Raw genomic sequence first — 135,009 nt, 5'->3', positions numbered from 1 at the left:
TTATCATTTAATTTCAGACTTATGATTACTTAACCCATGCTTCATTTGTTAATATTATCCTTTTACTTCCCCCAAGTTTTTCTTAAAATTAAAAACAGTAAGTGTTGGTAGTTGAAAACCCCTTTCTTTTTTTAAAAAAATAGTCAATATTATGAGCTGAAAACCAGTGTTTTAAAAGGCGGGGGCGTAAGGCGGGGCGTTTTACATACGCCTCGACGAGGCGTAAGCCCCATGGGTATTTAATTTTTAGTATTTCTTAAAATAATATAATTACAATAAATATTTTTAAATAGGTAAAATTACATAAAAAAATAAAAGAAAACTGTAAATAAATAATATATATATATATATATATATATATATATATATATGTGTGTGTGTGTGTGTGTGAGCGCGCGCGCGCTTGATCCTCACAAAAAAATGATCAAAGCAATCCATTATACACCGCTTATAACTTGTAATTATATATAACATAATTTTACAAGTATAAACAATACAAAGAAATAAAAGCTATTATGAAATGCAAAACAATTCTAACATTTTAACTTTCAAACACGGAAAAAAACACAGTTTCTTAAAACACTATTACTATCATACTATTCATTTTATCTGCCTATAAGCAAATAATCAATAAAATTTATCAATATTACAATTAAAACATAACTTCTTCATGAATAAAAAATAAAATTATATGATAATTCTGATACATAGGACTTATGACCAATGACAAGTGAAAATGTACAATTCCGCTATGTGTTTTTTTTTTTTAAAAATTAAGTGATATTCACCCTCACAACATTCTCAAATAGTAAATATCCAATATTACGACTTGTTATATGAGTTACACCCAATCTTCTATTTCTATAGATGAAAAACTATTAAGTATCATTATTTTGTTAAACAATTATGAGGGTGAATGATTTTAATTAAGAAATTTAAAATATAATTTGTGTAAGAACTGTTAGGCGAGCCTGAGCGTTGGGCGTGTTTGGAGCGTACGGTTGGGCGCTTAGGGCGTAAGCCTCATAAAAATTAAGCCCCGCACGTTAGCCCCAGGGCGTTTTGCCACTGCCCTGCCCCGGGGCGAGTCCTGACACTGCCTTTTAAAACAATGCTGAAAACCCCATTGATTTCTTTTTACTGGGCAAAAAAGATTGTCCTGATCATTGTCGTGTGCTCACACAATGTTACCAACTTTCTATTTTTTAATTTCTACGACCAACATATGATACTTCAGCTACATTATAACCACTTAATACGACGTCGTTACACCTTTCTTCCTAAAACCCCTAACCCTTACCATTTCCTCTAAAAACAAATCATCTATGGAGTTCCACTTCAATCCAAATCCCCAATTCTTCACAAATTAGGGTTAGGGTTAGGGTTTTTTCTCATTCAAACATCACTCAACTATGGCTTCTGAACAAATAGGCCTTGTTTCAAATCCACAACTCGTTTTCCATAACAACAACACAACCTTCAGTTGCGGCCCATCACCACAACCACAACCACAACCACATCCGGGTCGGGTCGGTTCAGCTACCGGTGACCCGGGCCCAAAAGCTACCCGGGAACTTACTGGATTTATAGATAAGTATGATAATCACAACCATTACTTCATTAATCAGCAACCACAACAAGGTACTGATTTTCGAAGACACAATTTTCGTGATTGGGATAATACCAAGGCACGTGGCGATGGATCGGATAATGATGATGACGATGATGTGGATGATGATGATGATGATGATGAGGAGGAGGATGATGATAATGAAGTTGAGGGAATTGTTACAGTTGAAAATACTAATAATAGTAATAGTGATAAAGTTAATGGTAATGGTAGTAAAGTGGTTAGTAGTGATAAAACAAAAAGCCTTTCTACATTTGGTAAGTTTTTCTAACAATTTATATGGGGTCATCTTGGTAGCTGGTTAGAGTTATGCAGGTATTAATATTTAATAATACTCTTGTTTCAATTTGTTTGTCTTAATTTCATTTTTAGTCCTTTTAAAGAATTGTCACTTTTCTTTTTTTTGGCAGCTTTTTAATTTTAACTTTCCACGTGTCATATTTAAGCTCACAAGATTCAAAAGTCTACTGTACTTTCTTAAATTCAGTGCCAAGTAGGGAATTTATGTATTATTTTATGCAGGATTTAGTTATTCATGTATTAGTTATTCCACCTTTTATCCTGTATAAAATAATACATAGATTCCTTTATAACTTATACATGGATTAGTTATGCGGGTTTTCCAAATTGCAAACCAAACACCGTATTAAGTTTATGCATGAATAACTTACCTCCTAACTAGCTACCAAATGTGGTATTATTTATGCAGGATTAAATACCTGCTTATCTATGAAACACCTTACTTCATCAAAAAAAAAAAAAAAGGCATAACTCACCTCCAAACCAGCTACCAAACGACCCCTTATTGTTTTGGACTCAGACTAATTTGGAATTGGGACATAGTTTTTAATTGATTGATTGATTTTCTTGAATAAGGTGTGAAGGAAGGGAATACCGGGCAGTCAGGAAATGAATGCAGCGTTGATGTGAGAAATGCAGTAACAATTGCTAGTGTTGATGGGGACATGTATTATAATCAGTATTTGCAGGGACCGGAAGGGTCAAATGCAAGGCAGAAGGAAATGGGGTTTGAGAATGGGTGTGGGTTTAGTGGGAGAAAGGAAGGTTCTTATTCAACTGAATCAGGAGAGTCCTTGAGAGTAATTCTCTCCGATCCAATTACGTAAGTTTTCTTGCTCTGTAATCTGTTTTGGCTGTTCGCTTGTTCTTCTTGTTTAGTTGCTGGACTTTCTAGATCTTAGTAAAACATACATTGTGTTTTGTTACCCCTAGTTTTATCTTAAAAGACAAGTTATATAGTATGGAGTGAAATGGGCCCAAATAGAGCAAATTGAATATAGAGATTCATTGATATAGGTGATGATCAAGCAATTTTGGATTGTAGCGCCGTTGATAGATTGATTTACAAATTTGGTATTAATAAGATCACTTAAAGCTGTTTGCTTTCCTACAGCTCTTTGTTTTGACTTCTGGACAAAGACAATTAGGGTGATCCCACATGGTGATTGATTTGCAAGGTCAAGTGACAACTGGGTAAATGTGCAATTAGCAGTTTATATGCTAGAGGTTGCTTTTAGGCGAATGCATTAAGCTGTAGTAATGTGGAAGCAGTTAAAAGTAAAGTATGTATGAGAGCACATTGTTTTAGCTTTAAACAAGCATGATCTTGCTTGAGAAGAGAAGAGTATAGGTGCTTTCTCTACACTTGCTCTAGTTTCTCAGTTATACTGTAGGCGTGCTCTACCGCTTCTTTTCTAGTTATAGGAAGAAAAGAAAAGGGCATTTGATGGGATAAAATGATATTGTAGGCGTTTGAACTTTGGAAATTATTTGATTGAGGTTGAAAGAAAGAGAGCCTTTCAAGTTGAAGTTGAAAAAGGTATTTGGAATAATATACCTAGATGACTATTGTAAGGTTTTTTCAAAATCTGGGATGCTTGTCACTCTGCCAAATCAAAATTAAAAAAAAAAAAAATTGTATCCGAGGGTTCTAGCCTTGGTGGATAGAGTTAGTTGGTATCTGTTGCTGGTGGGAGGTGGCAGGTACCCAGTGAAATAGTCGAGGTGCGTGCAAGCTAACCAGGACACCACTGTTATTTAAAAAAGAAACAAAAACTAACCCGTAGGTTTAACATTCTCTTTGTTTCATTGTGTGTGAACTTGTTTGATCTGACACGAAGTTTAAGAAAGAAAGACTTGAAACTTTTGCTCTTATATTAAGTCATGACATTCCTGTGGCTATAAAATCATGACAATTAGAATAAAATGATAAGTTTAAAGTTTATTATTGTGTGTATAGAAATGTGTTATTCTTTTTTAGAACAAACTAAAACGGAAAACGCGCATAAAATGGAACAACCGGAGTATGTTAAATTTTTACAAGGTTTTCCCCTTATTACATTAAAAGATTCTTCCGTATCACCATTGATCAACAAAGTGTTCTCTTCCCATAAAACAGCTGAGCTACGCTTTTACTTTTTTGTTCTTCTAATAGCTGTATAACTTTTAAGGGGTTCTATCTATTCTGGGTTACCAAGTGTAATGCTTATAGTAGAGGTCATAATATTACCATAAAAAAGTTTAGAGTTCAGAATATTAATATGATTATTTGCTTCTATAGTTTCTTTCCAATTTCCACACTTTATTTGCTGTTGTTGGTTCATGTATTATTTCATTAATCCTAACTTAACATTATGTGCGCTTGTAGTCTCTTTCTATACGTTATTTGCTGTTATCTAGTTATGCTTTATTTTATCCATGTGGTTACTTGCATCACCACTTGACATCACGCTGCAAATTTCAGGGGAGCGCTTATGGATGATGCGATGATATTGCCTTGTGGGCATTCCTTTGGTAGTGGTGGAGTGCAGCATGTGATTAGAATGGTATGTCCTCTTGAAACAGATTGTTACGAAATTTCTTTGATACTTGATATTAATTGCATTTGCATCCAAACTTCTTTATATCTCTTTCCTTTGAAGCTTTTGATGTTCAATGCTGCTTAATCAACAAATTCTGTTTCAAGACGCATTAGATAGAGAGACTGACAACCTCATTCACATAATATGAGAATATGTTCCTGATTCTGGGTTTGGCTGTGGTATTTATGCTTTTTGATTTAAGCTTCTCTCCACTTTCAGTTTAGGGAAACTGCACTGTATTTGACAACATAGTGTGATAACCAAGAAATTGCTTATGCTCTTATTTAGTTGGAGAGATGCAAATGTCAAAAATCAAATGCAAATGCCTCTAAATTAAGATTTGACATTGATAGGACCAACTATTCTGAAACATCGCCTGCAAAAGCTCTATATAGATATTGCATGCTTACTCTGTCTTGTTCTTCTTGTCAAACAAACATATTTACAATAATCCTCTGTTTGCACTGTCATTTGATGTAGTTGGACAAAATATTAATGAAGTCTTAAAGTGTTTATCTTTTACCTTAGCAGGTCTAGTTATGACATTCATTGATACTTAATGAATGTATGATTTCACATAAATGCAAGAGAGAGAAAATTTTCATCTGCCTTTTCTCCTTTTGTTAAAACTTAGTCTTTCCTTCTACATTTGCATAGGAAGTTATCTTCTTGCACTAGGTGCTAGAAAGAGAATATAAATCTCTGGTGACATTAGTCTGCGTCCCACTGGACTATAGTCCTAAAGTAAGTTTATAATTAGCCTTTATGGTGTATTTTCAGAAAGCTTGCTATATCTGTTCCCAAGCAGTGTCCGAAGAATCAGTGGCGCCAAATTTATGTAAGTATATGTTCTGTACTTTTGCTAGATAGTATACCATTTCCTCTGGTTTTTCTAGTACTTGATAATTCTATCTAGTCAATGCCAGAACATTTTCAAATGTCTGCTGCCGTATAGAGATATTGCTAGGGGTGTTGATAATTCGGTTTAAACACCAATTACCTAATCAAACCAAAAATTCCAGTCTTTTGGTCCGGCAATTTAGTACTTCCTTCGTCCCAATTTATGTGGCACCATTTGACTACGCACTGGGATTAAGAAAGAAAGGAAGACTTTTCAAACTTGAAGTAGCAAATTTAATCTCATAGCAGACTGAGGATATCTAATTAACAATCCACATGCTTTCGGCTGTAGCTTCAAATTCTATCCTTTGTTAGAGCTAGAAGGGCTTCCAAACTCATTGCATTAACTTGTCAAAAAGTAAATATGCATTAAATCAACTGGATAAGTTTTCTTTCTAACGCCCTTAGGGCTTTGGTCTGGTAAGAGCACAACGCGTGATGTGTGGGTTAGACGCATGTCATGGGTTTGAGCTCTACCGTAGGCAAAATCCTGGTATCCAAATGGAGATGGATAGAGGGGTGGGCCCAATATCCTCCGAGTTTCAAACCATGTGCCATTGACCCTTGGAGATTTCTCGGTTATAAAAGAAGTCTTATCTTCTAGCAGCAGAAAGTTATGAGTTAGTCCTATCATAATTTTATGATCCTAGTTTTACACTCTTTTTGAACTTCTGTCAAACCTGTCTGTACTCGGAACAACATAAATCAATTCTTTATGTGCTTCATTGGTCCTTTCTGCATTTTGAAGGTTATGAGATGAGGCTGAGAGAAAGTTCATACAGTTCTACTTATCTCAGTTCTTTCTGATGATTTCTGTTTGCCTTTCCATATTTGTGTAGCTCTTCGAGATACAGTTCAAGCATTCCGCCGAGAAGAGGAGTCACAGCTTAATCGTTCTTTAAAAAAGAGAAGGGAGAGATATGACCAGGTTTGCCACTTTCATATTTTAAACTATTCCAATACCTGAAATAAGGTGGAAATAACGCTGACCGTTGTTTAATTTAGACTACAGAAAGAAAAATTAGGGAGAGTTGTATCGGATTGTACCCTAAGGTCTTAATATCATATCTCTATGCAGGATAGAGGGCCCTTTGGTGATCCAGCACTTTCGGATCATCTAAGAGGAAGAGGTGTTCAGTTTCCATTCGCTGTGACAGACAGGGTCATTATAAAGGTTCTTCCAGTTATATCTGAATATCAATTACATTTCCTGCTGGCTTTGAATGGGCTATCTAATTGAAATTATTAATCAACTAGGGTAATAAAAGGACACCTCAGCGTTTTGTGGGTCGTGAGGCTGTTGTTACCACTCAGTGCTTGAATGGATGGTACATCTCTTTCTTTACATTATTTGGTTTCTTGAATTTTGTTTCATCCTTTTTGACTTCTCAAAGCAATTCGCCATATTTTGGTAAAAGTCCACGGAAATATCCTTTGTGCTAATGCTCTCGACATTTGAATTATATATATCTGTTAAGCCTAAAAGGTTACAGTCTTCATAATCCCGTGCTTTGGTTCACTGGTAATAGCGTAGAGCTTGAGCGTAGTTCATAACCACTCAGTGCATGGCTCATGTACAGCAGTGTTGTCAAAGGCGCGCTTAAGCCCTGAAGCGAGGCTCAAAACATGTTGAGCACTTCGCCTCGCTTTATGTGCGCTTCAGTGTCGTCATCAAGGCTCCAAGACATACTTTTCCTCTAAGTTACACGGACTTGGGTGCGGGTATCCGATACGGGTATGGATTCGAGTGTCGGATTCGGCAAAATCTAAATTTAAGATTCGGGGGTGCGTATCCGGTTATGGATACGGGTGCGGGGATTCAGCTAAGAAAATTCAAAATTATATAAAAAATAGAGCTATAAAGATATTACAAATTTTGAGAGATATTCTTATGAAAAACTTACATGTTTATGAAATAAAAGTACTTCTTGGTTTATCTGAAACATGAAGCAACATATATGAAATAAAAGTACTATAATATTGAAGGTATGTCATTTTCCTTATCTTAAATCTGTTTTATTTTTAATTTTGAGAAATCAAAATCTCAAATTTTCCCCCAAGTTTGTCGACGGACTCCGGTCAAAGTATCCGTATGTTATTGACCGTATCCGGAACGTTTGCCGTTCCGGCACCCGCAACCGTCCGTATCCGGGACGGGGACGGCACCCAAAATGGCGAGTCCGTGTAACTTAGCTTTTCCTTGCCATTGAGCTTCTCTTGAAGAGGTGACACTAGATGATTGATATTTCACTTTATCGTGATGTTTTTACAATTTCTTTGTCCATATATTTGTTATTCATGCTTACTATTATAAGTCTTGGACTAAACATACATATATTTGTAAGTTTGCACCATTGCGCTTTTTTTCACTAAAGCCCATACTTTATTTGCGCTTTGCGCTTAAAGCCCCAGCTAACCTTAGAGCTTTTTTGCACTTTTCTCTTTTGATAACACTGATGTACAGTTGAGGGGAAAGATTTGATCCATCAGAAATGATTCTGAGTGCATGCACATAACTTCGTATACAAGTCAAACTTGCAAGGTTGACATATTTCGTTCTATTGTGTCCAAATCTCTGGCCTTGAAAACGCTTACTTTGTTTTAGAAGTTTATTAAAAATATATCTTCAGCTCATTTAGGTTCCGGACCTTCTACTTTTTCAAAGAAAAGGAGGAAAAGGTTAATCTTAGGTTTGTTGCACTTTGACTCAGATTTTTAACACATTGTCTTCATAGAACTGTCAGAGAGGCTTCTGAGTTTTGCCTATCAAGTGCACTGCTGAATGCAGCTTATTCAACTCTTTCCTTCTTATCTCTTTTCTTTGTGGAATATATCATCTGGATTTGCGTCTATATATAATCAATGTTGCGAATTTGCTTGTCATCTTGCAGTATTTGATAAAATTCTTCGTATTACATGTGTAATGGTATTCTGTAGTATGAGGAAGACAGTTCTTTGTTCAACCTTTGTTAGTACTGAGAAGTTATTACATCATGATGAATGTTTCATAGTCCTTATGTCATATTAAAACAAACACTGGTCAAAATGTTCTTAGAGTCCAACCTCTAATGACTCATTTTACCTGTGAGGAATGACTCTTTATTTGGATGTACAATTGTGCAGGTACGTTGTAAAGACATTAGATAATGCTGAGAGTGTAAAGTTGCAATATCGCTCCCTAGCCAAGGTTTCAGATAATTTATCAATCCAGCCTATATCAAGTAAGACGGTAGCGAATTGGCTGTAGAGTTCCATTCAGCAGAATGAGATCATGACTTTTTCGTCCTAACTTACTGCACATATGCCACGTTTGATACATATAATCCAACTAGAACAAGCATTGAGTTTTTTTTTTTTTTTTCCAGCTGTAATCTAGATCTTGTATCAGTTCCACCGTCCACGTGATTCTCAGGCTTAGTTGTTGTATATTGTAGAGGTTTTCTTGTAGCACTACAGCGTTGAGATGAAATTAGAGATATGAACTATAGAGCCGCACTTATTTAAAATAAATGAATTATACAGAGTCATTTCCGCAGATTCAGAAATTTGAAGATAAAAATATCTTCCCTGCATTACCTTCTGAAGTTCTTTATGCTGGGTTCTGTGCATATGATAACGCCAAATATGATTTGATTGAATTTGAAATGTACATGATGCCGGGGGCAAACTAGCCAGGCAACTATGACACTACCCCCAGAATGAGGGTAACTAGCTAGACAACCAAAGGTGTGGCCTAACGGTCAATGAAGCAGGTGAAAATCATTGGAGATTATTGTTCAAAATTTCAACAAACGAAAAAATGCTAAATGATTTCTTTCATATGCCTAAGCTTTGGTGGACAAAGTTATCCGGTTCTTGTGTTGGTTGAAGATTGGAAGGTGGCAGGTACCTCGTGGCTCACAACATGGCCGTGACCCCACCATTATAAAAATATATTTATAAAAGATCTTGGTAAATATGTTTTGTACTTGAGATGAGATACAAGGTGCTAAAGTTTAATATCCGGTACTTTATACTGAACTATTTCCAGTTTAAGCATCAAAAAGTTCATTCTTCATCATTTATGCTCGAGTTCGAGTGGTAAGATTGAGGTCCTTGAATAATTATTACTTATAAGGTGTTGGGTTAATTTTCCCCTTGTTTGTAGGGTTAGAGTTTGTATTTTGTTTCACCCCCCCCCAAAAAAAAAAAAAAAAAACCAAAATCTGTATACCTTTGTCAATTGCTTGTGTTCTTCAATTACTTTGATTTTGGTTTTATTTGATTCAATTCCTCATTTTCACTATGATTCTCCGAATGATAGATGAGTGTATATCCTTCAGCCTCAAAAAGGAAAATGAACAAAAAGAACAGTTGATTTTCGTACTTTTCCTAACTTTTTTTCTCTATAAATCAATATGTATATATACAATTGGCAGAAAGTAACATAAAGTATATCTCAATCTGCGACCAAAAAGTAAAGCCTTAAAACTAGTGTAATCTTACACCCAAATTCACTTAAAAGTCGAATTATGATAATGGGAAGCCGACCATTTGCACGAAAATCCTGCCCACCCAAAGCATGAACTACCTATGAGCCTCTTGAAACACGTACATAACAAGGGCGAGACAAAGCAGAATTGTCATCTTGAGAGAACAATCCAATCACATTGTTTTGCACGTTTCATTTATTCAAATTGTGATCTCTTGACCACAGCTATCGACCCATCGAGGTCACAAGAACGATTCTCATAACCAACAACCTTTAAACTGTTTCAAAGCACTCTCCCTAAAATTAGTAACTCTTACTAAACAAAAATGGGTACAAAATAAACCCATTCCTCTGCCAGCTCTAACTCTACTAGTCTTCAACAAATAACAAGCTGGTCCAAACTCAACTCCTTTCCCCTGTACAACTACTCCCCAAGATTTAGTCAATCCTTCCTCTGAATCTTCTACTGAATTTTCATTCAATTCTTCAAGTTCCTCATCACCAAGTTCATCAACAAATATTAGTCCATCTGGGGTTCTAGATTTTCCACTTTCCCATTCACTTTTCATTATTGGCCATTTCTCCACCAGGGCTCTTTCTGTTTTGATCTGGGGTTGTCTTTCTTGGCCTTTGTCATTCTCGTTCGCGTAGATGTGAACGAAAAGTGGTGCTTGCTTCAAATTCTTTACAATGTCCACCATTGACACCTTCATCCACTCATCGAGATTTCTTGATAATATCGTTGCTTCCTTTTTTGGATCATTTTTCAAGACTCTATCTGAGGGTAGCGGATTTGATAGAGAAAGAGAAGCACAAACACCAAGAGGCTTCCTTTGCATCATATCATTCTTGTGCATAGAAACTGTTAATCTTGTCTGTGTCGTTCCAATTTTATCGAATGTTCCCAGAGGGACACTGGGATTTATGCGTAAGGATGCCATTTCGAGAGTAAATGTCAGATATTTTTGGGAAAATTGTCACTCTTACCGGGGAATTATTATATTTCCCCGGAATGATTTTTTTTATTTGTTGTTGTTGAGGGAATTGAGGAGTGAGATTTGAATAGAAATATATTCTTGTGGTATGGGTGGCCTATAAAAGGTGACATGTGCATGGAACGAGCCGTTTGAGCAAAGGCACAAGCAAGGAATGGGTTGAGTGATAAAGGCACACGTCTTACGTTTGACATGTAACACTTGAGACCAATCATATTTGTTTTTTTTGGTGCTGAGGTAGCACCTATTATATTGTGGCACGTTTATGAAAGATGAGACGCGCTTATCACAAATTCTCTGTTTAGGGGTTGGGGTTTGGGAGGTGGAGTGGGGAGTGGGCATGGTTGATTTTTGAAAACAATGGAAAAATTAATAAATTACTTAAAATCTTTCATATCATGCATGGCTTGAATCAATAAAGAGAGAGAATTTTATTTTTTCAGCGTAGAATTCCAGGTTACCAAATCTTCTTCGTGTTTGTAAACTTTATTTTTGGTAAACAATCTTCCACATTTATTTGTTTTCAGCCAAATATGTATTATAGTGGTCTTTCAAGTAAATACTTATGGCCTTTAATAATAGTCTTAAGAGGATGATATATCCTTACAGGGCGGACCTACTCTATTAGGAGAGGGGGCACGTGCCCCCGTTAAGTTCAGAAAAAACTTTGTATATATATATCTTGAATGTCTATCATATATTTAAAAAGACCCCTCTAACATAATCGTCGGGCTGACACATTTGATCAGCGTGCCCTTAGGCCAGGCCCTTGATCTCAGCCGCAACCCTAGTTCAATTCTGGGCTACAACATTTTATTTTTATTTTTTTGCTTGCATTTTTGTTTTCATTGGACAATTGAAAAAAATGCATAAAAAGAAAGGTGTTGTGGTGAATTTCGAACATGCAACCCAGTGGCGGATCCACGATTTTCATTCAGAGTGTTCAGAAAAAAAAAAAAAGCTAAATATACACTGTCATTTTTTGCCGAGAGTGTTCAAAAGTTAATATATGCACATAAACACAGAAAATTTACCCTTGCCTCTGTTAATCCTTATATCCACCACTTCTAGTTCTGGACAATTGTACCTTTGGTCCCTAGAATAATATACTTTAACAAATTTAACCAACTTTTAACTCTAAACAAGGAGCGAAAATCCCAAGATAATTGTCTTGAGCATAAACGAAGATCATGCCCATGGTTTAATACTTTAATTTGTCTGTGGAAGTACCAATTGCGATATTTCTATTATTTAAATGTAGATATGTTATCGATTTCACGAGGATCAAAATTTAATTTTACCAATAACTACGAAAACAAATGTTTAATTTTTACCTCATAGAAGGAAAAAAAAGTTGGGTCATTTGCATTTTTGTCCTTATTTTTTGTTGGTTTTTAATTTTTGTCTCTCAAGCCAAATAATTTTTTCTCGGGGCATAACTTTATATTTTTCGCGTCACCATACCCAACAAGTTATGCCTTTGTCCTTACAAAATTTATACCGCTATACTCAGTGGCGGGGTCAGAATTTTCACTAAAGGGTTCAAAATATAAAAAGTAAACATATGAAGAAGCCATAGGGGGTTCAACATGGGCAATTTGCACGATTTCCCTTCTTTGGGGTGGTCTTTAATTTTTGCCCCTCAAATTGTTGGTCTTTGTCTAAAATACCCTGAGGTTCTGGGTTTGAACCCCGGCTTAGTCATAAAAATAAAAATAAAAAGTCGTAAGGTAAGGCTTCGCGAAAAGTCTGCCTTATGCGACAAACTTTGCCTTAAGGCATAACTAAAAGTCTGCCGGATATGACAGATTTTGCCTTATAAGGCAGACTTTTAGTTATGCCTTAAGGCAACGTCTGCCGCATAAGGCAGACTTTAGTTATGCCTCAAGGCAAATTCTGCCGCACAATGTGGACTTTTTACAAAATCTTGCCTTGCGAAATAGTTTTTTTTTTTTAATTGAGCGAGGGTTCGAACCCAGAACCTCAGAGTATTTTCAGCCACCTTTTTAAGCGACAGACAAAAATTAAAGACTAGCAATTTGAGGGCCAACAATTAAAGACCAATGCCTTTGAAGGATAATCCGTGCAAAAAAAAAAAAAACTTCAACATCAACTATATATGCATAAAAAAATAATTTTAACCCTATATAAATAATATTTTTTTTCAATCAAAGGGGGTTCAGATGAATCTCTTGGCCCTATGTGGCTCCGTCCCTGGCTATGCATACCAACATATTTGAAGGGAAAATCGTGCAATTTCTTCAAAATAGCTAGCATGTTACTTGGACATGCTAGGCCCAAATATTGCTTAATTGGATTGCCCACATTTAATGAGTCCAAGCAAATTCTTGAGACCATGTGATGATATGTTGACTATTTTGACTGATCAGTAATAAATATATTAAAGTACTTTATAATAATTAATGGCAGAGGTTTTCAATGAGACAACAGGGCCTAAAATTGGTTGGTGAAAGGAGTGGTGGTTATGCAACACGAGACGAAAGCAATTTTTTTCCTTTTTTTTCTTTGAGCTAATTTATAAAAGGTAGAGTATACTACTAGTAAGTTCATGATGAAACATTTATATGAATGAGGAAATAATCCTTGATAATTCATGATCAAAATTTTATATAAATAATGACATAATCCTCGATAATTACGTGCAAGATTGAGCTCATTCTTTTGCAAGAATAGAAACAAGAGTACAAAAAGACAAAAGAGATGAAAAGTTTGTTGAAGTTTTGGCTTTTATTTTTAAACAGATTAATGTATAATTATAATTTCATATTAGAATTATGCACTAATATATAGAAGAAAGAACAGGAAAGAAAAAGTTGACGTTGTTTGGAGGATATAAGTAATTTCCTAACCCATTACACCGAAAAAAATTGTTCACAATTGGTAGAAATATTTAAAACGTCCATGCATTTTTAAGACAATTACTATATGTATATTAATAAGTTTGGTTATACGGTTTGTGCAACACAAAATGTTTTTCATGAGAATAATTCTTAACATCGACACTTATTGTTTAGTGGTATCTATGAAAATCTTCCGATACAATATATTCATTAGTTCAATTTTCATTGTCTCCCTTCCTCCTTTCTATTCCTAATCACCAATGTAATAAATTTTGTCTTTTTTTTTTCTTCTAAAATAGAAGATTATAACCAATTATCCCAAGTTCAAGATTCATGTGACTAAGTTAACTAAAAATAAAGGTTCTAAATCTTACAAATTCACAACGTCCTTTCCAATTGCTCGTGCCAAACTTACTTTCTTTTAACAAAAAATGTCGACTCGTACCTAACAAGTCTCATTGCTGGAAGGTAGATTGAGTGGTAGCTAAAAGTTCTCCAAATATTTTCCCTTTTATATATATTCCACATAACCTTAAACAACAACAAACTTACTTTCAAATTTTAAGTCCACTCTCAAACTCTCCAAGTTTTCTCAATCAAGATAAAGAGTAAGCTATTTTTTCTTTTTATTTTATTCTTTCTGTGTTTGTTGTAATTTACTAGGATAAAGTGTAAAAAAAGATTCTTGATTAATCTTGTCCAAAATGTTTAACTTTTTTGTGTGTAGTGGGAAAGAATGAAGTGATGGTGGATGAAATCCCTTTTCCTTCCGAGTTCATGATGAATACTAAGCCTTTACCTTTGATGGGTCACGGTAAAATATCTTTTACCACATCTTCTTGATTTTTATCTCTTCATTTTACTGCTGCATGTCCAATATTAACCATTACCTATGTTGGGTCATGGCAAAAAAATGTTGTGTGCAAAGGCGGATTCAGAATTTTGAGTTCATGAGTTCTAAATTCTAGAAATGACAACATATTGAATTCTGAAAAGATTATTCACAGAGGTAATCCAAAATCTGAAGTTTGTAGATTAGTTCAACGATTTCAAGTTAATATACGATAATAACTAGGTTTACAGTCAAGTATAATTATAAATATATAGTAAATATTTTAATGCATAGATAGAGTTTGAGCAAAAGCTACTATGTTCCTGTGAACCCACGCGGCATGCTAAATCCACCCTTGATTATTCATACCTACTATGTAGATTTCTTAGCACAAATATAAAATTTTGATCAAAATTACTGAAATATGCCGAATTGTAGCTGAAACTCCAGCTCCGCGCGTCTATAAACCCTAGAATCCTGATATTATTATCTTTTTTCCTCTGTGTTGGGATTTTGATATTGTCTGCCAATGTTTATGTTGAAAGCTAGCTGCTTTTCAAGTAAATATACGATAATAACTAGATTTATAGTCAAGTAGAATTATAAATATTTAGTAAATATTTTAATGCATACATAGAGTTTGAGCAAAAGCTACTATGTTCCTGTGAACCCGTACGCATCATGTTGAATCCACCCTTGATTATTCATACCTACTATGTAGATTCCTTAGCACAAATACAAAATTTTGATCAAACTTACTGAGATATGCTAAATTATAGCTGAAACTCCTGCTCCGCGCTCCCCGACTGTATACTTGTTGAATTGTTAAAATGTTAGATCACTTAAAATTTTGTTTTTGTATTAAAAAGGAATTCCTTTTGTATAGTTTAGTAAACATGTTCTTGTTTTCCCCTATTCTCCATCCCCCCCACCCCCACGCACCTCCGCTACCCCACCTTCTCTATATACAAATATTTTTTGGTTTGAGTTTAATTTATATACACAGACTATAAAAAATTATTTATGCTATCAGTGTAGTAGCAGAGTACCGCCCCACCCCCACCCCCACCCCCCCTCCCCCCTCTTTTTTATTCAGGTTATTAATCTCACTGTTTCGAAATGTTTTGTCAGGAATAACTGACATAGAGATACACTTTCTCCAAATTAAATTCACTGCAATTGGAGTTTACTTGGACCCAGAAATTGTGTCTCATTTGCAGCAGTGGAAGGGCAAAACAGGAGCTGAGCTAACTGAAAATGATGAATTCTTTGAAGCAATTGTTAATGGTAACTAAAACCTTTACTAATCACTAGATATTCTTATTTTTATACAGTTGTTTAAGGAGTCTATTACTCAAATTGTCGCTGAACTATTCGAGATTATCTAGTAAAGTTATTTTTCTTTGTTTATACCAGAAAAATCACTTAACTATGCCAATAACATGCACTCAGAAAGTCACTCAACTAACCAAAGTACCTATTAAAGGGTAAAATAGCTATTTGGACAATTGAGTGACCTTCTGAGTGCTATATGCTTAGTTAACTGACTTTTCTATTACAAATAAACAACATGACTTTAGTAGGTGATTTCGGATAGCTATGTGACCATTTGAGTAATGACTCGTAGTTCACAGTACAGATAAAATAGATTCGATGCTCTAAATTTGCAGCTCCAGTGGATAAGTTCTTGAGAGTAGTAGTGATTAAAGAGATCAAAGGTTCACAGTATGGGGTGCAGCTAGAGAGCGCCATACGCGATCGTTTAGCAGAAGTCGATAAATATGAAGAAGAAGAAGAAGAAGCACTCGAAAAAATTGTTGAATTTTTCCAGTCTAAGTATTTCAAGAAAGACTCTGTAATAACATATTCTTTCCCAGCTACTTCTGCCACTGCAAAGGTAACACTTATCCCTAACAAATTTGATTATAAGATATGAATTTCCATAAGGTTTAGCTTATTAAAAGTAACTGATAAGCATCAAGTGTTATATAATATTTTTAGGGGCTGAAACTGATGCTAATAGTTGTGTGTTTGAAAAAAAAAGTATTGATAAGTATTTTTTTCTATTAAAATGTCCTTAAATCTATTTACATAAAATATGGATTTAAAAGTATTTTTACATGAAAAAGGATAAATTGCAGATATAAAATAGAGAGATAATTAGAAGTTATGTTTTAGGAAGAGTATTTCAGAGTGGACAAGAAATATCAGGGACCGTAAAACATTGGTCAAACCAAAAGTGCTTATTAGCTGCAAAATCATAAGATGGGGTTAAAGGTGGCAACCGGTTCGGGCTAACCGGTTTTAACCGGTAACCGGTAACCGGACCGGTTAAACCGGAACCGGTAGAACCGGTTAACCGGTTCCGGTTAACCGTGTAAATGTTTACCGGTCCGGTTCCAATATTTTGGAAACCGGAACCGGTTAAACCGGTTTAACCGGTGAAAATTAAAAAACAAAAAAAGGATATATAGTATATAGTACATATATATAAGTATATATAGTATATATATTAAGTTATACACATATATAAGTATATATAGTATATAAATATATATAGTATATATATTAAGTATATGTAGTATATATATAGTATATATATTAAGTTATACCTATATATAAGTATATATAGTATATAGTACATATATATAGTATATATATATTAAGTTATACATATATTTAGTATATATATTAAGTTATACATACATATATATAGTATATATAGTATATAAGTAAGTATATATAGTATATAGTACATATATATAGTATATATATTAAGTTATACACATATATAAGTATATATAGTATATAAATATATATAGTATATATATTAAGTATATATGTATATATAGTATATATATTAAGTTATACCTATATATACCTATATATAAGTATATATAGTATATAGATATATAAGTTATAAGTATATAGAGTATATAGTACATATATATACATATATATAGTATATATATTAAGTTATACATATATATATAAGTTATAAGTATATAGAGTATATAGTACATATATATACATATATATAGTATATATATTAAGTTATACATATATTTAGTATATATATGAAGTTATACATATATATAGTATATATATTAAGTTATACATATATATAGTATATATATTAAGTTATACATATATTTAGTATATATATGAAGTTATACATATATATAGTATATATATTAAGTTATACATATATTTAGTATATATATTAAGTTATACATATATTTAGTATATATATGAAGTTATACATATATATAGTATATATATTAAGTTATACATATATTTAGTATATATATGAAGTTATACATATATATAGTATATATATTAAATTATATAGTATACTTAAACATATATAAGTATATATAGTATACTTAGAAAAAATAGTATATATAGTATATAAGTATATATAGTATATAAGTAAGTATATATAGTATATAGTACATATATATAAGTGTATATAGTACATATATATACATATATATAGTATATATATTAAGTTATACATATATTTAGTATATAGTACATATATATATTAAGTTATACATATATATAAGTATATGTAAGTTATACATATATATGTATACGAAAAGCACTATTCTGTATTGCTGACTTGCTGTTAGGCTGTTAGTCAGTAAATATTTAAACTTTAATTATAAAGTTGTATAATATATGTAAATATACCTACAATATACTAATAAATACTATAATATATATATATAATACAAAAAAAAAAAAAAAGATTTTAACCATTCCAAACCGGATCGGTTCCGGTTTGGAGTTTCAAACCGGTAAACCGAAACCGGTTAAGCGGTTCCGGTTTTTTAACCGGAACCGGCCGGTTCCTTAACCGGTTACCGGTCCGGTTCCGGTTGAAACCGGTTAACAACTTTAGATGGGGTTGACCAACTTACTATTTTTGTTTGATTTTGAGTTATAAGCACTTGAGTTATAAACACTTTTGATATGTGCCAAATACATAAATAAGTCAAAATGTACTTATAAAAGCTATTTTGACCAGCTTATAAGCTCACCCAAACGCCCTCTTAATAATGTCCTTTTTCTGATGTTTGCCTATGACTTGTAACAGATTTCATCCACCATAGAAGGTAAGGAAGACTCAGAAATGGAAGTGACAAATGCAAATGTTGTAGAGATGATTAAGAAATGGTACTTAGGTGGAAGCAGGGGAGTGTCACCTACAACTATTTCTTCCTTGGCCAACAACCTTTGTGCTGAATTGTCTAAATAAAGACATTATGTTTATGTTGTTGTCTTGATTTGTTATTTTGGTCATGTTGGCTTTTGCATTTAGCCTATAGAGGAAGACCTTTTGTTTCAAGATTTGTGTTTGAAATTAATAAAGTAGAAGTTTATTTAGCTTTGTTTGCAATATTTCTTGTTTTCCTTGTTAGTCTTAAATTGTTTAAGGGTGCTAGTTTTTTAGAGTCTGTTTTCGTTAGCTGATTAATGAAAAACTTCAGCACTTTTAGGTTTTAAAGCTGATTTTATAAATTAGTACTTGCGTACTTGCATAGAATTATTGAATTTGATAATAAGCAACTAGCGTTTTTGATTAAAAAAAATTTAAAATGATTGAAATATCCTTAAAACTATTTATAAAAAATATAAATTCTAAAGTATTTTACAAAAAAAAAAAGGACGAATAACGGAAATAGAATAGAGAGATAATTAAAAGTTACTCCCTCCGGATAAAAAAAAGAGTCCACTTAGCCATTTACACACTCCTTAAGAAAATACTAACTCCTAGACAAAAATAGGTAATTTGTCTAAACTACCCCTAATTAAATAGGCGTTGGGATTTGATCATATGACACTTAATAGGGGCAAATATGAAAAAACAATGTTAATTTTTTCTTGATTTGCTAAGTGGACACTTTTATTGATCCGGAGGAAGTATTGTTTTAGGAAGAATATTTTGGAGATTACAAAAGATATTAGGGATTAAATCATAAAAGACTTGGTCAAACCAAAAGTGTTTATAAGCTGTAAAATCATAAATTGCATGTGACCAACTTATGACTTTTTGCGGTTTTAGCTTATCAGCACTTCTTATGTTTATTAAACACGTTAATAAGCCAAAATGCTTGTATATAAAATAGTTTAACCAACTTATAAGCTTAGTCAAACATCTTCTTAACGAACATACTAATTGTAGCAGCTTCTTTGCGAACAATTTATTAGTAAGAGTCACTTCTGCTAATCTGCTAAAACAACAGAGTAATAAAATTTCAAGTCATGAATAGATTTGAACAGAGAAGGCTAGAAAAGATTCAATTTGATGGTTTTGAAAGATGCATTTACATTGTTTTGTACATATATGGTACTTTATACACTATAACTGATTTTTGGAGGTAAATAAGTTGATCAATTAAGTCTCAAGGACGTAGCAAACAGGGTGACTAAAAAATCCAGTGGACACTGCAAGAAAGTGGAGATACGACGACGTTATATAAATGTCATATTAAGCTGTTTAAATGTCCCAAAGTCGTTTACTTGTACCTTGCTTTGCAATTATAATATGCCAATATTGAGTGAAAGAGTTTCAAAACTTCAATATAATCTAATTCCCTATAAAATGCAATAAAGGGTAACTGTCACTTCCCGAAGAAGACCCTTAATAATGGTAGTCAGGAATTTAGTTAAAAGCATTCAAGATAATGTATATGCGTAAAAAATATACTTTCTCTGTTTCACTTTACATGATATATTTTGAATCGGCACGAAATTTAAAAAAGAAAAAAAAATTAGGTCTTAAATATGACATGACATTTTTACGATAATAAAACTTTTGAAATCGGCAAGGTACCCCCAAATTGACCGGACATGACATGACATTTTTATGATAATAAACTTAGCCAAACATCCTCTTAATGAATATGCTAATTGTAGCAGCTTCTTTGCAAACAATTTATCAGTAAGAGTCTCTTCTCCTAAAAGAACAGAGTAATAAAATTCAAGTGAATAGAATTGAACAGAGAAAGCTAGAAAAGATTCAATTTGATCGCTTTGAAAGATGCATTTACATTGTTTTGTACATATATGGTACTTTATATACTACTATAACTGATTTTAGGAGGTAAATAAGTTGATCAATTAAATCTCAAGGACGTAGCAAACAGGTTGACTAAAAAATCCAGTGGACACTACAAGAAAGTGAAGATATGACATTATATAAATGTCATATTAAGCTGTTTAATTGTCCCAAATCCGTTTACCTATATCTTGCTTTGCAATTATATATGCCAATATTGAGCGAAAGAGTTTCACAATTTCTACATAATTTGATTCCCTATAAAATGCAATAAAGGGTAAGCGTCACTTCCCGAAGAAGACCCTTGATGGCGAAACCAGAAATTTAGTTCAAAGCATTCAAGATAATATATATGCGTAAAAAGTAAATTTTCTTTGTTTCACTTTATGTGATATATTTTGAATCGGCACGGAATTTAAAAAAATAAAAAATAAAAACCGGGATCTAAAACATGACATGAGATTTTTATGATAATAAAACTTTTGAAATCGGCAAGGTACCCCAAACTGACTGAACACTATGCTTATATAAAAAAATAAAAAAAATTGTTCTTGCAAGAAATAAGAAGTAAGAAAAAAAAAATTGTGTCATAGGACATGTGGCTTGATTTCACAACAATAAAATCTTGACAAGAGATTTGTCAAGCCAAACAAATCACATTAATTAGGTACTCTGAGAGTACACATGAAGCAATGATAAATACAGGTTATGTGATCTTACAAATAAGTATCATGTGTAAGGGATACTTGAGAGATATGGATATGATATGCCAACTAAACTTAATAATGTTATCTCAAAAATCAAGATCTTGCATGTGTACAGAACTTTTGAGAGATACATCTAACGTACTAACTAAAATAAATTAATTAAAGAAAAAACATTTGAAGTTTGTGCATATAAATCTCAGCTTCTTAAGGTAAAAAAAATTAACAATGTTGAATATACGACAAGATACCGCGCAGGGTGTAGAACGATTGCATTAAGTTTAAACGCCATATACCGATGTATAAAAAAAAAGGTTACACTCATTACTTGAGAAGCACTATGAATTGATTGAACTTGCCAATCAAATGAATTATAACACTCGTAGCAATTGACTTTACCAAAATTCCATCGAATTCTGAAGTCCGTAGTATTAGTCCGGCACAATTCCCAAGCTTAAGAAGCTGGGAGTGTACCAGCTGACAACCTCTCACTTGCTCCCGATTACTCAAGATCAATTTGTTTTCAATAATTATTTTAGTATATATAACTTAAATCCCGAGGGTACTTGGTTGTGTATTTATGTCCTCATTGCTCTTCTCAATATTCACATTAAACTCAAAGTTATTCACAAGGTAGGGTTAAGGTCTTCTTATACACCACCCGGCTCTCCAGATTCCACTGTGTGGGATTATGTACACTGGATATGTTATTGTTGTTTTTGTTGTTGTTGCTGTTGTTATTGTTGTTGTTGTTGTTGTTGTTGTTGTTGTTGTTGTTGTTATTAAAGACATATTCAACGCGAAGTCCTTTTTGTTTATTAATTATTGCGAGCAGGTAAACTTCGGCCCCGTAACACTTAACCCTTAAACCTTCTTCCTAGTTGCACTTAAAATATAACTTAAATCCCGATGGTACTTGGTTGTGTATTTATGTCCTCATTTCTCTTCTCAATATTCACATTAAACTCAAAGTTATTCACAAGGTAGGATTAAGGTCTTCTTATACACCACCCGGCTCTCCAGATTCCACTGTGTGGGATTATGTACACTGGATATGTTATTGTTGTTTTTGTTGTTGTTGTTGTTGTTGTTGTTGTTGTTGTTGTTGTTGTTATTCAAGACATATTCAGCGCGAAGTCCTTTTTGTTTATTAATTATTGCGAGCAGGTAAACTTCGGCCCCGTAACACTTAACCCTTAAACCTTCTTCCTAGTTGCACTTAAACCAGTTTGATAATATAGAACTAACTATTGACACGAAGACATTAAACAAAATAGAGACTAATGACTACAGTTTTTCTCTGCAACAAGTATCTATTACTCCCTTCGTCCGATATGATGTTGTTTGATTGTGTATGAAGGGTAAAAAAGAAGATTTTTTTTTTTTAAAAAAATTGTGGTCTAAATCAAATCATATATACTGTTTGGCTATAAATTATTACATTAAGCGTAAAATTAATTAGAAGTTTAAAGTTAAACAATATCATTTTTTTTTTGGCAATGAAATGTGAATTATTACCATAACAAACAAATAAGCATTACATCCTAAGGAGCATCTAGTGTTCTTAACCACCTTCTAGGAAGGTTGTCTTGAAACTACTAGACCTCGAGCCAACAGAACTAGTTACATAATCTCTGAATCAAAGTTTGACACCTACGGGCTCTCTTTGAACAATTCAGCGTGCCTAATCTTTCCCTGACCTTCTTTTGTATCTGTACTGTAACAAACTCTTTATTTACATTTGCTTCCTTGAATATTTTCCAATTTCTTGCTTGCCATGTGTAGTATATCAATGCTCCCCAAATTGCTGTGACTATCTCCTTCTGGAACTGCTTCCATCGTCTTCTTTTAATCCATCTAATTGTGTCATGTACTCTCTGGCATAGTATGGGAATACCCAGCCATGTACTCAGTGTGTTCCTGATTCCTGAAATCCATTGGCAATCAACAAACAAGTGGCTTTGCGTTTCTATCACTGCTGCATCACACAGACAGCAGGTCTGATCGTCTACCAATGCTAACCACACTATCATCCTCTGCCTAGGTATCATAATTTTACTCCACACCAGATCAGCTTCCCCAAACCTTGACATAGTCCCCAACATAGTCTCATAGCTTTTTGAAACAGAATAAGCACCTGTTGGGGTAAGTTTATACCTATCTCCTTGATACCAGTCAACCATTTGAGTCTTCAAGGAATTTAACTTCTTCCAGTACCAACTACAATCCCCAGGTGGTTTATGTTCCCATATGTTCTCCTCAGACTTTATATAGATGCCATTAACCCATTTCACCCACAGGATATCTTTTTTGCTTGCCACTTGCCAAAGTAGTTTTCCTACGGAAGCAATGTTCCATTTACTACACCCTTTAATGTTAAGTCCTCCATTCTTCTTCAGCATACAGATTTTGTCCCATGCTACCAAAGCAATTTTCCTTTTCTCTTCAAAAGCTCCCCATAGAAACTCCCTACATTTTTTGTCTATCTCCTTCAGTACACTCTGGGGCAGTATAAATACCGCACCCCAGAAGTTATATATTGAAAACAGCACTGCCATTATAATTTGTAATCTTCCAGCGTAGGACAGGTGCTTAGCATACACATCATGAATTCGACTGGTAATCTTATTCACTAACTGCTGGCAGTCCATGCTATTCCATTTCTTGGAAGTAAGTGGTAGTCCCAAATATTTCATAGGCAAGACTCCCATAGAGAACCCAGTTTTACTAATAATTTCCTCCTGAATTTTGTCATCTACTCCAGCTATGAAGATATTGGACTTATCCAAATTTGCTAGCAGCCCCGTAACACCACTGAAGTGATTGAGTGCGTCCATTACTCTAGAAACTGACCTCATATTCCCTTTGCAAAATATCATAATCAAATGAGTCAATCTAGTACTTTTACACATAGAGTGGAATCTAAAGTCAGTCAATTCACTCATTTTCCTAAGAATTCTTGACAGATACTCCATGACAAGTACAAACAAAAGGGGTGATATGGGGTCACCTTGTCTGAGATCCCTTTTCCCTTCAAAATATCCATGCCCTTCCCCATTTACCTTTACTGAGAATTTAGTAGTTGTAACACAAGTCATTACCAGATTAGTAAATGTTTCTGGAAAACCAAATCCTCTCAAGGCTTCCTCAATAAAATCCCAACTTACCATGTTGTAGGCCTTCCTAAGATCAATCTTCATGAGACACCTAGGTGATGCTGCTTTCCTATTATAATGTCTGAACAAGTCATGGAAAATCAGTACATTATGCACTAATGATCTGCCCTCTACGAATGCTGCTTGGTTGTTTGACACAAGGCTAGTAAGAGCTTTCTTCAACCTCAAACACAACAACTTGGAGATACACTTGTAGATAATATTGCAACAAGATATTGGCCTGAACTGGCTGGCTACTACAGGTATCGAAACTTTGGAAATTAGAGAGATTATAGTGGAATTAATCTGTTTTAGTAATTTACCACTCTCCATGAATTGTAGGACTACTTGGGTAACATCATTTCCCACCAAACTCCATGCTTCTCTAAAGAAACCGCTGCTATAACCATCTGGTCCGGGGCTCTTATTCGTATCAATACTGAACATGGCTTGCTTCACTTCCTGAGCTGAGTATGGTATGACCATTTCCATCTGTTGTACTATTGAGAGTGTGCGTCCATTGTTAAAAAACTACCGAATGCTTTGATTCTATTCTGCTCCTTCCTGCCCAGCAATTCCTCATAATAATCCACAAACACACGTGTTATAGCTTGCCCATCAGTCTGCAAAACTCCATTCTTATCTTGAATTTGAGTAGTAGCTTGCTGTAGCCTTTTGTGCTTGATTATAGAGTAAAAATACTTTGTGTTATCATCTCCCAATCTTATCCAATTTGCCTTACTTCTTTGTTGCAAGAAAATCTCAGCTAGGTACGATGACTTCCTAAACTGCTGGTATAGTTGCCTCTCTTGATTTTGCAATGTGATATCAGATGGGTTCTGATGTAAGTTCCTCTGCGCTTGTGTTAAAGATGCCCTATCTTCCTCAACCTCAACAAGTATATTCCGAAAGTGTTGTTTGTGTAGGCTCTTGAGACTCTGCTTCAGCTGTTTGAGTTTCTTAACCACTTGCATCATATAACACCCCTCCACAGGTGCTTGCCAGACTTGCTTAACAGTATCTAGGAACTGAGGGTGTTTTGCCCAGACATTACAGTATTTGAAGGGTTTCTTAGATCTGTTATTACCCCCTTCTTTTGCAATTTTCAATGGGCAATGATCACTTATCCCCTCTACTAGGAAATTGGCATTAACCACGGGCATATTATCCAACCATTCTCTATTAACAAACGCCCAATCTATTTTGGAAAAGATTCTACTATCTCCATGCTTATCATTCCAAGTATACTTATTTCCTCCATGTGGTAACTCAATCAACTCGCAAACATCGACACACGCCTGAAAATCCACAACTTCACTCAAACTTACTGGTGTGCCACCAACTCTATCATCTGTATGTAGTACCGAGTTAAAGTCTTCCATAATAAACCATGGTATTGTGACTCCCGCACTTAGGCTCTCCAACTGACTCCATAACTCCCTTCTCTCCTCTTTGGTGTTGAACCCGTATACAATTGTCAACTGAAACTCCAATTGGGATACTTTATCCCTAACAATACATGTAATACTTTGAGCAGAACCAGTGACCAGACCAACCTGATAGTAATCCGACCTCCAAGACAAGTAAATTCTCCCATTGTAATGGTGGTCTAAATTTGTAAGGTATTCCCAACCTCCAAACATACTTTCCGCAACATGCTCTATTTTGTTACTTTTAACTTTGGTCTCCAACAATGCTACCAATCCAATACTTTCATTATTACATAGGAGTTTTACCTCCTTTTGTTTGTTAGGGGCATTCAAGCCCCTAACATTCCAACAAAGGATGTTATCCAGTTCCTTTAGGGACAAGATCAGTGCCTCCCCCATGTGCAACCTGACTGCTTTGGTGTGACTGGCTTGTACTTGGTCCTTCTAGCACATCAAAAGGGTTCTGACTATACACCCCTTGTTTCCCCTGCACCCTAGGCATCTTGCTCGTATTTAGTGGAGACGCCCAACCTGTACGTTTATCTTGTTGCTCCAGGAACTTCCTAATTGCTTCTTTAGCTTTAGCCCGTTGTAGTTGTCCTTCTTTAGCCCCTCCTTGTGTTACACATGTGCCACCTTTCCTTGGCTCTGTGACCTTACCCATTAATGGTGCTGTTGCGTCACCCCCTACTTGCTCTGGTTGAGTGGGAGAATTATTCCCCTCTGAAGGAGTAGTCTTCGCCACTAGTTGATTTGGTGGAGACCTAGGCTTCTTTATCCTGCACTCTACCTCAGAGTGCCCATATTTTTTACAATACTTACATAACACAGGCTTCCAATCGTATTGAACTTTCTGCTCGATGATGTTGCCCTTCTCATTCCTAAAATACACCTTATCCGGCAACGGTGTGTCCACATCTACCTCTATCAGAAGTCTCGCAAAATTCAGCCCAATCTTCTTTTCAGTGTTCTTATCTGCCATCAAAGGTTTGCCAATGAGACTTCCAATTTTACTTAACCTTTTAGGGCCCCAGTACTTGAAATCCAACCCTAGCAATTTCACCCAAATTGGTACTGTATACAGCTCCTCTCGAGTGAACTCCATATCCTCATTCCAAGCTTTTACAATGAAAGGTTTATTATCAATGTGATATATCCCACCTTGTAACACCTCATTCTTCCCTTCCGGGTTATCAAACTTCACCAAGACTATACCATTTTTCTTCATTGAGATTTTGTTAATTCCATGTTTCCCCCACTGTCTCTGTATGTATCCTCTCATCACAGCAAACGGGGGATGAGCTCCCAACACATAGCAAACGACCACATTCCTCTAATAAGCAATTTCTGATGTTATGTCCTCAATTTCAATTTCGCATACAGGAGACTCACCTTCTTTGATTGGCGACACAAAATCGAGTTTAAACCCAACATTAGATATTTTGGATATGTCGAAATTGTCCCAAATTGAGCCTTTGCCCCTCATCTCTACTTCCGCGTCTACCTCATCCGCCCATGATTGCCTTCCAGTGCTGTTCGACATTTGCATTGTTTCCTCCCATCCCTGCATAATTGTTTGGGACCCTACTTTCTTCGTTGGTGGAGTCGCCGTCACCCTAGTTGCCGCCGCCCCTGTTTCCCCACTTCCAACCACAATCGCTTCATCAATTTCCAATTGGGATGGTAGTTCAACTTCATTCGACTCCTCACCTACGATTGCCATTGTCGCAACTGTAGACGGTGTTCCCGCAGTGTTTACACCCTTCGCACCTAGTTTCTTCTGGTTATCCTTCATCTTCATCTGTGTATCCCCTTTTTTTCCACCTTCCTGAGCTTCGATCGCCTTCTGTGTAGGGATTCGAGTCCTCTTCCCCATGGGTGCGCACGCTAAGCTAACATGCGCTGAGAGGAAAACCCCTAAGCAGTTATAATATAATATCATTTTTTTAACAGACTAAAAAAAAGAATATCACATAATTGAATTGTTTCAGAGTAAGTAATTTGATGGTTTTTTAAAGCTAACTAATTGCATGATTTACAAGCTAACATATGTGATTAAGAAAAACTGTTGACTTTCTAATAGTTTTGATGTTTGTATTATTTTCTTATTATTAACCTACTCTCATGATTACTAATCTATCTTCTCATAATAAACTATATATCTTGAGCTGATTTAATCGACAATATACATATAATGAATAACAAAACTTTATGAAACTTCTTTTGTCCATACGTTCACTTGCATAGGTCAAATACAAGTAGACTTATACCTTTTTTTTTTTTTTTTTGAAATGTCAGTGATTTTTTTTACTATGTAGTTGAAATATAATTATGATTAATAGATACTGATTTGGTAGCTTGTTAAATATAATAACCACTAGAAGTTAAATATGATCATTAACAAGATTATTGCATCTTCTACCTACCAAATTTCCACGTTGTTACCTACCTAATTAGCATATTTTAAAGTGAAGTAGATAAAAATATTTATACTTTGAAACGAATGCGAAAAATACATAGAAAAATGGCTATAAACATTTGAGAAATGCATGTGCTTGGCTGCTTATATATTGATCTAAAATCTTAACAAATATAAAAAAAAAAAAATCAAAATGGTAGTTCAATTGGAACAACTGCATGTGCATTTCGTCGTCGTTTTATGACCATATCAAATGTATATACATATTATATTAAATGATTAAATAATAAAAGAGAAAGAATCAATCGAACGTAATAAAAGTTAAAAAAGAGAGGAGAAACAAAAGGAGCTTTTTGGTTCTAATGGTGTTGTCATTTTCTAATAATTTACACTACATTTATGAGTTTAAGTTTTATCCACTAATTAACAATATATTTAAAAGGTAATTGCAAGTAATTTGATTAATAAGAGGAGTCAGTACCCTAAAATAAATGGTAAATAACTTTATATAACAGGTTAAATTACACAACGATATTAAAAAACCATTACTACCTCCGTCTTAAAATATTTGTAAACGTTTTGCTTCTAGAAATTCAAGCTACATGAACTTCAATTTCAATTTGAACAATATTTTCCAATGCTTTTTTTTTTCACCATGTTAATATGAAAAAATTGCAACTTATAGTATTTTTCATGTAATTTTCAAATATCTAAATTTTAATTTTAAAATATTGAATTAATTTAATCTTATTTAGCTCAACAGATTAGTTGAATTGATTCTCGAGAAACGAAAAGTCACAAGTATTTTGAAACATAGAAAATATATTGTCAGTGTATATAACTTAAATGGTATTTACATTTGCCTCCCTATGGGTATATAAGCTCCAATTTCGTCTTGGATTTTTCTATATATAAGTAGCTTCTCCATACCACTCAATGCCCTCATCTTTATATATCAAGCTAGCTCTTAATTAGTATACTCTAATCTTCTCTCTATCATTAATTACCTGAAAACTTCTTCTTTATCAATAATGGCTGTTTATTATCCTCCCTCAGCATTTTCCATTTTCTCTCTTCTTCTTATCTTCTTTAGCTTGTGCTTCAACGGTAGTTTTGGTGATAATGGAGGGTGGCAAAATGCTCATGCCACTCTCTATGGAGGGGGTGATGCATCTGGCACAATGGGTATGTCTACACTACTTTTCTTTAATTCAGTCTTTATTTACTTTATTTCTTGAAAGAGGCCCTATGTGTAAGTATCACAAGTGAAGTTTTGGAAGGGTAGAATGTATGCAGACCTTATCCTTACCTTGAGAAGGTAGAGAGACTATTTCCGATAGATACTCGCATCAAGGATAATTTGTAAGTATAGTGCATGCTAAGTATATAGTGCATGCTAAATGTTTCTCGAGTAGAGTATAGAGGCCTTTAGATTGTGCTTATTGAAACAAACCTTTTTAGTACCTTTGTATGGTTAATTCGCATATTCGTTATGCCAGAATTATATATGAGATTGTGTTGTTTAAGCAGTAAATGATGAATTAAAAGATTGTCATACGGTGAATAATTATGTTGTATGAATTGTTATGCAGTGAATAATATATATGTATATAGTATGTATTTTTATATTGGCAATACACACATTTTTATTTCACATAAATAATACCCATACTTTATAAATCAAACATATATAACTATGTACATGTATTATTTAGTATCGCTAATTGGACATTGCACATAAAGTTATATATGTGCAGTAATTTTTTTGTTATACAACCAACCAAAGCCGCGCATTACCAAGTATGTGGAGATTATTTTCCTTAATCTCTCATATAAACATTCTCTTATTTTGCGGTGGGATTATTTTCTTTGTCCCTCAACCAAATGATGAGTTCCCCTAATTATTATTCTGCAATAAATTAAGGTTGTAGTGGAGTGGTGATTACTCCAACTCTCTTAATTAATCAGAGATTTCGGGTTCGAATTCTCGAAATGAAATCGCCTTTGATTGAAAACGCTTTACACCCTAAGTTGATTACTCTCAACCGTGCGATGAGTAACCCTAATTACTATTTTGCAACAACGTTATGGTGGAGCGAGTGAAATTCTGAAAATAGAACCGCCTCTCTAATAAGAAGCATTTTACTTCTAAATTGGGATTTCCCAACCCAAATCAGGGTTAGTCAAACCTAAAGCGGGTATCGGATGAATGAGAAAAAACTTATTTACATTATTATAACTATAGTGACTCAATATCAAAGTATAGTACAACTCTAAAAAAAAGTCATTGTAAATAGTATTAACAATAACATATTTTCAAAAAATGCAGGGGGTGCTTGTGGCTATGGTAATTTGTACAGCCAAGGTTATGGAACCAACACTGCTGCATTAAGCACCGCCCTATTCAACAATGGTTTAACATGTGGTGCTTGCTACCAGCTCAAATGCAACAATGACGGCAAATTGTGTCAACCAGGAACTATTACTGTCACTGCAACGAATTTTTGCCCTCCAAATCCATCACTACCTAGCAACAATGGTGGCTGGTGCAATCCTCCTCTGCAACACTTTGATTTGGCACAGCCTGCTTTCTTGAAAATTGCACAGTACAAAGCCGGCATCGTCCCCATCTCTTTCCGCAGGTATTACTTGCTCGTCCCATTTTATGTGACAGTATTTAACGAAGCACAGAGGTTTAACATTTAACTTATAGACACATAAAAGGATTTTTACACTAACATTTTAACATGTTAGAGTAGCTGGTAATTAATTAATTTAATTTTTCATGTTACTAATTTCACTTTTTTTTTTTAATGAACGACTATATTGTAAATATCTTTAGATGACTTGATAAAAGTACCAAAATTACCCTTACTATTAATGGTCCTAAAAGAACAGAACTAATTGTGGCGACTAAAGTCACCACAAAAGATCGAAAAGTCGCCAGTAAAGATTGACGAAAAAAATTCATACTGAGCCTTCAAAAAATATCTCAAAACATGTGTAATATGTATATAATTAGTAAGTATATGTTAATTGAGCCTTCAAGAAATGTCCCAAAACATGTATAATATGTGTATAATTAGTAAGCATACATTAATTAAAACAAAATTATACACCAATTATACATTTTCTAATTATACGTTGATTATACATTTGTTATACAACAATGATATATTTTCTATACATATACCTTAGGGATACATATTCTATATGATAATGATACAGTTTCTATACGTATGATACATTTTTTCTATACATATACAACAGTGATACATATTCTATACAACAATGATAGAGTTTCTATACATATACAATAGTGATACATATACAACAATGATACAGTTTATATACATATGCTGGAATTAGTTGAAAAATGGCTAGAAAATTAAATTATTTTGAAAAGGCTAAGAAATGACTTTTAAGATTCCTGGGCCATCGAGTGTCAATAGTTTCACCCGGATGGTCATTTGTGTCCTTTTCCTGTTCTTTTTATGATCGTAGTGTTCGGGTCAGCTTACACATGATATATATATATATATATATATATATATATATATGAAGAAATAACCTAGAGATTTTGCCTCCACTGAAATCAAAACATGAGAACCCCCGTGTGTAATTCCAAAATGTCCTTTTATATTTCTCTCTCATATAATAAAAAAGTGAATTTCATATCAAGAGGGTCTCAGCAGGTCATATTAGTCAAGGTAAAACAAAAATAATAAAATTACACTATTTCTAAATATAAAAAAAATGATTCTTTTAGATATATATTAGCATTAACTTCAACTTTTAGGAGTACTCCTTTTTCGTCTCGATTTATGTGGTGTGACTGGACACAAACTTTAATAAAGAAATAAAAACTTTTGAAGTTTGTGGTGTAAAACAGGTAGTTGACATTTATGTAGGAATAGATCAATTTGTTAAAGATAAAATAAAAAATTTAAAGTTAAATTATTTCTAATAAGAAAGTATGATATTCTTTCCGGAACAAATTAAAAAGGAAAATATGATACATAAATTCGAATAGAAAGAGTAATAACTGATATGGGATTTTGTTTTGGTCTTTGACAGAGTATCCTGCAAGAAGAAGGGAGGAATACGGTTTACAATAAATGGCCACTCCTACTACAACTTGATTTTGGTGACCAATGTTGGTGGTGCTGGAGATGTTCATTCAGTTTCAATTAAAGGGTCCAAAAATGGATGGAAATTAATGTCAAGAAATTGGGGCCAAAATTGGCAAAGCAATGCATATCTCAATGGCCAAAGTCTTTCATTTAAAGTGACAACAAGTGATGGAAGAACAATCACAAGCAACAATGCTGCACCAGCTAATTGGCAATTTGGCCAAACTTTTGAAGGGGGTCAATTTTAGTTTCCCACTGTCAAAGTAGCGTTTACTGGCCATTTTTAGACTTTATTTTTGAAAAATAGCCACCCTCAATTGGTCATGTAGTTTCTAATTACACAAGTGAAACTCCATGTTGTTCTAGAGCTTAACCTGTGAAATTCGAAACTACATGACAATGACTATTTTTCAATTACAAGAGTTGAAAAATGGCTATTTGTGAATTTTACGAATTAGTAGTCTAAAATAAGACGAATTACCTATTATGCAAATTTGTTTTACAGTGTTTGTGTATATAATGTAAATCAACTTGTATGTGGCATGTAAGGAGTATGGCTTTGTATAGCTGTGGTGGCTAGTTTACACAAGCTTAGGCCTAAAGTAGATTCAAGTGGATTTTGAGTTGAAACTATTGAAATCTTGTCATATTCCTAAGTTTTTATGGGTAATTTCCATTAAAAGAATAAATTGTGGACTGATTTCCAAATCTTATTTTGCTATTCTCTTTTCAATTCAACATAACACTTTATAAGATCGGAAAACGAAAGTCAAAGTAATAACTATATCCAACTTACGTGACACTTTTCTTCCTGAATATTTCAAATTTTCTGTCACATTTATATTTTTGTATAATTTTTTAAATTTAAGATTTATAATTCGTGAAATTATTCTGATTCTAATATTTAACACCACAATTAATCTATGGAATTAAATTTCAACTAGTACTTTTATATTTCGCTTTACTGTAATAATATAATGTACAAGTCATATTACACTTTTAGATGTTCTGAAATATTTGACACAATTTTATTCTACTTTCACGTATTTAAGTTCATTAAACTGTTCAAACCTGAACTTTATTGTGAGATTTTGTTTCTCTTTTAACATATTAAACTTCGTGCTCAACTAAATAAAGTCAAATAAAATAAAATGAAGAAAGTAACATTTTAGGTTCAGCAACCATTCAACCATTAACACCTAAATTTAACTCAAATGATCCCTGAAGTTTGAGGATCGATCTAATTTCATCCATATTTCATTATGTTTAGCATACACATTCCTTTAAGTTTACTAAATCAAACATTTCCAACAAACGAAATATCCAAAAGGGCCACTAAAACTAAAGAAAACGTCATGTTGTACTTTCAGGCAACTAGAGTAAAAAAGAGTGAATAATTAAAAGGTCATTTAACTATAACAAATTTTCTACCAAAGTCACTTATGTTTATTTTATATCAATAAAGTCACTCAAGTTATTATGGTATCAACAAATATAGCAAAAAACTAAACAAAATAATTGCATAAACCTCCCCACAAGTTTGGTTTTATTTGCTTTACCTCCTTTGTGGTTATGTTTACCTCTAGTATTTTAATTTTCTAATAGTAACTTTTTAACCTAATTATTATATAAACAAGAAAATATAATTTAACTAATTTATCCTTCATGATATAGTCTTCTGTCTGATTAATTTTATAAACATTTTTTTTCTTAAGAAAAATAATTTTACATAGCTATTGTTATTCACGTGACATGTATATCTAAAAAAAATGTCTTGGTATATCTAGATTAAATTTATTATTTAACATTGAGATTTTTTAATTTCAAAATATAAAATCTCGCCTATGTAACAATTATTTGCTTGATAATGATGTTTTTCTATCCAAGGTATTTGCCTTTTTGACAATACTAGTATTAGGGCCTGCGCTATGCTTGAACATTAAAAACAATTAATTATAAAATTGTTATCTTGTTTGTTTGATATAAAAAAATCGATAATTTCTTATCACCTTCCGTTAACATATTTAAATTCAATATATATCTATGTTAAAACTAACTGTTAATATACATAAACTATTTATTAATTTTCATGATTCTTTTAAAAATAATGAATTTATGTTATCTAATAAAGCGATTATCTAACTTTATCTATATCTCCACACAGATATATTTGAATTTTAATCTTTATGATATTTTTCTTTTTTTTTCTTCAACTGATAATTCTTAATTTTTCAGATATATTATATTTCAGATATCATAATTTATCTTTCACTTCAAATTAAGTTTTTTATTAAACAATCTATTGAGCATTGTCCCATGAAGTGGCACGTGAATAACAATGGAGATGTAAATATATTTTTTTAAAAGATATATTTACAAATCAATAAAACATAAACAAATTAGTTAAATTGTATTTCTTATATTAATAATAATTAGGTTAAAAAAGTATTAAAAAAAAAGTAACATAAGAGAAGTGAGCCTATCACAAATTCACAATGGAGGTAAGTTAAACGAAATCAAACTTGAAAGGAGGTTTATCTAATTATTCTTTTAGTTTTGTGGCTATAATGACTTTGTTGATATACTACTCTAACTTGAATGACTTTATTGATAAACAAATATAAGTGACTTTGACACAGAATTTGCTATAATTGATTGACCATTTAAGTTATTCATTCACGCATGGCAAAATGCTTGACTCTCACTCAATTTTTGAGCACGTGGAGGGAGCACCATAAATTTTGCTTCTCCCTTTAAAAAAACATTACTCCATCTGTATCAATCATGTGATACAGTTCGAATTTCGAGCATCAAATGAGTATTTTTTAGGCAAAATACATCAAAACACCCCTAAACTATACCCAAAATGTCGATATCACACCTAAACTATACGAGCGACCTATTACACACCTTATGTATCTAAAACTGATATTTTTTACTCCCTGAGAACTGAAAACCAGTCTCAGGTGTGGGAGTGTTCCACACGCGCGCGACACGTCAGCGACACATGATTGTTAATCTTAGAAATACAATAAATTTATATTTTATTTATTCTTTCACAATTTATTCTTTTTTAATTTATATACAGGTTTTTTTTTCTTTTTGTTATTGTCTAACCACTGTCAGCCACCATCTAATACCACCACCATCACTGCAATTTCACATATAAAAAAACTAGTATCATTAGAAATAGTTTAACGGAAAATCACAAATCGACGGAAAATACAAGCTCATCTATGTGAAATAATAAGCATAATAGCAACATGAAATAAAGTGACCCAGTTTGCCGGAGAAGATGAGACGGAGCATTGGTGATGCTACATTGCTTCAATGGTGCCCACAAAAAAATTAATTCTTTTGGACTAAAAACTAGATTAGTACTAAATCTCAGCAAACTCCATTGGATTTATGGATCTATGAGTTAAAATAGGCTCTTCAATAGCAAAAACAGATTTTAGCCATCAAAGCTTCGACCATGTCACCCCCGCCACGACGCCCCACACCATTCTTCTTCTTCAACAATAATTTCCAACAGACCGTCTTCTTCCAATTTTGCTTCTAGTTCTCATTCAAATCACCAATTTAAGGAAACCCACAAATACCCGTTTGCTTCATCTTTTTCTTCTAGACAATCGAGACTTGACAAATTTATCAAAAATTCCACCAAAAGGTTTTCATGGAGTAATAATGGTGGAGGTGCTCAGAGAATTAAAAGGTGTCCTAAAATTTTGGTTTATGTCTTTGCTATGGAGGAGGGAAGGATGATGGAGATGGAAGGAAAATGAAGATGAATTTGGTGGGTGGGGAAAATGAGGGGTGTGGTGGGGGTTAAAAAAAATTGAATTTTACAATTAAAAAAAAGGAAAAATAAATAAAATATAATTAAAACAGTTCTCTTTTTTTTTTTAAAATATTGTGCCACATCAGCTCTCAGGGAGTAAAAAATATCAGTTTTAGATACATAAGGTGTGTAATAGGTCACTCGTATAGTTTAGGTGTGATATCGACATTTTGGGTATAGTTTAGGAGTATTTTGATGTATTTTGCCTATTTTTTATTGTGGTCTTTTCATATGCCTTTTAACTATCTTGAATAATCAAATAACCGTGATTTAAAGTATTTTTTACGTGATTTTCAAATATGTAAATTCTATTCCAAAAATCTTAGAGATTCTAAGTTCAAATTTGCCGTCAAAATTAAGAAGTTTAACTCTCGAAATTCAAACTCCATCACACAAATTGTGATGTAAAGAGTATAAAAATTTCATGCATAGCCTCTTTTAGGGGTGCTTATCGAACAATTCGGTTGGATATTGCGCTCAACGATTTTGCTTACCGGTTATTAGTCTTTAAATGAACTAAACCACTAATTGAGCGGATTGTCGGTATCGGTTAACGATTAACGATCGATTAAATTAATAACACCTTCACATGTGAATTTATATCTTAGCCCATGCAATAAAAATTGTCAAATCAATAGAAGTGCTAATGCATATACAGTAACATCAACAAACATAATTGTAATTAATGTTGGAAATGGAGAATAATTTGGTTACCAGTGACTAGGAAATAATTCTTGTTAGAATCCAAGTAGGATTCAGCTTGCCTTTAGTATTCCTTTTCCGTAAATTATACTAGTTGTCTTAAAAAGGCAATACAACTTAGGTTCTGGTTAATTACCTTTTAAAATTATACTTGATGGTGTAGAAAGGTTTTGTACACTTACCGTCAGGCTCCTTCAATCTTCTTCTCTCTAAAAATCTCTCTCTCTTTTTCCTTTTATAATTAACTCTAGAGCATCCATTCCATAGCATAATTCTTCTTAGTCCGAAACACGAATATGCAACTGAATGAAGACTTAGTTATAGATATCATCTCCCGCTTGCCAGTGAAGCTTGCAGTTCAATGTAGAGTTCTAAGCAAGAGTTTTAATAATAAACTTTGTGAACCAAACGTTTCTCAAAGTTTTGCTTCGCAATGGTTTCAAGCTCAAAACATTACAAAACTAGTTATCTACTCATCACCGTTACCATCACGGAACGAAATACCACCAAAAGTTTTCCATAAAGTATCGTCCAACACACCTCGGCACGGTCTAGGTATAATATCAACGACTTCATCCCTTAGCGTTTCACTTTTGGCCTCTTGCAAGGGTCTCCTCCTCCTTGAATTTCACCAATTTAAGACTTTCTGTATTTTCAATCCTGTAACTGGGGTGCACCAATTGATACCTTACCCTGAGCCTAGAAACTTTTTTTCTATTATGTGTGGTGGCGCAGGATTAGCTGTTGATCATCCAACTTCAAAGCGATATAAATTGGTAACCCTTGGGATGCTGAATAAATGCCAAGGGTATATATTTCGCGTATTTTCATCAGAAGAAGCTGGAGTAGTGTGGCATGAATTCGAATTGCGAATGAAGCTTTTCAGTACTTCCTTAGTCGGTCCACAACCTGTTTATGTGCACGATTGCTTGCATTGGCTCACTGACGGTAATATTCTTGCTTTTGATACAAAGAGCAGTACTGGAGAGGCTGCAATTATTGAGCACCCTAAGGTTCTCAAGCGTTATGTCAAGGATCCCATGTACGGCGTAATTTCTTTTATGTTCGATGCAGTGTTGGGATTGGCTAGAGGTGTACTTACCCTAGTTTGTGCATTCAAAAAATTCATAGTCGTGTTTGGTTATGATTATGTAAGCTGTAATTGGACGGTTTCATACACTTTGCCCAAATTCAACCTTGGTGGTCCTGATTTACCAGTATGTTTTGAGGGGGAAAAGTTGCTTTTCCTGGGAAGAGGTAGGGATGTACCGCGTGCGCCTGAATATCTATACGAGTATGATTCAGAGATGAAGACGTTTAAACAAGTAGGTGATGAAGTTTTTGTTACGGAGAGTACAATTTTCTTTTCCATTGAGCCAACATTAGCCAATGTCCCTAAGACAGTGCTGCCCCCTTACACAGTCCACTCTAAACATTTTCCATCCATTACTGAAATATTAGGTGAGCTCAGGTGCCTTATTGCTAATACACCTCAAATTAAGCGTGTCACAAAAACGCCCGTAAACAAATTTCCTTATATAAACTGAAACAAAAATTTGAGTTATAGGCAACTAATTCGGGGCAAGCTACATACATTTTTGGTCAATCTCATGGTTCAGTAATTGGGTTTAGGTTAACTTGGATGTATCCCAAATAGACCTATGAGTACAGCAATCAAAATTTTGTGCGGGGTTGTTCCCGCGTGACTACTATTTAGTGGTTATTGTCCCCGTTTTATACAAACTTCATTAAGAAGAGGCTCACAGCTATTAACGTTTTTTTTTCACCCTTTCACTCTTCGGCATAACGTGTCCTTAAACCAAACAACTCCTAAAGGTGCCATATCACAGCAAGTATCTGAAAGCGCAAAATATATGAGGGCTTAATATTTCTTACAGCTTGATTGGTTGCAAATTTGCTTCACTCCTTAATAATATATGTGGTGTAATTATATTTTGGAGGTGTCCGGGGATTGCCACCCATATGTGGGTGAAATGCTATGATCAAACCTAAAAATTTACATAATGTTTCAGAGTTACCCTTTGTATCAATAAACTCACTCAACTTATGAATTTTCTCTTACAAAGTCACTTTAAGTTAGATTGGTTTTCCCACAAAGTCATTGTGGCCAAAAAATAAAAGAGATAATTACATAAACATCCCTCAAGTTTGGTTTTGTAGTATTTACTTCCTTTGTGGTTTATAATATTATGCTTACCTCTCTTATTTTAATTTTTCTGTAATCATTTTCTTAAGATAATTATTATTACATAATATAAAAGGTTGTGATTTAACTAATTTGTCCTTTATCAAATATTATTTTTCTTAATTAATTTTGTAAACATTCTTTTTTTTTTAGGTCATAAAAAGATTTGACTTGACAAACTAGACTAATTTTCATGCCAAGTAGACATGAATTCTATACTAAATAATGATATCATGTTAGAGAACTCATATCAATATGTAAATAAATTTATTCAAATTGTGAGGATGATAGCAAAGGCCTCTAATCTTTTATTTTCATAGTTTCAGCGTCATCTTATTATTTATCTCATTGTGTTTATTTAAAACATGAAGCACAAAAAACTTTATATAATAGTACGTTGAAATAAATTTATATTCTAACTATATAGAAGAGCCAGTTTGGCTCCCTTTCGTCGTCCGTTGTGGGCCCTCCATGAAAAAAACAAATTGGGCCCCATATTAAACAGCCCATAATAAAAAAATAAAAAAAATTGTAAAAAACAAATTATGGGCCCCATATATATTAAATAACAATTAATATTAAAAAAAAATTGTGGGTCTCATATTAAACACCAACCAGTATTAAAAAAAAAAAAAAAAAAACTGGAACCCATCACATCCAAACTCACGGGAAAAAAAGTGGATCCCATATTAACAAAATTAAGCATTATTAAAAAAAAAGTGAATCCCATATTAAAAAAACAAACAATGTTAAAAACAAAAATGTGGGCCCCATATTGAACACCATGCGTATTCGTAGCAAACACTAATATAATAAAGTTTTAAATATGGAGCACAAACTACAATGTTATATTAATCGTGTTTTGAACATAGTTTCCCATAATGACAAAATCAAGCAATATATAAAAAAAAAATAAAAAAAAAAGTGAATCCCATATTAAAAAAATAAACAATGTAAAAAAAAAAAGTGCAGACTTTGTATTCTTAGCAAATACTAATATAATAAAGTTTTTAAATACGGAGCACAAATTACAATGTTATATCAATCGTGTTTTGAACATAGTATATATATATATATATATATATATATATATATATATATATATATATATATATTATATGCATAAAAAAATATTTTGGGCCCCATATTAAACAACCCATAATAAAAAAAATGCCCCATATATATTAAACAACAACTAATATTAAAAAAAAAAATTGTGGGCCCTATATTAAACACCAACCAGTATTAAAAAGAAAGAAAAAAACTGCAACCCACCACATCCAAACTCACGGGAAAAAAAAAGTGGACCCCATATTAACAAAATTAAGCAAGATTAAAAAAAAAGTGAATCTCATATTAAAAAAACAAACAATGTTAAAAACAAAAATGTGGGCCCCATATTAAACACCATGCGTATTCGTAGCAAACACTAATATAATAAAGTTTTAAATACGGAGCACAAACTATAATGTTATATTAATCGTGTTTTGAACATAGTTTCCCATATTGACAAAATCAAGCAATGTATAAAAAAAAAAAGTGAATCCCATATTAAAAAAATAAACAATGTCAAAAAAAAAAGTGCAGACTTTGTATTCTTAGCAAATACTAATATAATAAAGTTTTAGATACGGAGCATAAATTACAATGTTATATCAATCGCGTTTTAAACATAGTATGTATATATATATATATATATTATATGCATAAAAATAGTGCAAACTAATAATGTCCAAAAGGGTGGGCCCATACTAAACAACACCAAGCAATATAAAAAATAAAAATATAAAAAGAAGAAACTATATAAAGCATGGCTTTAGACCCATGCTTCATCGTCCGTTGTCCCTTAAAAAAAGGGTAGGGCCCATACTAAATAACACCGAGCAATAAAAAAAAGGAAGAAAAAAAAGTGAAAGTCACCACATCCAAGCTCACGGAAAAAAAAAAGTTGGACCCTCTATTAACAGAATCAAGCAATATTAAAAAAAAAGTGAATCCCATATTAATAAAACAAACAATGTTAATAAACAAATGCTTAGAAAATCAAACAATTAAATCAATAATGATGGATTCATTGCCACATGCGTGTCAACCATTAGTGGGAGCAAATGAACTTATTATACAACAACATACTTAAAATAATCATATATTAAAATAAGATAGAATTTAATTACTTTTTCATTTTTTTCCTTACTCTAATAAATGTGAAAAAAATCGTGGGCCCCATATTAAACACCATGCGTATTCGTAGCAAACACTAATATAATAAAGTTTTAAATACGGAGCACAAACTACAATGTTATCTTAATCGTGTTTTGAACATAGTAGCCCATATTGACAAAATCAAGCAATATATATATAAAAAAAAAGTGAATCCCATATTAAAAAAATAAACAATGTCAAAAAAAAAGTGCAGACTTTGTATTCTTAGCAAACACTAATATAATAAAGTTTTAGATACAGAGCACAAATTACAATGTTATATCAATCGTGTTTTGAACATAGTATATATATATATATATATATATATATATATATATATATATATATATATATATATATATATATATATATATATATATTATATGCATAAAAATAGTGCAAACTAATAATGTCCAAAAAGATGGCCCCATACTAAACAACACCAAGCAATATATATAAAAAAAAAAACTATATAAAGCATGGGTTTAGACCCATGCTTCATCGTCCGTTGTCCCTTAAAAAAACGAGTGGGCCCCAAACTAAATAACACCGAGCAATAAAAAAAAGGAAGAGAAAAAGTGGAACTCACCACATCCAAACTCACGGGAAAAAAAAAGTGGACCCCATATTAACAGAATCAAGCAATATTAAAAAAAAAGTGAATCCCATATTAATAAAAGAAACAATGTTAAAAAACAAATGCTTAGAAAATCAAACAATTAAATCAATAATGATGGATTCATTGCCACATGTGTATCAACCCATTAGTGGGAGAAAATGAAATTATTGTACAGCAACATACTTAAAATACTCATGAAAAAAAATGGACCCATATTAAAAAAAAAAAAAAAAAAGGCAACGTCAAAAAAAAAAAAAAAAACCGTGCACCCCATATAGTAAAAAATCAAATAATATTCATGTAATTCCCAAAGTATCCCCATCAAGTCAATAATAGTGGATTCATTGCCACATGCATATTAACCCATTAGTAAGAGCAAATGAAATTATTGCACAACAAAAAACATGGACCTCATATTATTACTTTTCTTCAAAATATTTAATTGCTGTATTTGCTATTCCGCCATGTCATTTATTTATTATGTTTACTAAAATAAATATACTTAAAATATATATATTTAAAAAATAAGATACAATTTAATTACTTCTTTATTTTTATTCTTACTCTAATAAATGTGAAAAGAGATTAATATCAAATGAAGATCAAATAATGAATAAGATAAATTAGTCAAATTATAATTCTAATTCACGTTTCCTTAAAAAACCATGCAAAAGACAACATGACAAGTAAAATGAGTTAAACTGAAAATATTTACTAAAAATTAAAAAATAGCATTTCTTCGTTTAAATAGAAAATTATTTCTATTTTGTTTCGTTTCAAACATGTAAAATTAATTTAATAATGTGAATAAGAATTATCCAAATCAAAATTTGATAAAAAATAATAAGTATTTTAAACTTTTAAATTAATAGAATTAAAATTGAAAATATCAACTGATGCTTAAATATTGCTATTATTTTATCTCAAAGAGAGGAAAATAATTTTCTTTTAAACAAATCTTCTCTTTTAAAAAGTATTAATAAATTTTCGTAGCAAACACGAATAAAATAAAGTTTTAGATACGGAGCACAAACTACAATGTTATATTAATCGTATTTTGAACATAGTATATATATATATATATATATATATATATATTATTTAAACACAACTATGTATACATAGATATATTATAATCCGAAGTGTTGGGCCCGTGCGCAGCACGGGCATAGGCCATCTAGTAATAGTATAAAGTTAGCTGGTATTGTAGAGACAAAAGTCAAAGTAAATAAAGTTAGTAGAATAAGTTCAAATGTTGCTCCTGGCTGGGGTATTATAAACAATTATCAACATGCACCAAATGGAAGAATATGGTATCTATGGGATACTACACATTATGTTATTGATCTGATCAAAAGTGGTGCTCAGTATCTCCATTGCTCAGTAAGGGAAAGAACTGGCTCTTTTAATAGCTTATTAACTGTGATCTATGGGTTTTGATACTATAGAGCAAAGAAAGGAACTGGGGACTGGTTTAGCTGATATTGAATAAGCAGTCACTAGCCCTTGGTTGATTTGTGGAGATTTTAACTCAGTTCTACAGCCTGATGATAGACTGTTTGGCCATCCTATAACATTTCCTGAGGTAAGGGATTTCTCTGATTGCATTCACTAGCTGCAACTGACAGAATTGAAGTGGAGAGGGGAATATTACACATGGATCAACAAACAACAGAGTTCTGATAGAATCTGGAGCAGAATTGATAGAGCCTTTGGTAACCATGACGGGATGATGCTTTGGGGTCATGTTACATTAAAATATGACGTTCCTAATATTTTAGACCATGCACCAATGTTACTAAAACTAACCTCTATGCACTATAATGTGGAAACCCCATTTAGATTTTTCAACATATGGGCATATCATAGCAATTTCCTGGATATTGTTCAGCAAACATGGGATAAGCAACTGAATTCTTATGGAATGAAGAATATTTGGCTCAAGCTTAAGGCTCTGAGACCAGCATTGAGAAAGTTGAATAGTGAGGAAGTATTAATTTGAGGATTGTGAAGGCCAGGCAAGATCTAGCTCTAATCCAACATCAGATTACTATCCATAGCTCAGATGATCTACTGGAATCAAAGCAACATGTTATACAGAACTTAGAGAAATGGTATCTACTAGAAGAAAGTGCGCTCAGACAGAAGTCAAGGACAAAGTGGATAAGACTAGGGGATGCAAATACCAAATACTTCTCGGTTGTGCTCAAATAGAGGAATCAAATAAAACAGATATTAGAACTCACCTCCTTTTCAGGTGCGAAACTTACTGATCCTGAGGATATTAAGGTAGAAGTCATTCAATTCTACAAATCACTGATGGGATCCTCAGCATCCACATTACCTGCTGTTAATAGAGAAGTGATGAAAATTTTGGTCCAGTCTTGTCCCAACAACAAAAATTGCTGCTGATTAGAGAGGTCACTGATCAAGAGATACTTGATGGACTTAAGTCCATTGATGGAGACAAAGCACTTGGTATAGATGGATACAATGCTCATTTTTATCAGAAGACCGGCATCTACTGAAAGATGATATTTTACAGGTCACAAAAGAGTTTTTTCACTCAGGTATATATCCTCTATAGAGCTATAAACTGTACAACAGTCACATTGGTGCCTGAAACCCCTAATCCTACTACAATTAAAGAGTTTAGACCAATAGCCTGTTGTACTGTTTTGTATAAATTGATTGGGAAAATACTTACTGCTGGCCTCCGGCCTGTTATGGCTGGCTCATATGTGAAGCACATGCAGGTTTCATACCTGGAAGGAAAATATGTGATAACATCATTCTGGTTGATGAACTTATGAGAGCATATACTAGGAAGCATATTTCTCCTAGATGTGTAATTAAAATTGACCTCCAAAAAGCTTATGACTCTGTTGAATGGGTTTATCTAGAGTAAGTTATGATAGAATTGGGGTTCCCCACAAAACTTCTAGAATAGGTTACAAAATGTGTCAGGACAGTCAATTATACCATCATGGTAAATGGTGAGCCAACAAAACCATTTGATGCTAAAAGAGGATTGAGGTAGGGGGGACCGAATTTCCCCTTACCTCTTTGCTATAGCAATGGAGTACCTAAGCAGGCTTTAGAGTTTAAATATCATCCAGGTGCTCTAAGTTGGGAATTACACACTTGAGCTTTGCGGATAGCTTGCTTCTTTTCTCTAAAGCCGATCTCAACTCTGTAGCCATCTTACAGAAATGTTTCAATATATTTTCTAAAGCTTCTGGACTTCAGGCAAACATGGGCAAAAGCTCCATTTATTTTGGAGGCACTATTCAAGATGTGATAAATGGAATTCTGACTCAAATGGGGTTTAGTCATGGTGATCTTCCCTTCAAATACTTAGGTATTCCATTGTCCACTAAAAAACTCACCACAGTTCAATGGCTCCTCTTATTGAGAAAATCACAACAAGTATTACTTCATGGACAACAAAAAATCTCTCATATGCAGGAAGAATACAGTTGGTGCAATTTGTCCTGTTTGGCATTCATGCCTATTAGGCATAATTATTTTGCATACCTTCTAAAGTGCTTAACTATAGATGCTCTTTGTAGAAGTTAAGTGTGGTATGGTACCAATTGTGACCAAAAAAGCTCTTGCTGCATAGACAAGGGTATGCTCTCCAAAATCAGTAGGTGGATTCAATTTGATCAACTTGCAGCTATGGAACAAAGCAGGTATAGCAAAAAACTGCTGGGATTTGGAGCACAAGCAAGTTAAACTTTAGATAAGGTGGATCCATACTTTTATATCAAAGGGACTCCTCTTAACGATGTTGTGGTTTCACAACAAGCTTGTTGGATGGTTAAAAAGATCATTGAGGCTAGGCAGGTCTATGAACAATTTCAGACTCAAGGCAATTCAAATAGGACATTGGCCAAACAACTATATCTTCATTTGCTAGGACCTCAACATAGAGTACAGTGAAAGTGCTTAATTTTTCAGAATTTTGCTCGACCAAAGGCCTTGTTTACCTTATGGTTACAATTGCAGAATAGATTGTTGACATCAATCAGGCTGCATAAATGGGGAATCAAAGTAGAACTTGAAAGTGTGTTTTGTCAGTCAACTTGAGACTAGAGACCATCTCTATGTACAATGTAGTTATGCACAACAGGTTTGGACAAGGATTATGCAGTGGTTATAGAAGCAACAACTACACTGTACCACCTGGGATCAACACTTCAATGAAATTATCAGATGCTCTAATGGGAAATCTCAGCAAGCTCAGATATTTAGGATGGTTTATGCTGATTTGTGTATGCTATTTGGATTGAGAGGAATCAAAGAGTATTTAGGAAGGTAAGCATAGGCTGGGATGCCATTGCCAAAGAGATTGTCTACATTTGTAATGTTCGAGCAACTAAGGGGATTGCACAAGCTGTCCATCAAGTTATTTATTAGCTTAGTCTTTTATTTTTATTTTTTGTGGTTGTTGTTTTCTGATTTGAGAGTAGCAAGCTGTGTTCAAGCTTGGCTACAGTGCTGAAGAGCAATCACATTTCTAAAGATGAAAATATGCTTTGGGCAAATATAAATTTGTGTAACATTAACTGTGATGTGTTTGAAAATTTTAATTCGACCTTTCAGTTCTTAAAGTTCAAAATGTGAGAAAAAAGAGTTCATTTCCAACTATTTTATCAATTGAACTGAGTACGTAGTTTTATTTGTAGCATAAAAAAACTATGTTATAAAATAGTATAATACTCCGCTTAAAAGTTAATGACACAAAGGGTAACTCTGGAACATTATGTAAATTTTACCACTTAATTAGTTATGTTACGTAAAAATAAAAAATAAAGGAGGTAAACGTAATATCGCAAATCACAAACCACAAGGGGATGTGTGATAGAGACAAACCTGAGGGGAGGTCTCAGAAATTATCCCAAAAGATTATTTAAAATAAAATAAAATAAAAGAGGTAAGCATATTCCCTATTATAAACCACAAAGGAAGCAAGTACCACATAACCAAACTTGAGTGAGGTTTATGTAATTATTTCTTTTAGTTTTTGGTTATAATGACTTTGTGGGAAGACCAATTTAACTTGAATGACTTTGTAAGAAAAAATCTATAAGTTGAGTGACTTTATTGATATAACGTTAAGCTAAGTGACTTTACTAGATAATTTCACATGACTTTACTAGATAATTTCACATACTTGAATGACCTTTTGAGATATTTATTCGAGAAAAAGACGGTCCCATATGGATCTTTTTTCCCAATTCATTTTTTCTCCAAGAAACACCAGTCACATAAAAACTTTACTACAAAATCAATGTGAAATTGAAAATGAAAAAGTCCTCTCAATAACGAAAACTAATTGGGCTTAAAGATAAAATGAAGTTGGGCCAAAAAAGAATTTCGATAGCAACTTTTATTCCTTTTTTTGTCCAGATTGTCCTTCTTTTGGGGTGATCTTTAATTTTTGTCCCTCAAATTGGTGGTCTTTAACTTTTATCCTTCGCCTAATACCTCGAGATCCTGAGTTCGAACCCCAGCTCAGTAAAAAAATAAGAAGGAATTTCGCAAGGCAGAATTTTGCTTGAAAGTGAGGCAGAATTTTGCCCAAAAACATTACTTTTTGACTGTCTTGCGATTTTTAAAAAAATTTCTGACTGAGCGGGGGGTTCGAACCCGAAACCAAGAGATTTTTAGCGAGGGTCAAAAATTAAAGACCACCCCTAACGAAGGACAATCCTGCAAATTGCCCACTTTTATTTAGCTTGGACTCTTGGAAAACGGATGAGGCTTCTGTTAATTTATTGGGAAATTGACATATAGATACAAGTTCTAGATAAGATTGACATTTTTTTAACCCAAAAGTCTTTAGCAAAAAGTAGGCCTAAAATAATTGGTAATATGTAGCCGAATTTGCAGTTTGCCTGAGCAAAAATAGGGGAGCATATCTTTCTTTTTCCTTATTTCAAGTAATTGTATCCTTAAAATTAGGGATACAAATTTTTTCCCTTTATTTTGTTACGTGATATCCCTAAAATTAGCGATCCAGGAACCCAACAAATAGAAAATTCCAGTAGAGAAATCTCTTCAATGTTTCTCTCTCTTATTTCTTCCATCTCTCCATTACTGCGTATATCTCATTCATTTTTTTCACTCTCTTTTCTTTCATCTTCTTAAATTTCTCCGATCAAAATCGAAAATCTATCATAATATATTATGAAGTACCATGTATACATTCTGAGAATTCATGTGTACATTCTGATATGTATATTGTGAAGTACCATGTATAGATATTGATGTATACTATGAAGTATCATGTATACATTCTGACATACATTGTGAAGTAACATGTATTTGATTACGGAGAATGGTTTATGTATACATTGATGTATAAAATAAAAAATAAGTTTTTTTTTCCTTTTTCAAGAATAGTTTATGTATACATGTAGTCGTAGGAAGAAAATACTTGATGTATACATTTAATTGATGTATTCTTTTATAATTTCGAAAAACGAGTTCAATTTGTTTTGTGTACAACCATATGTATCCAAATCAGAAGGTGTATACAATATGTCTATGCAAACCCAACTAAAATCAAACAATAAACCAACTGTATTCAACAAACAAGCACGTGTATACAATAGATGTATACAAAGCCGATGCAATAAAACCCAGCATGTGTATACATGTCGTTTATATAACCAAAAGGTGTATACAATATATGTTTTGTACAGATTCAATAAAAAACAATAACCAAACACATGTATACATTAGGTGACTATAACAACCTGGTAAAAAACCCAGAAGGTGTATACAATATATTTATACAAAATACAGCATCGATAAAAAAACAAGAACCCAAACATATGTATACATTAGGTGTATAAAACTCAAAACTGCATTCATCATCCAATGCACGAATTCGATCAAACAGATTCAGAATCAGAATTATCCATATCAGAATCTTCGAAATCAGAATTATCCATATCAGAATTTTTGAAATTGGAATGTTCAAAATCAGAAACAGAAGCCCGATTCTTGCTAAAGTTCTTTGAAAAACTTTTCTTCCCCATGTATTTGTAGTATAAATCAACAAAAGGCTCCAAAATTGATCCGAAGGTGTATCCCTATTTTGAACTCTACTAAACCCAATAAATTTTTTGAAAATTTACGGCTGTTATGAGAGTTTATTGTGAGAGATTCTTGTAGTGGGAGTTTTAATTGATCGATTTTAGGTGAATAAAGTGGTGAGAGTTGAAATGGAGAGAGAATGAGAAACTGGAAAGAAGAAATGACAGAAACTATCGTATAAAGAAAACAAATGTGGAGAGAGAATGAGACGGTGGGAGCTATTTTTTCTCAAAAAATTATGGGTCAGTGTGTGCTAAACTATTTGACCCAAAACATGTATATTGACTATTTTGTGCCAACTTATTAAAAATTGGCTAATATATGCCAATTAAGTCTAACACTTAGCACACTGTGCCAAATCCCCTAATTTATTTGGGAGTACCATCAATAGAACCAAACATGCTCAATTTTCGTAAATTTAGAAAATCATCTGTGCTTAATGTAATACAATGGAGGCGAAAATATACTAACCCAAACTTAGGTAATCATTTAAGTAAAATTTATAACTCCCCAAATTGAAATGTACATACACCAGCGAAGTTATACTAAATGACAAATACTCTTTTATCCTTACACATAAATTTGAAATCCTAGTCTTGGTGGATATAAAGTTAATTTTGAAGTGGAACCTTTTTTTCAGATACAAATTTGGATTAATGCGAGTATGTAAGATAAAAGAAAAGAATAAAATACGGGTCATTAGCACAAATGCCTTATTTGGGGGTGGTCTTTAATTCTTGCCCTTCGGGACTTTAAGTGACCAAAAATACCCCTAAGATTCTGAGTTCGAATCCAAGCACAGTATACAAAAAAAAAAAAATCGCAAGATATAATTTCGTTATAAATTAGGTCTATTCGGGCAGAAGTTAAGGGCTAACTTCTGTAGAATCCCTGCAGAGTAAAAAAAAAATGCCTTGTGAAATTACGCAAGGCAAAAGCATAACTAAATTCTGCTTTATAAGGTAGAATTTTCGCGAAGCATTGCCTTGCGAAATTGTTCAATTTTAGTCTCTGTGTTATAATTATATTCCAGTTTTGATCCTTGTGTAATTTGACTAAGCATATTTAACTTTCAATTAAGATAAACGTGCAATTTTAGTCCCTCAAACTAACGAAAGTTCAAAACTTCACAAAATTAATATTTAAAAATAAATAAAAAAGAGAAAAATAAAATGAGTTTTGGAGATACGATTCAATGGTAAATGCTCAAAGGATTACTTGGCCCTATCTTCTTCTTCCTCTTCTTTGGAATTTCAAGGTAAAAATGAGAGAGTCCTTGGTAACTTCCATCAGCATCGTCTTGTTGGTGAAGTCTTAGGTTAAATTTTAAAACCTGTTATAGTCGTTGTATTTTAAAAAAAAAATTAGTTAATTATATCCTCTTGAGAGTCATGATTTGGCCACACAAATATACTCATTCCTCCTTAAATGATAAAGCTAAAATCAAATTTATTAAAAAATATATTTGTCAAAATACAGAATTATACAAAGATAAGAAAAGAAGAAAATTCAGTAATGTTCTTCAGAATTGGACAAGAAAAAGGCGGATCCAATTTGATAGATCAAGAACACCACAAGTCTAAAGATTAGAGATGAAAAGGGATGAGTAGGCGATGGAAAACCTCTACATAGATGCTTGACAATGGCGGCCAGACTTTCATAACATATTTACCTTTATTTTCTTTAATTCTCAAAATTTGATAATAAATAATAGAACAGCTACAAGGTGCATGGGACAGACCATGGTGGATGCCAACTAGTACAGGAAAATTTACAGTAAACAATGCTTGGGACATGATGAGGCATAGAGGGGAAGAACATGAAGAATATAAGTATCTGTGGAGTAAAGGAGTTCCTTTTAAGATATCATTTTTTATATGGAGGTTGTGGAAGCACATAATTCCTACTGATGATAACCTAAGAAGGACAAGGATCCCTATTGTCTCTAGATGTTATTGTTGCGAAACATCTCATTTAGAAACAATGCAACATCTTTTCCTGAGTAGCAATTTTGCAGAATGAGTATGGAATGTTTTGATGCATGCAACAGGCATTCAGAAGAATATGATTCACATTCACCAAGTATTCAGATACTGGTGGAAGGCAGATTGTGGGGAAAAATTAAAGTCTATTTTACAAGCAGTGCCTGCTATGATTACATGGGAACTATGGAAGAGGAGAAATATCATTAAGCATGGAGGTAGGGTCAGCTTTAGAAAGGTGGTGCATGAAGTGAATATACATTTATTTTATCTTACGAAGATGAGATATCCATGGTTAAGAAATGTTCCTTTTTTATGGCCAGAGCTAGTAGCAACTTTAGAAAACTATCATCCTAGGATTATAACCAAGGTGGTGTATTGGAAGTTACCTCTTAATAGATGGTTTAAGTGTAACACTGATGGAGCATCAAGAGATAACCCTGGTGCTAGCTCCTATGGATTTTGTGTTAGAAACTGGCAAGGGGATCTTATTTATGCTCAAAGTGGGGAAATTGGAGAGACCACAAATGTTGTAGCTGAAGCAAGAGCAATGTTGGAGGGGATGAAGTACTGCATTGATAAGAATTTACATCCGTTAATTCTGGAGACTGATTCTTTATTGCTTAAAAATGTTGTGGAAGGGGTGTGGGTGGCACCTTGGTGTATTGTACCACATGTTGAAAGAATAACAAGAATGAAGGAGCACTGGAATGTGGAGATTCAACATGTGTACAGGGAAGGCAACACCCTTGCAGATTTTTTAACTAACATTATTTTTGATTTTGCAGGTACCTTAAAGTTCTATTCTTTTTCTGAATTGCCTAGTGCAGGGAGGAAAATTCTCAACTTGGATAAACAACAAATTCCTAACTTAAGGATAAGGAATGCAAGGACTTGAGGCATCCAAGGAGTGCAAGACTAATATTGTAACTCAGGTATTGACATCTCGGCAATGTGTGGTATTAGCTTGGCTCATTCTATTGAAGAGATATCAATACCAGAGAAACATTTAGAATTGCACATCCATAATGAGGGATTGATAAGTTGGCTATCTATGTACTCATCATTCTAAAGAGTCTATACAACTTCGAAAAGTGAGTTTTGTGATATTTAGTTCATTTTGAATTTGGAGGCATACTCCTGATGGTTCGTTAGCCAAGTCTCTGGTGAGAGCTTCGAGGGACATATAATTGGCGTCAATTAAAGATTCAAATGCTACTTACACAAAACATACAAGACCTAGCTATATAGAGGATTTCGAAGCCTGATTAATCAGTTATTTTAGTTGGTGAACTCAGATCGATTATAGGTAAAGCCATTTACAATAAATACTGATAATGAGATTGAGGCTTGAAACTGAAAGTCATGGTAAAGCGATTCAAGAGTCACATACAAAGATTACAATTTTGTGGAAAGCAACGGAGGAAGAAAGATCTATGGAACAAAGAGCAGCAAGGGAGATACCTGGGCTAAGAAGCACTTGAGCTGATATCTGCTGCCTGGAGCTACGAAACCGGCGTGGATTGGAGTTCTTGGTCTGAGCTAACATAGAAGCGCATTTTTTGGGGGTGTTGCTTTTTCTTGGGCTTTCTAGATCTGTCCGTCCAGTTCCTTTATTGTTTGCTTTTGTTATGGATATTTGGCTATTATTAATAAAATATATCCACCCATGTGGTGGTAGCTTATATAAAAAAAAAAAAAAAATCCTTTTTGCTTTCTGAAAAAAAAAAAAAAAACTTCCGTTAGTTTGAGGGCACGTCTATGTTAATTGAAGATTAAATATGTTTAGTTGAATTATACAAAGATCAAAACTGAAATAAAGATATAAGATAAGGATTAAAATTGCCATCTTCCGTTTTTTTTTTTTTTTTTTAACTGTGCATTAATCCGAATTCAGAACTTCCAGATATTTTCGATCATTTTTTTAAACAAAAAATAAAAAGCCAGCAATTTGAGGGACAAAAACATTTGAAGACAAAATACGCAGTGCATATTTTCTTCAACCCCACTATCCACTCCATAGTCGAAAGTGGACAAATGATTCCTTCTTGTCACAAACTTTGTTCAACCCTCTTACGATCTTTTAAAAGACCTGGAAACTTCCAAACCTCACGTCTTCAGTCTTCCAGAAACTTCCACACACTCAACCCTACTACTCTCATCAGGCCCATTTCAGTTACTCTTCAGTCTATCGCCGTTACACGATCGAGTATCGCCTGCCTTTCAACCATGGCTAGCGCCGGAGAAAACGGAGTTACCTTTCAGTTGACTCCGTCGAATTTGTTGAAGATTCAGAAAGGTGATATTACTCAGTGGTCCGTTGACGGATCATCTGATGCTATTGTAAGTATCACTATCTCTACCTTTATATATGTTTTTAACTGAATCATTTCTAATTTTAAACAGATAACGGTCAAAAACAGACCTGAATTATCACTTTTTGTGAGTTTCATACCTGAACTATTAGATGCTTGCGTTTTTCGTTTTCTGCCTGAACTATCACCAGCTATTTATCAAAACACATCTTAAAATTAATAAGTCAGCTGCCATGTGGATAAAACTCGCAAAAAATGATACTTGAGGCTTGTTTTTGACCATTATCTTAATCTTAAAATGTTCGAACTAAAAAGTTTTGTTAAAGGATATTATGAAACCTTGTGTACATTCTGATTGATAACTAGAAGTGTATCTTATTGATATTCAATCAAAGTGCAAACTCAGGTGGCTTTTGTTTGAACAACGGGTAGATTTATTTTTTCAGTTTTCCAAATTTTGTTTGTTAGTAGAGTTCTTTTTTTTAAAAAGGAACTTCCTTGGTTTCAATTTATGTGAACCTATTTGAGAAATGACACTTAGTTTAAGAAAAAAGACAAATTTTGAAACTTGTGCTCTAAATATGATATAACATTTAGTGGGTATATACTTTTGAATCTCGTCGTCTTAATCATATCATAACAAAAGGCGGAGCCAGGTTCTAGTTTATGGGTTCTGGAATACAATTCTTTTTGCTTACAGTGTTTGAATCTAAGCTACTGGGTTCTGCCGAGCCCGTAGCCACAATGCTGGCTCTGCCCATGTTCATAACATTTTTGTAATTATAAAATAATGTCTTGGAAATTTTTGAGATATTTGTATTTTCAGAACATGACATAGTAGTATTACTGCATCAACAATTGTCTGATACTAGGTTGGATCTGAGAGTTCCCATCTGCAATTTCTTTTACTGATTTTAGGTCCAACACTAAGTGCAACAAAGTACTTCTATTTTAACCAGTTTCATTGGCTCTTGATCGAAACAAGGATATGAGAATGTCTTTCAAAGGCGAGACCACTTACAGGGAACAAATCCTACATTTTACCTATAACTACCTCATTAATTCTAATCATACTCGGCTTGACTTCGGATTTACTCGTCTGTAAATATCGGAAGTACTTTGGATTCATTTGTGAACTATAAACAATTCCAAGCACAATGAAAGAGGAACGTAGTACCCGTGTGTATTTTCAAGAAATAAAATATCCAATAGACCTTCTCTTTTAAGGAAGATGTCATTTTTCAGTGCTTCCTGTGACCTGTCTTGGGGGCTTATGATATATTTGATTCTGTCTATCTTTCATGATATTGTGTTGATTGTGGCCTTTATCTTTGCACCATTTTTATACAGGTCAATCCTGCTAATGAGCAAATGCTGGGTGGTGGTGGTGCTGATGGAGGTAATTCTCTAATCTACTGCTGATTATCTTCTATGATCTATGTGGTCTAATTTCATTTTTCTTTCCATTTCTAGCCATTCATCGAGCAGCTGGTCCAGAATTACGAGCTGCATGCTATAAAGCACCAGAGGTGCGTCCTGGAGTTCGGTGCCCAACAGGAGAAGCAAGGATTACCCCGTATGTGCTCAGTCTTTGGCTTCAATAATGCATTAGAACCATCAGTTTTTTAGTATGTTGTCAGTGAACTTACATTATGGTGGGAAAATATTGCAGAGGTTTCCAATTGCCAGCTTCTCATGTAATCCACACTGTTGGACCAATTTATGATGCTGTCCCAAATCCTAAAGCCTTTTTGACCAATTCATATAGGTTTGTGAATGATTGTTTAATATTCCTCGTAAATTGATTTAATTGTCATACCTTATTTGATTCTCTTTTCTCTTAACTATACTGCAGAAATAGCCTGCGCGTGGCAAAAGAGAACAACATTCAGTATATTGCTTTTCCTGCCATATCATGTGGGGTTTTCGGGTGAGTTCCCATGGATTAACCATGCATTTCAAGTTTATAGGAACTTTGAGCTGATTTAGCTATGCTTGTGATGAGTTCCTTTTCAAAGCTAAATTATCCACCAGCTATTGAGGATGAAGGAAGAATATGTTGGAGTACTACAGAATAAGTTTGCTGCGTTATCTGACTTTTCATTACCTGGATAGTGGTTGTCTATTTTTCCTTTTATGTTCTGTAGGGGGCTGACTAAAATGAAAATTGTTGCTCTAGCGAACTTACATCAAGAAATGAATCCAATTGTTATGTTATTATCATAGCTTACTAATTCTGTGTTCTGAATCTTTACTTACATCAAGAAATGAATCCAATTGTTATGTTATTATCACAGCTTACTAATTCTGTGTTCTGAATCTTTCTTTCTTCATTTCGCCACTTAAAATTAGCTAACCCTTATTTTTGTTGGCACAAATTGTCACATAAAATATGCAGTCAGTTCCTATTTCTGTTTGTTTCATTGTGTGTCATGCAATAAATTCTGCACAAATAAGTTTCTATATCCTCGTGATTTATGTTGATTGTTGAATGAGAAAATTCGTTTAATAGTTCTTAGTCTGAGCATATCATAGAACAAACCGTTTAAATATAACTATGTTTACATTCTTTTTTAGGCGACCAACTTTAACTATTTCCACATGGTGCATATGATTTGGAACTTCCATTTTATGAGTAGTACTATCTGTGCTAACTTGTTTGCATGTTGATGAGCTAGGAGAAATAATTTTGCAGTATGATCTCCTTTTAGGAATAATATAGAACCTTTGCTGCTATGGACGGTTTCTTCTGCTAAATCTTCATTTTATTTTTTTGGTACTTAACAGATATCCTTACGATGAAGCTGCCACTGTCGCTATATCTACTGTCAAAGAATTTGGCAGTGACCTCAAAGAGGTATTGTCTGCTTATGGATTTTGGTTTGCTTAGAACTTGATTAGCAATATGGTCACATATTTGTTGAGACTAGAAAATACTTGTTCTTATCTTATGTTGGTGAAATTGTTCACCAGAGGCAGAAATATTGATAGTACCCAAAAAAGTGGTTGTATATAATGAATTGTAAAGGCTCAAGACCACCATGGAACAGCCTGAGCCTCTTCACTGCCGTACAGTATTATTACAGAAAAATATAAAGAAGTCTGAGAAAACACTCCTAATTAGTTGGAGTTAATTTTTCCATGATTCAACGCTCTGAATCTCTTTCTTTTCTAGTGAAGTCACAAAAGGCGCATGGGGACAACATTCTCGATTAGTCCATACCTGAAAAACTTTCTTGTTCTGGAATGAAGATACATATTTTTTCCCAATCGATTTTGTATCTAAACAATGAGAACAGAAAGTCCAACAGTAAGCCACTACCTGGAAATGCTGCCTGAGATTCCCCCGTGGTTTTTGCCCCAAAAAAATTGGCTAGTGAAAAGCTTGGCATGTTCCTCTTCCTCTGGAGGAGTGAACTTTTTGAAATTCATGGAATCCTATGCTGTCTGTCCTTTATTGCACACTGTTCTGATTGAAGTGAACGATTTAATAACTAATTGAAGCATAATGCTCATAACATTGCCATTTAAATGTCATGTGGCAGTGGTATGTGTTGTATCGTGCAACTTCAACGCTTTTATTTCCCCTGTACTGGACAACTTTCTTGTATGCTTTTTTATGATTGCACATCTGGAAATTGGAAATTATTTCAATTTTAGCTATGACCTTAGATGGAAGTTCTGGAATAGCTTGTGTGCTCTTATTTCAACTTTTAATCCCTTAGAACTAGAAGCAGCAGAATCTGCCGGATGCTTAGCTGTTAAAGTTCTTCTTTGGGAACCACTTGGAGTGAGAAGGGAGAAAAAGCTTTCTGTGGCTTCAGAAGAGATTCCACCCCCCTCCACCCGCGGGATGTGGAATTGAATTACCAATAAGCTATAAAAGAGCCATATCTAATTGTTGAAACACTGCAATTGCTTGAAATAACCATTCTAGTTGTTCTTGCTTAGTTCTATTACTTTGATCATGAATGTCTGAAATCGCCTAATATCATTTTTAGATGGCATTGGCTGAGGGACTTTTTGAATTCCACTGGTAGGTGAGAGGAATTCTTGGTTGGTTGGATGTTAAGACTGCCTCACAGATTGCAGTCAAGATGTTTTCATTAGAAGATGTCCTTTAATACTTTTTCTTCTTCTTTTCCTTTCTGGCACACCTTTTCTTTTTTGAGAAAGGTAACAATATCATATGTCATCATCACAAAGGTTGTGCATAAACCATAGTATTACCTTTCAAAAGAAACAAAATAATCTCCTTGCTCTTATTACAAGGATTCTCTGATATTTATGAGAGATTCAGCATCATCTAGGAGATGATCTTTGCACCAAAAATAAAATAAAGACAGGCAGTTCATCTTGACTTTCTCGACAGAGTTGCGGGTTTCTTCAAAGCATCTTGTGTTGTTTCTCTCCTTCCACACAATCCACCGTACTCAAGCAGGTATTATTAGGCACAGCCCACCTGATTCCTTTAATGTTGAGAAAAAGTTGCCAAATCTGGCCAGTAACTTTTTATTTATGGCCGAGAAACCCGTCTGGAGCCATCCCTTTGGGCTAACCGCAGGCTGCGAAACTTGGGAATGGGCCCGCCTCTCTATCCTTCTCCTCCTAAATATCATAATTAGTTCGCTTGCCGTAGGGCTCAAACCATGAGCTTAGACATAAATTTCTCAACCATTTCCAATTGAGCTAATTTCTCAACCATTTCCAATTGAGCAACTCCTAGGGGCCAAATCTGGTCTGTAACTTCAGCGTTGGAAGAGATGATTTATGCTCTCAGAATCTTTCCACACGAGAAACATTTAGAACACAGCTTCGACCCTATTCCTCAATAAATTTTCACTTTCCATATTTCCTTCCAAGGCCATTTGAATCCCTGTTGCCGACTGTGATATTGAGTGTTGTATATGCTGATTTACAGGGTACACACCTTTACATTCTAATCTGAAACTTTAAATTACTTGTCAAGATGTGGAAAAGAGCAGGTCAAAATGCCTATTCCACCCACAAATAATTTTTAATGTTATTCAAATTAAAAGTGGTATGCCCCTTTTATAGTTCGCTTCAAATGCTGCAGTGCTACCAAAACCGTATTTTGTTCTGAAAAAATAGAATGTATTTGGCATAGTTTTCTTAAATAACTTTTTTGAGCTTAGGATCATATTTGGACAGTTTGAGCTCAGTGGTGACTACAGTTGTGTCCTCTTGCATCTGTCATAATTGCAGGTACACTTTGTGCTGTTTTCAGATGAAATTTATGATGCATGGGTGAAGGCAGCGAATGAACAGTTGCAGAACTGATCAGATGTTTCTCGAGTCTTTGGAAAATGAAGTTTGTGGTGATGGATATTGGTGAATCATATGACATGATTAGATATTTAAATGTCAAGAAGAGGAGTCTGCTGAATATGAATTATGTAGTTTGTACTTTACTACTTATCCTTGTGTAGCAGAATAACGCCATCATATGGTTTATGCTCTTAGCTGAAGCTAATATTAGCTAGCAAGCGTTGTATGAAACTGTTTGCTAGACTTGTACGGAGAGGGACAAAACGTGAAGTATTGTCAATTTGATGATTGTGAACATACCTTTTCTCTGTGATGTTGTCAATAAATACACCTCACCGAGTCAAAGTTAGAAGTCTACAGACGTTGTGTGTGCTGCAATGAAAATTACCAGTTAAGTTCACCACATATAGCTGATTTTTCGTCATAGTAATGCTGGTTAGTCAGGTCTGTTTGAGAATTTTGTTGATGGTTTGAAGCAATTCATCTCAACATAAAGTTCTGCATAAATAATACGGTATTTGGTTGTCCAATTAGTGCTTGGTTGGCAGTATTAAATAACACTTGCATTAAGTTATTTGAGAATTTATGTATATTTTATACAGGATAAAATAAAGAATAAGGCTACCTGTATTGAATGTATGTGGATTAAACTATTTAAAAACAAATATTGCCCTTTAAAGTAGTTCACGTATAAAAATCTCTAAGCATTATAACAGCTCTACATTATAATTTTTGTATAAAAGGTTTCTTTCTTATTAATCACTATAACAACTTGTAAGGGTGGCTAGGTTGGTTGTTTTTCTCGAGCTCATTGCACAAGGCTTGCCTAGTGTGATTTACCTATAATTTCTGTATAAACAATCTTTCTTATAACTAATACTTCGTCCGTTTCAATTTATGTGGACTCATTTGATTGGACACAGAGTTTAAGAAAGAGGAGAAGATTTTTAAATTTGTGGTATTAAATGAGTAACATATATTTCTTGTGACAAATCATTGGATAAATGTAAATTGTTTCCAAATGTAGATAAGAGTCATTATTTTTACACGGGCTAATAATGAAATATGTTTACATAAATTGAAATGGAGGGAGTATATGAATTGGACGACTTTAGATATGAGTTATTATATATATAATATATGAGTTACAATAACTTGAGTTTATGTTATTATCTGCAAGGCACGTGCACGTATGTGATTTTATTCAAAATATAAATCAAAGAGTGGATAAAATAATAGTATCAAATTATATATCTTATTTTCATCTAAATACATAAAATCCAACGGGTCTAGTTAATTTTTGGTTTGTAAAAGTTGAACTAAATCCAAACTAGGAACACCTGGCACAAAAGCAGCGAGGATCACTCTCTCGAGCACACATGGCTGGAAATAACAATTCAGAATCACAAATAAATTATTAAACAGTGATATAAATTCTTAGAAGAATAGTAATGGTCTTGATCCATTGTAAGAATGGACAAAATAAAATCATGATCTTTTAAGTCTTGTTACATTTTTTTATGGTATTTCTCTTAATGAAACAGAGATAAAAAAAATTAGTAATAGATTTAGGGACCATAAACAATATATAATAATAAGACACGTTTTCGGAAGAAACATAACTCTTCAAATGTAACCTTTCAGAAGAGGTTTAACTCTTTAGTTATGAACCCACTAATTATAACTGAAGAGATAGCAAGATTTTTACGCATATAAAATTCATATTTTATAACATAAGATTTATATATACCCCCATAAAAATAACACTTTATTAGATAAAAAAATGAGCGTCTTTAATTGATAATAATTTATATACAATTATCTTAAATATATGAGTCCACTAAATAGAATTTAGAGAATTTCTAACACTTATAAAATGGCTCTGTACAGTTGAAAGCTCACGCTTGTACTAACACTATTATCTCTACCACATGGTATTGAATATGGCTCTTCGAACCATAATGACCAAAAGCACCTTGGCCGGAGCTCTAGGGTTTCGGCGACAACACCGTAGCGTACAAACTTTCTCTCTGGCCGATCTCCCTTACGACTATGGTGCCTTAGAACCTGCTATTATCGGTGAAATCATGCAACTCCATCACCAGAAACATCATCGAACTTACATCGCGAATTACAATAAAGCCCTTGAACAACTCCATGATGCAATCACTAAGGGCTCGTTTGGTTGGGGAATAAGTTATCCCGGGATTAGTTATCCGGGATTGTTATTCCATCCTCTAGGTGGGATAAAATAACACTTTAATCTCGTAGTTTTATCCCAATCAAACGTGGGATGAGATGGTATTAAATTTTTATTTCAGGATTATTTTTGCTTATCCATCGTACCAAACGACCTCTAACGGTGATTCTTCTACTTTTACACAGGGATAAAGTATTTGTTATAAATATGATTATTGCTGTTATAAGTAAAAAACTGTTATAAAGAGGTAAAATATACTTCCTCGGTCTGTTATAGAGAGGTAACATATACTCCCTCGGTTTCAATTTATGTGACACAGTTAAATTTTGAGAGTAAAATAATTTAATTTTGATTGTAAATTCGGATCAAATTTTTTAATCTTTTGACATAAAATTTACATATTTGAAAATTAAGTAAAAAAATATAATAAGTTAAATATTAACAATTCAAAATATTTAAAAAATATATGAAAAAAATACGTCAAAGAAAGATTTAGTAGGTGTTTGGCCATAAGAATTATTCACTTTATTTCGTTTTTTTGTTTTTTGTTTTTTTCACTTTTCAGCGTTTGACCATAAGAATTCCGAATACAATTTGAAGTTATATTCTGGAATTCCAAAAACTCAAAAAACTTGTTTTTCAAAAAATTTAACTTTTTTACAATTTCATTTTACCAAAAATTACAATTTTAAAAATTAAGATCAAACACAACTCCAACTCCAAAATTCCAAAAAAAGTGATTTTTTTGTTTTGTTTCTATAGACAAACGGGCCTTAATTGAGTTTCCTATTTATTTTCATCATCTAAATACATAAAACCAAAGGGGTCCTACCAACACGTAAAGCCAATGAGCCATCTTTAATTTCATCCGTCAACTCACTCGACCACATATATAAAAAGGGCTCTGTAGAGTTGAAAGCTCACAAAGTCACACACAGCTATGGCACTTAGAACCATAATTACCAAAAGGACCTTGGCCGGAGCTCTAGGTTTCCGGCAACAACACCGGAGCGTACAGACTTTCTCTCTACCCGATCTCCCTTACGATTATGGTGCCTTAGAACCTGCTATTACCGGTGAAATCATGCAACTTCATCACCAGAAACACCATCAAACTTATATTACAAATTACAATAAAGCCCTTGAACAACTCCATGAGGCTATCACCAAGGGTGATACACCTACTGTAGCTAAATTGCAGAGTGCTATTAAGTTTAATGGCGGAGGTTCATTTCTCTCTCTATCTCTCTGTTTTTTTCTGATGTAATTCTCAGTGACATACTGGCGGGTCGGATTGGATATGGGCTGGTATAAAATGGGTTAGACAAAAATGGGAAAAATATCTGACCCGCTCATATTTACTATGGATAATAAAGATATCCATATTATCTATCCTTTCAGAAATAGTCTTAAGTGAGAACACAAGCTAAAAGTTAAAATAAGCTTAGACTCACAGAGTAAGAGCCCGTTTGGATCAGTTTTTTTTGAGTATTTGGCTGACCAGCTTAATGTCATTTTGTGCTTAAAATAAGCCCAAAAAATAATTGGGCCTGTTTAACTTAATTTATATAAAGCAGCTATAAGAGCTTATAACAGCTTATAAGTTGCTTTTTTTAAGCCCATCCAAACAGGCTCTAACAACTCGAAAAATAACGAGCAGACAAATGAGCATTTAGATAATATCCATATTTGATCTACTTTTAAATGTCAGTTATGCAACCCATATTTAATGGGTCGGATTGGATGGTTACTTGTTTTTTCGTAACCATTTTGCCAGCCCTGTTCTCCGATGACCGGCTTCAGCTAGTAGGCTCCATAAGGGAATTGAAGTTGGATGTCTTTGAACCGGATGGTGGATTATCTGGGAAAAAAATTGATTGTGTTACCATTAAGCATCATTTGACCTGTTATGCCTAGGGGATTATAAAAATTAAGTCTAATCAAACCAGTGAAGTAAATTTTAGTACCGAAATGATTGTTTTACTTCCAGAAGGAGATAAATGATTAGACTTTCCAATAATTTTGGTTTATTTTATGTATAAAAGCAATTATGTGGTCCCAAAGAAGGAGTCGAAAGAGCCTGGAATCTTGCAGCATTAGCACTCGTGGGGATCCTGTGGAAGGAAAGAAATAGGACAATTTTTTATGGGATAGAGAGTGACTGTACACTTGATAAATAACTTCTTATTCTCAGTTTCCTTTTGGTGCAGCCATAAGGTTCAAATGTGTATAGAATATTGCGACGTTGTTCGTAGAGAATCATATTATGTTGCAGATTCTCCACTTTTTGGTGTATGAGAATTTTCCCATTATAGTAAAATTATTTACCGTAACCAAAAAAAAAAAAAAAAAAAAAAAGAGTTTTCCTCAAAAATGTTTTTGGAGTTAGCGCGAACTTCTGAACTGAATTATGAACTGTTGGATTGTTGATCAGCGTGAACCTGCCTTGGGTTTTTTCAATCCTGCTTATTTTCATGCTTCCAGTGGTAACGTGCAGTATAATTTGTGTGCATGTTTTCATTTAAAAGAAATTGTGTTCATTGTGAAGCCATTTCATCTGTTATGCTATCACTTGTCAAAAATATATTGCTCGTTATTCAAGTTAGTTTTCTTGGCTGTACTTCCATGCAGGTCACATTAATCACTCAGTTTTCTGGAAGAACCTTGCCCCTGTTCGTGTAAGTAAGCTTTCCTAAGATATTTTTATCATTCAACTTTGCAGAGAAATAACTTAAAAAGCTAAATTCTATTGCAGGACGGTGGTGGTGAGCCTCCAAAGGGTTCTCTTGGCTCGGCCATAGACATCCACTTTGGCTCTATTGAAGCTGTAATACAAAATATGAACGCAGAAGGTGCTGCTTTACAGGGTTCTGGTTGGGTGGTAAGTCTGCACTTTGTTTCTTCCCTAGGATTGTATTTTCTTAATATTGGTTCTTTAATGGTGAGTGTTTGGTCTCTAAGATTCTGGCTCTGTATCATGCCTTCTGTTTCTTCTTTACATTTCCTTTTATGTATACAGTGGCTTGGTATGGACAAAGAGCTGAAGCGCCTAGTGATTGAGATTACCTCAAATCAGGTAACTTATCCATACATTATGCTAAACTCTTTGATAGTTGAGCTTCCTCTTTAATAATTGAAGTTGATTTTGTCTAGTTTATTCACATTTCTCCACTCGGTTGCTACTAAAGGATTATGTAACAACCAACAAAAAGGGAAAGGAAAAGGCACAAGACTGCTAATGTTTTGTGCTGTTTCAAGTTTATGAACTGCACTCATAATTGTCCTGCCTTGTCAGTCATTTTTACCTGCTCTATGGCAAAAGATGATACTCTATGTTTCCAAAGCTATGTATTAAAGGTATAAAGCTCTTTTTGACTATTTAAAAATTCGGTGAAGTCCATCAAGATGTCAAAATCATTATACACTGGACATCTTGCACTATTAAAAACAAACAAAATTGTATCTATATTTGTTGTTGTGCACAATCTCAACTGCCTTTAAAAACATCTTCACGTTCCTTCTACTTATCCTGTAGAATGTATAAAAAGGATATGCGCCCCAAAGAGATTTCAGTCACTTCTTGATTCTCTGTCCAGCTTTCATCAGTACTCCTCGATGTTTTCTGGATTACCCATTGAACACCAAAACATTTAAGACAAGCCCCATACTGCCTGCTATTATTGCAGCGCAAAAAAGAATGTGACGGTGTTCTTCAACAGCTTGAACACAAGTAGCATCTACTGGATATGTCCATACCCCTTGTTTGTTGTAGACTATCTTGAGTGAAACATGGTCATTTGCTGTTATCCAAGCAAACACGCACTTGCTGGATATTTACCTTTTCCATAAGTGTTCCATTTGGCTGGACCTCTACTTTTATTGAATTGATCGGCAACTCATAACTGTATCTAATTGTAAATTTTGTACTGTTCCTGCCTCCTAAATAAAGAATCAGATTCTAACTCCATTAGGCCTCAAGTTTTACAAAATTTATTGGCTTCCTCTTCCTAGGTTTTTCTCTGAGTGTAGTGAAATTGGGTAAATGGGTTCCTTTATTTTTATGGATTTTTCCTTGATTATATATATCTGTATATAAGTATTCTTCACCATGAGGCGGAGGTTCGTGCATTGATGAAGTCTCGATTTTTTAGTGGGTGTCAATTGTTTACATGATAGGACTGCAGGAGAAAGTAATTGTTTCTTGACATACTGATTGATGATAGTCAAGGTTGAATGTGATAGTTATCTAACCTTTCTGCAGGATCCCTTGGTTATTAAAGGACCAAACTTGGTTCCTCTTTTGGGCATTGATGTTTGGGAACATGCATACTACCTGCAGGTATAAATACTATACTGTGTAGCTCTATAATAACCTAAACATGCCATGATGCTATGAGAGCATTCCATGTGATGCTAGGAGTTTCCACAATGTTATCCCATTCTCGGTGTTTTGGCTAAATCAAGTGACTTTTCCTGTAAATGGTGATTAGTAATGGTACTCATTTCCAGTGAATACTTTTCTTCTCCGTCAATGTTTAAAACTAGATGCTCTTGCTATTTGATATATTGACGGACGTTCAGAAAAAAGATGTCCATTACGTGCAAAATTCTTCATACTGGGCAAGGCACATTGAATTAATTTTAGTTCTTTTATAGTAGATACTTTTATATAGTTAATTTAGGTCTTCAGTGCACTCCTGATACGCTGCTCTTCTTTTTCTTTTTTGTTGAGCCAAACACTTGGAATTATTTTTAGTTACGGGTGGCAATGAGACTTGAACGTAGGACCTCCTTTTCGTTAATTCTACATTGACTTGTGTGTACCACCTAATCAAAGAGTTTAAGTTGTTAGATTGGACAGCTTTTATATGTTATTTAGGTCTGCAACAAATTTGTTGGGAGAGCTAGCTGCCGTGTAGAATTCATGCACAGCCATGTTTCTTGGAAGCCACATAACCCGTGTGTTCTGGACAGACTGACTAATTCAACTGCATGTATTCTTGTGATCAATATCTAACAGCTTGCTTTTTCTCTTCACAATGCAGTACAAAAATGTGAAACCAGATTACCTAAAGAATATATGGAAAGTCATGAACTGGAAATATGCCTCCGAAGTTTATGAGAAAGAATGCCGCTGAACTCAGATGTTTGATGCGATATAGAGGACATGTCTGTATGAATTGTGAGGGGGATTTAGTGCTTACTGCCGTGCAAGTGGTCCTATATGTATGATATGTAGTTTCTGGTTGATGTATAATACGTGTGTAGAAAGTGAATAAGCTACTATAGCGGTGACCAATTTTGACCATGTTTTCTGCAGCTGTTCATCCAGTTACAATAGTAGATGAAAAGTTGCCTGTGATATACAAAGCTAATAATCTTGATGTCTTCGAAAACGTTGTGCATATTTATTTGATTAGGAACCATCTTGCTTTAGTTAATCAAACCTTTCGATAACAGCAATGTTCTTATGTTATATGTTTTCTATAACAACATTTCGCTATAGTAGCTAAAAAAAATATCGGAACAAATGCTGGTGTTATAGAGAGGTTTGATTGTAGTTACAACTCTTTTCTTATGCAGTGTTTTAATGGAAAATTTTATTTCAGCCAAGTAAATATTTACAAAGTTGCCAGTTCTTTGTACTCTAGAACTGGTCCTCAAAATTAGCCTTTTACTACACTAATACAGCTAACAACAAATAATATAAAGCTAGCTAGGATAACTGTTTAACTGTCCTAAAATCTTCTTCCACCGCTGTTGTTGAGTGTCCCTGAGGTGCAATTGGACCACAATCTCTCGAACTCTATCCATGCTATCTCTCTGTTTGTGCTGAAATCTTCTTGCATTCCGCTCAATCTAGATATGGTATGCTTAAGTTGAGAATAAGAACTTCAAAATGTTTGCCTTTACGCCATTGTCTTCACTCGTTAGCCAGCCAAGCAACTTCTGTACTCCAACTAGTGATCATCTTGTCTTCCCCTATCCATTTCAATAAGGATTTCCAGATCAGTTGAGCATAGAAACAGTCAAGAAAAGATGTTCCAATGATTCATTTGCCGCTTCATTGCACAATACACAATCTTTGGAGAAATTAATTCCCCATTTTTCAAGTCTGTTCACAGTTGCCAGTCTCCAATTAATAGCCAGCCAAGTAATGAACTGGTGTGTTGGAGAGGCGCTGACCCTGTAGTAATACTCTTCCATGGCACCTTTGGGCATTGTGGAATAATTGATACCTAAGCCCTCTTTATGCTGAACTTCCCTCTTTAGCCAAATTTCTTAATTTCCACAAAGTGTTCCCTTTATGTCTTTTGTTAGTTTCTTTTTTCCATTTTTCTTCTGTTTTTATCATATTCGTATGTGTAAATTTGACAAAGGGGATTCGACTAACTCCCTCCACTTAACTACACCAACCATTGCACTCAAATCACAATGTTTTTATTTCATTTGTACAATGTAATTTTTTGAGAGAGATTCAACTAAATCCCCCTTCAATAAATTTAGCTCCGCCGCTGCCCTTAGATCGAGAGAAGGATATAGTTAAAAGTAGATCACTCTATTTGTTTGGATGAGATGATTCCTTTTCTTTTAGCAATGCGAAAGAAGTTAACAATTCAATACTCCTTTCGCTCTAATTTATGTGGTGAAATTTGACTTGACATGATCTAATAAGAACATAAAAAAAACTTTAAAACTCTTGCTCTGAAGTTGGTCATAATATTTTTGTGTTAATGAAATATATTATTAAGGGTAAAAAAAAAAAAAACTGAAATAAATACCAAATAATGATCATATCAGAATACAAGTGGATGAATATGTGGATGAATACGTAGGAGACATGCATCATTATCATTTATCAACTTGGTATTATCAATTTTTACTAACTTAAGCATCGAAATATAGATATAGCACGTCATATTAAGACTGACGTGTTTAGCTATTATAATCAATTAACTAATTCTTAAAGCGAGTACAATCTCATTATAAGTTATTTAATCAGAGATTATGCACACGTCAAATTTGCAAAATTAAAGCACAATTTTTATGAACTACTATTATACGAGACTTTTCCCTAAAATGCAGTTTTATTGATAATTTTCTTTATTTCCAAGAAGTAAATCTTTTGTTCGGTCCCAGTAGATCCTGATAGCTGCAACACAATAATGAGTGTAGTTTAATTTGTCTTGCTATATCTAAGTAAAATATTATAATAAAAGGTCAATTTTGCCCTTGAACCATTGAAGATGTAAAACAAAGTTATTTGTTTGTTACGTTGCTGGCACAAAGTAGCCCCTATTAGTGAAGTTGAAAATATGCTCCTCTACTACACTAATGGATTTCACATCAAACTTTTAGTCGAGCATCATTTATGCAGCAACATCCTAAATCCTAATATATATAGATATAGCACCTTTCTTGTCTTTTTTTTTTTTTTGGATTGGCGATGCTTGAAAGTATAGAAGTAGAATGTACCAACAGAGAAGGAAAAAAGAATGGACATATAAAAAGAGATTATTCAATGAATTTATGTTTTATGTACTAATAGTGCAAAAAATATTTATACAATTTGATCACTTATAAAGTCTGAGGTTTTTTGGGTTGTCAAGTGCAAGACCGACACATAGTGACATTACAAGGGCTAGGCCCATGCCCAAAGATACTATGCATATGCCCAACGACACTAAGACGATGCATAGCCCAACGCACGGTGGCATAGGTCAGCGCCCTCGACATAGGCTAGCACCTAAGGACAATAATTGTCAAAAAATATCTATCATATATATACTCATTAATTGATAACCTGATAATGATAGTAACTAATTTGCTATAATAGATTAACCTACATGAGTATTGCTCATATGTATATAACTTCAATCGTTGTTGAATTTGATCAGCAATAATCAAGTGTGGTTGTCACAAAAGGTCATGCAATTATTCACCAACATCATATATGTCTGTAGCTACGAAGTTCGCATGTTCATATTTTATTCAAATTACAATGATTAACATGTATTAATCATTCCTATAATAGCACATATGTAATAGTTCACCTCTAAGAAAAAAAATTAATGATTAACATGTATTAATCATTCCTATAATAGCACATATGTAATAGTTCACCTCTAAGAAAAAAAATTAAACCCTCTCTTGTCTAGTTCCTCTTCTATCCTTAAAAAAAAATGGCAGAGAGAAAGAAAACTAATCTCAGTCTAGTGTTATTCATATTCTTCTTGTTCTTATGGTTGCTACTTCTTGGACAATTTGTGATGGATCCATCAAGAGGGTGTTGTGGTTCTGTAATGGGCTGGGCCAGCCCAATAACAACGGGTGGAACAAAGCCCAATAAACTTTTTGATCAGAGATTAGAAGGAATATCTTCAGAGGATAATAATATCAAGGCTAAAGAGGATTATGGTGGAGATGATAATGGCTTTGATAATTACTATAGACGACATGAAGATATTCCAAGTCCTGGTGTAGGCAATTGAAATGAAAATATCATATCTATGTTAATTTCTTTTCTTTATTTTGGTGACGGTAATGTCTAGACAAGCTTGCGCGCACCTCAACTAATTGTACGGGGTACCTGCCGCTATCTCCTGCAACTTCTTGAAAATCCACTATGTGCATTTACAAAATTTTGTTTTGTAATGGAACCTATCAAGTCAAGGGTGCATAGAAATTATAGTTAATATTTGTCTTGTTTTTTATATTTTCACCCCCCATATTGTGTATAGTTGGGAATTTTCATATTCAGTACTTTTGTTCGGGATGTTCCCAATCTTCCTCCAATTTCTGCAATCGTAAACACTTGTCATTTCGATTATTTTATTCATAAACATTTTTTACTATTTCAAAATAACAATATATAGAGTATTGACGAAGATGCTTGGTATTGTACCCTTTTGCCTTGTTAGAAGAAATAAGATGTGTCTTACCTTGTATAAATGAATCCATCTTATGGGTGGGGATGGTAGAAGACAATTAATGTGGAATACTACTTATGAGATTTGTTTTCCCTACTACCAGTTAGGAAGTCATTTTCTTATTTTTTGAAGAACTTGTTTTTCTAAAAAAATATCATTTGAAATATTTTAACCGACCAAACATGGAAGAGCTGAAAAATATTTTCTAAAAAAAATACATTTTCCTTCATAAAAAATCCACCCTAAATAAAAACTAAATGTTTATTAATTGTCTAAAATGTCCTTTCCCCCATAGGCTACCCCGTGTATAATAATTTTCTTTTGCGTTTCCATCTTGTAATGTCTTAGTGGTTAGCCACAACTGTATGATATATCACCGCAATTACACAAATTAGCATATTGTCAATCAACTTAAAAAGATGCAGGCTTATTTTTTTTTCTATTTTTTGTCATGAAGAAAATGCCTTCCACTAAGCAATGACGAACGAGTCCTTATTTGGACTTTTCTTAGTGGGAAGCCATGAAGCCATTACACAAATATTTAAAAGGTTCTCATTTTGCTATATAAAAGCAGAGGTCCTTAACTATACAAGACAAGTCATAGTTCTTACCTTATTCCCTCTCCAAGTATAGTTTGGTTGCAAAATCAAAATGGGAAGCTTTGGGAAGTTGGGGCAATGGCCTCTACTTGCGTTTACTTTGGCAATTTGCTTAGTAGCCAGCACTGCTGCTGCTGATTACTACAATGGAAACACTTCTCCCTCAGACAAATGTCCACCTACACAACCAAAATACGTTGAGAAATCACAAACTTACTATAATTCACCTCCTCCACCATATTACATACCATCTCCATCTTACAAATCTCCTCCACTTCTACAAGTAGACGTCCAGATTCCGTCATACTACAAGCCAACTCCAACTTACTACAAGTCTCCTCCACCTCCACCAAAGTACGTTGAGAAATCACCGGCTTACTACAAGTCACCTCCTCCACCATACTACAAGCCAACACCAACTTACTACAAGTCTCCTCCACCTCCACCAAAGTACGTCGAGAAATCACCGGCTTACTACAAGTCACCTCCTCCATCATACTACAAGCCAACTCCAACTTACTACAAGTCTCCTCCACCTCCACCAAAGTACGTCGAGAAATCACCGGCTTACTACAAGTCACCTCCTCCACCGTACTACAAGCCAACTCCAACTTACTACAAGTCTCCTCCACTTCCACCAAAGTACGTCGAGAAATCACCGGCTTACTACAAGTCACCTCCACCACCGTACTACAAGCCAACTCCAACTTACTACAAATCTCCTCCACCTCCACTATACTACAAGCCATCTCCAACTTACTACAAGTCTCCTCCTCCACCATACTACAAACTATCTCCATCATACTACAAATCTCCTCCGCCTCCACCAAAATACGTTAAAAATTCACCAACTTACTATAAGTCACTTCCTCCACCATACTACAAGCCATCTCCAACTTACTACAAGTCTCCTCTGTCACGACCCAACCCCGTAGGCCGTGACTAGTGCCCGATCTGAGCACCCAAACCCATCTATCAAATATTATCTCAAATTCTATCAACTCATTCTAGTATATGGCGGAAGCCGACAAGATTTTATTTCAAATTTAGGTAATTTCCAGAAAATTTCGGCAGAGTTTCCTTTGTTTTACGGACTATCCAATATACCCTGCACGCAGAAAATACCAACAAAAGCCACACAGGGCTAACCAAGCAATATATAAACATATGCGGACCGGCCGCCTCGGCGTATAGGATCGCCCAAACAACATATGCGGACCGGCCGCCTCGGCGTATGGGATCGCCCAAACTACATGTACATACATCCATACAGAAAGACCCTAACCCACAAACATGTCCACAGACCTCTAAACAGACCGACAAAATCATATTACGGGACAGGGCCCCGCCGTACCCATGAACGAATATATACAAATGCACTAATAAATATATATACCAAAATAAGCTCCGGAAAGAGAGGAGCACTCCGAATAACAGAAAGGGTGTCCTAAACAGGTGGATCACCAGGCTGTGCGTCTGTACCTGCGGGCATGAAACGCATCCCCCGGAGAAGGGGGTCAGTACGAAATATGTACTGAGTATGCAAAGCAGAAGGTACAGAAATAAATCTGAATAATAATCGAATCAGATATATAGAAAATAATACATATCAAAATGTTTATTTCCAAAGTATAAATTATGCATAGGGCACTGGAAAATGTGGTCGCCCGCCTGTCGATGGCGCCACAACACAGCATAACACCAGAAAGTTTCAAATCTCCGAATCCCCGTCACACATCACAACACAGCATAACGCCAAACACAGCATAACGCCAAACATAAGTGGAACCCGGCCCTCGAGCGAGGAGCACGGTGAACCATAAACACAGCATAACACCGGAATGTATCAAAAAGCGCACGACAACAGAACCGGCCCGGGAACCGGCGAACGATATCATAGTAGGCACGAGCGGAGTAGTGAGGAATCATATGCATAAAATCATTATTATAAATCCGAAGGATAAGTAAAATAGTCATATTCAAAATCGGAATAATAATTATCACTTTTTGATTCAAAGTTGTCGAATTTACATAAAGGGCGTCGCGGGACCCACGGACGAGTATAGACCCGAACTGAGCCCGCCTATGAAAAACATACCCATTATACATCAAGAAAACTCCTATAAAAATTATTGGAGCGATCTGAGCCTCTATGCGAAAAATATGGCATTCAGAGATTACAAAATTCCTTAAAGTGAACATTTTCTATGCGAATTTCGGAAAGCGATTACTTCAAATACATCATGGTTCATATTTCATAAAAACATACATAAGAGTGCCAAATAATATATATATGGATCATAACATGCTCGGATCTCGAATTTGGAATTCCCTTAAAGTTCTAATCTAGCCTATGTGAAACTAAGGCATGCCAAAAGAAGGAAGGTTGCTTTACATACCTCAAACGCTCTCCAATATGATCCAACTCAAGCTAAGTCCAAACTATGATTCGGGCTGCCCACGATCTAAAAATAAGCCATAAAATGCCAAACATTAGCTAAAGACTCTCTGGGCATTAAATTCCAATTTCGCCCTTAATTCTACAGAAATTTGGGCAGCATTTCCCCTGTAAATAGGCTACCCCGAGAATTTAACTCGGCCGTATCAATCAACAACAACAACAACAACCAACCTAACAACATTAATAATCAATCCGAAAGGTAATACAACAATAATAGCTCTCTTTTCCATCATTCATCAACTTTCATAAATTCAATTCGACGACTTACCTTCAAGCCAAAATCGACGCTTATACGCTCACATACTAACAATATTTATAGACATTCTAAGCAATTCATACAACATTCCCAACAACCCAAATTTTTCTCCAATTCAGCCGAATTCAACCCCCAACCCGAGACACCCCTATATCATGCTCCTCATTTCCAAACCATGAGTTGTACCCAAAAATTCACATTCTAACAAAGCTATTCTCATCAATAAATAATTCACATTAAATGTACAATAGCACCCAAATCAGTCCGCAACAATCACAATATCAATTTGAGTTAATAAACGTTTATTTCCAACATAGAATTCACAACGACGACGACTAAAACATTAAGCGATATTAATTCGTCCATTGTCACATAATGTGACCCGTTTCGTCCAACACTACAAACGTACATATATGGATGATTCTCAATCGTTCTTCACCCTACAATGATCATAATAAACTAACTAGGCATTAATTCATAATTTCAGCACAATACAACAAACATCCATTTACACGGCTCAAGCACCACACACCCAACTCACTTCCAACACACTATATTTCATGATATTCATCCTTTTTAACCTACTACAATAAGCATACAACCTTTGTAACATGCAAAACATAAATGATTCTTACCTTTCTCCTTCAATTTCCCAATAGCCTAGGGTTTCCAAAGATGAAAATTGGTGGGTTGATCGATCCAACGATGCTTCCACGCTACTTAGGGACCTCAAAATAGGGGGTTTGTACCAAGGAATTAATTTTTGGATGGCTTGAAATGGGAGTGGATTTTTCTCCCAACTGGCCGTGAGCCTCAATGGAGGTTTTCAGCTTTTGCCCCTTTTGTTTTTAAGTGTGAGGGTGAGTAATGAAGACTAGAGGTCACCCTTTACCATTTAAATGAAGTGTACAATTATCCCTTGGCCCACACTAATGTGTTGTCCCAATTAAAATTGAACACCATTTGTGTGGGCCAACCATGGAAATTGTGGATGATTTTTATCTTTCAATTTTTATCACTTTTGGTCCCGAATTTTCCTAATTGTTCCATACCAATAAATTCATGCACAACTTATATCTCAAAATAAATTCGAAGGTCAAGAATCCCGTCTTTGTATCCCAAAATAATTTTGTCCTTAGCTTATCATAAATAAATCCGGATTATTTCACTGTACAAAAATACGGGTTCTAACATCCTCCACCTCCACCAAAGTACGCCGAGAAATCACCGGCTTACTACAAGTCACCTCCTCCACCATACTACAAGCCAACTCCAACATACTACAAGTCTCCTCCACCTCCACCAAAGTACGCCGAGAAATCACCGGGTTACTACAAGTCCCCTCCTCCACCATACTACAAGCCAACTCCAACTTACTACAAGTCTCCTCCACCCCCACCAAAGTACGTCAAGTAATCACTGGCTTACTACAAGTCACCTCCTCCACCATACTACAAGCCAACTCCAACTTACTACAAGTCTCCTCCACCTCCACCAAAGTACGTCGAGAAATCACCGGCTTACTACAAGTCACCTCCACCACCATACTACAAGCCAACTCCAACTTACTACAAGTCTCCTCCACCTCCACCAAAGTACGTCAACAAATCACCGGCTTACTACAAGTCACCTCCTCCACCATACTACAAGCCAACTCCAACTTACTACAAGTCTCCTCCACCTCCACCAAAGTACGTCGAGAAATCACCGGCTTACTACAAGTGTCCTCCTCCACCATACTACAAGCCAACTCCAACTTACAACAAGTCTCCTCCACCTCCACCAAAGTACGTCGAGAAATCACCGGCGTACTACAAGTCCCCTCCTCCACCATATACCAAGCCAAATCCAACTTACTACAAGTCTCCTCCACCTCCACCAAAGTACGTTGATAAATCACCGGCTTACTACAAGTCCCCTCCTCCCCCATATTACAAGCCAACTCCAACTTATTACAAGTCTTCTCCACCTCCACCAAAGTACATCGAGCAATCACCGGCTTACTACAAGTCACCTCCTCCACCATACTACAAACCATCTCCAACTTACACCAAGTCTCCTCCACCTCCACCAAAGTACGTCGAGAAATCACCAGCTTACTATAAGTCACCTCCTCCACCATACTACAAACCATCTCCATCTTACTACAAGTCTCCTCTACCTCTAGCTCTACCTAAGTACGTTGAGAAATTATTACCCGGAACTTACAGTTCACCACCACCACCACCAACTGCAAATGACTACAAGCAAACTCCCACGTATGCCTCACCTCCCCCACCTGCAAAGTACGAGCAATCTCCCACCTATAGTTCACCTCCACCCCCATCACCGTCTCCCCCACCAACCTACTACTGATACTAAAGTCACCATGTCTTTATAATTTTCATCATCCCCTTGGCTTTTAATTCTTTGCATCATCTTGTTTGGATCTTCTCCACTTATTTTTCTACCTCAGTTCTCAGTTTTATGTATTCTTGCGGAAGTTATCAAGCATTAATTATCATGTTTTCTTTTATTTTATCACTAGTATACGTACCCGCGCGATGCGCGGACAAAATTAAAAGAATATTAATCATATTAAAATGTGATTTATGTGGTAGCCAATTTAGTGTTCAAGTAATTATTTATATTTACAAAGTATAATACTTCCCCTGTCACTGCGATTATCAAATACAAACCTATCCTGCAAAACTAACGAACCACATCATACTCTGAATCAACTTTTTTTTTTTCTTAATACAACTGGGAACCATTTATAGACAAATAAAAGCATCTCTTATTAAGAATAAATATATTAACCTTCCTAGTTACACCAGTTGTAACTTTCACATTGAAGCCAAAAATAGGATCCGAAAAGCAACCTAAATTAAGAAAAAAGAGATAAAACTTGTCAGAGAAATATTTGAATTGTTTTAAAACAAACAAAACCTATTAAACTTAAGCAAGATCCATATTGTATTTCTAAATATCAGTTCCCATAATCTCTACAATAATCATATTCTCTATTCTGTTAACGCTCTTCGCATTTTCTTTATCGCTTCTGTATATTGACCTCGTGTGATACTATTTTATCGATAAATTACAACTTAACGGCGATGGTTTTTCTTAATTATTAACTTACCTTTTTTTAAAGCTCTTGTTTCCTTGCATGCCAATTATTTCCTTCATCTCAATTTATGTGATACTTCTCACTTTTCGAGAGTTAATTTGACTAAATTTTGAAGTTAAATTGAATTAGATTAACTCAATATTTTAAAATTAAAATTTATATATTTGAAAACTACATGAAAAATATTATAACTTGTAACTTTTATCATATCAATTTGGTTAAAAAAAAAAGACATCTTAAAATGATGGTCAAAATTCATGCAGTTTGAATCTCAGAAAGCGAAAAGTATACATAAATTGTGACAGAGGGAGTATAACTTTTGTATCCAAATAAAGCATTCACCAAACTTACCAACTTTAACACTGTAAATAATTCAAATCATTTCTGAACACCCCCCGACATTAACTTACTATGTAATTCAATTTTGTTGTATAATGCTAATGCACCCTCGGTTGAGCATTGACTTTTCTCCCCAAAAGTTTCCACATCAAGCACCAATGGCTAATCAATATTATATATGTGGACATGGTGAAGAATTGGATATATCGTTAATAATTGCTATATATTTAGATTTTAACTTCCTCATTGTTTACAACAACAACAACAACAACCACATGCCAATGTCAAGAGTCTTTGTGCAGGAGACCATTTATAAAATCAATTAGATTAAAACATACATTAGAGAGGGTAAATTAGTCAAACTATAATTTCTTGTATTATAAACAACAAATAGATTAAAGATTTTTTTACAAAAAATTAAAATAAGGGAGATAAACATAATATTGTAAGTCACAAGGGAAATTAGTGTTATGAGGTCAAATTTGTTGGGAGGAATCTGAAACTATTCATATTATTCGTGTTAATTCATGTATACTTAAAACAAATGATAGCCTCAAAAAGTGAGCCAAGAATAAAAACTGCAATGTTGTTCACAAACTTTGACTTGCTATATATCTATTCACAGTCAGTTATTTAGTTGCGTACCTTCGATGATATTCTTGCAGTGGCGGATGATGTAAAATCAGATACGAAATGATATTAATAGAATTAACTTTAGAATTAAACCAAAGAATACAAACATATATAACAATTGAGTATAAAGCAATTAGATTAGTAATTTGATCGAATAATAATTAGTATTTGTAAGCTTTATATTTTAGTTAGACGCACTTTAATACATCATTTCAAAAAATTATTGCATCAACTTCATTTTCTCATTAACATATTATAATTTATTAATTCAAAATTTTTATTTGACCCTCTTTTGAGGTTTCCTCCTTGCATTCTCATATGCAAGTGTTAACCAATTTCACAAAACACAATGAGGTTACATCAATTTAAATTTGAAAATTCTCTCTAAAATTACAATAAAGATCAATTTCAAATTCAAGTAAATCTCGGATTCACATACAAATCGCAAAAAATGCTAATTTCATACAATGTATTCAAAAAGTAAATTATGAACTATCATCTACTTAAGTTTGTTTTAATACATTCTAAAACAAAAGAAAACTAATCCCTAAAAAAAATATAACAGATCGCAAGCTAAGAAAAAAAAAACATAAAAAAACAAATACTCTTTTAGAAAAATTACTTGCATAAGCAGCATAACTAGTAGAATGAACAATGAAAAATCCGTGCTAATCAATGAAGTAGCAAGGAAAAAGATATGTAAACGGTTGTGAAGAAAATATCTTAAGTATGTCAATGGATAATAAATAAGAAAATATATTTTTCTATTGAAACGAAAGCTATTGAGTTTACCAATATCTCAATTTTCTTTTCTTTGGGTAATCCATCGAAAGTTCCTCTCAAACTGGATTAAATAGATAAACTATCACCATACATAAACACGTAAAATAAACCAAAAGATCATAATACTATGAGCATTAGGTTCAATAAATAATAATCTGAAATAGTAACAAAAGTTAGCAATTAGAAAGCGTCAAATTGACTAATTAAATTTTCAATATGAAATTAATTTTCTAATTTACATAGTCGAGTGTATCCATTTTCTATCAAAAAACAAACAAACAACATTAAAATAATTACATTAAGAAATAATACCTGTTTGACTTTAGGCCTGGGTATAGTAGGCAAAAAACCTATTTTAGTGTCATAATTTAATGTAATACGACTATCACCATCTGCGCATAGAAATGAAATGTTAAAACTAAATAAATTTTGAAAAAATGAAGAATGTGAAGAATGCAGTAAATATAAATTCCCGAATAGAGCCCGTGCATGTCTATTTGCTTTAATTAGCCAGTATTTAAGGTTTGTATTTTGAAAATAACTTTTAAAAACATTCTAATTGTTATTATATATATACAAAATGTATTTTATGTACTATCACTTTAGTTGTAATTAAAAGTCTTTGAGATGGAAAGAGTCAGACCTTTTTATCAGTATCATGACAATGAAAGTTGTTCATTGATGAAAAGAAAATTAGTAAGAATATGAGGGAAAATAAATATTTTGGTTCTAAATTTTTTCTTTTAAATTCTTTAATATTTTATATGTATACCGACAGGTTAAGTAACTGTTCAGATCCAAACATAAGAACCATTTTGTTGTCTATATTGGATTAAAATATTTTTATTAAATTAATATTAATTGTTACAAAGAAATCAAAATTAGAAAAATATATGTTATATCATTAATCACCAAATTTTAATTCTGAAATGAAAATATAAAGTAATACATTTTATAAATGTAAAGAAATAATAATCAGAGACTATAAAGGAGAGTAAATAAGTAAAGTATTGACAATGAAGTAAAACGGGGATAAATGTCACTCCCTCCCTTTACTTTTACTTGTCGACGTTAACATATCAAGGAAAAAAATCACGGAAAAAAAATCTTCTTCTTATTTTACCACTCACATTAATTATTCATTTTCAAATCATTTTCTGATGCTATTGAGACTATATACCAATAAATATGGATATTATGATAAAATATATAATTTATTTATTAATTTTCAAAGAACGTGAAAAGTCAAAAGTGAACAAGTTATGTGTAGGAGCATTAAAAACAAATTTGCATTGCTATTGTTCGTCCTCTCTTCACATTTAAAGTGTTGACAAAGAAGAAAAACGGGGATAATAGAAATAGAAAAGAAGATAAATATAGAATAGAAAAATAGGCATATATTTTTAGTAATGTGGCCAAGTAATATGGACGAAGGGAGTACTTCATTTTTATTAATTTTTAAAGAACGTGAAAAGTCAAGTATAGTAATGTGGCCAAGTAACATGAGACGGAACAAGTATTTTATTTATTAATTCTTAAAGAACGTGAAAAGTCAGGTATAGTAATGTGACTAAGTAATATGGAACGGAAGGAGTACTTCATTTATTAATTCTTAAATAACGTAAAAAGTCAAAATGAATAAGTAAAAGTGCACGGAGGAAATAAATATGTGTCGGAGAATTAAAATAGAAGTACACACGTGTGTACATGAGAAGAGAATACATATTCAGCACTGTGGCATATATCCACGTGAGATTTATTACTTCTCAAAGAATGTGAAAAGTCAAAAGTGAACAAATTAAAGTGCATGGAGGAAATAAATTTGTGTAGGAGAATTAAAATTGAACTGCATATGTCTATACATGAGAAGAGAATAAATATTCAGTTAGAACACGAAAAGTCAAAAGTAAACAAGTAAAAGTGAATGGAGGAAATAAATGTGTCGGAGAATTAAATTTAAAGTGCATACGTGTATACATGAGAAGGGAATAAATATTAAGTATTATGACACATGTCTACATGGGCTATAAAAATAGTTGAATAAAGTGTACAAATTATATAGCTCATGGTACAAGAATTTAATGCGGGTACAATTCGTGAAGCTGTTGGTACAAGCTTGGGGAGCCGTGTTCGTACCCCCAAGCTGCTTATATATTATAGATATATAATAGAAATGTAAAAAGCCAAAAGTGAACAAATAAAAGTGCATGGAGGAAATAAATTTGTGTAGGAGAATTAAAATTGAACTGCATATGTCTATACATGAGAATAGAATAAATATTCAGCTAGAACATGAAAAGTTAAAAGTGAACAAGTAAAAGTGCACGGAGGAAATAAATATGTTAAGAATGTAAAAAGCCAAAAGTGAACAAGTAAAAGTGCATGGAGGAAATAAATTTGTGTAGGAGAATTAAAATTGAACTGCATATGTCTATATATAAGAAGAGAATAAATATTCAGCTAGAACATGAAAAGTTAAAAGTGAACAAGTAAAAGTGCACGGAGGAAATAAATATGTCGGAGAATTAAATTTGAAGTGCATACGTCTATACATGAGAAGGGAATAAATATTAAGCATTATGACATATGTTTACGTGGGATATAAAAATAATTGAATAAAGTGTACAAGTTATATAGCTTTTGGTACATTTTCTATAAGAATGTAAAAAGCCAAAAGTGAACATGTAAAGGTGCACGGAGGAAATAAATTTGTGTAGGAGAATTAAAATTGAACTGCATATGTCTATAGATGAGAAGAGAATAAATATTCAGTTAGAACACGAAAAGTCAAAAGTGAACAAGTAAAAGTGCACGAAGGAAATAAATATGTCGAAGAATTAAATTTAAAGTGCATACGTCTATACATGAGAAGGGAAATAATATTAAGTACTATGACATGTGTCTACATGGGATATAAAAATAGTTGGATGAAGTGTATAAATTATATAGCTCATGGTATAAGAATTTAATGCGGGTACAATTTTTAAAGCTTAGGGTTCAACCATGGGCTGCTGTGTTCGTCCCCTTACGGGGCTTCTATATAATCGAAATATATATATATATATAGATTATTATTATTATTAGTAGTAGTAGTAGTAATAGTAGATTATTAAATTAGGTAATATTTTGAACTACAATTAATAACTTCTTTTATAATTAATGCAAATAGAATTTATTGCCAAGTGACTTGTTCATATTACGCTACTTGGTTTAATATTAAGCTAGACTCCTCTCCTTTTATATATATATATTATTATTATTAGTAGTAGTAGTAGATTATTAAATTAGGTAATATTTTAAACTACAATTAATAACTTCTTTTATAATTAATGCAAATAAAATTTATTGCCAAGTGGCTTGTTCATATTACGCTACTTGTTTTAATATTAAGCTAGACTACTCTCCTTTTATATATATATATATATAGATATAGATTTGTAATAAATTGAATTTGATATTTAAGTAAGATCATCGAGATCTCCATTGATTCGGCTCATTGTATATCAAGATCTTTTTTAATGTAATCTCTTGAGAACTCTACTATATTTCAATATTTGTCTGCTTCAATATTGTCCTGCAATACTTAATTCTTTCTTTCGCCTACAAAATATCTTCCTGCCAAATTAGGGGCGGAGACAAATAGTACGAAGGGTGACTGAAAATCAGAATAGTATATCTCCAAAATATCTTACAAGGTCCAAAAATTATCTTCAGCTTCTAAGAATTCACCTCACCTAAAGAAAGCATGATAATCAATCAAAAAACATTGATAATATTAAGCAACTGTCCTTTTTTGAAAGAAAAACCAAGAGTGACTTAAATATTGATGAAAGATTATCAATTTTATAATATTCTTTAGAGTTTTGTCCGGCAGCGTTTTTTATATATAAAAGAAACTTTACTTAAAACTACAAATCTCATGAATTCCACCAAAATACTTTGAGCAATTACCTATAACTTACGGTACACCACCTCTACCAAGAACCTATGAACAATTACCATCATACTACAAATCACCACCACCATTAAAAAAAGCTACTATAAGCAAACTGCCACCAATGCCTCACCTCTACCGCCTGAAAAGTACGAGTAATCTCCCATCTACAGTTCACCTCCACCTCCATCACCATCTCTTCCGCCAACCTACTACAGTCAAACCTCTCTATAACGACGTCGTTTATTCCTATATTTTTTGGCTGCTGTCACGAAATACTGTTATAGAGAACATATAGTATAACATAAGATGAAAGATCATTCCACAAGAAACATGGTCGTTATAGTGAAATGTTGTCATAAAGGATTGTTGTTATAGAGAGGTCTAACTGTACTAATATTCAAGTCATTCGCCTTGATAATGTTATCATCTCTCTGCTTTCAACTTCTTAGCATCTTGTTGGAGTGTCTCCCGTTATTCTTCTACCTCAATCCTGAAATGTACGTATGTTTTCAGAAATCATCAGCTTTGGTTAGTGTAGTTTCTTATATTTTACAATTTGTAATAAGTAAAATTTGATATCTAAGTAGATCCTTGAGATCTCCATTAATTCGGATCGTCATTATATCAAAGATCTTTTCAATATAATCTCTTGACAACTCTACTTTGCTTCATATAATGTTGTCTTCTTATTCATCATCATGAAAATTCATGGTGATTTCTTGTTTAGGGAAGAAGATCTTTTTGAATGTAATCTCTTGACAATTCTACTTGGCTTCATAATGTCGTATTCTTCATCATCATGAAAAGTTGTAACTCTTAAGCGCTATTACAAATATTGTTCTGAAGTTAGAACTCCATAATTCAAATTTTAGAACATTATATCGTGTTCTGAACTAACTTCACAGTTCAAATTTCAGGACACCGTATCTTTAAACTCCATGCGCAAATGCTACATGATTGAATTGCAATCTGTAACTTCACTTCCATTCTATTTGCTCCATTTCAATCTTTTTGCACAATGAATCCTCTCATATCATGGCTTCCCTTGTTCATGATCTTTTTATGTTGTGGTTAATTATATTTTAATTACATGCAAATGTTTATTATGATTTAAACATCAGCCCTAAAAGTGGCTACCAGTGCACTCAACTCCACTAATGCTAGTTCCTTCTCTAACTTTCTGATAACAGTCTCATTGACTGATTTGCAATAAGTATTACACCAATCACCACCTTTGAATCTAGACCAAGACATAAAAAATCTTGAAAACTAAATTTGGGTTTCCAAAAGCATGCATAAAAGAGAAAAGATGCACACAAATTGATCAACATAGCGAAGAAATCCATTTATTTGAAAAATAAATAAATTAAAGGGTGCTGATTTTAATTAATTGAAGATACGAGTCTTTAAATTAAAATTTTCAATAATCCCTTTGGACAATATTTGTTGAAACTGGAAAATCAGAATCCTAAATTTAAGTTGAAATAAAAATTTATTGTGTTTGTTTTGTGAGTGGAAGCCATTATTTCACTTTGTCGAAGACATAATTAAGTAAATGTGGTATCTCTAATGACTTAAACTTTTAGATGAGAAGAACACAATTCAACATGATATGAAAACAACCAGAGATTCTAGATTTGAGTCTCACTGCCTCCAAAAGGATTGCCAACATACTTGGTCCATGAAAAACAATTAGGCCTATAAGCAAGCATGTCAAACACATGGTTAAGCAAATAAAAATGTTTCCTTTCACATTTTAAGCTTTTAGATGAGATAATCACTTCAAATTTTCAAACTAGTTTTTTTAATTTCAAATTTGCATTTCAAGTTGAAATTAAAACAAAATAATTATTTAATAATAGTAGTTAAAATTGTAATTTGTAAGAACATTGATTTGCAAATAATGAAGTATATCCAAACTTTGCTTAATTGTATTACCCCTACAAACCTGATACATACGAGTCTTAGAAAAGTCTGAGTTGTGAATGATGGAATACAAGCATAAACAACGGAAACAAATAACCAAGATCGAACTTACATGTAATATAGACAATACATAATCAAGATATTAATCAAAAATAAAATTGATACTTATCTCTTGAAGCGTGACTGCGACCACGAATTGAATCTTCAACCACGAACACACACCATCCACGAGATCGTCATCTTTCAGTTCCACAGTCTTTTGCTGTGTAACCCGAGTAATACCAGAATTTGTTCTATGGAAAAAGTGTAGAAACTTGTAAAACCCTTGGCCTCCTTATGGAATAAGACTCCAATTTTATAACTATAGGTTTTAGAGTTTTCACCCTTTTCCAAAACATGTTGGGTCTTTATTTTCCACCAAGAAATAATATTCCATTTAATTCTTTATTATTCGGGCATAGCAGGGGCCACAAAATTTAATTAACAAGGCTTCATATTATGGAATTAATTCGAAATATTTGAATTAATCCTACCATAATGAATTACGAATTATTCCACTAAAAAATCGTAACTGCACTCCTCAGTTCAATTTCGAAATCTTTCATTAAATCTGATTTAACTCCCCATGTTAAGATTACAGATACCAATCAATTAAATTAAATTAAATTACTTCATTGACTAATTGAATCCTTTATATTTCTGCTTAACTTATATCATGTGACGGATACAAAATTCACCTACAGGGTTTTCACATGAGATTTACAAGCATTCATAAAGGGGGTATCATCAATCTCAAAGTCGAGACATGGATTCTATCAACTAATTATTATTTTACAAATGTATTTTGCCATCATCCAATTTACCAAGAATACATAGACCCGCATTTGAGTCGTACCTTTTAATAAATCAAAATAATGAACAAATCACATTGATCATAATAATTATATCAAGATTAAGAGTATAAGTACATTTAATGAACTAGAGAATTTGTTTTATATATTCAATACAAAAACACTATCTCTACTTGGTCCGTTCAATACATACAAAATGTACTAGCACAAGAAGACAGAACTATACCATTCCCATAATGAAGATACATTATATTAATCTTGTGCTACAATCAAACCGATGGCTTTGTCCAAATTCCATCTTAGATTCTGAACATAAACTTTATACTTATAAGAACCGATGATTTAATCTTTCGTGTATAAGCTAAACTCTATACGCTAAATCATCTACTATATAAGTAAAGGACACACATATTAATACATGATCTATTTAACTTTTTATTAAAAAATTGAATAAATAATTATTCTATAATAAGTATTATATACAAACACATGATTAATAGTATATATCTCAACAATGAAGAGATCATGTCCATAGAAGAAGCAACTAAGAGGACTATACGAGCGCTCACTATAAAATGATTAATTTTGCGTTATATGTCAGCTTAACGCAACTTTTCTCCTTTATCCTGACTTGACCAACAATATGAACTTGTTCACGGAAGGAGTTATACTTCTTAGCTAAAGTTAAAAAGTTACGAACACCTTGTTTCATAACAAAGGATTAAATCAAACAAATTTGGAAAATTAATTATCACCAAAATGACATAAAAATCCACTTTTTTACTGCTTCACATAAAAATCCACTTTTTTACTGCTTCTCTTGTTTTTTAGTTGGTAGAACAAAACTTTGTGGCATACAACTCACAAATAGAAAATTTCAAAGAATTAAGAGAGATAATTGTCAAAGGGCTTATTTGGACTTTTCTATTATCTTAGTGGGCTCCCATGAAGCCCTTACACAAATATTTAAAAGGTTTTCATGTTGCTATATAAAAGCAGAGGTCCTTAACTATACAAAACAAGTCTTAGTTCTTACTTCCTTTCCCAAAATCAAAATGGGAAGCTTTGGGAAGTTGGGGCAATGGCCTCTACTTGCATTTACTTTGGCTATTTGCATAGTAGCCAGCAATGTTGTTGCTGATTACTCTTATGGCCACACTTCTCCATCTCCTTCTAAGTACTACAAGTCGCCTTATCCATCAAAGCATCATGTATCTACTCCTTACTACAAGAAACCAACAAAACCGGTTGAACATTATCCATCCCACTACTACAAGTCACCTTCGCCATCAAAGTACCATAGCCATTTAACAGTCACTTATAAACATTCTCCATCACACTATTACAAGTCGCCTTCGCCATTGAAGTACAAATCACCAAAACCAACAAAATATTACAAATCGCCTAGTCCTTCAAAGCACAACTACAAATCCCCAAAATATTATAAGTCACCTGCTCCATCAAAATACAACAAGCCGAAGCCACCAACAAAATATTATCAGTCACCAGTTTACTACAAGTCTCCACCACCTCCACCACCAAAATACGTTAAGAAATCACCAACTTACTATAAGTCACCACCTCCACCAAAGTACGTCCAAAAATCACCAACTTACTATAAGTCACCTCCTCCACCATACTACAAACCATCTCCATCTTACTATAAATCTTCTCCACCTCCACCAAAGTACGTTCAGAAATCACCAACTTACTATAAGTCACCTCCACCACCATACTACAAACCATCTCCATCTTACAAATCTCCTCCACCTCCAACAAAGTACATGCAGAAATCACCAACTTACTATAAGTCACCTCCACTGCCGTACTACAAACCATCTCCATCTTACAAATCTCCTCCACCTCCCCCAAAATACGTCGAGAAATCACCAACTTACTATAAATCACCTCCTCCACCATACTACAAACCATCTCCATCTTACAAATCTCCTCCACCTCCACCATACTACAAACCATCTCCATCTTACAAATCTCTTCCACATCCACCAAAATAGGTAGAGATATTACCTGCAACTTATAGTTCACCACCACCAACAACAAACTACGAGAAGCAAACTCCCACCTATGCCTCACCTCCCCCGCCTGTGAATTACGAGCAATCTCCGACCTATAGTTCACCTCCACCCCCACCAACCTACTATTAATATTCAAGTCATTTGCCTCTAAATTTCCGTCATCTCCCTGGCGTTTAACTTCCTTGCATCCCCTTGTTTGGAGCTTCTCCGCTTATTTTTGTATCTTAGTTCTAAATTATATGTATGCTTGAAGAACTCAACAGGCATTGATTGGTGTTTTTTTTTTTTTTTTCCTTTTATGATTTGTAATAAGTAGAATTTGATATCTAAGTAAGATCCTTGAGATCTCCATTGATTCGGCTCAATGTATCAAGATGTTTTCAAATATAATCCCTTAAGAGTTCAACTTCTTCAATTTGTTTCTACTTCAATATTGTTTGTCCCAAAAAACTTCAAAAAATATTTTTGAGCTAAAGAATACCTCCCATCCAAATTAGGAGCTGAGACAAAATAGCTCCTAATTTCTGGAAATCAGAAACATTCAGAACAGAGAAGTATTTCCTCAAAATTTGCAAAAGTACAAAATAAGGATAGAGCTCCATTACAAAAGAAATCTAAGCTAAGGATAAGGAGCTTATAAAATCCGCAAAAGTATCTGCATTAGTTATAGGGGTAAGGAGATTCCAACTAAAAAGATTTACTAAACATTTATAGACTTCAGAGAAAGGGTTAGAGTGATCTGATCGTGTAACAATTGAGTTTGGAATCAACCAATAAAGACCCTCTTAGTTCATCCGTCTAGGTTTAACATGCAAACATTTGTTCATTTTAAATTTCAACGGTTTAGATGTATCCTGGTTAATTTATTAAATATTAAAGATCCAAAGAATTTACATTTGACGCTTCGAGACTTGCTTTGCAATTTGTATCATATAGACCGCCTTACTTTATGTATCGCCTTTTAAAACATTGGTGATCACTCAGATGCCAACTCGTAATACTATGATGTGATATGCCATCGAGCAGAGACTTGCTTTGCAATTTGCATCATATAGACCGCCTTACTTTATGCATCGCCTTTTAAAACATTGGTCAAGATCACTCAGATGCCAACTCGTAACACTATGATTTGATATGCCATCAAAACATCTGCTGTTCCTTTCTGCCCATAAACATCAAAAGATGACACCATTCTCCAGATTTTTCTGATGATTTTAACAACTCTCCAAAAATACCAACTTTCATAGGCTTGCTTCACCGACTGAGGCATGATCCATTTCAATCCAAAAGCTGTGAGGAAGAAGTTCCAAACTTCAGCAGCAACTGGGCAGTGTAGAAGAATATGGTTAATACTTTCTGAGTTTTGCTGACACAAATTAATTTGGGTTAGAGATGCCCCTCTTAGAGCTGTCCATGTGAAGCATGTAACTTGTGGGAACATTGGTTTTCCAGATGTGTTGGCCATTATATGAACAACAATAAATGCATTCTCTCCTCTCTCCTCTCTCCTCTCTCCTCCATGACTTTTGAAAAACCCTAGACCAGCCATGGCTGCAACGCCCTCTCCCCAGCCTTTGGCTGTGGGAGAGACAAATCCAACCTCTAATACATCCATTTCTTATGCAAATCTCCTAAATCCTAAACAATTTGCCCAAGTTATCACAAAAACCATACTAAAACCCATCAAAACAGTTCATGGAGAACCTACCATCACGTTTTCAATAGAGGAAAGACAAGATTTTGCCATCGAAGAAGGATTGCATCAAGCAGTGGTGGTTAAATTATCTCATGGAGCGCCAGATTTAAAGGACTTAAGGTCACTTCTGCCAAAACATCTTGGTACCAAGGCCAATTGCTTAATTGGTTTACTTGCTCCAAGGCAAATTTTGTTGAGGTTTGACCAATATGAAGATTTTGTACTAGCTCTATCTCGCTCAGTTAACTATCTGCTCTACAATGGACAAGAACATCAATATAGGGTATTTCCATGGTCCATTGGATTTAATCCTAAGGAGGAAACAACTAAGGCTGTGGTATGGATTTCTTTACCTGATTTATCTCCTGATTTGTTTGCAAAGAAGTCTTTATTGTCTATAGCGTCTGTTGTTGGGAAACCAATAGCTATAGATAAAGCAACTCAAATTAAATCAAGACCTAGCACAACTAGGGTAAAGGTCATACTCGATCTATTAGATAAGCTTCCAAATCGTATAAGGCTACAGTTCGTGGATGGAAAATCTGGTAAAGTTGTCGAGATTTTCCAGGAGATTGTCTATGATAATTTGCCTTTGTATTGCAACTATTGTAAGCACCAAGGTCATGATGAAGGTAGTTGTCGTCTGTTATTGAAAAGACATAAAAATAACAATCAAGCTAATGGGGAAGATGATGGAAGTGTTGAAAAATTTCAAGGCGATTTGCGTACAATTTTAGATGTGAAAAAATTTTAAAAAGGGACTAATCAGGCAGTAAAAGGAGTAGATCTTTCGAGTCCCACTGTTAGTAATGCATTATTTGAAATTCAAAATAATGATGCGAATTTGAATGGTGTGTCGATTAGCAAAGCAGGGCAGCAACAACTTGGAAACGGAGGAACTAGTGCACTGGTTGCTTCCACTTATGAGCAAAATCGTGCATCAGGTGAAAATTATGGAAATAGAGGTGTCTCGGAGGTGCTTTCGCAAAATTCTGGGCAGCAGTTGACGACAGTTAGGGAAGCGGCGAAAGCGCAATCTGAAGTCGCAAACGTCGATCGAATTGAGGTAGTGGGTGCTGTCAATTCTGAGCAAATTCGTGCAGTCACAATGGAGGTTGATACAAGTAATATTGTTCATGAAATAACTTCTGGAAAAGGAGGTGTATCAGAGAGTTCATTGCAAAATCGTGCAGCCACAATGGAGGCGGACTTGGATACTGGTTTAGTGTCAAAATCAGTTGGTGCTACAGTAGATAAATCGCCATTAATGGCTCTTAATATTGGTGCTACTGATATGGAATAATCTGGTCAGCAATTAAATAGCAATGCAATCGAAAAAGCAGGGGCAACACCAAGAGTTGTGGTCGATGCGTCACGACTTGATTCGGGGCAAAAACTGATTGATACAGGTGATGTTAAAATTGCTGAAAAATCTGGGCAGCATGTTTTGCAAGTTGAAAACGAGAATGGAATTAAAAATTGGACATTGGTTGCACACAAAAATTCAGGCGGAAGTCGTATTGGTTCCTCAGCTAGTTCTCCAAGTCGGGGAAAGGGTGCGACAGGAAATGTTCAGTCGTGCATCGATCCTAATTTAATTCTACCAACTCAAAATGTTTTTGAACCATTGTCCAGTACTGAAAAATTTCAACGGGAGCAGTGTGTGGAGAAAAATAATACTTTTATGCAAGCTACAAACAATTTAATTGTTTCGGAGGAAAAACCAGGGGAAACGAGCCCTCATAGGTGGGCAGATTCAGTTGAGGAAGAGGAGCATATTACTTCTCCTCCTAGGAGTAAGTTAAGTCCTCAAGCACCCGTATTTGTGCCTTCAAGTAAGGCAAATCCATCTATGACAATTAGAGATACATTAAAGGTAATTGATAACTCTACCAAGAGCTTGTCCATTACCAACAAGGATATGGGAGTATTGGCAAAGAGCCCTGAGCTAAGAACTGTAGTTTCAGGAGTTAATTCAACTACAACTTATGATATTGACTTGGGCTATGACATGTTCGATGGGGATGATGAGGAGGATATGCTGGATATATGTTTTAATAAGGCGGCTAAGGATTAGGATCTCTCACCTAGGCAACAAAGAAGTGAAAGCAACAAAAGCAAAAAGAAGCCACATGGAAGACAACATAGTTGGGATGGTAAGGTGAACGAGGAATTTGTTCCAAGGCACCTACCAATGCGACTGGCAAAGCAGAATCATATGATAGTGTCAACAACTTTAACAAGATCCAATAAATCTCAGAAGAAGTGATGAACTATCAAGTGTTGTTGGACAGATTTGAAGAAGAAAACAAAAAGAAAATACTTCAAGTTACTTTAGACGGGCAAGCTATCTTTTTTAGGTCATACATATATAACATAAAGTTTGAGGTTGGTAACTCAACTTTATTCTTAATTTTTTTGTTTTTGCATTTCTTAAGCATCCTCATTCGCAATATCATCATAGAGTGCATTATAAACTCTGTGATGATCAGAGAATACCTAGTTGTCTCTAGCTCTTATTTTCTTCATGCTTGTTAATTAGTAGAGTTTCATTACCTCATTAGCATTAGTAAGGTAAGGCCTAGCCCCCCTTGCTTGTACTTTTGTCTTTGAGGTTTGCTTTTAGTGATTAATAAAAATTACCCCTAGGCACTGCCTAGTGGATTGGAAAAAAAAAAAAAAATCTTTCCAACAAAAAAAAAAAAATATGAACAACAACAAAATGTAGCAGACAAATGGGGCTGAGTACAGCCATCATTTTAGTAGTGATACTTTAAGATAAAAGTAATGCATTGTGTGCATACGTTATCCTGTCTTTCTTTTCTGTTCCTTTTGGAATACATATATTCCAAAATATGAGGGGCGAAACAGTGCCCGAGTTACCCTTTTTGATCCCTCATTGTGGATATATATATATTTTTTTAAAAAAAAGGCTTACTCATACAATCTTATTTAACCAAAGTTTAGGTTGCTTGAGATGGTTTAGACATGGCTTAGTCGTGTCTGTGTCGACCTCTAGATATGCAGTTCATAGGCGTGATCCATGATGAGGGAAGGTGTTAAAAGAAGATAAGATAGACTAAAAATTACGTGAAAAAAAGTTATCTCGTAAACCTACAATCTGATTAAGTGCAGATCTAGTGAAAAATAGGGCAAAATGAAGAAAAAGATCTATAGATGCGATATCAATTAGTTGGGAAGCCACGTCAGTGCATTTAATTTAGGTCTTATATTTTCTAGGAGTCATTTATTTCTTTAAAAGATTTATATGTAAGTAGAAATTATAGAGAACTTCTGGTATTTAGTTTTCAATATTCCTTTGTATTATATTGGTTTGAAGATGAGATTTAATGGAGCGACTTGATTAGTTGGAAAATATAGTTATATTGCTTGAGATTGAGACAGAGTTATTGATGTTGTAAAACCAAAAGTCAAGTACATCTTGTTTCTTGACAAAGAATAAAAATCAAACATATCTGCAAAATATATCAATAAAAGAGACGATAGTTTCATTTGTTTTTTCTCCTTGTCTGTTTGTGGTAAACCATAACTTTGTGGCATACAGCTCACAAATTAGAAACCTGTCAATGAATTGAGAGAGATACTTTCAAAGGGCTTATCCGCTTTTCCATTTCCTTATTTAGACTTTGTCATAATCTTAGTAGGTGGCCATCAAGTCATCAACAAATATGCAAAAGGTTGTCATGTTGGTACAAGTCACCATCATCGATGAAGTATTACAAGTCACCTGCTCCTTTGACGCACTATTACTACTGGTCACCGTCGCCAGCATAATATTACAAATCACTTGTTCCATCAAAATACAAGAAGTTGCCGCCAACGGCAAAATATTAAAAGTCACCAGCTTACTATAAGTCTACCACCACCACTGCCAACCTATTATGAGAAATCATATTCTTATTACAAGTGACATCCACCCCCTCCAAGATATTATGAACAATCACCTTCCTTTTATAAGTCACCTCCACCCTGACCAAAATACTAAAAGCAATCCTTTGTTACAAATCTCCCCCACCTCCATCTAAAGTATTACAAGCGGTCTCGTTCATATGTCTCCACCACTAAAATTGTACGAGCAATCACCAACTTACTGTAAGTCGCCTCCACCATATATACTATAAACAATCTCCATCTTACTACAAAACTCGCTCACCCCCACCAAAATGATTCGAGCAATTACCTACAAGTACACCATCACTACCAAAAACCTATGAACTAAACCATCATACTACAAGTCACCATCACCACCAACAACAAACTACTATAGCAAAACCCCCCACCTATGAGTAATTATATTTATCATGTTGAAGTTGACATTTTGAAAAGATCGCAAACTAATTCATCTACAGAAGTAAGGATTGAACTAGTATGATATCTTAACTAGTAGAATGAAGTATTCCTGTTTATTTTTCAAGTTTACTTTGAGACCATCACTTTACCTAGTAGTAATAGAAGATAAAACTTCCAAAATTTGATCGAAAGAAACGTAAACTTATTGCAGGTAATCCAAGTTACTCGATTAAATAAAGATAGCTTTTTGCTAATAACAACCTAAAGTGCTCAATTGTACTAAGAAAATCACAAAGTAACAACAAAATTATTAGCCACATAAGATTGAGGAAGAAGATTGCTTATTACAATCTGGCTAGAGCCAAGGTAAATGTGGAAAACGCAAAATCCAAGAACCAAATCACCATATTTCCGGACAAGAGACCTATTACAACTTTCAAGGTCAAGTTTCATGAGAACGACCCTTATGATGCTTCCCGTGTTTATCACCATATTCGGCATTGATTGGAAATACTTATGCTACTATTCCTGAAACTCCATGGGGATTGCAATAGAAAGCCAGAAAAATGTAGATTACTGATGACTTACACCAATAAAAGCAGACCAAAGGAACTTGAAAATTTAATAAAATAAGTTCTCTATATTATGCTTAGACGGGTGGGGCCTAAAACAGGCTGATACATAGTAAAATTGACAATTACGACTAGAACCAAACAGACAGGTCATATGTTAAATACTGATACTAATGTGAGATCAACTTATAGAGTAAATGTCAGGAAATCAGAAGCTCTTTTTAGTGTCTCTACTAACTATTATTAGGCTGCTCGCCTTGCCAAGCCCAAACAATTTCATCCAGAGCAGGTCTTATAACTTGTCTCAGCATCTTTTGGTACTCCACCTTATCACCATTTGACTTTTTCAGCTCAACCAAGTGAAAAGACGGAGTAATTTCAAATATTTCAGCGTCAATGGACAGAGTCCCATAGCTACTTTCACCCGATCCCTCTAATCTCATAAACCCAGCTTCTTTCTTCATTACTTCCAGCTTTAGATTCCTGCCAACTTCCTCAAGTTTGGACATGATAGAAGAAGCAGACTTCACCGAAATGAATTGCAAGTCTTCCTTCTGATCCTTTGATACGAATAAACCAGACAAGTCGAATCCACTTGAAAGAGAGATTATATCAAATGCATTTAAATTTGTAGGTTTTGGCAACTCTAGCTTTGATTCAGAGGGAGAGATACTGTTAAGCGTATTGGCATCTACGTTAATCTTTTCCTTTTCTTCTAATTTGGTTCCCGCGTTTCTCGAATCCAACCCTTTCTTGAACCAGGAGTTTTCCTTTATTTTGGCTATCGAAATCCTTGTATGAGGGTTCGGATCAAGGATCCTAGAAAGTAATTTCCGCACTTCTGATGGGAACCAATTAGGGCACTTGAACTCAGCCTTCCTTATCTTTCCATACATCTCCATAAGATTTGAGTCTTGGAATGGAAGATAACCGGCCAACAAAACGAATAAGATCACCCCGCAAGACCAGATGTCAGCTTTGGCGCCATCATATCCTTTTCTGTTAATCACCTCAGGTGCAACATAAGCTGGGGTCCCACACGTTGTGTGGAGTAAGCCGTCCTGCCTCTTAGACTCGGCCAATGCGCTCAACCCAAAGTCAGATACCTTAAGATTTCCATTGTCATCCAGAAGAACGTTTTCCGGTTTCAGATCACGGTGATAAACGCCTCGGCTGTGGCAACACTCAACAGCACTAATCAATTGCTGAAAGTACTTCCTAGCTAACTTTTCCTTGAGCTTCCCCTTTGTCAACTTTTGAAAAAGCTCCCCGCCTTTGGCATGTTCAACGACTAAGTAAATCTTAGATTTAGTTGCCATGACCTCGTATAGCTGTAGAACATTCGGGTGTTCGACCAGTGCCATAACAGATATCTCTCTCTTTGTTTGTTCGATCAGTCCGGCCTTGAGAACCTTCTCTTTGTCAATTACCTTTATGGCTACACTCTGTCCCGTTTCAAGATTCCTTCCATAATAAACCTTAGCAAAGTTGCCTTGACCTAATAATCTTCCCAAGTCATATTTTTGCATCAGTACATTTCCTTTCTTCTCCATTTGAACCAACACTACTAGTAACCACTATAAATAACTTTCTCCTGCTATATGATACTCGTTTCTAACAGGCAGGAGAGGCCTTGTTAGAGAGCTCAACCGGCTCCAACAAGGCTGTGCTTCAGCATGACGGGATGTTTAAGGGTTGTGGGGTCATTGTGCATCTGGCACGAGAAGTTAAGTGTGCTGCGAGCTGAATATTTGAGATCACTAAGGATTAAGCAGACTAATGCCACTTCACACGGAAATTTAGTAGCCTCCATAAGGTAATCTCTGTTGTACAACCCCATCCTGCTGCATCCCAATTAATTTGTTTTCATAAATATGTCACAAGCACTGGACATCAATAGATAAAAGAGAAAGAATCAGGAAATTTCAATGCAAGCTTAACAATTATTGCCCTAACAACAAAATGACATAGAATTGAAAGTGCATCCACTTTATTGGGAACAGGGTAAAAGCAAAAGAAAATTATATCGAGATGAATATCGTTTTTTAACTTATGACACTCTCTACCTCATGAATACAACTGCAGTTAAAAGGGTCATACGAGATTTAAGATTTCTTCCTTACAAACTGTGAAATTCAAACTGAAGGAGAACCAAGTTCCATCACAATAGACACATTTAACCTTTTTTTACACAACAAATTTAACTCATAAAGATCGAAAAGTTAGCTAGATTTAATTGTTTCGTATTCTTTGGTAGATCCATTTACCATGGAGTTAGTTAAATTTTTATATAATCCTGGACTAGCATACTATATAACACTGTGCACCCATCAAGAAACAAATTAAAAAAAAAAAAAAACCGCCCTTTTTTCTTTCACCATACAAAATAAAAAAAAATAAAAAAAAAAGATGCAGAAACTTGATACATAAGATATGAGCTGATGAAACATGAAAGACATTTCTCAGATCAAATTGTGAGTTGTTATGGGCACATTCAGACAAAGAAATGCTCTTGGAAACACACGACTTCAAAGATAGACTTGTCACACCCAACCCCTATGGCCGAGCCAGGATTTTTACTAAGGACAACAACAAAAACAACCAGGGACGGATCTAGCCTATTAAGTGGGGGTTCAATTGACCCCCAACTTTCGACACGGAGTATAAATTTATGTGTAAAAAATTATTAAAATTGTATATATAGTAGATATAAACCCATAACTTTTAAAATATAACAAGTTCAATACTAAAATTCTTAAAATTGAACCCAAAAAATCTAAATCCTGGATCTGCCTCTGACAGCAACATACCCCGTGAAATCCCACACAGTGGGGTCTGCGAAGGTTAGAATGTACGCAGACCTTACCCGTACCTTGTGAGGCAAAGAGGTTGTTTTCAATAGACCCTCGCAAGATTTTTGCTAAGAAGATTCTAAATATTAAGCAAGGGGATTCTAATATATACATAAAAAATGAATTTTAATTTTTTATGTACAGTTTAATTTTCCGGCAAAAGGAATTCGAATGAACCCTTGCACCCCTAGCTGCCCCCCTCCCTACCACCACCAAAACCAAACACCCCAGGAATTATTAGCAAATTCAAGAATACATGCTAAGGTGAGAAAAACATCATATCTAAAAAATAAAAATAAAAACCTCCTGCATCCAACAGCCAAAACTTGATGCATCCATGCAAAAATACACCCAATATAAAAATACAAATACCCAACAATGGGTTGAAAAAAAGGCAAATAAATGGAGCAAAAGAGAAAAGGAAAAAAAAAAAACTAAAATGGGTTGACAAAAATACCTGTTGGAAAATGATGAGCTTCGGACAGATCCGAAGACTAGAAAGAGAGAAAATTGTTCGTAAAGTTGGAGATTTTGAATCTGTTTTTTTGTGTAGAAAAAAAGGGACTATTTTAAACACGGAGATTGTTTGAGAAAATGATCCTTAATAAATAGACTTTGGTCACATTTGATCCTTAAGTTATAAGTTTGGTCCTAAGCCATATAAGTAAAGATAACCTCTATTTTTGCCACCAAAATAAACTTAGGCCCTTGGGATGTACACTGCATGTGAACTATCAAACTGTTAAAAAAAATTACCTTCTTGTATTGTTCAATTTGATTTGAGAGCTTACATCACAATTCCTAAACCTAACTTGAAAGAATCATTGGGAAACTTTTGATGCGAGGAGATAAGACTTGACGAATATTACAATTTATAGTAAGTATATTTAGCGGAGTATGAAATGTAGAATGTTTTCGAAAGGGTTAAGTAGATTGTGTATGAAGAAAGATGCTAAGGGCCTTAGTTTATTTTGATGATAAAAATAAGGGAAAATGGTTCAAAATACACTCTACCTTTGGCCGAAATTGCTATAACACACTCTAACTTTGCGGAGGTCCTATGACCCTCCTGGACTATTTTTTTGTGTATTATTGAGGGTATTATCGGGTGACGTGGACAAGCAAGTGAGCACATGTTGGTTGAGCGTGCAAGGGTGAACTTAAAACTGAATAGACCCGTCTCTATTTGTCATGTTGAATTCCAAATAATCCTTCTTTATGTGCTCACTTTTTTGTCCATATCATCTGACAATACCCTCAATAATACACAAAAAAATAGTCCGGGGGATCATAGGACCCCCCGTAAAGTTGAAGTGTGTTATAGCAATTTCGGCCAAAGTTGGAATGTGTTTTGTAACCTTTTCCCTAAAAATAACGGTAGATTGTGTATGAAGAAAGATGCTAAGGGCCTTAGTTTATTTTGATGATAAAAATAACGGTTGTCTTTACTTATACAACTTATATACGGCTTAGGATCAAAGTGATATTTGTTGCAATACATTAAGGACCATTTCCACTATGTTTATACATTGAGGACCAAATGGAATCAAAGGCCATACATTAAGGACTATTTTGGTCATTTTCTCGAGATTGTTTGGTAATTTGGCCGTTTGGTGAGAGAGAAATTTTGTGCAAGTAAAAATTAGGTAAGCTTCTAATAATAGGCCAAATGTCTGACACAAGGTAGGTTTCTCGGGAAGGGAGGAGATTTTGATTCAGAAAAATATGGGAATGAAACAGCATCTAAGTGTAGTTTATTCCTTGGGACCCTAGAATAGATAATGTAAAATATTTTTGTCTAATGGAGTAATACTCTATATGATTCAACTTATTATGTCGGATTTTATCATTATGTGTTATAATTGAGTTTAAATTATTACATTATCTATAGTTTAAACATAATTTAGTTGCCTTTCCTGTCAAACTTAAATGACTTTCATATTATCTTCCATTACAGCTAATATACTGGTAATATATACACTAATCAACTAATGTTATTCTATCCGTACTAATTTATGTGACATATTTCGCTTATTGAAGGTCGACTTAACTAGTTAATCCTTAAAGATATATTGTATTAGATCAATTTAATTCAAAAGTGTAACTTAAATATTTCAAATATATATAGAAGTAGTATAATATTATTCTTCTTATGTCAATATAATAAAAAAAATATTAATTAAAAATATACAATTTAAATATCGAAAAGCTACAATATCACATAATTAAAAAAATGGGAGTATATAAAATGAAATTTAGGTAGCCACAAGTGTTTCGTTTGTAGAGCGGTGTCACGCCCCGAACCATGACCTGGGCGAAACACGACACTCAATGCCTTACTGCATGTGACCGAGCGAACCACATGGCTTGGTGAATCATCATGAGGCATAACATGAGCGGAATATAACGTGAATGCATGATGAGCCTTTATAAAACGTAGTAATTCATAATACTTAATAAAAATACTTGTTTAAACATGAGTGCGGAAATAACATGAATGAGCTAAAATGGCTATACGACTCCGAATGTCTGACATAACATAATTGACTTGTCTAGTCTATGAAGCCTCTATTATGAGTCTGACTGGAAAACATACTTACTGGGACAAGGCCCCTAGCATACCTTAGATGCATAACTAATCATAAAACAAAAGTTGACTAAACCCCGAATGAGATAGGGCTCACCAATAAGCTGATACGAATGTTGTCCTACTAAGAAGATGTGTCGTCCTGTATATCAGTACCTGCATCGTGAAATACACGCCCCCCGGGCAATAGAAAGGGGACGTCAGCACTTTGAATGTACTGGTATGTAAAGCAACTGAATGAAATAACATGGGACATGAAATAATAATGATAGGAACTGAAACCTGGTCATGAATATGAATATATATATATATATATCATGCGTAAAGTATCGTGAGTAGGGAGAGCAGTAAATATAACCGATAGCATGGTCTGGTACTTGCGTCCTACCAGCAGAACAGTCATAACTTACCAGGGACATGAGGTTTAATAATATTATGAAAGGATCCAGTCATTATGAGAGATCGTCCAGGACATGGGTGGAGCGATCCTCATCCTACGGTGGCTACGTAGTTTCAGGCTATCTGAAGCCCTCTTCGGTAATTAAAGCAACTCCCAAAAACATGGACATGTAAAATAAGTGGCACTTGCTGCCCATGGTTTTCATGAATGTAACTTCCTTGTACATGAATATCATGAATTATAGCTTGCTTGCATGAACTTGTAAAACATGTATAGTATTTTCTTGAAAATAGCATAATATATCATAAACTAGCATGCATGAACCCATGGAATGGGATATATGGGTTTTTCATAGATTACGGACAGATTCTTAATAATCATAAAGAAATATTATAAACTCAATGATGGAAGTATAACAATTCATACATAATACAATCATGGACATGAACCTAGGGTTATCATGAGCATGGTATAGAAACCTTAGTTTTCGTAAAGAATAATAATTTATGGATTATGAGGCGTGGGGAAGAACAATGATGTTCCCACACGTAGATAGTAACTCTACATACCTGGTAATGCTCCAAACTTGAATTAAATACTTAAACTTTGAATTTTTTTTCCAAAATCTTGAATTCTTGAACCTTGAGATGGGTTTTCTTGAAAACCCTAGTTTAGGAACAATGATTTCTTGCTTAGATTATTAGAGTATATGTTAGAATTGAGTTGGAAGGGTTTGGATTGACTTGCCTTGATGTTTTGGATTGTTGCTAGGGCTTGGAATTGTGAATAATGAAATAAAAGTTACACGGTCCGTATAAAGTTACGCGGTCCGTATAATATGACCATATTTTATCATGGCACAAAACAGAACGTCGGGTTGAGGTTTCGTGAAGTACGGATGACTTATACGGTCCGTATAAAATTATATGGGTCGTAATAAGTAGTTCGTATAACATGACCAGTGAACAGACTGCTCTGTACTCCTTCAGTAAAATAGCCATAACGTTTTGTACAGATGTCCCCTTGACCCCTATAATATACCGTTGGAAAAGTATTTCAAAGGGATACAACTTTCAAGAAGGAAGTTTTCACAAATTCCTAACACAAGTACCCGAAAATAGGTTATAAGTACATACTATCCTAGACTTAGACGAATTTAGAAGGCCTTAAGAACTTTACTTTTTGGTTTGACTTCAAAACGACTGTTTATCACCCGAGTTCATCCTAAATAGATTCGTATAGCTAAAATATCACCTTTATACTAGATTCATACATTTATACCTAATTCAGATTTACGGGATGTTACAATACGTCCCCCTTGGGATCATTCATCCTCGAATGATGGGTCTTGGTTAAGAATGGGACTGGACATGGCCTGAATACATGAACGTGAAGAAATATGACATGAAGCATAAAAGCTCAACATGATTACGTGGGAACATGGTCATGGATCATGAGAACTAAATATGTCATTACATAGAAACATACATGGTAGCATGAAACTGAGTCGTACCTACCTGAATGAGAATCGTGAAATAAATGTCCTTGATTTATGAATAGAGGTTAGGAATCACTACTAACTACGGAATCTAGAAAATTTTATGGTAGGACTTCCTTCATAATTCAGACCCTCACGACATTTCTCAAACGCCTACCAGCTAACTAAAGTACCAACACACAACTCACAGGGTATCTTATTACACATGATGTGACTTAACGTGATTTCTAAATCTTGAATATGGCTAACATGAATACTGAGCTAGCTTGAACACACGGATATTAGATGAATGATTACATGATTACTATACATGGGGTTTGGAAGAAAATCCGTAGGCACGAATGACATGATTACTGGAAATAGGCACGAACATGACATGATTACCTGGGCGTGAGACGCATGACGTGGGACATAAATACATGAAGACTAGATGACATGGATACATAAGTGCTAAACTGTCATGAGATACGAATACGTGTAAACATGGATATCATAACATGAGATCTGAATATCGAAAACATGATTGTTACAGCAGGGGATTTGTATGATGAGCGGAGATGAGATCTGAACACTTAGAGGCTTGATCATAGATGTTTGTATATCACCATCACAATTGACATATAAGATATGAGTACGACTTAGGCTTTGAATGTGAGCGAAACTCGGTGCGAATGAGACAGATTTGAGTCATATAATAGGAATATTATCCTACCTATATATTCATAAAGGTCTAGCATAGGCATGACATAAATACGCCGAATCTGAGTAGAATACTCCTGAGATAAGCCCCATATATAGGGTGAAGGAAAGGAACTCTTGTTTGCTTTGGAACGTAGATAGGAATACCTTGGCATACCTTGCTTATTATCGTGAGCGGATCATAAAAGATTGAGAGCGAGGAATCATTCGTTCGAATCATAGGAGGCACTTTGTCTTAGAACATAAACGTGGCATGCGTACATCAAACGGAAGGACGTAACATGGAACATTCATGGTAACAGGATTAATACGACATAAAACATGAATACGTGAGTAGCAGGACATGGGACATGGGTACATGATAAACATGGCATTTACATGGGTACCTGCATACCATGGCGTATGGACTTGAGTTTATGAGCATTGAAGTATGACTAAGACATAAGTGTGACTTGGATGGAGCACAATTTGTAGGCTTCACTTTTGAGTCAGAGACATAGGCATGGATAAAACATTACCTTTAGGATTTAGATATACCGAAAGAATGGGACATGTTTCAACATAGCTTACTCTTATCACCGAGAGTAAACACCCTTTTTTTGTTTTTTTTTTATAAATAAGGTTCATGAAAGAATGGATTATAGGCATGAATAATTCGTTCTTCGAGCATCTAAGACATGGGTAGATAGTCATCTTGAACATAACGAGGCATAGATACTTAGCGAAAGGAGAAAGGGATCATGTCATAATGATCGTAAAACATTAGCTAAAGGGACATAAGCATGTGTTACATAGAACCGTGGATAGGACATCCATCATGACTTACTCTCATTATTGCCTACCAACATCATTTTATACTATTTCTTTAGGTGGATGCTCGAATAAGTCTATCGTGGACATGAGTATGTGAAAACATAGGTAGTATACCATTGGAGTCGAAATAAGTCATTCACCTAAGGCATTCTCCTATTGTCCAAGGAATAAGTGTGCATTCCATAGGATTCTTAGTCTTTAAACTATTATGTTACCTTCCCTTCGATCCTTATCAACGTCAACATCATAATAAGAAATCACTTAGGAGCTAGAACGTGATCATGGGTATAAAAGCAAGATAAATACGTGAGACATGAATGCGGTCTTTAACCTTGGACATGAGTACAACCTGATGTGAGAAACATGAAAGAACATTCCCTTACATAGCTTACTATCGTATGGAGTCTTAATTCTTGTATCTTAAATATGGAGTGTAAAGCTTTAACAAGGGCATAAGATAGGTATGCTAGGCATGTGTAGAGTACGTTTGGGCATTGGTACTACATAGTGCATGAATTATTCTGGAATTGGAACCGTTATACCCTTAAAATCCGTTATTCGATCTAGAACTTTATCTCATAACGTAATTACCTAGTACTTGATCTCAACAGCATGACAAAAATCACATTCTACGCATCTTATCTTGGCTACATGAAACTATGATCCTCTGATATAATCTCCTTAACACCTATCAACTTACGAAACACATAATTTATATTGGCACCTTATCACATGATCTCCCCCTTAGTTCAAAAGCTGACGTTTAAAGCCTGGGGATCCATTGAGTTAGCAATAAGTGGTCATCTAGTGGTTCCACTAATTTCCCCCAACATACTGACGACTCATTTCTTCGACTTACTTCAAGCAAGTCTTACTTACTGGGAAAACTGGATTACTTAAATGAACGGGTTTCTAATGTACATAACTGGCATACTAGCTTTGTCAGTCTTGAGGAAAACTCTTTCCTGATAACTCCTAAAGGCTCCTCTTCTGTAGCTTGCTCTCTTACTGCTTAGATGGTTTTCTTCTTTCACCAATTTCTATACCTCAAATTTAACTTAAACCCTTTGGGTTCTAACACGCCTTCGGTGTATTCAGACAGTTACCCACTTAGTAGTGCTAACTTGACTAAGTAACTCAAATCGTACTTTTACTAACTCTGCTGAGAATTTCTAATTCACTGTATCTACTCAAACTTACTGACTATGCTTCTGTTAACCACTTGCTAACATCATATTCTCTAATTCTTCTCTGAGTACTAATGTGAAGCATAAGGTTATTTCTAACTTTTCCTCCTTATCTGACTCTATTCTAGGGTTGTATGCTATCTTTATGAACTATAGACATAGATCACACTTAGAGAAATTTCATCTGTCTCAAACAAGGAATTATAACAACTAACCCCAAACTCCCCATACACTTCCAAAATTATTTCATACTATTGTAACAACTAACCCCAAACTCCCTATACACTTTCAAAATTATATCATAATATACACATCAGGGATAAATACTTAATCACATAACCTAAGAGTGAATTGTCATATCTTTTATCTCATAGTAATATCTGCTTCTTGTAGTAACTCACTAACATCATACTCTCTAGGTCTGATCTGAATAAGCTTAAATAATTTAAAACTATCCCTAAAAATTCAATATCGTCTGCTCGTGGTTTTTCTTATCGCACTCAGTCCCTTCTTAGTCATATACATAGTTCATATGGCAAATATATATATATATATATATATATATATATATATATATATATATATATATATATATATATATATATATATATATATATATATATATATATACTTGAAAAAGTCGAGACTTTCTAGTGTTACAGGTGGTTGGCTCTTAGGCTATTTCCTGCTTAAAACTACCGCGGACAATTTATGCTTGCTGCAGTTAAGTTCCTAACATGTTACTTTGTAGGGTCTTAAATCTGAACTATCAACTGCATAATAACCACATAAGACATAATAGATCTAGGGCATAATATCTCATATGTGACAAAGAGGGAAAATTATTGGCATACCTATGACACATGTGACAGCACATCGGAGTCCTGGAGATCTACCATGCCATGATAACGTGCTTGATCCCCACTTAATCCTAATACTTTATCCCTATCAGTGCCTTGGTCTGCTAGTGCCCGAGTACTATGGGCTGTGAACAGTGTTGTTGAATTGGCTATGCTTGGTCTGGGGGAACGAATTGCACCACCACCCTTAGTGTTACTATTGTACTTAACTGAAGGGCATTCTCTTTACATGTGGCCTTGGAGACCACAATTATAACACACATCCGAACCTATCCTGCACACTCCTGCATGTCTTTTTCCACATGCACTGCAAATGGGGTGCGAAAAACCTTTGTTATCCTGTTTCACTTGTGGGCAATCTTTCAGATAGTGACCTTGCCGGCCACACCCAAAACATATATGGGTGCCATAGCGGCACACCCTTTGATGTCTCTTATTACACTTGCGGCAAATAGGATTATGAAAACCCCTCTTCCTCACATTGGTCTGAGCTGGGACATTAGTGGTACTTGAAGCAGGTTCTGATGACCTACAGTCGCAGAATTGAAAATTAGAATTCTCGGAGTCTGATAGTTCGTCTCTGGGGTCGCATCAATGGTAGCCCTCGGGCCCCAAGTTGCCTTTCTCTTAGTAGACATTTTCTGAAAGAATGCAATGCGCATGGGTCAGAATAACTCCTGATAACTCTATCTGAAAGCAACACATCGATATTGATTAGTTTCACATCTTCCTCATCCACTGAGATGAGGCGTATTTGGTAGAATGGGGAACAACACATGAGTCCGAGTGATTTCTAAGAACATAGCTCTATTGTACGATCTAGAGTTGAAATAAGTGAGACAATCTTAGATGCCTTGGTGCTCAACTTTTTATATGTGTGGCGCGCACACACAGATAAAAGTGATTCCACTGGACACGGTTTCATAGACTTCCTAAGACACTTGAACCTAGGCTCTGATACCAAGCTTTGTCACGCCCCAAACCATCGCCTGGGCGAAACATGACACTCAGTGCCTTACTGGATGTGACCGAGCGAACCACATGACTTGCTAAATCATCATGAGGCATAACATGAGCGGAATATAACGTGAATGCATGATGAGCCTTTATAAAATGTAGTAAGTCATAATACTTAATAAAAATACTTGTTTAAACATGAGTGCGGAAATAACATGAATGAGCCAAAATGACTATACGACTCCGAATGTCTGACATAACATAACTGACTTGTCTAGTCTATGAAACCTCTATCGTGAGTCTGACTGGAAAACATACTTACTGGGACAAGGCCCCCAGCATACCTTAGATCCATAACTAATCATAAAACAAAAGTTGACTAAACCCCGAATGAGATGGGGCTCACCAATAAGCTGATACGAATGCTGTCCTACTAAGCAGATGTGTCGTCCTGTATATCAGTAACTGCATCGTGAAATGCAGACCCCCCGGGCAATAGAAATGGGACGTCAGCACTTTGAATGTACTGGTATGTAAAACAACTGAATGAAATAACATGGGACATGAAATAATAATGATAGGAACTGCAACCTGGTCATGAACATGAATATATATATATATATATATCATGCGTAAAGTATCGTGAGTAGGGAGAGCAGTAAATATAACCGATAACATGGTCTGGTACTTGCGTCCTACCAGCAGAACACTCATACCTTGCCAGGGACATGAGGTTTAATAATATTATGAAAGGATCCAGTCATTATGAGAGATCGTCCGGGACATGGGTGGAGCGATCCTCATCCTACGGTGGCTACGTAGTTTCAGGCTATCTGAAGCCCTCCTCGGTAATTAAAGCAACTCCCAAAAACATGGACATGTAAAATAAGTGGCACTTGCTGCCCATGGTTTTCATGAATATAACTTGCTTGTACATGGATATCATGAATTATAGCTTGCTTGCATGAACTTGTAAAACTTGTATAGTATTTTCTTGAAAATAGCATAATATATCATAAACTAGCATGCATGAACCCATGGAATGGGATATATGGGTTTTTCATAGATTACAGACAGATTCTTCATAATCATAAAGAAATATTATGAACTCAATGATGGAAGTATAACAATTCATACATAATACAATCATGGACATGGACCTAGGGTTATCATGAGCATGGTATAGAAACCCTAGTTTTCGTAAAGAATAATAATTTATGGATTATGAGGCCTGGGGAAGAACAATGATGTTCCCACACGTAGATAGTAACTCTACATACCTGGTAATGCTCCAAACTTGAATTAAATACTTTAACTTTGAAGAAGATTTCCAAAATCTTGAATTCTTGAACCTTGAGATGGGTTTTCTTGAAAACCCTAGTTTAGGAACAATGATTTCTTGCTTAGATTATTAGAGTATATGTTAGAATTGAGTTGGAAGGGTTTGGATTGACTTACCTTGATGTTTTGAATTGTTGCTAGGGCTTGGAATTGTGAATAATGAAATAAAAGAACTGAAGGTTTGAATTTATACAAAAGTGAGGCGGAAGTTATATGGACATATTATACGGTTCGTATAATATGACCATACTTTATCATGGCACAAAACAGAACGTCGGGTTGAGGTTTCGTGAAGTACGGACGACTTATACGGTCCGTATAAAATTATATGGGCCGTATAAGTAGTTCGTATAACATGACCAGTGAACGGACTGCTCTGTACTCCTTCAATAAAATGGCCATAACGTTTTGTACAGATGTCCCCTTGACCCCCATAATATATCGTTGGAAAGGTATTTCAAAGGGATACAACTTTCAAGAAGGAAGTTTGCACAAATTCCTAACTAAAGTACCTGAAAACAGGCCATAAGTATAGATTATCCTAGACTTAGACGAATTTAGAAGGCCTTAAGAACTTTACTTTTTGGTTTGACTTCAAAACGACTGTTTATCACCCGAGTTCATCCCAAATAGATTCGTATAGCTAAAATATCACCTTTATACTAGATTCATACATTTATACCTAATTCGGATTTACGGGATGTTACAAGCGGCGGGCAGAATGAGTTCATCTTGGCTTATGAGGAAGAGTCGCAAGTGTCTGCTATTTGGGGAAGTCGATAATCAACAATAAATAATTGGGTAAAGTAGGTTGGAGTTTGAAAGAGGATGCTCTACGAGAATAGCTTTGGAGGGGAGTGATCCTGAATTTTTAATCTCGCTTGTGGGGAAAACTTTATATTTAATAAGTTTTGACTTTTGATCTTGAAGTATTCTTCCTTAGGCAAACAGGGGTCTAAAGTTCAACACTGTCCATTCCAAGATCATTGAATGTAATTTTTTGTTTGAAAGAGTTGACGTTTTTTTTTTAACACTTCTCCCAATTTATATGAGGACATCAATGTACATGAATGACATCCTTACCAATCCACCACATTATTCGGTGATAGGTATGAGTCAATAATTGTTGATGCTAGGGTAATCTTGATATGCTATGTTGGAAAATACGAATAAAAGAGCATTGGATTGGAGCCTGAAACACGTGCGTAACGCTTTCTTAAAAAATGATATTTGCTCCCTCTCCTCTACGAGATTGCTATGGGTTTTATGCAAATATTTTTAGTGGATATGACAAGCTTATAAATTTCTAAACTAAGCAAGTAGTGAAAAAATTCTATTGGAAAACAAGAATTATGGAACTTGATCTTTTGGAATAGGAGAAGAAGGAGGATTTGCATACAAAAGAAGGTACTTTTTTTAGAGAAGAAAGTACTTTTTTATGGAGAAGAAAGTTTACGTTAGAAATCAGAATAGTAGACTCTAAATAGAATAAATGGTAACCAAATAATGAAAGGACACATCCTTTTATTTATAATGTACCTTTTCTTTTAAAAACTATTTAATTTATTTTAAACAAATTTATAACAATTCCCCACTTGTTTAAATATAAAATAGGACTCAAAAATCTGTTATGTTCACGCATAAAATGATGTATCTTTCGATTTGAACGTTACGTTAGTATAATATCACAAAATGAAATCGAAATCCCATGTAACATATTAGCTTGAACATGTTGTTCCTTGCGACAACATCAGTGACATTATACACATAAACATTTCATTCTTGCTTTCTACTCAAACATGCTTAGCACTTTGATGGCCATGCGCTATCCAAAATTCATGAACATTTATAAGAGTAACTCCTCCTATCAATCAAAGCGGCACCACTTCTATGTTTATATAGGTGAAGTATTTTCTGCGTCTTTGTCACATTTGAGACACTTTTTCCTTGTACCGAACCTCTTTAAAAGTATAAGAACTCAACCCTCTAAACTGTGACAACCAGTCCTAGTATATATCTTACTTTAGTACTGAAACACCCACGTATCAATAACTTCCTGTTGCCCTTTGAACCCATAGTTATTGATTTAATAGTGTCGGGTAGGGTTGTCATTATTGGTGGCTCTAATTAAGGTGTTTTAACTCAATTGAACTTGAAGATGTTTTCACCAAATCCCTTGTAAGAGGTTTAGTAAATGGATTTGACTTCACAAATGTGAGAGAGATAATTCCACCTTTAATTAATTTTCTCACATAATCATGTCGAAGGCTTATGTGTCTTGAATTTCCATTATATATATTGCTATATTCTCGAGCTAGAGTAGCTTGACTATCGCAGTAAATAGAAATTGAACTCACACCTTTTGAGATCAATGGAATTTCTAAAAGAAAATGCCTCAGCCACTCAGCTTCTGCTAATCCAACAAATTCCGATTCCCTGGTTGAATGTGTTATACAAGTTTGTTTCTTAGATTTCTAAGAAATTGCATCTCCTCCTAAGGTAAATACCCAACCAGTGGTAGATTTGTTGTCTCCCAAACTCGATATCCAACTTACGTCGACATATCCTTCTAAAATAGCAGGAAACTTTTAGTATTGGATACACAAATCATTAGTTTTCTTAAGAAACCCAAAAACTCGCTCAATGGCTTCCAATGATCAATACTCGGATTGCTAGTAAATCTGCTTAATTTACTAACTGCAAATGCCATATCTGGTCTTGTGCATTGTGTAGCATACATAAGACTTCCAATAGCTCTTGCATACTTAAGTTGAGCCACCGCTCTTCCTTCATTTTTAATTAACTTGATGCTTAGATCAAACGAGGTATAAACCTCTTTTATGTTTAAGTGACTAAATTTATTTAGCACTTTTTCAATGTAATGAGATTGATTGAATACATATCCCCCACTATTTATTTTAATCTTGATACCCGATATGGTATCAACTTGTCCAAGATCATTCATCTTGAATGAGGAAGATAGAAACCTCTCTGTTGTTATAATTCCATTCATATCATTGCTTACAATAAACATGTCATCTAACATATAAACAAACTAAGATAAAATCATTACTACACTCTTTATTATAAACACATTTATCAGCTATATTATGTCTAAAACCAAAAGATAAAATTGCTCTATCAAATTTTTCATGCCATTGTTTAGGGGCTTGTTTTAGTCCATACAAAGACTTAATAAGCTTACAAACTTTATGTTCATTTCTCCGAATAACGAACCCTTCAGGTTGTTCCATATAGACCTCCTCATCGAGATCACCATTTAAGAATGTTGTTTTGACATCAATCTGATGAACATGTAAATCGTAAATAGATGCTAAAGCAAACATAATTCTAATCTAAGTTATTCTTGCTACAGATGCATTTTTTTAAAAAAAATTGTTTTTTATTACATAGGGGTAGGGGAAAGGGATTACAATATGGGGATTCGAACCCTAACCAACAAAGTGAGAGTTCAGGTAGGCAACCAACTGAGCTACTAGATCCTTATGCTACAGATGCATATGTATCAAGATAATCAATTTCTTCTTTTTGTCTAAAGACCTTAGCTACTAACCTAGCTTTGTAGGTATGTAAAGTCCCATCAGTATGGTACTTTTTTCGAAACACCCATTTACAATCGATAGGTTTAGAAGTTGGAGGCAAATCAACAAGTTCTCAAGTGTGATTTGACATTTGAATCCATTTCATCTTTAATAGAATTTTTCCAAAGGCTGCATCTATAGAAGCCATAGCTTCTTTATAAGTTCTAGGATCATCTTCCACTTGAAGAATAATTGGGGTTGTTCTCACAACGGCATCTCTATTACCTTCAACAACATTAATAGAAATACGTTGAGAGTCAATCTCATCTGATCCATGTATTTTGGCCTTTCGAGCTCTAGTCCTTTCCTTTATTCACTAGGTTGATTATTGAATTCTTGTGAACTAGATTGCTCAACAATCTTTTGAGACGTTTCTTCTAATGTTATATCAACTGATGAAGATTTAAACCTTTTACCTGAGGTTCAATAATTACACTTGACTCTAAATTAAGAGGTCGATAAGCTTTGGCATTTGAGGCATAACCTACAAATGCACACTTGATCCCTACTAAGACCCAACTTGGTCTGATTTGGATCATTATTTTTGCAATATGCAAGATACACCACACTATAAAATATGCTATATTAGGCTTCCGTCCCCTCCATAATTCGTATGGACTAATATGATTTTTCTTCATAGGAATCCTATTAAATATATGACATTTAGCAAGAAGTCCTTCTCCCCACAAATTAAATGGCAATTCAGCATGTAGCAACAAAGCATTAATCATTTCTAAATAAGTTCTGTATCTTCTTTCTGCTAAACTATTATGTTGAGGAGTGCGAGAAGCAGAACATTCACGTATAATGTTATTTTCTTCACAAAAATCATTAAAATATTTAAGAAAATATTCTCCTCCTCTATCGCTTGTTAAGACTCTAATTCTTTTTCCTAATTGATTTTCCACTTCGGCCTTATAATTCTTAAAAACATTAAAGGCTTCATCTCTGTGTCTCAACAAATATACATAAGTACATCTAGAAATTTGATCAATAAAGTTAATGAAATATCTACTTCCTCCTCTTGTTAGCATGCCATTTAACTCACGTATATCAGAATGAATTAAATCTAACAATTTAGTATTTCTTTCAACACTTTTAAAGGACTTCTTAGCCAATTTAGATTTAGCATATAATTTACATTTTGTAAATTCATGTACATCGCATGAAATTAATTCACTTTTAACCATTCTTTTCATAGTACCCCACTAACAAGATTTTATTTCATATCGGGAACATGTAAGACATTGGTTAGAGTAACCATCTTGCCCGAAGTAAATGCAAGTTCAACATTTCCTTTACCAAAAAAATTCGACCTTCCTTCATTTCCCATTTGAACCTCTTGCTCATCAGTAACTTCTCTGTAAGTCTTGGAGAGGGACTTGTCATAGCAAACATGAACTGTAGCACATGTATCATATCACCAACCAAAAACTTTGGCTTTTATGGCGTAGACCTCGCTCACAGTAGCATCGATCTCTTCATTCTCTTTTGTTGGATTCACTTCTGGTTTTTGGTTCTTTCTAAATCTGTAATCTCTAGCATAATGGCCAAGTTTTCCACACACAAAGCAACCTCCTTGTTTGGACTTTCTTGAATTTCTTTTGATATTTTTTAGGACCAAGAGAAATTCCTTTACTTTGCTTTTCTTTGTTGGATTTAATTGAGGGCTTATTCAAAGCATTGGCTTTATTATTGCCACTATAAGAATTTTCATTCTTATCTCTCTCCCTCGATTCCTCTTCAATTCGAAGGTGCTTTTGAATTTCTTCCAAAGAAAAGTCTTTAGAATCATGGAGAATTTTCTTCCTATATCCTTTCCAAGATGCTGACAATTTTGTTATAATTGCTCCAACTTGAAAAGACGCAGGGAGTTCAATTCCCGCAACCCTCAACTGATTTACTATAACCTGCAGTTCATGTACTTGTGCCAAAATAGGCATATCATCGTTAAACTTGAACTCAAAATACTTAGAAACAAGAAATTTTTTGGTACATTCCTCCTCGGCTTTGTATTTGAATTCCAAAGCATTCCAGAATTTCTTTGCCGAAGGTTCAACAGTATATAGATTATAAAGACAATCGGAAAGTGTGTCAAGAATGCGACCTCTACGCATGAATTCATCTTCCTCTCTCTTTTTCCTTTGTGCTATAATTTCTTCACAATCATCATCCTTTGGTGGAGGAATTGGAGTAAGACTTGAATTTAGCACATAAAACATTTTCAAAGCAATCAACATAAACTTCAATTTGTCTCTTCATCTTGTGAAATTGGCTCCGTCAAAACGATCAGGACGGACAAAATCTTGATTCATAATTTTAATAGTGTCGGAATCCACGATAAGCAACAAAAAAACTAAATTGTCTTTTACGGCAGTTCCTTAAAGCGTAAACAGAAAACTAAGGTTTGTTGGATGATGGCAATAAAGGAAAATTAAGAACAAAAAATTGGTGTTCAATGGTATGAGTCTAACAGTATCCAATAAAGACAAAAAATGACGGGATTGAACGACCAAACTGTTCAAGAAAGAAAAAATAACACCCAACAAACCAGAAAAGGAGGATTCAAGACAAAACAAATTTTCCTTCTGCCAACAAACACGACCAAAGCTTACTGTAATATCACCAAACAAAACACAAAAACAAATCTTCTACTTCCAGAATAAGTTTTTTTTTTTTTTTTTAACTCCCGGAAAACCTTCTACTTCAGATTGTTTAAAAAAAAAAACACCAAATTTCAACGCAGCAAAAGAAACGAATGACCCAAATCAAAATAAATAAATATCGTTTTTAGATTGTTGGAAAATATGAACAAAAGAATATCGGATTGGAGGCTTGAAACACGTATGCAACGCTTTCCTAAAAACGATATTTGCTCCCTCCTCTGCGAGATTGCTATGGTTTTTACCCAAATAATTTTGATCGATATGACAAGCTGCACTAAGCAAATAGTAAAGAAATTTTATTAGAAAGCAAGAACTATGAAACTTGATCTTTTGGAATAGGAGAAGAAGGAGGATTTACATAGAAAAGAAAGTACTTTTTTTAGAGAAGAAAGTACTTTTTTTTTATGGAGAAGAAAAGTTACGTTAGCAATTAGAATAGTAGACTCTAAATAGAATAAATGGTAACCAAATAATGAAAGGACACATCCTTTTATTTAATAGGCACTTTTTCTTTTAAAACCTATTTAATTTATTTTAAACAAATTTCTGACATGATATACGTTATAAGCATATGTTAGTTTTTTCTTTCTTTCATTTTATTTTAATGAGAAAAACATCTAGAATTATAAACTCAAACTCTCAAAGGAACAAATACTCCCCCTTAATATATTGTCTATTGTTTTTTTTTTAAAAATTTTTGTTAACCATGTGAATATTACCATTAAATAAACAAAACATTACACTTATACAGCACCTACTCTCATGGCCACCTTCTAGGAAGGGTGCGATGAACAATAAGCCTTCAACAGAAGAAGTTAGTTACAAGCAGTCAGCAACATTTGTACGCATTGTAAGTACCAAGTATTCTATGCAAAAAAACTCTACTTCTATGTGCCTTTTTTGATGTTCTGAGTAACTCAACTCTTTGTACAACTTTTCTCTTTATCTGTATAGCTCTATCAGCTGCATGTAGTGTGGTTCCTCTGAATAATTTGCAATTCCTGGCTCTCCATGTGTGATATAGATCATAGCACCCCATACAGTTGCAATCACCTATTTCTGAAATAACTTCCAATGCTTCCTCTTGATGCTTTCTAGCACTTGCTTCATCTTCCCTGCCTGAAGTTAAACATTTGTCCATTGATGAAGAGCAGCTCTCAGCGTGGTAATCCATCGACAGCCTACAAACAGATTAGAACTAGTCTCCATCACCTGGTTCTCACATAAGCAGCAACTAGAAATCTAGAATCCTCTACTGGGATATGCAATCTGATCAATCTTCCTTTTGCCAATAGCCTTCCATAAGTAGCCAACCACATAATAAACCTATGTTTAGGTTGAGCCACGGAATTCCAAATGAGACCTGCTATTTCCAGTTTACTGTGTTCTCCCATGAGTTTCAAATAGCTGCTGGTACGTGATTGGATATCCTCCACCAGCTGTAAGGGCATACCTTGTTTGTATATACTAGCTTTACATCTGAGTCTTGAGTGAATTGATCTTCCTCCAATACCAGCTACCGTCTATTGTTTTTACTTAACCACTATAATTAAAGTTTTCCAGCCAGGTTATATTGTGAGGACTAAGGTCACTTATGCATTCACATAAGCCTTTTCATGTTTGACCAAACTGTCAAAGACAGATATGTATTACTGTACAACATTATCCAAAGAAAATACCAGGTTGTAACCTTCATTCATCGTGCTTCTCACCAGGCAGGCTTGTGCCTAAGTTTAGTTGTCTATTTAGACTTTTCCACTAGTTATTTTGCAAGAAATCTTATCGAAGAGGTTGTACTATTTGTCCTTCAAATGGGCTGCCCTTTAATTTTTATTCTTTAGCAATAGAATTTATGCCTAGCGGGCCATAACTTTTTTAAGAACAAAAGTTATGACGGGCATAACTTATGAGATATTATAATGTGACATATAAACTTATACACGCGAAAAAGTTACTATTTGTTATGAGGGCCAAATATTAAAAACCAGCACAAAATAGGGGCATAAGTATCAATGGCCCAATCTTATAGGTTGTCCTCCGTAAAGTTTGGTATATAAAGTTTGACCACATTAAAGAATTTTTTTTGCAATAATAGCCTCGTCGCTACACACTCGTTAGAACTTGGTCATGTTCTTTCTTTTCTTTTCTCCTTCTTCGTTCTTTTCCATCATCTTCTTCTTCCAATAAATTGTGAGCACATACAACTAAATTTAATTTGTTGAGTTTGAAAAACATAAACTTGAAAGGAAAAAGTAGGTCTATAAGTTTATGAAGTTAGAGGTTGAATTTGGAATTGTGTTGAGATTTTGTATTAAAATAATATATCAAACTTGGAGTTATGTGGAGTTGATTTAGAGGAAAAAAACGTGTTGGTGAAATTACAAACTATGTACTAATTTTTTGTGTACATTGGCATATAAGTTCTAAAATAAAAATTACATATTTAGCGATGACATAAAAAATGCATAAGTCACAATAGTTGATAATTTATAATAACTAAAAGTCTATCCGAAGTTCGAGCATATAACCTCAAAAATACAATGATCAGTTCAATACTGAAAACATTAAAGATTACGATACATAAACATTAAAGATTACGATACATAAAATTTAAAGTAACTGACAACAACAACCACAATGACAATAGCCAATTCCAGGTGACTTGCCTCCCATTAAGATGCCAATGGCATATGGCATGCACAAATCCATATTCCAGCCGTTGCTCCATCACTCCAAAGGTTGCGGGACAACCATGGAACAGTATTTCCTATTCAGTCCTTGAAATACTTCTCCAGCCTTCCATAGCGATGAAAATTCTGTTGCTAAACAATAAAAATTTGTCATCAATTTCGTGACAAATCACCGACCAAAATCCTACTTAGTAACAAATCCGTAACGAATTTCTCTTTTTTCATGTCACTTTTTTTTGGTAGTGTATTGTGGTGTGGTAGGTAATAATACTCTCTCTGTGGTGTCAAAACTCCCATATAGGTTGGAGTTGGACTATATATATTTGGATTCGCCTTCATGCTGGTTATAGTATTCATCAATGGCCCGAGAAAGGCTTTTCACTAAGGGTTCAATATTTAATCTATAAACATAAAATAGAAATTAACTTTATATATACAATATAATTTTTCTGATCATAGGCTTGGATAAACCCCCTTTTTCCTCTCTAACGCCGCCCCTAATACTCAGTAGACTTCATAAGTCTATTAACAAGAAGACAATCATGTCAAATAGTATGAGCATTGCGATTTAAAATGGAGAAGCGTTAGAGCAAAACCATGAAATTCTCACTAACTGATTGTGGTGAGATGGATAGGTCTCTCCACACTTATCCAGAGGTCTCAAGCTTGAGCCCTGGATATGAAAAAATCTTGTTAGGGAATGCTTCCCCATTAAATGGGTCTCACGTGGAACGAATTCCGATTAGTCAAGGTCCAAACAGATACCGACACTGGATGGAATACCTAAAAAAATGACCTTAAATTCCAATATTTGATAAGTACCTTCAAGCTCATTATAATCCATGTATGTGTTCACAAAGTACTCCCTACAAACATCAAAAATATCAGTACCAAGAAACAAAACATATACTACTGTTGCTTTTAGTATTAGTATCAAGAAGTGTAAAACAAAGCTGTGTACTAGTAAAAGCATTGATGATGTGTGCTCATATTCTTTGCAGCCCTATAAATAACATGTTATCCACAGTTGCTTTTAATTAACATAGGTAGTGATAAGCTAATTGATACGCTCAAATTACACCTATGAGTGGTGTAAAGCGGTCGTTGTCAAATATAATAACCCAAACAAGGTTGGGGTCGAATCCCACAGGGAATATGGAGAGAAAAGGGTACTAATTTTATGCGATACTAGTCTTTAAAGGCTTTAATCCTATTCCGAATAGTTTGAAATATTTGTTGTGTAATGTAATTGAATACTTTGACTTGAATTGTACTTAATGCGAGAGAGAGACTAAGGTTGTGTTCCCCACTTTGATTAGACATTATGCTTCAGGTTTCAATGTGATATACTTCTAATGGTTGTTCTAAAAGTATGCACTTGATCTCTTAAGGACTTCCTAATGTTTCCCAACAGTTAGGCCGTATTTCCTCTTTATGATTTTTCCAAATGTAAAAGAGTTGAACTCGAAGAACGACTAATAATGCCAATTAGACTTGCTCTTATCCCTAAGTTAGTCTATTAAACGAGGGTTAACGCCCCGATTCATTGTTATTCAATCTTACCAATACTAACTCTCTTTCCCAAGAAAAGTTAGTATAATGGCTTAGGCTAATGGTTGCAATCATTACCCAACGCTAACGCACAAAGATAGAATAAATACCAACAACCATTATGCATATATCAATAGTAGAAACCCATTCACATAATACCCATCATGGGGTCCACAACCTTAGAATTAAAATTAGCTACTCATCATTTTGGTTAACAAAGAAAGCTTAAAAGTTAACATAATGTACTTACAATGCTAATACAATGTGGAATGAGGGTGAAGTTGGTGCTTTAAATGCTCCAACCACTTCACAAAAATCCAAGGCTTAAAGTTAATGCTCCCAAAAGATCAGAATCATTGTTAAAAACCTAACTTTAAGTATTTATAGGGCCAAAAATCGGGCCAAAGTTCTGGACAAAAACACCCTTTCGCGGCATCGTTACGGACCGTAATACAGGTTACGGTCCGTCCTTCGGTTCCGTCCTTTGTCAGCTTGATATAGGTCAACCGTTACGGCTTCTTGCGACGAACCGTAACACAGGTTACGGTCCGTATCTTCCAGCGGATCATGGCTTCAGTGTTCAGTGGCCAATGCGTTACGCCATGATGTTACACCCCGTAACCTGCGTTACGGGCCGTCCTTCTGGGCGTAACATGTGACACTACTTAGGCTTCTTACTGGAAATTTCCTTCAGATTACGGTACACGTTGCGGCCCGTAATATGAGTTACGGACCGTCCTTTATGGCGGCACGTATCTGGATCTTCCTCTCTGGGTACGGATCACGTTACGGTCCGTAACTCGAGTTACGGACCGTCCTTTTGCTCCAAGTTATCCGTTTTTCAGCATTTCTTATCATTTCCGTTCCTTAGTCAACCAACCCTACAAAACACCAAAATAACATAAGAAATAATGTAAAAACACTTAAAAACAAGCAACACTTCTAGTGAAAAAGACATAAAATGTGCCGAAATTCACGGCACATCAACACCCCTAACTTAAGCTTTTGCTTGTCCTCAAGCAACTACAACAAGACTCACTACTAACACACGATATCTAGCAAAATAAGAATGCCTACGGTGGTTTTGGCATGTATTTCTAACACAGACTCTTCAATCCAAGAAAAATATTGGGCTCTTATCCACGTCCTATTTGTGACACAAGACGCACATTTTAGAACAATTGCAATTCACTATGCAACCTCAATTAATGACACAATCATAGTATGGGAGTCTATATGCACATGAACTTCAACTTCCGGAAAGCCAGTTACTTCGCAATCTACAATCCTTACGCCCTCACATAGACCAAAGAATGTCCCAACACACATATTTACAAAATAAATGGGACAAGAGACTAAAGAGACAGAAGGACACTCACACTCACAAAGAAATTTGCATACCATACTTGCACATACCATAGGCTTGCCTTTATTTTCCATGCCTTCAACTTTGAACAGTTCGACTGTGATCATATTAGGACTTTTGAGGCTTGTAACATTGGCTTAGGGACGGGTAGGATAAATATTTGGATAGTGGTGACTCACCCTCATTGACACTTCATTTTGACTTCATTCACCTTTCTTTCTTTTGTTGTTGACCCTACAGCTCTGGCGTGGATATATATATATATATATATACACCATTTTTTTTTCATATCTATACTAACCGCACTGAATCATGCCCCGCAATACTCACGATCACCCCCAACAGGCCTTTGGCCTCATTTTCCGCATCTTTCACTTATCACCCCCAACTTAGGCTTTTAGCCTCTTTTGTCATTCTTTAGTGTCAAGGAGGGACTTGGTGCCAAATGGGTTTATTAACAGAAGGGGTGTAGGTTAGTTAACAACTAATCAAAGAAAAGGTCTATAGGCTCAACATGGGAGACTAGGGATCATTTTCTGTACAGGCTAGGCTCATTTAAGATAAACAGGCTCTGGAGTCAATACAAAGAAAGCCTAAGATCACTTCACAATCAAACTCTCCTTCGAATTCACGCACGACCAACGGGGCAAGCTATAGATTACAAGCATCATACACAAATAGAAACTAAGAACTCACAACACAATGGCATAAGGATTGTTTTAATACTCTAACTTGACTTCCGTTTGAAGATTTCACACACATGGACACCCTTTATTTGCAATGTCATTAAAAGAACCATACATGTCAATATCAACAACCCATTCTTGATGTACATCACAAATTATTTTTCGGAGGGATATCATTGACTCGTAAAACACTTTTAGATATGCCAGAAAACACAGACCACCACCACTGAAGTCATCCTTACTTTACTTTTAACTAAACATCCTAAACATGACAGGTTCAACATAAAATAACACTATTCGGGAAAAGAACACATGACAAAGAACAGCCGAAGAGGGTCATAAACACATACTTAATATTACAATTTAAGATAAAAACAATACCAAACAATATCTGATACCAAAACAATACCAACAATACCAGCAATTACCCTACACCCCCAACTTAAAAACATGCATTGCCCTCAAGACATCTATATAATCCATTAAGAGAATGTAGGGCCATCTTGGAGCGCACTAGGCGCTTGGATCTGCTGCAGCGTCATGAGGTTGGATAACCTCGGAGGTAGGAGCAATGCCGGTATCAGGCTTGCCAACACTAGAAGTCCCAGTCTCAGTGGGTGGAGCAGAAGTATGGTGAGCCGGCTCAATGGGATGGGCTGAGCTAGAAGTCGCTCCAGTGGTGTCAAAACTCAGTCGGGACTCATTTCGGATCTTCTTCAATGTTCGCCGCTCTTCCTCCTCATTCTGTGGGCGCATGGCATCAAACGGATCAAGACTCTTGAGATTAGGATCAAGGTTTTCATCATCTAGCGTGACTCTCTTGCACTTTCCTTAAGCCAAAGAGTGGGTATCCTCTTCCAACTCCTTCTCCTGCTCCTCATCGACCATTTCCTCGATCTCATCATCCCCAAGTAGACTCTGAACCGGCTGATATAAGTTCTGTACCAACTCTATGTGCACTTTCGGAATCTGATCCGTCACAACAGCCACTTCTTGTGCCTTCAATTTCTGCACATCATCCTTTAGTGTCCGCAACTCACTCCGAACAGTCCCAATTCCACAGCGGGGTGTGTCTTTGTCAGCTCTGTCATTCTGTTCTCAATATCTATCCAAGAGTGGATCTGTTGGTGGTCATCAGTCATTTGTTCTTTTATCAGCCTTAAAGCTGCATCAATAGCCTTTTTTGTGTATAATTTCAGCTCGGTCATGATCTGTTTGACCAGCCTATCTGTTCTATCTGCTTGTAAGACCACTGCCCCAAAATTCTCTCGGTTGAAAATCATCTTTCTCACAAGTTCGGGTGGGACTCCCAGTATGGGCTGAGCCGGTGCTGGGCTCGCTCCAGTGGAAGAGGTGGGACCACCCGAAGTAGGTGGAGCTGAGTTGGCATAGGCTATGGAGCATAGTCAGCCGGTGGAGCCTCAGAATCAATGGGCTGACCCGCAGCAGTTGCCTCAGCACCCATGATAGCTAAGGGTAGAACATCTGATCCCGTTGGCCCCTCCGGCACATCAGAAGATGAGGCAGATGGCATTGTACCTTGGCCCACATATCATCTCTGCCCTTTGTGATGTCATAGATACTCCTGGCGATCACACTGTGGTCGATAAAGGGGAGGGGTTCTGGTTCCTCTCGCAGGCATAAGAACGTGAGCAAACATGGATAAATCAGGGAAGTGGTTGGTTGTGTGGCTCTCTCCCGGAGGTCAGCGGCTACCAGTCTTCCGATGTTGATCTTATACCTCGACATAAGGGCAGCCACAAGAACAGCTCTGTCCGGGGTCAAATAATTATCTGCTTGGGTAGGAAGGATGCGGAACAGAACAATCTGCCACAAAAACTTTACCTCAGGTGTGAGGGTTTTTTTCCAAATCCTCGTAGTGGCTGTCAACTTTGGCACTATTGCTCATTCGGGATATGCCGACCGTGCAATCACTGAGGCCACCCATTTTCTAACTGGGATTGTATCTTTCTGTGCAATTTTGTAGACAAACTCTCCTTCTTCCACCATTGTAGGCGCAATATAATCCTCCCCGAATAGTACTTTATTAATGGCCATCGGAGAAACATCAATCTTCTTTTTGCGTATTACTACCTCATTCATGGCTGACACTTGAGTTGCGCGCTGCCCTTTTTTCTGTGCTTTGAATACAGCAGCCCCATAAAAAGCATAGAATTCCTGAACAAGAGCCGGGATGTAGGACCCCACAGGGTTTTTCAAAAACTCTAACTTGTGGAAGCGGAGAGTGTCACGGATGCTCGGATATCCATCGAGACCATCGAAGCTGACATTCCGTTCCTCGAAAATACTTCTTTTGGGCCCTGCCCCTCATTCTTTGCTAGCTCACACCCTTTGTTGTACAGTTGTTCAGACCCCTCCACAGAAAATTGGAGGTCCTGCTCATACACAACCCTCATCCGGATGTTAGTCTCTCTTCTTTCCTGCTCGCGCTCCTCCGCAGTAGGCTGTCTAATGGGTGGTTGTGGCCGGTATGGTGGTGGGATAGCCTCCCTGGGTCTACTATGGCTTGACGAACTAGAAGAACCCTCCTCATCAGACGAGAAGGAACTGCCGGATGGTGAGGCTGGCCTGCTACGTGCAGCATGCTTCTTTGTAGCCCTTGTGTCTTTGAGTTGATCTTCATCGCGCAACCGTGAGGTTACTTTGCTTGCACCGCGACCTCTTCCTCTGCCGGCAAACTTGGGTGCAACCTTCTTTCCTTGCCTTGGGTTACCCATACCTGTTGAAGGCAAAGTTAGCTATGATACACAAGAAACTTTTCAATTATACAACTTATTGGTTGAAGTTCAGGACTTCAATTAGCTCATGCACCGTAACACGGTCGACGGACCGTCGATGGTGTTATGGGCCGTATCTTCAACTGTAACTCATTTTTTTTATTTATAACACAGGGACTGTAACACGTTCGACGGGACGTCATACGTGTTACGGTCCGTAACAGCTTACCGTAACGTGACCCAAATTTTCAGAAAGTTTTGTGGAAATCATAGGTGTTACGGTATGATGTTACGGACCGTCAAACGTGTTACGGTCTGTAACATCTTATCGTAACGTGACCCAAATTTCCAGAAAGTTTTGGGGATATCATAGGTGTTACGGTATGATGTTACGGTCCGTCAATCGTGTTACGGTCCGTAACACCTTACCGTAACGTCACCCAAATTTTCAGAAAGTTTTCATGGAAATCATAAGTGTTACGATGGGGTGTTACGGTCCGTAACACACGTTACGGCCCGGAACACTGAACGTCGGGCAATATTGCACAGATTCTCAGCGTAGCCAAACTTTCCTGTTTAAGAACGAGGCCAAGATTTTGAACTTTATGCTCCTTGGGGTATGGTATAAAACACCAGTTGATCCCCTCACATACCTCGGGTTACTCAGACTTCACCCGGTTTTATCCAAGTTTTCTTTGAAACCTTTTATCGAACAGTTGGCGGGCAAACCAATTTAGTAGTTTCACGAATGAAACTTTCAATCGGGATGCCCTCCGACTCAGTAGGAGACGATGTCCTTATGCCCACGAGTCTCTCAAACAACAATCATACCAAACCCAACCCCCCACCATTGTTAAATCCCGCGCAATTATTCAATGGGGATTCAAAATCATTCAAAATCATAAGTACATGGCATGGTATACGAATTTAATCATGGAAGATCATACCAATCCTATCGATAGATGAAAGACTAGAGAGAGTCAACACATTGTCATACCTGATCGCGGACGATGCTTGGATGAAAACTTGAGACTAAACCAAAACAGCGATGGACTTTGACGAGAAAAATCAACAGATATGGTAAGGTAATGGTGGAGAGATGGTGAGGGGGAGATGAAGAGAGGATGATGGAGGTTATGAGGGAGAGTGGGAGTTAAAAAGAGGGAAAGGTGCCATTTGAATGGGAGTATAACCGTCGGGTGATGTATTTAAACATGCCCGACCGTTACGCTTTGAGTTACGGACCGTAACCCAAGGTACGAGCCGTAACTCGTGTTACGGTATACCCAAACGACCCCATTTTCATTTTTCATTAATGACATGGCAATACAGCCGACGGACCGTAACTCGTGTTACAGTCCGTATTACCCGGCGTAATGGGTGCAAATTTTCGAGTGGTTGCCCAGATTTCTGTCAAGGTTACGCTCATGTGTTACTGTCCGTAACGCGATTTGATGGTCCGTAACTCAGACTGTAACACTTTTCCCTCATCCTTCAGTAATTGCTGCATTGTTTTCATCTTGTTACGCTCCATTATACGAACCGTAAAATGAGTTATGGGGCGTAACGTGGAGCGTCCTTTCATTGAAAACTTTAGCACTTACTTTCTGTTGGCCTCTTCTGTCCTTAGAATCTTACCGCATCAGCAAACATCAAAAACATAAAAGAAAACAAAGGAAATACGATATTTAAAATACTTATAAAGCAGTAAATGTGGGTTGCCTCCCAGTTCAGGAACCGTATTTCAAACGATACTGATCAACCACTTTACCATCATTAATGCACCAATGATAGTGCTTCACTCTTTGTGCATTCACTTTAAAAGTCTGAGTGCCATCATCGATTTTCACCTCAATGACACTTCCATTTGGGGAAACACTTACAATTTCAAACGAATCGGACCATCGAGACTTTAGCTTGCCCGGAAAGAACTTTAGGCGCGAATTGTACAACAAGACCAAGTACTTTGGCTGAAAATCCCTTTTGAGGATCTTCGAGTCCTGATAGTATTTCATCTTTTCCTTGTACAACGTTGCACTTTCATAGGCGTTGTACCTAAATTTATCCATCTCGTTGATTTGAAACAACCTCAGCTTGGTTGCTTCATGCCAATCCATGTTTAGCTTTTTCAATGCCCAAAGGGCCTTATGCTCAAGCTCAATAGGCAAATGACATGTCTTCCCAAATACCAACTTATACGGTGAAGTTCCAATAGGCGTTTTTAACGCTGTGCGATATGCCTATAAAGCATCATCCAACTTTTTGGACCATTCAGTGCGATTCACATTGACCGTCTTTGCCAAGATGCTCTTTATCTCTCTGTTGAAGACTTCAACCTGACCACTCGTCTGAGGATGATATGGAGTGGCAACCTTGTGATGCACGCCATATTTTTCAAAAAGATCAGTGAATGGTTTGTTGCAGAAATGAGAACCACCATCACTAATAATAGCTTTAGGAGTGTCAAATCTAGTAAAGATGTTCTTTTTTAGAAATGCAATGACTCTCATACCATCATTGTTAGGCAAGGCGCCTCCACCCACTTGGAGACATAATCCACCGCAACAAGAATATATTTCAGACTATATGAGCTCACAAAGGGACCCATAAAATCAATGCCCCACACATCAAAAGAGCTCCACCTCAAGCACAAAATTCATCAGTGTTTCATGCTTCCGACCTATTGTGCCCTGGCGCTGGCATTTATCACAAGAACGTGCCAACATATTTGCATCACGATAGATGGCTGGCCGATAGATGGCTGGCCAATAGTAGCCACACTCTAGCACTTTGGCTGCAGTTCTATTTCCCCTGTGATGCTCACCAACTGGAGAATCATGACAAGCCTTCAAAATATCTTTCACCTCAGATTCAGCCACACATCTTCTGATCATATTATCTGCACAAGTCCTGAATAAGTAAGGCTCATCTCAATAATATTGTCGCCAATCTCTTAAGAATTTCTTCTTTTGATATGCCTTCAAATCTTCAGGAACAATGCCAGTTACCAAATAATTGGAAATATCGGCATACCATGGTGCCACATCACTGGAGACTGCCAAGACTCTTTCATCCGGAAAAGTGTCATCAATATCCAGCACATCAATCGGTCTCCCTGCTACTTCAAATCTGGAGAGATGGTCAGCCACTTGATTTTCTGACCCTTTTCGGTCTTTGACTTCAAAGTCAAATTCTTGTAGCAACAACACCCATCTTATCAACCGAGGCTTAGCATCCTTTTTAGCCATTAAATACCGCAGGGCAGTATGGTCAGTGTGAACCACTACCTTGGCACCCAATAAATAAGCCCGGAACCTTTCAAAGGCATAAACAATAGCAAGTAGCTCCTGCTCTGTTACTGTATAGTTCAATTGAGCTCCATTTAGTGTTTTGCTGGCATAATAAATTGGGTGCAAGATTTTGTTGAGCCGCTGCCCAAGCACAGCACCAATTGCAAGACCACTGGAATCACACATTAATTCAAAGGGCAACGACCAATCCGGGGACACAACAATATGGGCTGAGGTCAATTTTAACTTTAACTCGTCGAAAACCTTGATGCACTTCTCATAAAAATTGAATTTGGACTCCTTTTCCAAGAGTTTGCACATTGGATTTGCAATTTTGGAGAAGTCTTTGATGAATCTTCTATAGAATCCGACGTGCCCCAAGAAACTCTGAACCCCTTTTACTAAGATAGGTAGAGGGAGTTTTGAAATCACATCGATTTTAGCTTGGTCAACCTCATTCCCTCTTTCGAAAATCTTATGGCCAAGGAAAATTCCCTCCTTTACCATAAAATGACACTTTTTCCAGTTGAGAATGAGGTTTGTCTCCTCACATCTTTGTAGCACCCGATCAAGATGGTCTAAAAATTCATCGAATGAATCTCCCACCACAGAGAAGTCATCCATGAAGACTTCAAGAAAGTTTTCAACCATGTTAGAGAATATGGACATCATGCATCGTTGGAAAGTAGCTGGGGCATTGCAAAGACCAAATGGCATTCGGCTGAAAGCGAATGTCCTATAGGGACAAGTGAAAGTAGTCTTTTCTTGGTCTTCCAATGCAATGTTGATTTGGTTGTAACCTGAGTACCCATCCAAGAAGCAATAATAAGACCTTCCAGCTAGCCGATCAAGCATTTGATCAATAAAAGGCATAGGGAAATGATCTTTGCAAGATGCAGTGTTCAGCTTTTTGTAGTCCATACACACTCTCCAACAAGTGACAGTTCTTGTAGGAATCAACTCATTTTTAGAATTAGGGACAACAGTGATGCCCCCTTTCTTTGGCACACATTGGACTGGACTTACCCATGGACTGTTGGCAATCGGGTAAACCATCCCAGCATCTAGCCACTTAATAATCTCTTTCTTTACCACCTCTTGCATCGGTGGATTCAATCTTCTCTGATGCTCAACACTTAGTGAACTTTCCTCTTCCAACTGAATTCGGTGCTCACAAATTTCGGAGGGAATCCCCCGGATGTCTGCAATAGTCCAACCCAAAGCTCTCAAATGTTTCCTCAAAACTGCAATGGGTCTATGAGTTTGGCCCTCATTCAGAAGTGATGACACGATAACTGGGAGAGTGGCATTTTCTCCAAGAAACTCATATCTAAGATGGGATGAAAGTTGCTTGAGCTTCAACTTCGGTGGCTCAATAATTGACGGTTTTGCTCGAGGAGTTGCTCACTTCTCTAAATCAAGAGACAATTTCTTGGGCTCATAATAGTATGACCCCAGACTGGTGAGTGAATTCACCATCTCAATATATCCCTCCATTTCTTCTGCATCAAAATTGACCAAGATGGCCGATAATGCTTCACCCAAGCATTCTTCCTCCATCTTGAATTCTACCGCTTCATCCACGACATCAAAAGAATTAATGACTGAAATACTTTGATAAAGACTACGCAATTTCATACCCTTGCTGGCGTGAAAAGTCACCTCCTCATCGTTAACCCGGAACTTGATTTCATTCTTTTCTGAATCCATAAGAGCCCTCCCTGTAGCAAGGAAAGGTCTCCCCAAAATAATAGAAATTTCTTGATCAACAGCACAGTCAAGAATCACGAAATCTGCCAGCAGTAGGAATTCCCCAATTTGAACAAGCACATCATCAACTACCCCAACTGGCCTTTTGATCAACCTGTCAACCATCTGCAACCTCATGGTAGTGGGCCTTGGTATCCCTAATCCTGATCTCTTAAAAATCTCACGGGGCATAAAATTTATGCTAGCCCCATTATCACACAACGCCCTGGCAAAATCCTGCTGCCCTATGGTGCATGGAATGGTGAATGCTCCAGGATCTTCCCTTTTTTGCACTGTGGTCTTGGAAATAATAGCACTGACGCGATGAGTGATACCCACAGTGTCGTGTTTCAATGGCTTCTTCTTCTTTGTTAAAAGATCCTTCAAATACTTAGCAAACCCAGGCATTTCTTGGACAGCGTCCATAAAAGGAATGTTCATCGTCAATTGCTTGAGTTGATCATAAAATCGCAAACACTTGTCATCTTCTGTTTTCCTCACTAGCCTTTGAACAAAAGGCGGTGAAGATTTGAACATTTGAGTCAAAGGGCGTAGAGCGCCAGAAAGTTTTGCCTTCCCCTTTTCATGTTTTTCTCCTTGTGCCTTGGGATTATTAAGATTTTGCTCATCTTCAGCTATAATAGGGACTTCCTTCTCTGTTTCTTCCTCCACAATAACATCAGATACATCAGGTTATGCCTCTTCTTCAACAATTGGCTCAAGATCAATCACCTTTTTATCAGCACCTTGAAGTATTTTTCCACTTCGGGTGCTAATAGCAGCTACATGCTCCACAAAGTTTACCCCACTACCTTTCGGATTTGGAACTGTATCACTTGGTAGTTGTCCACGTTGAGGAGTATGCACTTCTCTGGAAAGGTCTCTGAATTGCGATTCAAGCTTCTGAATGGCAGCTGAATGATATAGTTGAACCTGAGACATTCCCTTTATTGAACTTTCAGTTCTGTCCTGATTCATTAGCATTTTCTGCATCATACTTTTCAGCTCCGCAGAATCATTTGCAGCATTGCTAGCAGAGTTGCTAGCTGAATTGTCTCTCCACTGTTGGGAACTTAATGCTTGCCCCCTTGGTGGAATGTAGGGGTTAGAGCTCGTGTTGCCATAATTGTTGTTATTGTAATTCCCTTGATTTGGATTTCCCTGATCATTTTTGCTATAATTGTTCCCTTGCAATTGGTGTTGCGGCTTTTGTCATGGGTGATGGCCCGGACCTTGATAATTTTGCCTTTGATAACCCCCTTGGGAGTTGTTGACATAATTAGCATCTTCATAATGTTATTGCCATCTTGGTACATCCCCTCAGGGACTTGATACATCCCCTATGGATGATGTGGTAACTCCTCAACAACATTTACCCCTTGTACATCCTTTTCTGCCAACTTCTTTGATAATAGATCCACCGTGGTTTGCAATTTAGCAAAGGCATGATCTCTTTCGTGGTTTTCTTTTACAACAGCAGCTAGTGATGGACTACCATAAGAGAGACTCTCACTATCAGTTGAATGCCAAGCTTTATTGTGGGTGGTGAGTTTATCAAGCAAACGGGTGATGTTGATAAATGACTTGTCCATGAAGCATCCTCTCGCGGGAGTATTGACAGCAATCTAATACTTGAACCGCTCGCATGCCTAATATAATTGTTCCCCCGAGAGCTGTTTGAACTCAAAGATCTTATCTCTAAGTTCAACCTTTTTGCTCGGTGGGAACCACTTCTTCAGAAATGTTTTGGCTAGCTCGCTCCAGGTATGCATAGAATTGTTGGGAAGCTTTTCATACCATTCCCTTGCTTGGCCAGCCAAGGAATATTTGAAGACCCGTAACCGAAGTGCATCAGCAGAAACAACACCTTGAGATTGTTGAGCACATACGTGCAGGAAGTTCTTCAAATGTCAGAGTGGACAGTCCTCCGAAGAATTTCGAAAATAACCTTCAAGTTTCAGCAGCTGATAGGTAGAACTATCAATTTTGAAAGTAGCATTTCCAGTCCTAGGAGGGACCACAGCAGAAGCATAATCAACTTCATTGATGAATTCCGCAAATATATTCTTATCTTCCTCCTCTTCTTGTGCAGGTGGGTTCACTTGGAGCCCACCTTGGTTTCCTTGATGTCGATTATGTCTTCCTGCCATGTTCACCTGGTTCACCAAAACAGCAAATAAGGTGTGATGGAATAGAAAAAGTTTTAAAGAAAAGTACACAACAATCAGTAATTTAAAAATCGTATTCCCCGGCAACGGCGCCAAAATTTGATACGCTTAAATTACACCTATGAGTGGCGTAGCAGTCGTTGTCAAATATAATAACCCATACAAGGTAGGGGTCGAATCCCACAGGGAATATGGAGAGAAAAGGGTACTAATTGTATGCGATACTAGTCTTTAAAGGCTTTAATCCTATTCCGAATAGTTTGAAATATTTATTGTGTAATGTAATTGAATACTTTGACTTGAATTGTACTTAATGCGAGAGAGAGACTAAGGTTGTGTTCCCCACTTTGATTAGACATTATGCTTCAGGTTTCAATGTGATATACTTCTAATGGTTATTCTAAATGTATGCACTTGATCTCTTAAGGACTTCCTAATGTTTCCCAACAGTTAGGCCGTATTTCCTCTTTATGATTTTTCCAAATGTAAAAGAGTTGAACTCGAAGAACGACCAATAATGCCAATTAGACTTGTTCTTATCCCTAAGTTAGTCTATTAAACGAGGGTTAACGCCCCGAGTCATTGTTATTCAATCTTACCAATACTAACTCTCTTTCCCAAGAAAAGTTAGTATAATGGCTTAGGCTAATGCTTGCAATCATTACCCAACGCTAACGCACAAAGATAGAATAAATACCAACAACCATTATGCATATATCAATAGTAGAAACCCATTAACATAATACCCATCATGGGGTCCACAACCTTAGAATTAAAATTAGCTACTCATCATTTTGGTTAACAAAGAAAGCTTAAAAGTTAACATAATGTACTTACAATGCTAATACAATGTGGAATGAGGGTGAAGTTGGTGCTTTAAATGCTCCAACCACTTAACAAATATCTAAGGCTTAAAGTTAATGCTCCCAAAAGATCAGAATCATTGTTAAAAACCTAACTTTAAGTATTTATAGGGCCAAAAATTGCGCCAAAGTTCTGGACAAAAACACCCTTTCGCGGCATCGTTACGGACCGTAACACAGGTTACGGTCTGTCCTTCGGTTCCGTCCTTTGTCAGCTTGATATAGGTCAACCGTTACGGCTTCTTGCGACGGACCGTAACACAGGTTACGGTCTGTATCTTCCAGCGGATCATGGCTTCAGTATTCAGTGGCCAATGCGTTACGCCATGATGTTACACCCCGTAACCTGCGTTACGGACCGTCCTTCTGGGCGTAACATGTGACATTACTTAGGCTTCTTACTGGAAATTTCCTTCAGATTACGGTACACGTTACGGCTCGTAATATGAGTTACGGACCGTCCTTTATAGCGGCACGTATCTGGATCTTCCTCTCTGGGTACAGATCACGTTACGGTCCGTAACTCGAGTTACGGACCGTCCTTTTGCTCCAAGTTGTCCGTTTTTCAGCATTTCTTATCATTTCCGTTCCTTAGTCAACCAATCCTACAAAACTCCAAAATAACATAAGAAACAATGTAAAAACACTTAAAAACAAGCAACGCTTCTAGTGAAAAAGACATAAAATGTGCCGAAATTCACGGCACATCACTAATACAACCAAAATAAACTCTCCTACACTTTCGTTTTTGAGAAGAATGTACTCCAAACCCCATAATCAATAGGATCACACCCATAAATGTGAAAATCTTTGTTATTTAGTATTGAGGAAAGGGAAGGGTGACCTTTCACAGTGAAAATTGAGCTATTTTTTCAGGAAAATAAAAATGTACAACTTCTTCTGCTACTTTTTTGTTGAAAAACACTACTGTTATTTGTGCATTATTCCTTTACTTTGTAATCCTCACTAGAGTTCTCTTATGTCATATAGTGGGCAGTGTCACTCACCATGGATGATACTAGGTGATTTTAATTCTGTTCTTACAGTGGAGGATAGAATTGGTGGCCATCAGTGACTTGGTCTGAGATAGTAGACTTTCAAAACTGTGTGGATGAGTGTGGGTTTATGGAGGTTCCTTATCAAGGTCAAAGATACACTTGGAATGACAAAAGCAGGGGTCACCGAATTTTTTCTAGTATTAATATGGTCTTTATTAACAATGATTGGTTGGTTACTATCAGTTGCGGAGCCACATAGAGCCAAGGGGTTTCGGATATTTAGTAGATGTTGAACCCCCTTAGGCTTCTTCGTATGTTTAATTTTTTATATTTTAACCCCCTCGACGGAAATCCTGGCTCCGCCACTAGTTACTATGCCTTCTTGTAAAACTCATTATTTACCTGAAGGCATTAGTGATCATCGTCCAATTAAGATAACTTTTTCAGATGATAATTTCAGAGGCAGCAAGGCTTTCCAGTAGTGCAATGTATGGGTAACCCATCAACAATTCAAGGAAATAGTGAGAGAAGGGTGGAGTGTGCACGTTGAAGGGTGTATGATGCTACAGGCGGTGAAGAAGTTAAAGTTGCTAAAGAAGAGACTGAAGGAGATAAACACAGTCTTTCAGGAATATTGCTACAGAGGCCCAAGAAGATAAGGAAGCATTGATGCAAGAACAATTTCTTCTCCAACAAGATCCTCTTAACCTTAATTATCAAGCTGCATAATTGGATAAATATCAAAGTGTTACACCTCGAAAAAAGTTCGCGTTGTAAGTAAATTAAAGTAAGCTCGGAGAGGTCATGGAACCCTTATAAGGTTAATGAATACTCTTAACAAGTGTCAAGAAAGTGCCTAAAGGTCCCGGGACCAAGCAAATCGAAGAAAATAATTTTGCCAAAAAAAATTTAGAAAAAAAAAGTTGGCAGAATTTTGGGCAGATTTTTAGTCAACTTTGGAGTGGTATATCTCCTAGTATATTGGGAGTTTTAAGGTGTTTCAAAAGCCTAAATGAAGTTCATCGAGTCTAGTTTCCAACGCAACAAACCACTTGTCAATAAGACATTAGAGTAGAGAATTATGGACGTTACAAGTTAGGCTAATAGAGCAGAAACGCGCTGCTACAGTGCTACAGTGCCACCGACTTTAGCACACTATATAAGGGTTAAAACCCCTCTTTTTTGTCATAATAATTTCCCAAATATTCTAGAAAATTCATCAAGCATAAGAGAGCATATATACATCATAAAAGTGAGGATTTTGAGTAATTTCAAGTAACGGAGTACTAGTCACGGTCCCGGTAATGTGTAGTCGCGATTATAATTTTGTTTTGCGTTGGAAAGGGCTTGGGTACAAATTAAATATTGAAGATATTGCTACTTTAGTAAAGATAAGGTATGAATCATTGAATCTCTCTCTTTATTAACGTTGATTTAGGAATATTTACGAGAATAAAAATTATAGTTTGTTGTGTTGATGTTGTTGGCTTATGGATTGAGGTTTGAAGAAAGTTTGGATGGAATTGTGCATACTTATGTTGTAGAATCTTGATGATATTGTTGTTGATGTTGTTGGTATTGTTTGGGAGTTGTTTTGGTATTTGGAGGAGGTAAAGAATATAGGGGAAATGCTGCCCAAATTTTCGTAACCCAAATTAGTCTTCAATAATTAGTGCTTATAATATAAGTTGACGGAAACATGATGAAAGTATGATTAAAGATGTATTTCTTGATATATAGGTTCGGGTGAAGGGAAAACACCGAAGTAATGGATCCTTTAAGTGGTGGCTTGACGGATAAGGCATGTAAGGTGTTTGTTTCCGTCTTTCCTTGACACGAATCCAACTACAGCATGGGCACGAATGTTCCATAGTAAATCACTCCATTCCTATGTCATGCTTAAATCATGATGTCTCAGTTATTTGATTGATTCTTGGTATGTTATCATGTTTATCATCATTAAGTTACTTCTTTGGCTTCGATACGAATTTCCATAATATATTCGGAGGTCACCGACCTTAGGTCACTCCGACTAAATAGTGGCTTTTATTGGGCACTTATGCATATTATTTATGTTATGTATATATATATATATATATATATATATATATATATATATATATATATATATATATATATATATATATATATATATATATATGATTATGGATTGGGCCGTACGTTCCTCGGCACTAACATATGATGATTATGGATCGGGCCGTACGTTTCTCGGCACTAACATATGATATTTATGGATCGCGTCGTACGTTCCTCAACACTAACATATGATATTCATGGATCGGGCCGTACGTTCCTCGGTACTAACATATTATATTTATGGATCGGTTCATATGTTCCTCGGCACTAACATATCATATTTATGGATCGGGTCATACATTCCTCGGTACTAACATATCATATTTATGGATCGGGTCGTACGTTCTTCGGTACTAACATATTATATTTATGAATCGGGCCGTACGTTCCTCGTAACATATATGGATCGGGCTGCACGTTCCACAACACTAATACTTATATGATATACATAGACACATATGTGCTTACTTATATATGATTTTTAAGATTCATGCATCGCATATTGTATGTTCTCAACTGACAGGTTACCTTTACTCTATTTATATTTCTGTCCCACTTATGTTATTGCTTCCAGCCTTACATACTCAGTACTTTTATCTGAACTGACGTCTCATTGCACGGGACACTGCATTTCATGCTGCAGGCTCTGACAGGGTTATTGACGAGCGACTACAATAGGATTTTCCAGCTCAGCAGTGTCAGCAAGTGCCACTACTACGGACTTGCTACTTTTGGTACTTTTCCGCTTATATAATATATGTTCATATGTACACTCTTAGAGGCTCATAGACATAGTGGGGTATGTACGTGTCACGACCCGACTAGGGGGGCGCGACGAGCACCTGGTGCTAGCCCACCCGGGCACCCCCTTTACTTGCTCTGTGCTTACATTTAGGTGAACCACATAATTAGACATACATTTCCTTTCATTCAGTAAATTAGTCGCATTGGACAACAACACCTTTATATCATCATAGGCATTTATGCCCCATCAATGTATATGGGCCGACGAGGCCGACAAAATGATATACAAAACATGAGCCAACAAGGCCGGACATATCTAACCACATACACGTGACTACGAGCCTCTAAGAAGAGTATAACATATCACATGAGCGGGACAGGACCCCGCTATGCCCATAATTATATACACAAAAGAATAAGTACCCAAAAGCTACGGCTCCGAATGAAATGGAGCTCTGCTATGTAATCTTTGAATAAGAAGCTATGGATCAAGTCTGTCTCCCTGTGCACCTGCGGGCATGACGCAGGGTCCACAAACAAAAGGACGTCAGTATGAAGAATGTACTGAGTATGTAAAGCATGATTAGCATCGATATAGAAGTATAATAGACAACATACGAAGTAGCATAGGAGGGGTGACAATAATATCATCATCATGGCACTTACTTGCCTTTCAAAGGAACTTTCCATTTCTCACGTGTATTTGTATACATACATCATCATCCGTGTTTCCATAATGGTACTCATACCATATTTGTGCTCGTATTCGTATACATACCCTTATTCACATTCATGTACATAGTCTTATCACATTCATATTCATATTATATACGTAGTCATATCATATACATAGCACGTACACATATATACATACATAGCGTACCCGACCATAAGGTTCGATGTTTCATGCATACTTGGCCAACCAAGGCTCAAGGTTATATCTACCTGGCCCTACCAAGGCTTCAGGGTTATTCGTACCATCTGCAGATGTGTGCGCGCGTTACGTAATCATATACATATATATATACATACACATATACTCTACCCGACACCATAGGCTCGGGGTTTCATTATAGCCCTTCATAGGCACACATACATCTAATAGCCCGTAGGCACCTTTATCATCATTATTATTATCATCATCATTACTATCAACATTATTACCATCATCATCATTATCGTTACGTCTATATCATAGGCTTACTCGCTATACGAGGTGCGTA

General features: G+C 35.2%; 10 protein-coding genes, 1 non-coding gene and 2 pseudogenes across 12 annotated transcripts; 7 read left to right on the top strand and 6 right to left on the bottom strand.

The window, feature by feature from the left end:
- The first annotated feature begins 1,155 nt into the window (after nt 1-1,155).
- LOC132640444 (U-box domain-containing protein 62) lies at nt 1,156-8,984 on the top strand. Its single transcript, XM_060357031.1, has 8 exons — nt 1,156-1,887; nt 2,507-2,753; nt 4,395-4,476; nt 5,293-5,350; nt 6,252-6,340; nt 6,491-6,586; nt 6,670-6,740; nt 8,536-8,984. Exons 1-8 carry the CDS (start codon nt 1,413-1,415, stop codon nt 8,657-8,659), a joined length of 1,242 nt encoding a protein of 413 aa, XP_060213014.1. The 5' UTR covers nt 1,156-1,412; the 3' UTR covers nt 8,660-8,984.
- Nucleotides 8,985-10,140: 1,156 nt separating this feature from the next.
- LOC132639196 (uncharacterized) lies at nt 10,141-10,824 on the bottom strand. Its single transcript, XM_060355666.1, has one exon. The coding sequence runs from the start codon at nt 10,822-10,824 to the stop codon at nt 10,141-10,143; it is 684 nt and encodes a 227-aa protein (XP_060211649.1).
- On the bottom strand, nt 10,696-10,799 carry LOC132642962 (U6 spliceosomal RNA). The gene has a single exon (XR_009583431.1). It is a non-coding gene; the product is annotated as a U6 spliceosomal RNA (small nuclear RNA).
- A 3,396-nt stretch (nt 10,825-14,220) lies between the features above and the next one.
- LOC132640443 (chalcone isomerase-like protein 2) lies at nt 14,221-18,963 on the top strand. Its single transcript, XM_060357030.1, has 5 exons — nt 14,221-14,347; nt 14,467-14,553; nt 15,703-15,858; nt 16,242-16,468; nt 18,674-18,963. Coding segments are annotated over exons 1-5 (633 nt in total). The 5' UTR covers nt 14,221-14,346; the 3' UTR covers nt 18,836-18,963.
- Nucleotides 18,964-24,997: 6,034 nt separating this feature from the next.
- LOC132639195 (uncharacterized) lies at nt 24,998-26,140 on the bottom strand. Its single transcript, XM_060355665.1, has one exon. The coding sequence runs from the start codon at nt 26,138-26,140 to the stop codon at nt 24,998-25,000; it is 1,143 nt and encodes a 380-aa protein (XP_060211648.1).
- Nucleotides 26,141-26,285: 145 nt separating this feature from the next.
- LOC132639194 (uncharacterized) lies at nt 26,286-27,209 on the bottom strand. The gene has a single exon (XM_060355664.1). It carries the CDS (start codon nt 27,207-27,209, stop codon nt 26,286-26,288), a length of 924 nt encoding a protein of 307 aa, XP_060211647.1.
- Nucleotides 27,210-29,311: 2,102 nt separating this feature from the next.
- Nucleotides 29,312-32,784, top strand: LOC132642285 (expansin-A10-like). Its single transcript, XM_060359530.1, has 3 exons — nt 29,312-29,531; nt 30,676-30,988; nt 32,424-32,784. Exons 1-3 carry the CDS (start codon nt 29,378-29,380, stop codon nt 32,725-32,727), a joined length of 771 nt encoding a protein of 256 aa, XP_060215513.1. The 5' UTR covers nt 29,312-29,377; the 3' UTR covers nt 32,728-32,784.
- Nucleotides 32,785-53,114: 20,330 nt separating this feature from the next.
- On the top strand, nt 53,115-59,102 carry LOC132640442 (uncharacterized). The gene is made up of 7 exons (XM_060357029.1): nt 53,115-53,484; nt 54,807-54,855; nt 54,930-55,032; nt 55,129-55,224; nt 55,312-55,386; nt 56,244-56,313; nt 58,683-59,102. Exons 1-7 carry the CDS (start codon nt 53,179-53,181, stop codon nt 58,755-58,757), a joined length of 774 nt encoding a protein of 257 aa, XP_060213012.1. The 5' UTR covers nt 53,115-53,178; the 3' UTR covers nt 58,758-59,102.
- A 2,749-nt stretch (nt 59,103-61,851) lies between these two features.
- Nucleotides 61,852-66,341, top strand: LOC132640440 (superoxide dismutase [Mn], mitochondrial). Its single transcript, XM_060357028.1, has 6 exons — nt 61,852-62,171; nt 63,577-63,623; nt 63,701-63,826; nt 63,965-64,021; nt 65,207-65,284; nt 65,991-66,341. The coding sequence occupies exons 1-6, from the start codon at nt 61,886-61,888 to the stop codon at nt 66,081-66,083; spliced, it is 687 nt and encodes a 228-aa protein (XP_060213011.1). The 5' UTR covers nt 61,852-61,885; the 3' UTR covers nt 66,084-66,341.
- Nucleotides 66,342-70,526: 4,185 nt separating this feature from the next.
- On the top strand, nt 70,527-75,546 carry LOC132639192 (extensin-2-like; annotated as a pseudogene).
- A 10,278-nt stretch (nt 75,547-85,824) lies between these two features.
- On the top strand, nt 85,825-87,114 carry LOC132639191 (extensin-2-like; annotated as a pseudogene).
- A 6,318-nt stretch (nt 87,115-93,432) lies between these two features.
- Nucleotides 93,433-97,128, bottom strand: LOC132640439 (CBL-interacting protein kinase 2-like). 2 transcript variants are annotated; one of them, XM_060357027.1, is made up of 2 exons: nt 96,993-97,128; nt 93,433-95,270 (listed from the first exon to the last, which is right to left on the bottom strand). In XM_060357027.1, the coding sequence occupies exon 2, from the start codon at nt 94,935-94,937 to the stop codon at nt 93,618-93,620; it is 1,320 nt and encodes a 439-aa protein (XP_060213010.1). In that variant the 5' UTR covers nt 94,938-95,270; nt 96,993-97,128; the 3' UTR covers nt 93,433-93,617. The 2 variants fall into 2 exon arrangements, with proteins under 2 accessions (XP_060213010.1, XP_060213009.1); XM_060357026.1 differs by lacking the exon at nt 96,993-97,128 and adding an exon at nt 96,694-96,850.
- Nucleotides 97,129-109,147: 12,019 nt separating this feature from the next.
- On the bottom strand, nt 109,148-112,402 carry LOC132639190 (uncharacterized). Its single transcript, XM_060355663.1, has 5 exons — nt 111,820-112,402; nt 111,483-111,581; nt 110,597-110,664; nt 109,784-109,883; nt 109,148-109,617 (listed from the first exon to the last, which is right to left on the bottom strand). The coding sequence occupies exons 1-5, from the start codon at nt 112,400-112,402 to the stop codon at nt 109,148-109,150; spliced, it is 1,320 nt and encodes a 439-aa protein (XP_060211646.1).
- Between the last annotated feature and the right edge of the window lie 22,607 nt (nt 112,403-135,009).

Source organism: Lycium barbarum, chromosome 5, assembly GCF_019175385.1.
Source record: "Lycium barbarum isolate Lr01 chromosome 5, ASM1917538v2, whole genome shotgun sequence".
Taxonomy (NCBI): Eukaryota; Viridiplantae; Streptophyta; class Magnoliopsida; order Solanales; family Solanaceae; genus Lycium; species Lycium barbarum.
The sequence above is the reverse complement of the archived record's forward strand: the minus strand, read 5'-3'. Positions and strand labels throughout refer to the sequence as shown.

Coding starts and splice junctions, on each gene's coding strand:
- LOC132640444 (XM_060357031.1), top strand. CDS start 1,413: ATGGCTTCTGAACAAATAGGCCTTGTTTCAAATCCACAACTCGTTTTC. Junction 1,888..2,506: donor AAAAAGCCTTTCTACATTTG/GTAAGTTTTTCT, acceptor TTCTTGAATAAG/GTGTGAAGGAAGGGAATACC. Junction 4,477..5,292: donor TGCAGCATGTGATTAGAATG/GTATGTCCTCTT, acceptor GTGTATTTTCAG/AAAGCTTGCTATATCTGTTC.
- LOC132639196 (XM_060355666.1), bottom strand. CDS start 10,824: ATGGCATCCTTACGCATAAATCCCAGTGTCCCTCTGGGAACATTCGAT.
- LOC132640443 (XM_060357030.1), top strand. Junction 14,554..15,702: donor TTTACCTTTGATGGGTCACG/GTAAAATATCTT, acceptor ATGTTTTGTCAG/GAATAACTGACATAGAGATA. Junction 16,469..18,673: donor CTACTTCTGCCACTGCAAAG/GTAACACTTATC, acceptor GACTTGTAACAG/ATTTCATCCACCATAGAAGG.
- LOC132639195 (XM_060355665.1), bottom strand. CDS start 26,140: ATGTTTGGAGGTTGGGAATACCTTACAAATTTAGACCACCATTACAAT.
- LOC132639194 (XM_060355664.1), bottom strand. CDS start 27,209: ATGAGAGGATACATACAGAGACAGTGGGGGAAACATGGAATTAACAAA.
- LOC132642285 (XM_060359530.1), top strand. CDS start 29,378: ATGGCTGTTTATTATCCTCCCTCAGCATTTTCCATTTTCTCTCTTCTT. Junction 29,532..30,675: donor TGATGCATCTGGCACAATGG/GTATGTCTACAC, acceptor CAAAAAATGCAG/GGGGTGCTTGTGGCTATGGT. Junction 30,989..32,423: donor GTCCCCATCTCTTTCCGCAG/GTATTACTTGCT, acceptor GGTCTTTGACAG/AGTATCCTGCAAGAAGAAGG.
- LOC132640442 (XM_060357029.1), top strand. CDS start 53,179: ATGATTCCTTCTTGTCACAAACTTTGTTCAACCCTCTTACGATCTTTT. Junction 54,856..54,929: donor TGGTGGTGGTGCTGATGGAG/GTAATTCTCTAA, acceptor TTCCATTTCTAG/CCATTCATCGAGCAGCTGGT. Junction 55,225..55,311: donor TTTTTGACCAATTCATATAG/GTTTGTGAATGA, acceptor ACTATACTGCAG/AAATAGCCTGCGCGTGGCAA.
- LOC132640440 (XM_060357028.1), top strand. CDS start 61,886: ATGGCACTTAGAACCATAATTACCAAAAGGACCTTGGCCGGAGCTCTA. Junction 62,172..63,576: donor TATTAAGTTTAATGGCGGAG/GTTCATTTCTCT, acceptor ACTTCCATGCAG/GTCACATTAATCACTCAGTT. Junction 63,827..63,964: donor TACAGGGTTCTGGTTGGGTG/GTAAGTCTGCAC, acceptor TTATGTATACAG/TGGCTTGGTATGGACAAAGA.
- LOC132640439 (XM_060357027.1), bottom strand. CDS start 94,937: ATGGAGAAGAAAGGAAATGTACTGATGCAAAAATATGACTTGGGAAGA.
- LOC132639190 (XM_060355663.1), bottom strand. CDS start 112,402: ATGTTTTATGTGCTAAATTCAAGTCTTACTCCAATTCCTCCACCAAAG. Junction 110,665..111,482: donor AGGAAGGTCGAATTTTTTTG/GTAAAGGAAATG, acceptor GTGCATTTGTAG/GTTATGCCTCAAATGCCAAA. Junction 109,618..109,783: donor GAGAAATGAACATAAAGTTT/GTAAGCTTATTA, acceptor TTTATATGTTAG/ATGACATGTTTATTGTAAGC.